The sequence below is a fragment of the Dermacentor variabilis genome, chromosome 2 (genome assembly GCF_050947875.1).
Source record: "Dermacentor variabilis isolate Ectoservices chromosome 2, ASM5094787v1, whole genome shotgun sequence".
NCBI classification, from domain to species: Eukaryota; Metazoa; Arthropoda; class Arachnida; order Ixodida; family Ixodidae; genus Dermacentor; species Dermacentor variabilis.
The window spans coordinates 219,899,198-220,043,376 of NC_134569.1; the positions used below are offsets into that span (position 1 = coordinate 219,899,198).

The window sequence follows — 144,179 nt, forward strand, 5'->3', positions numbered from 1 at the left end:
AGTCACCGTCAATAGTCACCTTTGCGCGGGCTTTACGTGGAGAATCTGCAATTCTCGTCTCTTCTCGGTACGCTTGGATGATTCGGATCAGTGTTGGAAGCGGCCAATTTTTCATTGCAGATATCTGGCTTTTAGTGTCGGCTCGTCGGCCGAGATCTACACTGTTCCTTCATTTTCTTCAGGAATGGGCGACATCGCTGCCTTACCGAACGTTTGCCAAAAAGTGGTTTAGCCCCGCTAGTTTGCAGCTGTATTATTTTTGCCAAGTGAGTGTAAGAAAGAACCCAGCAGATAAAGAAAACGCCTCCCGCAACGGAAATGCTCAGAGTGACGTTGTGTCAACTGATAGAAACTCATTGCATAAAGCAATGTCTGGTGGCGTCGGCCTTCACAAATAATCCGATAATTTTTCCTTGGACAGCCAGTACCATTAGCTTGGCAATAACTTGCAGCCCCGCATCAGTGTCGTCAGCCAATAAGAGAGTACAGTGGCCATGCTAAAATGAACCTAACCAATCTTGCGAAGCGAAAGCGAGGGAGGGTAAGAGGACAGGCTTTTTCAGGAGGGCCCAGCAGGAAATTAGACGATAGTGTGCAAGCTATAGCTCGTGACGTGAGCGTACAGAAGAATGGATTTAAAGCCGTCGTCTTCCGCCGTACGGTTTTAGAAGGTGAAGATGATAAACAAAGGTACGCTGTCACAGTCCTTGTGATTTGATTTCGCACTCACAGCACATTGAATATATTCATTTTTCTGTAGGTGGTGTTTGGCCAGGCAATGCGTATCGGGATGGTGAAGAGAAGAATGCAGAAGTTGAGGACGGGAAATCAGGAAGGGAGAAGCACTTCCACAATGGTATGGCATGGAACTGGTGGCCACAGTCAGGTGTCAGGTGCTCGGCATGGAATGTTTATTACGGAAAACCTGACTGCGCAGAATCGAATGCTCCTAAGAGCTACGAAAGAATGGGCGCGGGTAAATAATTTCCGCTTTGCATGGCACTGCGCTGGGAAAGTGTTTCTAAGAAAAAGTGAGGGCGACCGCGCGCACTAGATAAAGTCGCCTGCAGATCTGGATAAGATCGTTTTTTGAGCGTAGGAGCGAAAGTAAGTTGTAGTTAAAATGATGTTGGGAGACTCGAACAAAATGTGTTCGTCGGATCTTCACGATAATGCAAGCTCACAGAACGGTGGATTGATTAGATGCATACATATCAACTGTCAGTCAGTGAAAAATAAAAAGGATGAACTTGACACTTTTTTAAGCAGCCTAAACTTTCGTTTTCATTTCATAATGCTTTCTGAAACGTGGTACAGTGATTGTACGGTCCCTTGGTGTCCGCCAAAGTACGAGTGCTTTGCAAGATCAAGAATGAACTCGAGCGGTGGCGGGGTTAGCCTAATTGTGTGCGATTCATTTAATGCCAACTGTGTTCAAGAATTTTCTTGTGTTAACGATGATTACGAGGTATTGTGTGTGTTACATGCGCGCACTGTTTATTCTGTTGTCTACAGACCACCGCGAGGTAATCTCCAAGGCTTTTTTTCTATATTTTGAGAACTTATTAAAATATATTGTTGAATTACAGTATAAATTGATTTGTGGTGGCGATTTCAATATAAACATGCTGGTTGACTGTAACATCACACGTGATTTTGAATTGCTTTTAAAAACGTATGGGTGTTCCAATGTTATCAATACTCCTACCAGAATTACCTGCAATACGTCCACATGCCTTGTCTTGTTTATCACGAACTACGGATCAGACAGTGTTCAATGTGGCATTATTTCATACAGCTTGGGTGTTCACATGCCGGTATTCCTCACTGTCAAACGGAAAGATAAAAGATCACCAGAACGAGTTTGCTTCTCGCAAATTATAACTGAAGAACGGCTAGTGGTGTTTTCGCGATGACTTACGTCACGTAGCGTGGGACAGTGTGGTTGCTGCTACAAGTGCGGATCGCGCTTACGTTGCTTTTCTGGAAACGCTCATCTCTTATTATGTTGAACATTTTCCTTCAATTCTTAAAGTATCCGCTCCACCAAGGATACGTAAACCCTGGGTAGCTATTCAATTATTTGAAAAGTTAAAAAAAGGCTAGGTTATTCAATATGTTCATCACATCTCGGGATGCTGATGATTTAAGAGTGATTTCAAAGCATTTAAAAATGGCTTAACTAAGGAATTACATGCTGCGAAAACTACATTTTCTAAGCAATCCTTCGCACCTTGCAGCCATGATAGCAATACGATATGGCATTAGCTTAATTGTTTGCTGAACAGTGTGCCAAATTCAGCGGCAGGATTGCGTATCATTTCCGATGGAGCGGACATACCAGACGAGAAGTTGGCCGACTGCTTTAATAATTATTTCACTAATATGCCTAAACGCAATGTGAATGACAACGCCTGCCGTTTCATTACAACGAACTGTGTGCATTAAATTCTTTTGCGTCCCACAAACACTTCAGAAGTAATTTTACTGTTCTCCGCACTAAACAATAGCAATTCCTGCGATGCTGATAACATTAAAATCAAGCCTGTGAAATTTGCAACAGATATAATCGCTCTAGTACTCGCCCATATTTATAATATCTGCCTTTCTACCTGTGTGTTCTCGTATAAAATGCAGGTGGCAAAAGTAGTCACACTGTTCAAGAAAGGTGACAAAATTGCCTTACCTAATTATAGACCTGTATCTATTCTTCCTATATTTTCGAAGTGCTTGGAAAAAATATTTTTTTGCAGAATATCAGACTTTCTGGACGAGCACAACTTGATAAATAAGCATCAGTACGCTTTCCGGAAAAATATGTCAACACAGCTAGCTGATTTAGATTGAACTAATTCTAAAGAATTTTGAGGAACGTTTGCTAACTTTGGGAGTATTTGTCAATTTTTCAAAAGCCTTCGATTCCATAAATCATGATCTCTTGCTTAGTAAGTTAAACTACTACGGTATACGCGGTAATGCACTTGACTTGATTAGGTCGTATCTTGGTCATAGAAAGCAATTTGTAGAAGTAAATAACTTTAAATCTGAAGTTCGGTCGGTCAATGTAGGTGTACCCAGGGCACTATTTTAGGGCCCCTCTTCTTTAATATCTTTAATAACGACTTAGTACACATTGATGTTGATACACGTTATGTAATCTATGCTGACGACACTACGCTATTCTTTTCATCTAACCGCCCTGCCGGATTGATTATAAGAGCTAGTGCAGTTTTGAATAAACTATACACATGGTCATTTGACAAAGGTTTGACTATTAATTCGCAAAAAACTAAGGCGGTGTTATTTCGCGCTAAGAACACGCTAATTACTCTAGAGGAAGATTTGCTAATGAACAATTCTAAAATTGAGCTTGTACACTTGGTGAAATCGCTAGGTGTATTATTTTATCATACTATGACGTGGCAGAGCCATGTAGATTTTCTTGCTAGCAAGCGTTCACAAATCACTGGAATTTTTAATTCCTTGAACTATCTTCCTCGCTCTATTAAGTGCTTGTTATATAATTCACTTTTTCTCAGCCATTTAGTTTATTGTTGTTGCGTCTGGGCTACCACTTCTGACACAAATATCAACAGGCTGTACATACTGCAAAAGAAGGCTCTTCGCCATATTTTTAATAAACCATACGATTTCCCTTCAGCTTATTTATTTCATAAACTTAACCCACCGAAAGTACAGGTCCTTTTATAGTATCGTTTAGTGCTTGCGTATAAAAACGAACAGAAAAAGCACATAAACTGCATTACTTCTATGGCTAACTTAGAACTACACGAAACTTCATACAGCACAAGAAAGCCAGAGTACTGGTACGTACCAAAATCGCGCACAAACTATGGATCACAAATGTTGTGCTCCAGGCTAACTCGTTTATTAAACGATCTTATTGTTAATAAAATTGATATTGCAACTTGTTCTCCTCCTGATATTGATTTTTTCTCTCATACGTGAGTTGTACAATGCATATATGCCTTTGAAGTGCAGTGAGATTTTGTGTTTTTGCTTGCTTACTCACATCTTGCTTTTGTTTTATTTTCCTCATCGCCTGATTTGCGATGAGTATGCATGATATGTTGGAGTGCTTGAATGTGTAAGTACTTGGGAAAACTGCATTTCCACTCTGCTGCTCGCTTCTTTTCTTGTGTTAAGGATATTTGGGGCTGGTCAAGCTGCTACGAGCAGCTTCTTCCCCACTTTACCCCCGCAAAGCTGTATTTAGTTTTTGTGGAAGTAAAGCATACATACATACATACATACATACATACATACATACATACATACATACATACATACATACATACATACATACATACATACATACATACATACATACATACATACATACATACATACATACACACACACACACACACACACACACACACACACACACACATACATACATACATACATACATACATACTTACACTCTCATTACTCACGTAGGCCCATTGCAGGGAAGCAGGGGTGAGAACGGGGGAAAAGAAGGATACGTAGCAGATGCCAGCAAAGAGTAGGACCGCTGTCTCCCAATAATTAGCCAGGTAGGCAGCGCAAACAGGGTGTACGTATCATAATGTAGCAGGGAGTCGGACGATTGTGCTGGGCGCACGAGACCTGTTTGCTCGGCGACTGCTTGAGCAGTATAGACGATGTACAATATTCATATATGTGAAGGAAAACCAACAGACATCGAGACCAAGGTTACAGGATCCAAACCCAGCCGCTGCGGCCGAATTTCTCTGGAGGCTAAATGCAAGGACGCCCGTGTGCTGCATAATTTCAGTGCAAGGTAAAGAACCTCGGGTGGTCGAAAATATCCGTAGCCCTCCTCTACAGCGTCTCTCAAAGTAGAGTAGCTTTACGGCGTTGAACCCCAGAAAGGAAACCAAACCAGTCTTCAGAAGTTCGCAAGAATTCAGGCACTTAACTAGGATCGTGGCAGGGAAAAACTTGGACAGCGCAGTTTTCGTATGCGGAAACTACACGACACGCTGCCGTGAGTGAAGTGCGCTTTCCCGCAACGAAGTAGCTCAGGCGCTACAAGCCTGCAGAGAGTTAGATGTGCATCACAGCAAAGCGCGCTTTGGCAGACGACAAGCCCCGCCTCCGCGCCTCTGAGCGCCTGCGCCGCTTAGCTACGATACGAAGCCGCGCCGTGTGCGTTGCCGCTCTGTGGAGCCCGTCCAAGCTGCGCCGTGATTGTAATAAGTGTGCACGACATGTATCGTTCGCAGAAGGCTTGCTAGCATGACAGAACGCAATAACGTAAAATAATCCTTCTTGGAGCCATTCAACCTGAAAGCGATTTGTAAAACTGCAGTCGGCTTGCGCAGAAGACGCACCTTTGGAATAAATGATAAAGCGCGGGGTCTGTCCGCCACAGGGAAGACGTTGTGCACCGCGCAACGCAATCCAGTCACTGGATTGACGCGCAATCCAGTCACTGCCTAAGCAACCAATTACGAGAGCATTATTAGCAAAGGGCTGCTCGTACTGCAATGAACCACGTGTGCGTACGAACCGGCTTTTGACGGGACCACAGATCTATCAGACCGCAAAGATGAACTCGCAAGATTAGTAAAACAAGGAGCGCAAATTGTAAGTCTGGGCACTGCTTATATAAACACACCGGGCCGACGCCTCTCCCAGATGAAATCGTATCGGCATTTGTTGTGCTTTGTACACTCTGACACTGTGAATGCATTTTCTTAATGTATGCTTTCATGTACCAAAGAGAAAAAAAATCTTATTTCTCCGCATGTCGTTTCTTACGGGCTATGTGTGTCGCGAATGTATATGCAAGGTGTCCCAACTTTACAAACAAAAATACTACTGAAAGGACCTCTGTGCCGTAGACATGTGTGAAAAAGCCCGCATAAAGATAATAATTATAGATAGTAGCTTAAAAGATACTAATAAGATGCTACATGACTAGACAGCCATAAACAATTAATGACTGACTACAAGGAAAAATCACATGTTATGTGGCCTTCCACCGTGAAACTGTAAGCACAGCTTCCTAAAGCCCTTTGGTTTCTTTGTAAGGTGAAAAACTTGTGTCTTTATGTCACTTCTGAAAAATTGCGACAATTTATTCTGCAAACGGAGTACAGTTAGCACACTAACATTTGGTTGATGCGGAATTCTTGGTACGTTTGTATGTTTGAAAATGCCGTATATTTCCGTTTCCAATATGAATAGCAATATTTATTTTGTATAATTGAATTCGTATTCAAAACTATGAATGCTGGCCCACAGATATTGGCTTATATCTTTAAAGGACTCGATCGAAAACGAGGAAGCAGCTTACTCACCTACTGGAAGGCTTTTCTTTTGAAAAGGGGCGGGAGTCCAAGCTGTCAACTGTAGATTTAAGTGTCCTTCGTTCGGCCACATATTGAGGGCACACGCAAAGTACACGAGATAGTGTCTCGACAGTGTGACAGACGCTACATTCAGGGTCCCATGTTTGTCCAATCTTGTGAAGGTATCGTTTGGTGTATGCGACACCCAGCCGTAATCGATGAATGAGTGTTTCCTGGCTTCTCCGCAACCGAAGTGGAAGCCGGAATTGTAATCCAGCGTCAAGTCTATGGAGGCGCTCTTGTCGATGTTCGGGGTTGTCCCAATGTCGCGCCGTAGAAGTTTTAAGGGAGGTATGGAGCAAGGTGTTAATGTCATACCGGGAAAAATGAATTTTTATAATAGTTCCGTCAGTGTGCGCCTGTTTTGCTTCTATGTCAGCCTGTTCGTTTCCAGCTATTCCACAATGGCCAGGAATCCGCTGCAGCACGATGGTACGTCCGGAATGAGACGCCTCAGCAAGCAGAGACATGATGTCATAAACCAGAGGACTATACGCGGTTATATCACTCATATAATTGCTGATGAGTTGCAGTGCTGGTTTTGAGTCGCAGAACACTGTCCACTTCTCGAGACTGTTGCAGTATGCAGCGAACTGCTTCTCGAACTCCGGTCTACTCAGCTGCTGTAGACGACGTCCTATGTCCTATCTTGAACCGTTGTGCGATCCCCATTCCTGGCACCGTGTAGGCCGCCGCGGAAGAGGTCTGTGTCACAGAACCATCTGTAAAACATGTTCGTAATATCCATACATGTAAGCAATGTATGATAGCGCGAAATGCTTGAGGCCAGCAAGCGGCATCTTCGACTTCGTCGTTATTCCAGGGATTGAGAGCCTCACCGTTGGCTTTGCCATCGTCCAGAGTGGAACTTCGGGTATGTCATACGGTTCGAAGTCCTACGGCAATAAGTCTTGCTGCGACAACACGGCTTCGGAGTAGGCGGACACATGCAGTACGCTTGCAACGTTCGTGAGTGAATTATTCCTGTGTCTAGTCAGTAGCCTTAGATGCACTCGCAATCGCTCATGTTGCAGATAAACTCGGGCTGGGCACGCACGTGCCTCTGCAATAGTGCCCCAAGTAGACGCACATCGTAGTAGTCCTAGGCAAATTCTCAGTGCGCGAGCCTGAGCACTTTCAAGTGTGCATACAGCAGTTGTACTAACCCGAGAAAGTACAGGCGCATTGTAGCGGAAGTAGCCCACAAAAAGTGCCTGGTAGATCTGCAGAAGAGATGACTTGGATGGCCCCCATGTTTTTCCAGACATATGTCGAATGATCCGAGTAAAGCTGTCTAGCTTTTTTCTTAATCCAGAGAGGTGCTTCGACCAAGATAAGTCACGGTCGATGATGACTCCGAGAAACTTGTAGTGGGTTACTGAAGGTATAATCTTCCCATCAATCATAACGGGGTAGCAGGCCATTGACTTTCGTGTAAATGCCAGGGTTGCACTTTTTTCCGGTGAGAGCTGCAGTCCGCGACTGTTTAGGTATGTTGACGCTATTGACACCGCGCGCTGCAGCTTCTTTTGCACTTGTAAGCGCGTTAAGCTCGTGGTCCATAGACGGATCTCGTCTGCATACACAGAGACCGAGACTGCGCCTGCGTGTTCTTTGACCAGTCCGATGAGAACGATATTAAATAAGGTTGGGCTCAATACACCTCCTAGAGGCACTCCACGATAGACGCGGTGGTTCTTTGTTTCACCGTCTAGAGTTGTCATGAATATCGTTCTCTCTTGAAGATAGCTGGCTATCCACTGATGCATACGTCCCCCGACGCCACATTCTTCTAGGGCATTTAAAATTGCATCATGTAGAACGTTGTCAAAAGCACCCTTGATATCTAGAAAGACAGCAGCCGTTAATCGACGGCGACGTTTCTGATGTTCAACAGTTGTTACTAGGTCAATGAGGCTGTCGATTGACGACCTACCCTTTCGGAAACCTGTCATTGCGTCTGGATATATATTACGCTTCTCCAGAAACCACTCCAGGCGCGTCAAAACCATGCGTTCCATGGTATTGCCTATGGAACTGGCAAGCGCCACAGGTCTGTAGGAAAGCATAGCATGGGGTGTCTTGCCTGGTTTCAATAATGCCACAATTTTGCTTGTCTTCCAATGTGCAGGCACAGTTCCCGAGGACCAAGAGAGATTGTATAAAGCCAGGAGCTCTTCAGTCGCTCGAGGGCCTAGGTGGCGCAAGGTAGAATAGGTAATGCCATCAGGACCAGGCGCACTTGAGTGTCTTGAACAGGAAATCGCTGCACGTAGCTCTTGCAGCGTTAATGGGAGGTCGAGACGATCGTCCATTGTTGGAGGAGCACACCTGAGCACTGAAGCTATTGGTGTTGTAGATCCAGAGAGGTGTATGCAGAAATCTTCCGCGATTTCCTTCTCACTGTGCGTCTGGATGATAGCCAAAGCTCGGAAGGGACGTAGCTGTTGTGGAGGAGATGGTAATGCTCGTACAACATGCCACATTGTGAACAAGGAGTTGTCCACAAAAAAATAGTTTGATTATTCGATGAAAAAATGAAGGTCCAAGTATCAGTATCTCAATTTTGCGCCGAAACCCCAGCGCCAGTATGTCAGCGTGACGTCAGGGATTCCAAAGTATGTTTTCGCATGTGGGCCACGTTGGCTGAATAAAGGTTACCGAAACTTGCCATGTTTAATATTTGGTTCCTTTAGAAAGCTATGTAGTCAATCTGTACCGCTATATATAATTAGTAGGCCCTACAAGATGCCATCAAAATCCAAGACGGCACAGCCCACAGGTGCGGGAACTTAAGTAGGCGTCGCCACCCGTATTTCGTTCTTGCGCTTTTTGCGGCTTACGAAACGTGTTATCGTTGTAAGAGTGGTGTTTTTGGTGGCTGTAGAGCGGTAATATACTGATGCAGAAGAAATCATTTTTCACTTTAGTGTCCCTTTAAGTAGAACCCTTTTCGTCAACCTCCAGGTTTCTGCCCGTACATGAGTACTGGTAAGACACAGCTGTTATACACTTTTCTCTTTAGGGATAGTGCCAACCTGCTGTTCGTGATCTGAGAATGCCTGCCAAACGCACCCCAGCCCATTTTTTTGAATATTTCAGTCTCATGATCCGCATCCGCGGTCACTACCTGTTCTAAGTAGCTGTATTCCCTTACCACTTCCAGTGCCTCGCTACCTAACGTAAACTGCTGTCCTCATCCGAGAATGCTGAACATTACTTCAGTTTTCTGCAGATTATTTTTAGACACGCCCCTCTGCTTTGCCTCTCCAGGTCAGTGAGCATGCATTGCAATTGGTCCTCCTGAGTTACTAAGCAAGGCAATATCATCAGCAAATCGCAAGTTACCAAGGCATTCTCCATTAACTGTTATCCCCAATTCTTCCCAATCCAGGTTTCTGAATACCCCCTGTAAACATGCTGTGAATAGCATTGAATTGATCGTATCTCCCTGCCTGACGCTTTTCTTTATAGGGATTTTGTTGCTTTCTTTATGGGGGACTACGGTGGCTGTGGAGCCGCTATAGATATATTTCAGTATTTTTACATACGGCTCGTCTACACCCTTATTCCGTAAATCCTCCATAACTGCTGAGGTTTCGACTGAATCAAAGGCTTTCCAGTAAATAATGGAAGCTATATATAAGGGTTGTTTATATTCCGCATATTTCTCTATCACCTGAGCGATAGTGTGAATATGGTCTATTGTTAAGTAGCCTTTACGGAATCCTGACTGGTCCTTTGGTTGACAGAAGTGTAAAGTGTTCCTGATTCTATTTGCGATTACCTTAGTAAATACTTTGTAGGCAACGGATAGTAAGCTGATCGGTCTATAATTTTCAAGTCTTTGGCGTTCCCTTTCTTATGAATTAGGATTATGTTAGCGTTCTTCCAAGATTTCGGTACGCTTGAAGTCATGAGGCATTGCGTATACTGAGGGGCCAGTTTTTCTAAAACAATCTGCCCACCATCCTTCAACAAATCTGCTGTTACCTGATCCTGCCCAGCTGCCTTCCCCCTTTGCATGGCCCCAAAGGCTTTCACTTCTTCCGGCGTTACTTGTGGGATTTCAAATTCCTCTACATTAGTCTCGCTTGCATTATCGTCGTGGGTGCCACTGGTACTCTATAAATCTGTATAGAACTCCTCAGCCACTGGAACTATCTCATCCATATTAGTAATGATATTGCCAAACACTCGTCCCAAACAACTCTACCTAAACAATGTTATAAAATCTGAAGAAAACATCCGATTTTCACGCATCCTCCCCTGCCCAGGCATTATTTTCTGCACTTTAAGAGCACAAATACGCGGGTGACTGCGCGTTTCCAAAAAAGCACACAATCCCGGGCGCGGCTAGCATGCCTCAAAAGTATCGCCAAAAGGTTACGAAACGAATTACAGTAATTTTTGGGGTCAGAGGATGTGCCCCGAACTTCTCCCAGTAAGATTTAGTAGACGCAAAATTAACTGCGGCACACAGCCGGGCTGCTCTTCGCTGACTGCGCCACTACGCCGAGTGCGGCCACTGTGCTTGAAAAATACCCCGCAAAAGTAACGAAACTAGTTACAATAATGTTTAGGTCAGAGAAAGAGGCAAAACTTGTCCTGGTAAGATTCAGTAGACGCGAAACTGCGTTACACGGCCGAGGTGGTTTTCGTCACAAAACCAGGTGTGGCGAGCGTGCCCAAAACCTACCGAAAAAAATTATAGTAATGCTTTGGCTCAAAGAAATCGTGGCAAAGATCTCCTAGTACGAGCAATTACCTCAAACCAACTAGGCCTGGACGGTGGAGCTGTTTTTCGATAACTGCGTCACTATAGACCAGAACACCATAACCTCGCACCCAGGCTAACCGAACGCATACTCTCGCACCCGGGTTGCCCGGTCGACCGGCGCCATTTTGTACTGGGCTGCCAAAGTGTGTTCGCCGGCGACCGGCACACATGGCAAGCGTCAGCTCTAGGACTCCAAAGTGCGGAAATGTGCCCGTTCACGCGGATCCAAAGTACAAGAAGTCATCTGGGCATCATTGCGTCGTGTTTGGATGCCAACTCAACCAGCGCAAAAGGAGCAGGTTGCTTAGCGCTGTTTGCGAAGAGCACAACACACGCAGGGAATCGTTCCGGTGCGGTGTTTTCAGCCTGCACCGATTTCCATCCGCAACGAAGAATGCCAAGCTGCGCCACCGGTGGATAGCTGCAGTGAATAGGAAGAACTACCAAGCCAGTGAAAATGCACGAGTGAGTATTCGATCTCTGTATATTTTGGTGCCACGTTCAACTTTGTGCCCTACGAACGTAATATCCAAATAATATCCGAACGTAAAATCCGAATAAAGAAACGCGCCAATCAGGGAGACACGATATCTCCAATGCTATTCACAGCTTGTTTACAGGAGGTATTCAGAGACCTGGATAGGGAAGAATTGGGGATAAGAGTTAATGAACAACATCTTAGTAACTTGCGATTCCCTGATGATATTGCCTTGCTTAGTTACTCAGGGGACAAATTGCAATGCATGCTCACTGACGTGAAGAGGGAAAGCAGAAGGGTGGGCCTAAAAATTATACTGTAGAAAACAAAAGTAATGTTTAACTGTCTCTGAAGACAACAGCAGTTTACGATAGGTAGCAAGGCACTGGAAGTGGTAAGGGAATACATCTACTTAGGACAGATAGTGACCGCGGATCCGGATCATGACACTGAAATAATCAGAAGAATAAAATAGGGTGGGGTGCGTATGGCAGGCATTCTCAGATCATGAACCGCTGCTTGCCATTATTCCTCGAGAGAAAAGTCTATAACCCGCTTTGTCTTACCAGTACTCACGTACGGGGCAGAAACCAGGAGGCTTACGAAAAAGGTTCTACTTAAATTGAGGACGACGCAACGAGTTACGGAAAGAAGAATGATGGGTGTAATGTGAAGCGATAAGGAAAGATCAGATGGGGGAGGGAGCAAACGCGAGTTAATGACATCTTCGTTGAAATCAAGAAATAGAGAGGGGCATGTGCAGGACGTGTATTGAGGAGGGAAGAGAACCGGTGGTCATTAAGGGTTACGGACTAGATTCCAAGGAAAGGGAAGCGTATTAGGGGGCGGCAGAAAGTTAGGTGGGCGGATGAGATTAAGAAGCTTGCAGGGACAATATGGCCACAATTAGTACATGACCGGGATAGTTGGAGAAGTATGGGAGAGGCCTTTGCCCGGCAGTGGGCGTAACCAGGCTGATGATGATGGTGATGGTGATGGTGATGAAGGTAACTTGGTGCTACCATGGCACACGTTGCCACCATACCATGGTTGCACCAAAAGACGTCGTGCGTTGCAGTGCTCTATTTAAGTCTGCTTTAATAGAAATATAGTTAATTAAGACACGTATGCACGGCCTTTCGTGGCAGTCGAACCAACGGACTTTGGTGTTCCCTAAGGGAAACTTCATTCAGGCACCGTTACTGAATATAGAGTAAATGAAGGCACTCGAGCCCACAACCTTAGGTGAGAGTCGAACCTATGAACTTTGCGTTAAATAGGGCTAAGTTAATAATAACAAAAGTGATTAAGGTAGATAAGCAGATAGCAATTGTAAGTAACACAATCGAATGAGAATGTCAAGCAATTTAATTAATGTCTCGTTAGCAAGCAGGCTTTCTTCTTTATCCTCTTTCGCGCATGCTAAAATGACTGTCAACATATTTGTCACTCACGGCAACAATGGCATAACTTGCATCTTATTCTGTTCGAGTAAGATATGTCATGTCACTTCATTGTTGTCCCGGGTAATGTATGTATACCTTCTTAGAAAGTGCAACCGACATGAACGACATTTAGGAAATGTGATGGATGACATATCCTGTATGTCAAGATATTAATCTCATAAATGAGATGACTATGGTGCATTGAATGAACGAACTGACATACTTTTCCATAACTAAATATGTTCGGCATTTGCATGTCTTGACATGCAAATGGCATGTGTTACAGCAATGACACGACATGTTATGCATATAATAAACATTTGCACGATCGAATGCTATGGTGGGTATTTCAAGCCATGACATCATTTTCATGAATATCATGCATGACCAGAATGACGTATTCATGACATACATGCGTGCACGGCATGACATTACCATCACAATTACTTATGCCGGCCACTGGACCAAGTTGTCTACTAACTTGGGGCGATGACATTAAGGGTATGCTCGTGTATGCTCGTGTTCGTAAGGCCATGGTGGTCGTTCTACCTTCGTAGTCCGACTCTTGTCTCGGATTCTCGCGCGTCATCTTGTCACCCTCAGAGGCGGCACGTGTAAGAAAATCCTGGCATCTTGGCAGCTGAAAGCCAGGTGTTGGTTGCAATTGTTCAAACAGCGACCGAAAAGAAACTTCATCACGCGCGTTGATTTGCGAGCGCCCGAATAGCAAACCATTGCCTCCTATTCGCTGCAAGATCTCGTACCGGACTTTCATGGCCTCATCACCGTTACCAGGATGCTCAAGAAAACATCGAGGCATGCTCTGCGCTGGTATACATGTTGTCCGAGTACTACGACGCTGCATCTAATTCCACTATTGAGGCGTCATGACGGCTCGGCCAAGGCGAACAGCTACATCGCGCCATTCGTCCGAATAACTATAAGCGATCGCGGGCCCCACGTTGTTCAACAGAATCGCGCTCAAATCACCTGCTTGTGTCCTACAAGTGATGCGACGCATTTTCGTCCGAGATAATTTACTTTCTGCCTTGCTTGCCCATCTCGAATCTCCTGGTCGTTGGTCAACATCAATCTGATCGCTCGTACGAATCATGCAGTCGTTATTGCCTTCGTAGTTGCCTTTCTGTTACCTTCACGAGCAAGCAATCGGCGTTAAGTACTTGCATCACACACACACACACACACGCACACAAATGTTGGATTTGCTCAAACACATTGGCCAACCTGGTGTTTACGGAACACAGAACCATGCTGGACATCCAGTCGTTTGCAAAATGCTTTGCAACACGTCAATTCTCCCAGGGCGTGGAAAGGGCACAATTTTTTTTCCGTCAGCGGAATTTAATTCTCTTCAATTTCTTTCATATCAGCCTAGTAGTTACTGCAAGAAAGCTAGCATTGTTGCTTTTACATGTATCTGCATAAAGAAATTGCTATTCGCTTCGAGCTCAAGCTTATTAACGCGGGAATGGTTTACAAGAGCGCGAGTACACAGTGGGAATGGCCCCGACGGAGGAAGTGACAGGGTGGGTGAGTGGAGAGAAAAATGAGCAAGATTGTTGCTGCGTTCGATTTTTCTGTCCCGAGCTTTCTCTGCCTATGGTGGGAAGCCTTGGACCTTGTAAACTAATAGAAATATTTTCTCACGGCGTGCACCAGCGTTTACACTGCATCATGAAACTCCAATTTAAACAATAATTCGACAAGTTCTCTGTCCATGGAATTGTCGCAGAGTTGGTCAGCGTGCGAAAGCATTAGAAATTGTCCGGATTCAGCCTGAATCAATGAAGGGCATTCGCCCTCGCTACAGCAAAATGCGAGACATTCTGTGAAGTTATTACATAAGAAATCAAATATAGCATGAAGATGCTAGAAGAAAGAGCAACAGACCCTGGTATGACATTATTGAAGCAAGCCAAAAGATCATTGCTCTAATGTCTCGACCGTTTTCAAGCATCGCGCCCTTTGGAAGGTCATGAAGAATGTAAGGCCAGGTTCCTGCGTCACTGAGCTTGTTTCTTTATTGTTTGAGAGCAAGGAAACGCTTTGCGCATTGAGGAAAGCTTTGGTAACATTTAGCAAACGTTCTCTGGCCATGAAATTGTAGCAGAGATAGTTCAAGTGCGAAAGCGTCAGAAATTGTTCGGATGCTATCTGCAACAGCCAAGACTTTGACTGCGCAGCACTTTGTAGTATTCACTATAAATTGTACTTCTGTCAAACCATAAAAGCCCTCACTATTTTACTCCCTTTCTTTCTACTTGTTTCTGTATCGGTTGCGCAATGCGCAATATACAAGCAAAAGAGCATGAAAACGTTTTTGGGCTGCACAGTGAGAGATGCTAGAGTCTCAGACTTGTTTATACTTCTGGTGATTCACCTCGCCTGCCGATTATTAAGGAAGAGAAGAAGACGACGAGGTTAGCCTGAAGCATGTACCAATAAATGCGTTCTACCTACAGTACCCTAGTGAAACCTTTACATAGGCGCAGTTGAAAACAGCAGCCTTTGGAGAAGAAGGTGAAGGTCGCGTTCAACGAGGGATAAACCACCATCGTGGGCTGCAAAGCAAGGGGCGAACAACATGCCGGGCCATTGGAGAATGTCAGCACGCCTGACGTTCCGTGGAGTGTTCGAATTACATCGAGGTTTATGGCTGACGACCCCATTACTAAAGGTACCAGTCTTGCCTCCAATAAACAAAACTTTGAAACTTGTTTAAGAGGACGCATCTTAACTAGTGAAATTCAGCCAGCTATAACGCTGCCAGACAGTGATATAACTTATCAACGCGCTGCTTGAGCTACAGACATGACCTTCGATCGAGGCATCATCTAAGTTAGTGATTTTTTTGTATTCGCGTCCGCACCTGGAGCCGAGGAGGTGCGGAGTCTTCGAAGTGCGGTTCGCACTTCTTACCCTTAGATCTCCTAGACCAGCTTGCCGTTCGGAGTTCCCGAGTAGCTCGGCGGTGAGACTTCGTTTGATGTGTCTGGGTATCTCTATCTGAGTTCCTCGACTAGCTTTTTTCTATATGTGAGCGCTTGGTTATGCGCTAGTCTATTGATGTTTTCAATGTGAGCTATTTTGCAGTTCTCCGGATCCAGCCGCTGTCCGGGGAGGTGCCAAGTAGCCTTGAGTTCAAATGTGCCACTCATTTGTTTGCAGACTTAGCTGAATTTTTGCCTGGCAAGCTGTTGTGCCTAATCGTCTATCTCTTTGAATAGGTTTGCAATTTTAATGCGCAATGACTGATTAAATTTCTGCGTTTGCCACCTCCTCGGCGGACTGCCGTATGCTTACCACATAAGTACCAGCCGACTGTCCGCAGATTCTGCTGTCTCTGAGGATGGGATTGCTTTTGTTATTTGCTTTAACATCATTGATGAGATGCTAGCCCATTTCTCTAAGTTGCTCATCTGATTCGCTGCATTTTAATTTCTGAGTTGTTTCAGTATGTCTGTCCGTAATATGGACCAGTTTCCTGCCTCTCGCTCTGAGGTTTGTGGCAGAGGTTTCTGCCTCTCAGTAGTTATCACGATGTAGCGGTCACTACCTAGGTTAGTCATGGTCTTCTGCCATGTGACTTGCCCTATATACTTTGTGCGCGTCAGGTTTGGAGATGTGTTAACCTGTGTGCTCCTGCCAATTCTGGTAGGCCTGACTGGTTCTGTGTGTATCGTAAGGCGCATATCCTAGATGTAATGCCAGAGGTACGTGCCGTTCTCGTTGTTAGCCCTGTATCCCCAAGCCATATTTAGTTCATTAAGAACCCCCACTATGACTAGTGGATTACGTTTGGAAATTCTGAGTATCCCACTTATTGGTTCGATAATGGTAGGGTGTCGTCCCTTTAAGTTGATGTATACATTAAGTATGAATGTTGTGGGTATGCCCACCCTTTTTCGAATTCTAGTCCTAGTCAGACATCTCGAAGTCATGTTCTATTGCAGTGAGATTCATCTGGACTAAGAAGGCAATTTGGTATTTCACTGAAATTTTGTTTACGTAGGTTTACTCCTTCCGCAGTTTAACATTGCCAAGTGTTTCCTGCAAGGCAAGAATCTCGGGGGCTGCAGATTACTGCGTTTTTTTTGCAAAGCTTATGCAGTTCCACTGCGAGATTGTCATGTCATTATGCAGTCCCACCATATTGAAGTATATGGCGAGTTTCTGAACGCTGCCTGGTACCTGAAGTAGTTGCACTCTGCTAAAAGGTGGACGTTACGCTTAGGAGGTCAACAAACAACAAACAATGACAACAAGTACAGCATAGGTGAAATTGTCTGCACTTCTTATTTGAATAACTGAAATCATCAATAAATGGAAATGAAAGTGGATGAGAAAAGCAAGTGGCCCTAGGCGGGATACGAGCTCAAGTCTTCGTATTGGGCGTGCGATGCTCTTACCAACTCAGCTACCAGAACACCCCTTTCCACTCCACTTCCTGGGGTATGTATATTTATGTACAGAGAACTAGCCCTAAGTGTGTTAGCCAGCGCCACCACTCAGGGCCACAGCGGCAGATGTGGAGCTTCCTTTCTGCCGCAGGCGTCACGTAGTACGCAAAGTTTATCGGTTAAGGCGACTGTTCAATAAACCCGCACGTGTTACTTGAAGGCATCGAAGCTACCGAAATCGAGACCCTCGCTATGTAATTAATGCGAAGAAATGAAACCGAGGGGCCCGATTCTTAGTAGTCATGTCATAGGAAACCAACAATGACACCAAGAACAGCATAGGAAAAATTATCTACAATCATTAATTCATAAATTTTGCATTTTTTTATTAAATTATTCAAAAATTATTATAATATAAATTGGGCCCGTCGGTTTCCTTTCGCCTATTTTATTACATAGGGAAGGTCTCGATTCAGGTAGTTTTGATGGTTTCACTTAGCATGTGCGGCTTTATTGACCAGCTACGTTCAGCCAAAAACCTGAAGTACTACCTGACACCTGCAGTAGAAAGAATGTACCATATCAAAGTCAATACAACAAAACACAGAAAAAATTGCTGCACAACTCATCTCCCAATGACTGTCGACGGTAATGCGAATATCATTCGAGCGATGTAGCGACAGATCATATTCCGGAAGCCTCGTTTAGTGGCCGCTCGTAGTGGTAATTCTAAGACGTTGTTGCTTCGGCTATATTACACATGCTGCGATATCGTCCCAGTTTGCTTTGGCACTCACTTGATAAGACGCCCATGAGAACGGCGGCGTGACGACGACTGCATGACCCCATCATGGAATGGCGAAGGAAAGATATTGATGGAACAATAAAAGCGGTATAACAGTGAAAGTAGTGGCAATTAGATGTGGATTCCTAAATATGCGATGATGTAATCACAACCATGTGACGACGGCGACACGAGGACTATGAGACGACGCCTGCACGACGAGGATGGCGTGATCACGACGATAGGACAACAAGCGGATTGAGTAACTGCAATGAGTACGATGGCATTACCATGGCGGACTGATGATGACAGTGTGACAACGAACGCATGATACCGTCTGTCTGACGATGATACAATGCGGACGATGGCATGAAAACGACGGCATAATCACGATTTAAAGACGACAGTAAAATTAGGATAGAAGGTCGAACAAGGTATGACGTCGATGGATCCACGAATGTAGTATGACGACAAGTGGATGGCGATAATGAGATCACGTTAGTGAAGTGATTGAAGTGATTGCGATGGTGAAATGGAACCATGATGACGGTGGCAGAATGACAACAGTTTAACGAAGACTTTCGACGAATGACGGCGATCGCTCACGATGACCGCATGACGAGCATCGGATGTCGAAGTTACAATAAGGACGATGTAACGACCGCGGCATCAGGACGACGGTATCAGCAAATGCATCACGGTAACTGTTTCACGACGGCGGCGAGACAATAGTACGGGGAAAACGGAAAGAGGGCGAGTGTATGTTGACATTGGAGTAACGATGACCCTATCATGAAACCTGTGTGACGATGATGACATGACAAGGACATAGCGAGAGTCGGATGACGAAACTCGTGTGACGAGGATGGCACAACTACGGCATGACGACGGCCCTCTGAGAAAGGATGCATGATAGCGAGGCTCTCATGATGACGGCATGGCACAGGTGGCATAATCGCCACTGAATGAGGATGATGTGATTGCACTAGAACGGCGAAGAAAGATTGAAGTCGATGCAACGACGAAGGATGTATGAACGACACAGCATGACGACAGTTTGTGTGACGAGGATGATGAGATTGCCAAGGTATGACGAGTCGGACGGCCAAGCTGCAATTACGACGATGCAGCGACCAGGACGGCATCACTACCACACACACATAGCTAGTAGCCATGTTAGTGATCCATTTGGCGCACTACAGGCCGCAGTTGAAGGCGTGGCGAGCGCAGTATGACAATAGTCAGATCGTGAAGGTGAAATGGCGACGATGGTGCGACTGCGACAGCAGCATGATGGCGGCCGGACAAGTAATGCATGATGAATGTTTGATGTTGATGCAATAACGACGGAATGACGTCATTCGTATGACGATGTTGCAATTACGATCATGCAACTACCGTGATGGCATCACGATAATGAGCCCTTAACGAGTGGTCCAAGCAAGAACGACAGAATGCTGAGCTAGTTGGTAAGGATTCATAATAAAATAAGGGGTAAGGCCTACAGACACAGACACAAGACAAGTGGAGAACACGAACGCCGACTATCAACTGAAGGAAGCACAGAGGCAAAAAAAGAAAGAAGATGCAAAAGTCATCTGTGCAAGCTCAGGAATGGTAGCACTACGGGTCGGTCCGGTACACATGCCGGTATACGTTAGACATAAGTGTTAAGATAGTTGATCTGTTCCTTATTTAAGGTAGCCGAAGGCTGACTTACGCACGGACTTCCGCCATTATTGATATGCCACGTCTCCACCATAAGGCGCCTATCTTCGTTCTTATGCCTGTACACTATCGCGCAATCATCTAACAGAGGCGTGCAGTTACAATCTTGGTAATGTAAGGAAAGATGAGAAGGTGATCTACCGGTTCACGACCTTTTATGTTTCATTAGCTTCTCATTGATACACCGCCCCATTTTGCCTACGTAGAAGAGGCCGCAGCTAAAGGGGACCTTATGTACGACACCCATACGACAGTCAGTAAGATTGTTGTTCTTGATGTCCTTCACTGGACAAATATATGTTCTTTTTTGCCTTTCACCTGCTCCTTTTTTCTCTACATGGCAGCGCATATCTTACCTTGCTCATTGGGAGCAGTCAAAACTGTATTAACACCATATCTACTTCCAATTTTTAAGCCTGTGTAATATTAAGTGAATGTATCGAATAGTCACTACTGTTTTCTTATTATTACTGCTTTCTGCAATCACGTCCGTCCCCCTCAAAATTGACTTCTTTCGGCGTTCAGGCGTTCACAGTGGCCACTGCTACGCTTGCATAACCAGCTAGTTGGGTGAAGAGATGGCGTGTTTCTGCACAAATCAGGAACTTGTATTGGTTCAAAAGTTCCCCTCTTCTTAGCGACATATACTGCAGCAAGATTGAGAGCTGCTTAGAGAAGGCTTTAGGTCATTGTGTTATTATAGGATTTCGTTACGCTGTTGATTACCCGATTTTCTGCAATAGGGACGAATTTGATTCCGCTGTTACCTGAGTAAGTGAACAATTTAAGCTTCTTGGAGGAGGATTAAAGTTGACCAAGGAATTTCCTCAGATGTGCGTACTACAGGTTCTAGATATTTCCTAGGTCTTCGAACAAAGTCACGTGTGTTGGCAGCACTCCCCTAGATCTTCGAAGCCATTGCTAAACTTTCAATCCAAGCATTCGAAAGTAGCAAAAATGGATTTTCATATCGTACCTTAAGTCTTCTCTCACCAGATCGCGCATGCACAAAATGAGCGCAGGTTATAATGCGCAGGTCCGGCGCCAAAAAGGAGCAGGTTATCCTAACGTAGTAGTGGCCACTGTGGCAGAACGCCTAACGAAGTCGACTTTGAGGGGGACGGACGTGATTACAGATAGCAGTAATAGCAAGAACAAAGTAGCGAATATTCCGTACATTCATTCATTACCACACAGGCTTAAAATGTCGCAAGTAGATATGATGTTAATGTGGTTTTTACTGCTCCCAATTAGTTGGGTAAGATATGCGTGGTCGTGCAGAGAAAGAAGGGAGCAGGTGAAATGCAAGTAAAGAAGAGATATTTGTCCAATGGAGCACATCAAGAACAACAATTTTACTGACTGTCATAGGGGTGTCGTACATAAAGTTCCCTTTAGCTGCGGCCTTTTCTACGTAGGGCAAACGGCGCGGTGTATCAGTCAGAGGCTAATGGAACTTAAAAGGTCGTTAACCAGTGGATCGCCTTCTAATCTTTCCTTACATTGCCAAAATTGTAACTGCACGCCTCAGTTAGATGAGTGCACGATATTGTACAGGCATAACAATGACGATACGCGTCTTTTGGTCGAGGCATGGCATATCAATAATTGTGGAAGTGCGTGCGTAAGTCGCCACCCTTCGATTAGCGTACATAGGGTAACGATCAATTGCCTTAACAGTTATCTCTTATGTAAACCGGAACGTGTACCCGATTGCCACATGGTGCTACCATTCCAGAGCTTGTACAGATTAGTATTATGTCTTCTTTCGTTTTTCGCCTCAGTGCTTCCCTCAGTCGGTAGTCGGCGTTCGTGTTGTCCATTTTCTTGTGTCCGTGCCTGCACGCCTTACCACTTTTCTCATTATGGCCCAAGCAGGTAGACAACTTCAGCCACTGATTCAGCGCAATAAGGTCGATAGATAGATAGATAGATAGATAGATAGATAGATAGATAGATAGATAGATAGATAGATAGATAGATAGATAGATAGATAGATAGATAGATAGATAGATAGATAGATAGATAGATAGATAGATAGATAGATAGATAGATAGATAGATAGATAGATGGATGGATGGATAGATAGATAGATAGATAGATTCCACACGGCTGAGTGCGCAAACAATGTTATTCGCACTAAAGAAACAGCAGAAACTATTCCCAGCGATGGTTTATGTCGGTGAGAAACAGTTCTCCCCTGCACGAGGTGCAAAGCCCGAACAAACTCTCGTCATTCTCAAGAAATGCCGCATAGAATTAGTTATCAAATAGTTGCTTTTAAAGTACGCGTCTGTGTCCCGCACGTGCGGCTCATACAGTCGGTATCGCTTTATCTCGACGGCCTGTTCAGCGGCGGTTTGCTCGGCGTGTCACTGTCCTACGACACGTCGCTTCTCTTGCTAGCGTCACACGCCCGCGCGCATCCTACCGGTCCCCCCCTTCGCCTCCTGCCTGTCCAATCTGGTACGCACCGCACAAATCTGCTGTTCCTGCAGACCATTGTACTCGCTGCTTCATGCTTTTGCAGGTAAAATTTTGTATCACAAAATAGCGGCATACGCGCCACATATCGCGAGCTTGTGCAACCGAGAAACGTCTATTGGAGGCACGCAACCCTTTCCGACGAGTATTGCAATGTGAGAAAGCGCCAAGCGAGTAGCGGTGTGCGAGTGGGGCGTGAGAGAGGGCACGCATGCACGCGGAGAATGAAGGGGCCGAGCCAAAAGCCGCCAGCGAGCGGGCGCATTGAGGTGTGCGTGCGTCAGCGGTAAACTATGTGATCTTGGACAGCCTCGCATTTGACCTTAGCTCTGAGTAGGCAAATAAATGCTTCACGTTTAAAAACTGCCGCAAATGTTTTTTATCGGCTGGAGATTTATAGGAAACTTTGGACGCCGCGTGCCATTCAACTAGCAAAGCGAATCTCGAGCCCAACTTAGGACTTGACGTTGCTTTTAAGCAACAATTGTTGCATGAAATTCAGCGCAGGAACTCACAAGTCAGTGAAATGTTCAGAATGCCTGAGACAGTTTAGCATAGTATTGTTGCTTGCCTTCCTTATAACTCTGAACGGCAAACGCTAACCTTTCAGCTAGTGCTATTTAATAGCATGTCGTTGAGGGCAAAGCAGATGAGCACACGGCAGGAAATAATATCAAGACGAGCCAAGAAGTGTTTTAAACATCACCAAGCCTTCCCCTACCGGCGACTGGTGGTAAGCGAACGTTGTCCTACGTTCACCTGACCTTCGTCAAGGTTATGTAACCCACAGGTAGCGGAGCCGGGGTGCTTTCGGCTGCCGCTCCTTTTGCTTGGGATTTTCTCGTTGGTGTCGGATTGCCTGGGCTTGGGCTACTCTAACGGCTGGATCGGCGGGCCGAAGGCTATCATTTCGCGGGCGAGTTCTCGCCACTGCTAGTCGAACGCTGCCCATTCCTCGGGAGAACGCCAACGCGTGGCCGTCCCATTCGTTTTCCGAGACCGAATTGAACGGAAACGAAGCTAGCGCAACGCGCGCGACACCCTATCCTGTCTTTTCCCTCCCCGGCTGAAGCAAAATGGCTCTGATTCGTTGCGTGCGTGGCGTGAGCGCGCGCCTATGCAGCTGGAATCTTTGCTAAAGACTCACGCTCCGGTGCCGCTGCGACTGCAAATTCACCAAACTGCCCTTTCCCGCAGCTGCTTTGCTCTTGCAGCTACTGGCTTTTTCCGTGACCATGACAACGACACTTGTGAGCCAATACAAGCTTCGCTTGTAAAAGTTACCGCCCAGGCACTCCGTAGAGATGGTTAATCAGCGAAGCTGTAACGTGTGGCCTCGGTGTTTATCACTGGGTCACTCCCGACGGTTCATTAAACGACGGCTTGGCAGGCATCCTGATGCTCCGTATACAGTTGCTCCTTGCGCTCAGCTGCACGAGCCTGTTCGTGTGCTCGGGCTGCATCATCGGCATGTTGTAGAGGAGCTGGTTCCCGGTTCTGCTCGCGGTGTTGCTGATCGAAAGCTGCCTGTTCCTTAGGAGTACGCGCTGCGCTTGGCCTACCCATTTCGGAGGCGGAGAGAAACTGCTGCTCGCGCGCTCGGCTGTGACGGACAACGACGACGTCACGTTTGGTGCAGCAAATCGTGTGCCTCTTTCTTTTCTTTTTTCACTCATGTGGATGGGGTTGCGCCGTCGGTGTTTTCGGGTTACAGGAGACAGACGCATGGACGAATCGGCTAGTCGTATACAATTTGGCTCTAAAACTGTTCGGTAACACATGCCTGTGTATATGCTTGTCACAAGTCCTTCAGACACGGGTGTGTATATGATCAAATCCTACAGCCTACCATCATCACCATTAACTAAGATTGCATGATACATTTGCTTTGTTTTCACTCTTCTGTCTGTTGGTAAACTTTCTTGGAGGAGGCTGGAGGTATAGTGAGTGAGTGCAGAAACGTTATATAACCGCGAAGTACAAACATTCTCGGGTTGAAAAGTTCGAAGTTCTGGCGCTTGAGGTATTTTAGGTATATCAATAATCTTACCCACTGCTAGTACGTGCGCCATACAAAACTTGATTTCTATAGCGATATAAATTATATGAACATTCCAGGCGAACATTTGTCATCGTGGACACCATGGCGTTTCGTATAATGTCCAAGTGCGGTAACATTGCGGTCGCAAGTGAAAGCTTGAGAGGGTGAGCCGAGATAGATAATGGCTTGATGCGGCGGTGTCTTCCCGCGCTCGCAATTGCGGGAGGCGAATAGGGGGCGCGCTGTCTTCTCACGGCCACGAGGCGGGGAGTGGGGAGATGTGAACGCGATCATATGACGGGAGGAGGTCAAGTTAGTGCACGCCTGTTCTACGGCACCTGTAGCAGCTGAGCACGGCTACGAGCGTCCCCTCTTGAGGGCAATGTGCACTGGGTCCGAAGACTAGCCGAGCGGCTAGTTCAATCCGAGCGCCTAGTTCGCTTTGAAGCGAGAGGCAGCGCGAAGGTATTCACTCGCCGCTGCTGCGCTCTACAAGCCAGCGTTCTGATAGCGCCGCGGTCATCGAGTGAGATGTGTTCGTGCTTGTCTCTGCGCACGTGGCAACTAATAATAATAATAGTACTTTATTGATGACTTGAGAATCATACAGTGGAATTAACTTGCCTGTTAATCTAGTTAGCAAGCGAATGTATACAAAAGTTTATGCAGCTGATAAAATGACTAACCTTACTTCGTATTATCTTTCTAATGATTCGCTATTGCAATCAATGCTTCGCCTGCCGGGTGAAACTGTGACTTCTTTTACTTCACAAACTTTTCTTCTTTTTCAAACTTTACTCAAATTACGTCACCGCACACGAATTATCTGTCCAGGAGGGCATCATTTGCAAGTAAACGCACTGCAATATATTCAATAATAAAGGTAATCGCAACAATTCTTACTTACAGACCTACACGGCACATGTTGGTATTGAAAAGTCGAAAACAGTCGTCATAATAGCCTACCTCTGTGTTTACTCATTTAAAGATGTCCATGTAGATCAAAATGACTAAAGTAAAGTCATCCGTTCATTATTACCTAAAACACATCAGGTATCGCTAAGCATGGTTCTGCGTCCAAGCCACCTGTAACTTAAAGCTTGTGGAATCGTAGAAGGTGCCGTCACACTTCCCTATTCCCCGGTGCTTTTTCTGAAATGCGCTATACACAACTCTCGATTATAGGCGCATAGCCGGGGCGAGGCAGACCGCTTCTTGACACGGTGTGCCGAGGCCCTAATTTACGCCGCCATACATCGTCGCAAGGAGGTTTCAGCAAAGGCTGCACTTCCCGGTGGAGCTGCGTATTCCAGAAAATCAAACCAATAATTCCACGCCAGTTATCTCGGTCTCGGCCATCTTGAAATATAGAAAAACGCAACTAAACTGCTATGATATTCACTTGAGAGAGAGAGAGAGAGAATGAAGAGGAAAGGCAGGGAGGTTAACCAGATATGAGTCTCCGGTTTGCTACCCTACACTGGGGATGGGGGAGAGGGGTTAGAAAGATGACAGAGAGGAAAACGCAAAAAAAAAAGACGCACGCGCACACATGGAGACACACGCACAAAAGGCGTTCCAGTTAAAGTCGTTCACACAGGCCGGTAGATCGCAAGAAGCGCAAAAGCGCTTGCACCGTCTTCTTCTGTGACGGTAGGTCCTTTCGATGTTGCAGAATTCTTTTTTCGGATAGCGGTTGGTCGTCCAGTCGGTCAAGTTCGTGGCTAAGGCATGCCCTCTGTGGACTGTACTGCGGGCAGGCGCACAAAATATGGCCGATTGATTCTTCATGGCCGCAGTGGTCACAGGTTGGGGTGTCGGTCATCCCTATGCGGAAGGCATAGGCTTTAGTAAAGGCAACGCCCAACCAAAGTCGATATAAAAGTGTGGCGTCTCTACGGCGAAGCTGTGATGGCGCTCGAAGACTTAATGTTGGATCAAGTGAGTACAGTCGCGGATTTCTTAAATGTGGCTCATTCCATTGCGACGCGGTACACTGCCGAGCAAGTAGGTGGAGCTTCCGTGCCGCGTCAGTTCTACAAAGAGGAATTGGGACGCGGTGCTCCTCAGTATGGGCTGAGCGGGCAGCGTGATCCGCCCGTTCATTGCCGATAATGCCGCAGTGACTTGGAAGCCACTGAAAGGTTATTTCGTGGCCTGCATCACTTATATGGTGTAATGTCTCTGTAATATGGAATATTAGTTGTTCGTGCGGTCCGCGTCGTAAAGGTGACAGTAGAGACTGCAGTGCCGCCTTCGAATCGCAGAATATTGTCCATTTGTGTGGCGGTTCATCACCAATGTGATGAAGAGCAGTAAAGAGCGCTGCGAGCTCTGCTGCCGTCGATGTTGTCGCGTGGGTCGTCTTAAACTTGATTGTTGTAGCTTTCGCTGGTATGACGATTGCCGCCGCGGAGCTGCTTGGAAGGACAGATCCATCAGTGTAAATATGCGTAGAGTCACGGTAGTTCTCGTACAAATATAGTAGCGTGAGCTGTCTAAGGGCTGGTGATGACAGATCAGCTTTTTTCGAGATGCCAGGTATTGCGAGGTTGATTTTTGGCTGAGCGAGGCACCATGGAGGGATCGAAGGTCTCGCAGCCGGAGTGAAACAAGCTGGCAATGATTCATCATATGCAGTTATCGTTTGGCTGAAAGATGTGTGTGGCCTGTCCGCTGGTAGAGTGGCTAAATGGTGACGAGGAGTCCTGGCTAGAAGCCTTATATGGGTCCTGAGTACTTCAATTTCAATGTGGGTCTTGACAAGGTGGTCTCTAGCGATTGCTATCGTAGCCACTGTTGAAGCACTCTGAGGCAGGCCTAGACAGATCCGGAGCACTTGACCCTGAAGACTTTGTATTGTGCGTAGATTCGTTTTGCCTGTGTTGTTTATTGCTGGCAAGCTGTATCGCAGAAATCCCAGAAAAAGCACCCTGTACAGTTGTAACATGGCACTAGGCGACATTCCCCAGGTCTTGCCAGCGAAAAACTTGAACAGGTGGCAGATGCCTGTCAACCGTTTTTTCACGTAAGATACGTGTGGGCTCCATGACAAGTGCCTGTCGATTACGACACCTAGAAACTTGTACGATCGGACCCGTCGTATTATTTGGCCATTTATCGTTACACTGTAGTTTGCCATGGGTTTGCGCGTAAATGGCACTAGTGCGCATTTCTCGAAGGAAATTTCCAGGCCTCGATTACGGAGGTAGATAGCAGTTTGTGTCGCGGCTTTCTGAATTCTCGCTCGCAGCTGTAGGCGTGTTACTGCAGATGTCCATATGCAGATGTCATCTGCGTACGTTGATAGCCTGACTGTGGTTGGCACGTGCTCAAGTAGAGCAATTAGTGTTAGATTAAATAACACGGGGCTAAGAACACCACCCTGGGGGACGCCGCGGTAGCTATAATGTAGGGAAGTATGGCCTTCCTCGGTGCTTACAAAGAAGGATCGCATGGATAGATAGCTCCGTATCCATTGAAACATCCGACCACCCACTCCTACCTCTGCGAGAGCAGAGAGGATGGCTTCATGCGTAACGTTGTCATACGCCCCTTTAACGTCGAGGAATAAGGATGCGCAGAGACGCTTACGGTGTTTCTCATGTTGAATGTAGGTCACCAGGTCGACGACGTTATCGATCGATGATCGACCGCGTCGGAAGCCCGCCATGGCATCTGGGTAGGTGTTGTGGTACTCCAAGTACCACTCCAGGCGTCCTAAGACCATCCTCTCCATTACTCTGCCCACACAGCTCGCCAAAGCGATCGGGCGATATGATGAGAGCTCCAACGGCGACTTGCCAGGCTTCAGCAGTGGAACAAGGCGACTTGTCTTCCAGGTTGTTGGTAGCGTGCCATTTCTCCAAGATTCATTGTACGCCTCAAGAAGAACCCCTCTCGCTCGCTCCCCCAGGTGACATAGAGCTCGGTAGGAAATTCCGTCAGGTCCTGGCGCTGATGTGCGGCTACACAAAGCTAATGCTGCCTTAAGTTCGTGGATCGAGAATGGTAGATCCAACCGATGATCACGTGGTGGCGGACAGCTGCTCGAAGGCGATGGAATGTTGGTAGCTGTGAGTTGGCCGGATAATCTGGCGCAGAAATCCTCTGCCACGTCAAGCTCCGATCTCTTTTGATAGAGGGCAAGTGCCTTGAATGGGAATCGCTGTACGGGAAGTGTCCGCAGTCCGCGCACCGTTCTCCATAGTTGCGATAAAGGCTTGCGTGGATCTAGCGACTCACAGGAGGCAGCCCAACGTTGCGATTCGAGCTTGTCTAACCGGCGCTGTATCTTCTTTTGCGTGCGCCTGGCGGTCCGTAGATCGTCCATTGTTTTCGTACGTCGGTATCTTCGTTCAGCACGTCGTCGGATTGCTCGAAGTCGTTCTAGTTCCACATCAAAATCATTAAGTTTCGAGGAGCATGTTAGAGTACGCATAGTGTCTTGCACCACGCTCTTGATTGCCTCTTCCAAGTCGAAAGATGGAGTGGCGTCGCAGTGTTCTTCCATAATAGACTGAAATTTAGGCCAGTCCACTCTTTGGATCGTATCCCGTATTTTGGAAGCGGTCAATCCTCTGATCTTGATGTACGTGGGGATATGGTCGCTTCCGTGCGTCTCTATGTCCGCAAACCACCCTGCACGTCTGACTAGGCTTCGTGAGACGAAAGCCAAGTCAAGGCAGCTGCTGTACGTGGAGCCACGTAAGAACGTAGGACTTCCATCATTCAGCAGCCAAAGTTCATTACTGGAGGCGAAAGATACCAGAGCTCTGCCTCTTGCGTTGATGATCGGACTTCCCCAAAGTGTATGATGGGCGTTGAAATCTCCAGTGATGACCCAGGGATCGGAAGTTGAGGAAAGAATGTCTCGTAGTCTTTTGCAATCAAATCGACTTGACGGAGATAGGTAGGCGCCTACAAAAGTGAAGGCCAGATTCTTTTTCCTTACGTTTAGGCATATATATTGATTACTGTCATTAGGTGGTACAGGCTGATGAGTGTAGGTGAGGTCACGGCGAATAAACACCAAAACCTTACTGTTTTCATAAACAGCTGACGACATAAATGATTCATATCCAGAAAGCCTGATTTTGTTCGATAAGTTCGGCTCGCAAATGACGATAATGGGAAACATGTTGGCGAACACGAAGCGACGGAAATCCGAAAGGCGCGCTCTGAGTCCGCGGGCATTCCACTGAAAAATAGCTGCTTGTCGGACCTCTTCCCTAAAAGGCCGTGGCTGTGGGGCCATGATCTACTCAAGGGTGGCAAGCATCGGACTCAGAGCGTCCAGTACTTGAAGCGCACTTCTGGCAGACGGTGTGTGCATGTTGCTTAGCAGCACGCGAATGGCATTCATTAAAGGCCTAATAAGTGCTATCACTTGCTCATCTGTTTTCCGCGACTCCTCGGATACAGCACCTTGCTGTACTGGGGGCGGCTTCTTCTGCGGCTCTTCTGGCGGTCGTGTACGCGGAAGTGGCGGCCATTCCTTTGTGGAGAGAGATCTGGCAGTTTGCTCCCTTCCAACATTGGTGTTCGGAGTGCTGGAAACGTCCGCTGATGATGATGCTTGACGAGGGGACTTTTCCTGAAAGCTTGACGTTTTCCGCCGTGAAGACCGTCGTCGGTGACGTCGTCTTCGCCGTAATTTCACAGCGGCCTCTTTGTGGGTAGAGTTGTCTCTCACCATTTGTTTAAGAATGGTGATCTCTTTCTTGATCTGGGGACACTCTTTGGAAGAGGCGCAGTGATCACCTTGACAGTTAGGACACTTGAAAGTGGTTGCGCTGCAGTTGTCTTCTGAGTGAGGTTCGGCACATCGAGGGCACACGGCCGAATTTCTGCAAACACCCTTCACATGTCCAATCTTCTGACAATTGAAGCATTGCAATGGTCTTGGAATAAATGGTCGAACCTGGTGGCGAAAGTGGCCGACCTTCACGTAGGGTGGAAGGCAGTCGCCTTTGAAGGTTATCCTCACACAACGTGTGTTGCCGAGGCGACCAACATGCACAATCACGTTGTGTTCGCTTGCTGGTTTTATGAGAATTGGGAGGTCTGCATTGGATATTTCATTGTCAATGTCATAGACGACTCCTGTTATTGTGGCACCATTCGTTGGCACGATGGATCGGACCTTGATGTTTCCCAGCTGCGTTACATGTTGTAGTATGGTCAGTGCACTCGGGTTCATCACATCGATTGCCAGGATGTTTCGCCGAGTATTTATCCTAACATCCTTGATCTCATTTGGCACGGTGTTTTCTAGATACACGGAGAGTGCTTGCCTGTTGAGGACGCGCAGGTTGTCGGTAGCGTTCGGTGGCACAAACAGGATGGAGTGAGGCCATCGCTGAGGAGCTGTTTTCACAGTGTTCGAGCTGGACGCCGAAGATGAGTTGATAATTCTTCGTTTGGCCTTGCGGTACTGGACAAGTCGAAAGCTGTCTTCCGAGGACTCGTCACCTGATGCGCAGTACAGCTCTGTGTCCTCGCTACCACTCGACGTATTTCCTCGCTTCCTCGAACCGATGTCCGCGGGTGAACGGGAACCGGGAGGATCCTCGGGGTGTTGTACGTCCATAACCGCGATGGAGGGGGCGGTAGACCCCACAGGTGCAGTAAGAAGTCCAGAAAAACACAGAGACGGGCGAGATGTGTTCCGCAAGAGAAGCACTTCGTCTTCTTCCAATATTCACTTGAAATTTCCACAAAAATATGGGCCGTAAAATTCTTAACGAACAAGTTGATTAACGAAGCTAGTATATATTAGTCAAGAGTTTACTCTGATTTTAATGCTAAATGATTACAGCTTGTACAGATATTTCCTTGGTATTGATGTGACTCAAGCAAATTTTGTAAGGTGTCTTTTAAAAAAAAGTTGGGTTCGAAATAAAAGAAGACACCGTATGCAAGAGCAAGTAAATTTTCTACTAAGCGCAAAGATCACTTATGACTGTTGCCATACAATAGTGAGGCATTGGCAACCTTTTAACAAGGAGTGTTTTTCATCACTGAAAACAATATGGCCTTCGGATAAGGTCAGATATTTCTTTCTCTTCTATGTGTTCTGTTGGAAGGAAGTTGGAATCTTTCTTTTTTTCAATGTGTTCGTGTTTTCCTCTTTTTTGGTTGGCAGAATAAAAGTGCACGGAGTCATACGAGAGCTCCATATTTTTCGTCGCGGCGCTGACACAAGGTAATAAAACAATAACATGCCAAATTTTGACCTAGCTTATCATAGGCTTGTGTATGTGGGATGCAATCCAATAGGGGATATTCGTAGAAGAGAACTAATGTTGTCACGCATGCAAAATTGCGGCAGAAACTTGTATTAGCATGCCCGCAGTGTATTGGCACACCGCATTTCTGACGTCATGTTGATTTAAAACTATTAGTAGTCGTTCTGAAATTTCTGTTGCTTCGGCTATATGCGACATACTTTGTCTCCATTGTCAGCCTATTTTAATATGGCACTCACTTGCCATGGTCGCCCATGAGAATGATGTCATGAAGACGGCTGTATGACGATGACACAGTGACAATCATGGAATGAGCAAGAAGGAATGAAGTCAATGGCACGACAAAGGCGATATGACGATGATGGCAAGACAAACGTCTGATGGCAATTCAGAAATCGTATAAGTACGACAGCGTGATGACTACGGCATGGGGACAATGAGATGAACACGAGCGTATGACGACAAAGGGGTGACGACAACGGCATCACGCAAACTGGATGACGGAGCTGAAGTGCTGACAATGGTGTGAACACGACTGCAGGATGACGACGGTCTGACAATGGCTTCAAGAAAACGACTGCAGGACGACGATGACTACAGTATGAGGAAAGTGCGACAACGATGGGTGTATGACGAGGAAGGTATCACAATGGATACACGATGGTGTCTGCACGATGGCGATGCAATTACGGCACCAACATGACAATGGTATGAGGACAATGGCTTGACGACGAATGTATGACGGCGATGGCATGTCTATGACTTTATTATGAACAGTGCCTGATAACGACGGCCTGGCGAGTTGGATGACGAAGGTGGAGTGATGACCAAATGGAATAACTGCGGCGGCATTCGACGGTGGTATGAAAATCAATGCATCACGACTGTATGGTGACGATGGTATAACTACGATGCCGTGACGAGCTTTGGATGACAAAGTTAGAATGTCGACGATGCACCGAACACGATGACATCACCCCACCCCCAAGCTAGCTGTCCAACCTATTAGACAATTGGAGCCATTAGGCCGGTGTAGAAAGCATGAAGACGAAGGCACAGTGATAGTAAGATAATGAAGCTCGAATGACGACGATGGAACGTGCACGACAGCGTCAGGACCTCCAATGCGTACATAGCATCCCAAGCTCGTAGGTAACTAGGTACTGCTTAAGCGCAGAATTTACAACCACAAAGGACACCAACGGGACAGGCACTAACTTCCAACCTACGTTTAATGGAAGATGTCGTAAATATTTACAGAAAAGCAGACAAGAAGGAGCTGTAAAGACAAGAATGAACATGCCTAATCATTTGATCGCATCGTCTAGCATGCGTACGTAAATAACAGTTGTCACCAACTGCCCTCAGGAAAATATATTTCTTTGGCAGATAACGAAAGAGGCGTTGAGCTGACGCACTCATAATAATCGCTACTCATATTGTTGACTGATTGTTGTCTCTAAACAATACTGCAGTGTTCTCAAGATATGGCTTGCACTTACCGTCTGGGCAACATAATGCCAGGTGTTCCTGTCCTCCCTTTTTTCACCTTTCTGTCGAGCTCTCTTAACCACTCGTTTGTCATTGTTCCATCTGCCCTACGTTTGTTTTCCACACGATAGACGACACCTTCGGCATATGTGACAAGTTCTTCCTTGTGCTTTATTTTGCACCCCTTCTCTTGGCTTTTCACCGATGATGTAATACTGCCTAATTACTTAATTTGTCCGGGCTTATATGATCACTTTAGCGCCTGCATTTCACACCTGCGGATGTCGGTATTTATTCGCACCAAAGGGAATCGCACTACATTATGCCGGTAGCCTAGGGCACTGATTTTCGACAGGGCACGTTACGACAAGACAGTGTGTGCGTATATTAGGTAGAAGGCAGTGAAGGTCACCTAACGCTTGTTATTTAGTAACAGTGTGTTTAGATTGGTATCTATATAGGGCATTTAAGGCATGGTCCTGCAGCTCGTATTAGCAAATAAGAAACGCAGTGCCCTGCTCGGGCGCAAGATATTCATGGATGCAGTGCCGTATTGGCTTTCCTGCTCAAGCTTTTCCGAATGTACATAATTACTACAATCGTCAGATCCATGTGACAAATAAACAAAGAAACAATTAAAAAACACATAAAGAAAGATATGTGAGAAATAGTCACCCTACATTGTACAAAAAGGCACAACGTGTTATTTAAATGTTACCGCTTTGTCATTCGTCAAGAATCAGGGAAAAGTTCACTCTGGCATATGCATCTTTTTTTTTGCCATTTGGATACTGCGCAGGGAACTTGGGTCATGACATCTACAACGACTCTGTGACGAAGCACTTGTTTTGAGCAGATGCGTTCGCTAGAATGTAAGAGAGAGCACTGCTTATTACTTCCCTAAAAGGAAAGCGGCCTGTTAATAGATAAGACAGTTTGGACAATATTTAGCTTCGTTTAGATGGGCGTGCATTTCTCTTAAACCTCTGAGGAAAGTAACCGGCATCAATAGTAAGCAATGTGCGTTACGAGCATGTACAATGCAGGTGTATGTCGTTCAATAACAGTTCTAGTGCTCGCACTTGTCTGCATAAGAGTGAGTGCCAATACCAGTTACCGCGAAACAGATGCAAGAAAGGTATTTACGCTTTGCTTTCTTGGTACCTCAACCCACTTGAGTTGTCGAAATGTGCTCTTTGATAGAACCTAAGCCCGTGCTGGCGACATGTTAGCTAATTTTCGTTGCATCATTCTTTCATGTGCGAAAGCGGTTAAACCGAATCGCAGTGGAGTCAACATCCCATGAAACTGTTGCAGTTGGCTCACTCGCTGCGTTGGCTTAGTGACCAGGGCGTTCTGTTGCTGAGTATGAAGTCGCAAATTCTATTCGTGTGTGCGGCGACGGCGATTCAATACGGCCGTTATGCTGAAAAATTCGTGCGCGTAAATTTCGGTGCACGTTAAAGAACCACGTGCGGCCTAAACTAATCTGGAGCACATCACTATGGCGACTCTCATAGCCCACTGGGCAGTTTCAGGATCGTAAACCATACAATTTAAGCCTACTGTTTCTTCGAAAAAGGAACAAGTAGTTCATGCCCTGGCGATTCTCTCGAGTGTAAAGAGAAGTGCTCTAGATCTTTATATTCAGGAACGTTGCAGTAATTAGAGTAAGTTTGTACTTTACAAAACTCCTTAAGCATTTTCTGCCAATACTGATAGTAAGCTAATGTACAATTTTACGTATGCTTCCTCTATTTCTACTTGTGCAATAATTTATCGTGCTGAAGTACGACTAATTTGCTTTTTTTCATTAGTCAGTGGCAAACGCTACAAGCGACTATTAAAATATTCTGTGCGTCCCTTGTCAATTAGTATTAAGCTAGAAAAATAGTTCAATAAATTAAGATCTATTACATCGATGTAATAAATTTTTGTTGGCACTGCAGAAAGCGCTCTGTGCGGGTGTTGCGAAATGCGTTTTTTTTTTCAAACTTGTTTTTCACACTTTTCTCACTTTAATTCTTATTCTTTCAGTGCCTTTAAAAATAATACGAAATAGGAACCAATGTGATAAGAGTTTGTCAACAATGCGCACTGTAGGGTGGAGCATAAACGTTCGCGAAAGATAGTGGTCATCAATGTACTTTGTGAAAACAAATTATGCGACACCATTTCATTTTCTTTATTATATCCTGATAACCCCAAAGGTATCCGAGAAAGGAGTGGAGTAAAAAAAGTAAAAAGGTTACAAAACAATAAAGGACAGCAGGAAATCACGCAGTGATAGTGATGTGAAGTCCGAAGTGACGGTGTCGATCATGGCCGTGCGAAATGGTGCGTGGTCTCAATGGCAAACATCGCGCCGGGAATGTGCTTCCATTCTTGACAGGTCCTGGGACTCGTGAGAAACCCTAGTGCAACACTGCAAACCTCCAATTTTGTGATGATGATCAACGCGAGGAGATATATGGGTTGGGTATAAAATAAGATTTTCGGCCGCATATGAGTTCTAGAAATATATTTTACGAAACCGAGTTGCGGAAGCATTTACGACGATAAGAAAGCCGTGGAAGTTTCAGTATGTTTCTCACAGAAGTTACGCTTGCCGTACGGTTATAATTGCTTAAGATAAAGCGGGAGGCACTATTTTGAACACGTTCGAGTGACTGCGCTGGTGTTTCAGCATACGTGTCCCAAATTGATAAAGTGTCATTTTGCGTCTAATTAATGTCTTCTACAAAGTTAACTTTAATAATGAGGGAGGGGTAGAGAAGTTTCGACGGATGTAACCTAACATGCGATTACATTTATTGATAACGCTGTCGATGTGTAAAGACCAGGAAAGTGTAGACGTTAAATGAAAACCTTGGCATCTGTAATACGTAACAGCTTCCATGGTAGCACTAAACAACCTTCAAGTAGAAGCAAGCAATAATTATAACTCATTACGAACTACCTTTACTTCTTTAGAAAGGGCGCATGCAGTTCCTAAAAGAGCAGTCCCTTGCATTATTCGTATTAAACGACAATATAGTAAGAGATGCACTTTATTAACCACTTATAATGTTATATGGCGCTGATCTGAGTACTGGAAACTCATGAGCGGGAACGCTTCAGATTTTCAGCAGTGTCGCAAATACGGTCGTACCCATTTCGCTGAAACTCGTTCCGAAAAATGCACAGATGAAGATATATATACATATATATATAAATATATATATATATATATATATATATATATATATATATATATATATATATATATATATATATACATATATCTATCATTGCCATTCCACGGATAACTGCCCCAACCTTGGCGCTCGACCATCAGCGACTTCTTTGAAAAAAATTAGAGGGCTATTTATTTAAAGCAAGAAGACTTTCTGTAAAACTTTTCTGCGAAAAAAAATTTTTTCAGCACGGCTAAAAACATGTGCAGTTTTTTACAAAGTATGAGCCGTAAAACGCATTGTTAAGAAATGTTCACTCCTTAAATTAGGCGAGCACACGATTCTTCCTTGAGAATGAAGATAGGCTATTCACTCTAAAAAAGGTGTTATTGATCTTTACGTTTCCGTGAGTTCTTTATACGGCCACTAAATATGGAAAATATGGTGCATATTAGGATTTTTTTTTGTAGAAAGATAATTTTTACCGAAAGCTTATATTTCACGGTAACTAATTCCCAGCAAGTTGTATTGTAAGAGAAAAATAATTAGGGACGAATATAACGTGAAATGGCCTGTACAGCTGGCGACAAATTTACAAAAAAGTTAGTTTTAGCATACGTTTAGTCGTAAATTTAGCATGGAGGTGTTCGGGGTAAAAATACGCTAAATAGCGTATTCGATAGAAACATGCCCTGCCTACAAACTGAGAACCACTTATTAAATTATTTTACGTGGTAAGCAAGAAAAAAAAATGAATTTGTGTTACACCGGTTTCTGTGCTTGCGCGTGTTTTCCCTTCGTAGGAAAGCGTTCTAGCGGTAAGCAGAACTTGCGCGGACACTAAATTTCCTGATTCGATGGAGGAACATCTAGACAAGACAATCGGCTCCTAAAGTTTTTATTTGAGTGGTTCTATTAGAAATTATTAGCCTAGCCAATGAAAAACGCGAGGCCCATTAGAGCGAACTTAACCGGATCTCGCCGTACACCGACGACCTGCATAGCATCGCCACGCGGCATCGGAAAGTTACGCCGGCGAGTACAGAGTGCACACTAAGATTTAGAAATGGGCGAAAACTTTTAAAATAAGAAAACAATGTGTTGCTTTATCACGGCAAATATGTAGCAAATATCAGCCAACACAATCGTGTTTTAGCGACCATGTGGGCAATGATGTGAGAGGAGTGATGTCGACTAGTCATTAAATGTTTTGGCATGCTTAACTTCAAACTACTGCATTTAAGAAGATTATGGAAAGAAATAAATACGTTTAGTTGTTCGCCCTCTCTGTCTTTCTTGTAGTTAGATGGTAAATTCAGACCGAATGAGGCAGTCCGCTGACCTTTGTGCAGCGCAAGATTTAACATCCAGTCTTCGATAACTGAAGAAAGAAATGGGAAGGCTCGTTCGAGCTATCGAATGTAAATATGTTGCGCATCGAATTAGCGGATCTGCAGCACGCCGGAGCAGTTGGGCGCGAAGTTTGAGCTTGCATTCTTGCGAAGCGCTGGAAGTGTGTGGTGCCGATGCGCGTCAAAACAAAGACTACTAAACTTTTGTAGCAGTTTTAGTGAAGCAAACGCGCTCCTGTTTTTTTTTCCGTGGCACGTTGAAGAAGACGACGAAGAGCGACGCCATGCTTGGTTGATTGTATATGTTGCTGGCTGAGAGAGAGAGAGAGAGAAAATCAACTTTTACTGAGCCCTTAATCAACGTTGGTGCACGCTGGCGCCAGATGGGGTGAAACCTTCTTCTCAGGTCCCATATGCGTCCAGCAGTTCCTGGCCTCTACCCGCCAGCGCGAGCTGGGTCGATAGGTCTGGGCTGGACAACAAGGCCTTCCATCACTCGGGGAGTGGGGCTGGGGAGGGTGGGGGGTAGGGATAGTGGAGGATTCTTGAGCTTAGTGCACTTTGCAAGAATGTGTGCTAGAGTACCTTCCGATTGTCTGCAAAATGGGCATGAAATGTCATGCTCTGCTGGGAACATCTTGTGCAAGAGCATGGGATGCGCTAGCGAGCCCGCTTGCGCGCGTCGCGCGATCGTTTGCTGCCTTCGGTTGAGTTGCGGATGCGGACGGGGAAGCCTACATCTGCCGCCTCTGCACATTTGGGTGATGTCTTTGTAATTTGTCACGGGGTGCGGTAGCTCTGGCTCGTCCTCGGCCCGGATTGATAGTTCTCGGGCATAGTGGTCGGCGAGTGCGTTGCCTTCCACTTGCGAGTGAGCCGGGACCCACACGAGCTCAATGGCCCGTCCCGGTGATATGCGTGTTCTGAGGATCGCTAGTACCATGGGAGAGATGTTACCCTTGCGATAGCTTGCGTAGGCGGTCTTCTTATAGCAATGTTCAGAATAAGTTAAGAATGATGTCTCTTATGCATTAACAGGCCACAATAGCTGCTTTAAATAAAAGGAGGGAAATTTCAACTACAAATATTTCCGGTACTTACAGCGACAATGTATTTCTGTAGTGAGGCTAGCAAAACATGAGAAATTTGACGGTGGCTGACACTCACCCTCAAAGACCCAACAGAACTTTCAAGCTTACACACCACACTTCAAATTCAGCATTTTTCGCGAACAAGATGTGCTGCGAAAAAGACATCGGCGGAAAAATCTTCTCAGTTTTCAGAGACCGAGAGTTGCAGCGGAAGCTTCGTGAGCGTGGTTGCTATGGCAATGTTGACATTTGGGGTACCCGTCCCAGCACTGCTTTGCGAAAAACAGCACGTGACTTCCACCATACTCTCCCCAATACGTTCGTGTTGGTCGGGCCCTGTCCTGGGTTTCCTTCCTCCATGTCGGATGCAATAAACGTGTGCGAAATCAATAGCATGCGTTCTATATTCCTGCGATCCGACATATGAAATAATGAGTGCGACCACTCTAAACACGCATTTACAAAAATACTATTAAGCACAACCGCGAAGAAAAGTATTTGATGCCTTTCTTCTATAACTCAAAAGTGGAACAGTCAAAACTGTAATCCTCTAAACGGATCTGCATGAGAATTTCCACGCTTCAGCATATATAGTCTGACTTCTCTGTCAGATACCACCAGTAACAGTTCGGATGTTTTGCTAGACTCAGTACAGAAATACATTGTAGTGTTAAGTACCGGAAATATTTGCACTTGAAATCTCCCTCCTTTTATTTAAAGCAGTTATTGTGGCCTGGTAATACGTAGGAGACGTCATTCTTAACTTATTCTCAACATTGCTGCAAGAAGACCACAAGGGGAAGTGCAAGCACTGAAATATACTAGGTTTTGTGTGAAAAAATATAATGCATATCAAGAGCATAGCAGCGCGTTTCAGGATTATAGCCACAAAATTTTTACAGTCGATAACTCGAACGAGCCTTCCCATTTCTTTTTTCAGTTATCGAAGTGGAGATGTTAAATCCTGCGCTTCACAAACATCAGCGAACTGCCGCATTCGGCCTGAATTTAACATTTACCTACAAGAAATACAGAGAGGCCGAGCGACTAAACATATTTATTTCTTTCCATCATCTTTTTAAATGCAGTAGTTAGAAGTTAAGCATGCTAAAACATTTAATGACAAGTCGACATCACTCCTCTAACATCATTGTGAACATGGTCGCTAAAACACGATTGTTTTGGCTGATATTTGCTACATATTTGCTGTAATAAAGCAACAGATTATTTTCTTATTCACAATGTTTTCGCCCATTTCTAAATCTTAGTATGCACTCTGTACTCACCGGAGTGACTTTCCGATGCCGCCTGACGACGCTATGCAGGTCGTCGGTGTATGGCGAGATCCGGTTATGTTCGCTCTATTGGGTCTAGCGTTTTTTATTGGCTAGGCTAATATTTTCTAACAAATCACTCAAGTAATAACTTGAGGAGCCGATTGTCTTGTCTAGATGTTCCTCCATCGAATCAAGAAATTTAGCGTCCGCGCAAGTTCTACTTACCGCTAGGACGCTTTCCTACGAAGAAAAAACAAGTGCAAGCACAGAGACCGGTATAACACAAATTCAAAAATATTTTTCTTCCTTAAAATAAAAAGTAATTTGATAAAAGTCTCTTAGTTTGTAGACAAGGGATGTTTCTAATCAGTACACTGTTTAACGTATTTTTACCCCGACCACCTGAATGCTAAATTTGCGACTAAACTTAGGCTAAAACTAACTTTTTTGCAACTTTGTCGCCAGCTGTACAGGCCATTTCACGTTATAATCGTCCCAAATTATTTTTAGCTTACAGTACAACTTGCTGGGAAGTAGTTACGATGAAATACAGCCTTTCTGTAAAAGTTATCTTTCTGCAAAAGAATTCCCAATATGCACCAAATTTTGCATATTTAGTGCAGTATAAAAAACTCACGGAAACGCCAAGATCAATAACACCTTTTTAAAGTGAAAAGCATATCTTCATTCCCAAGGGAAAATGGTGTGCTCACCTAATTTAAGAAGCGAAAATTTTTTCACAAGACCTTCTACGACTCATACATTCGAGCTTTCTAAAAAGCTTCATATGTTCCTAGATGTGCTGAATTTTTTTTTCGGAAAAAAAATGTTTTACAGGAAGACTTCTTGCTTTAAATAGAAGTGCTCAATTTTTTTTAAAGAACGCGCTGATGATCGAGCGCCAAAGTTGCGACAGTTGGCGTGGAATGACCCGTATAAACACACACACACACACACACACACACACACACACACACACACACACACACACACACACACACACACACACACACACACACACACACACACACACACACACACACACACACACACACACACACATATATATATATATATATATATATTCGAGGGAAAAAGGAAACCATGGGGTGAGATTTGTTTAGTAATGACAAAATAAAGCCAACATAGAATGAGGCCAACGAAAGCACCGGTGAAGTTACCTGTGACTGAAATTTCAATGTAGAAAATAATAAAGGAAAGGGAAACCAAAGCACTCAACAAGATAACTCCGCGCTGGTTGAAGCCGAAACCACCATTTACGCATTACGCTTGGCGTCATTGGGTAGCATACGCGGGTTTATTAGTCGCGTGCCTGCTGCCCTAAGATCAGGTGTCACTTGATCTTAAACATGAATTGTTTCGTAATCTGTGGTTTACGTGATTCAACGTCACTGGAGGTGATTGAGCTCAAGAGCGGGGAACTTTGAGGAAAGTGGTGCGATATGTTTAAAGAGGGAAAGGACCGCGACTTCAGACTGGACGTGATGAAGGGGTGGACAGTACGAGCGGTTAGTTACCGCTCGTCCAGTCTACTCCTTCGTCACAACCCCTCTGAAGTCGCGGTTCTTTTCCTCTTTGAGATGAGTGAGCTATCGTCTCTCTGAAAGAGAATAGAAGCGGCAGAAAATTCTGCTCGTGGAAAAAGATACTGAAATATAATAAAGAGATAAATAGAAGAAAAAAAGAAAGCGATGGAAGAAAAGAAAAAAAAACAAAGCACTAACTAGGTTATGTTACCTATAGCATGGAGCTGGGCAGGGCGAATAGATGGTAAAGCTCCCTCTGAAACCTTCATGCCTATTGGTAGCAATGTCTTGAACTTATGGGTCAGGTATAAGTCTGTATTTTCTATCTCGCCTAGAACCAAAATTTCACTGTAGAGCATAAGTTCATCAAGGTTATGGCCTAGTTGGCTGAAATGCTCGACAATGGCTCCATAAAGATTTGCGCATGTGCATGGCTTCCCAGTATTGTAATGACACAAAAATATTGTAATCAAACCAGCGGACAAAGGCTGCAGTATCGTAATCTGTCCTGCTGAAAAATACAAAAGTCAGGCCACCAAGCAACTGAGCACCCACACCCATTACAGAAAACCCGAATCTAAGCAACTTCAGAGAACAGCAATCTTGGTCAAAGCATAATAGGGCAGTCCCTGTTCTGCAAACAAATCACGCAAACTGAATATGGCGTCATGATGCCCAAAAGCAAAGCAGCAGACCGCTTATATCTTCTTCAAATGGGTAAGGTTCCCGTAGAATAAATAGTTACAGCCAAAATCCCAGGTCGGCTATAATGTCTAATAACAACTACCGACTCACTACCTAGATTAATAGATCGCCAGCTGAGAAACATCTTCACCACCTTGCCATCTTTTTTCAAGACATGGCCCACAAGTTTCCTATATCTACGAGATCATCGCCAAACAAATCCTTTCCGACCACGCTATTTTAGCCAGTTTAGGTCTTTCTATCCTTTCCAATAACATACCCGTGATTGAAGGAAGTGATGCCGTATCGAAATCCCTCTCAGTCAATCCCCGAGCCCACGCTGATTCACTTTACCTGTCACTTCTTAGGTTTGTTCTCACGCTCAACTATTTCGAATTCGATTGTATGCACTTCGTGGAAATTTTCGGCACTAGCATGCGAACACCATTTACTCTTACGTATGCCAACATTTTGATAGGACAGATTGAAGGATACCTAATAAAATCATGTCCTTTATAACCCCAGAGCTGTGTGCGTTACATTGACGACATACATATACATATATATATATATATATATATATATATATATATATATATATATATATATATATATATATATATATATATATATATATATATATATATATATATATATATATATATTGTAAGCACTATTAACGTACTTCGTCGTTTTCATTTGTACATAGCCATCATCATCTTCTTAGTTCTTCGACTTCTTCGCGCGTGAGCTGGGGGCGTTGCCTTTTGTGGAATAAACAGCGCTGGACAACTCGATCGGTCTCGGTATTATAAAGTGGTGGAGGTACGTCACGATCCCGACGTCCTCTCGCGTTCCCGTCCTCCCTGGAGCTCCGTTCCGGTCGCCGCCTGCACCCAGCTACCCCTACAACCATGGACACTTCCAACCCCGGCCCTTCCGGCGCCTCAAACCCTACCACACAGACGACCCCACCTGCGGCGCCCTCTTGGACTGTGACGAGCCCTCAGCGCGATCCCCCTGTCTTTGCGGGACTCCGCGGTGATGACGTAGACGATTGGATCGACCACTACGACCGCGTGAGTTCTTGCAACAAGTGGAACGACACCCAGAAATTGAGGCACGTCGCCTTCTACTTGACCGGTGTTGCAAAGACGTGGTATTTCAACCACGAATCCGACATCGCGGATTGGTCCACGTTTACCTCGAAGCTGCGGCAAATCTTCGCTTCCTCGTCTGGCCGTGCAGAAGTCGCCAAACAGAAGCTGGGAACGCGCCGCCAACTTCCCGAAGAGTCTTACACCTCATACATAGAGGATGTCTTGGCTCTGTGCCGCCGTGCGAATCCTAGCATGACGGAAGCCGAACGCGTTCGCCACATCTTAAAAGGCATTGGGCCTGTCGCGTTCAACGCCTTAATCGTTCCAAATCCGGCTTCTGTCCAAGACATCACTTCAACGTGTCAACGCCTCGACGAGCTGCAGTCTATTCGTCTTCCACATGAGAGCAGCGATCCTCAGGTTCCTCATTCTCCAGATTTACGTGCTCTTATCCGCACCATCATCCGCGAGGAGCTTCAACTACAAGACCTACAGCGTCCCCCTGCTGCCTGCGCAACAACCCCCACCTTCGCCTTGCGCGAGGTCGTACAGCAGGAGTTGACAGCGATGACTACACCCACGACGCATCTTGCTCCGGTAGCGCGCTCCACACCTACCTACGCGGATGTTGTTTTGATACCCACCCCTACCGTGACTTCCGTGCCTACTGGCGTTTCCTATGACCATTTAGCTTCGATGGGAACCAGAGCACTTGCTGCGCCATCGTACCCTCAGTGGCGTCCACCTCGTCCGGTTTGTTTTTACTGTGGCATACGCGGCCATATATCTCGCTTCTGCCGCCGGCGCCAGCAGGATGAAAGGCGAGGCTATGCTGAGCACGAAAGAGACCGCAGTCGCCGATCAGACGACTACTATCCCGGACCGCACTCGTTCCCTCAACAGCGTTCTCCGTCTCTACCAGCTGCTCCCAATCTGCCTCATAGTTCCCGTTCGGCCAGACGTCGTTCTCCATCCCCTTACCGGCGCTCTACATCACCGCTTCGTCCCACTTCCCATTTTGTCGACCAGCACTCGGAAAACTAACTGTTGCAGTTTTTGGAGGGGAAACTGCTTCTTATCGGTCTTCAAAAATTCCTCCTGTTCGCCCGGCCAACATGCTTTCTGTGACTGTCGAAGGTGTTCCCGCGTCAGCTCTCATCGATACCGGTGCCGCCGTTTCTGTTCTTCGGAGTGATCTGTGTTCCCGGCTCCGTAAAGTAAAAACGCCTTATCTTGGACCTATTTTGCGTGGTGCTAATAATGCATTCATTCACCCTGACGGACAGTGTACTGCTCGTGTTCTCACCGACGGCATACGCCACCACATCGAGTTTATCATCCTTCCAACGTGCATCCATGAACTTATACTTGGTTGGGACTTCCTACATTCTGCTTCAGCCGTCATTTCATGTAGAGAGGAAGTTGTCCACATCACGGATACAGAGCTTGCTCCTGTTGCGGACTCTTCACTTTCATGCGCGAACTTGGCCATCGCTGCAGACTACGTCCTGCGTCCTGCTCACGAAGACGTTGTAGCCGTGACATCCAGTCAGATCGCCGATGGAGACGCCCTAGTCGCCCCTTCTTCCCGCTGTACTTCTCGCGGAATTCTCATTGCCACCTGTCTCGTCCGGTTTTCACGCGGCCGCGCCCTTCTGTCTGCTTGCAACACGACCCCAGATCCTGTGATGCTGCCCAAACGGATGACTGTGGCAACCCTCGCCGACACTCAACCTATCTCTCTAGTCACGCTTTGCCCTTCTTCATCGCCAGCACCAACCTCAGGTTTGGATGATTCTTTCCCTCCTCCAGCCATTCTTGGTTCTGACCTAACAGCCGCGCAATCCGAAGCCTTAATGGTGGTCTTGGCTAAACACAAAGCCTGTTTCGATAGCTGTTCCCCTGTGTTGAGCCAAACTCCTGCGGCTACGCACCGCATCGAAACCGATGGTTCCGCTATAATACGACGACGCCCCTATCGTGTATCGCCGTCCGAACGAAAGGTCATTGAACAACAGGTCGCTGACATGCTTGCGCGGAAGATAATACGACCTTCATCTAGCCCATGGGCGTCTCCCGTGGTCCTGGTAAAGAAAAAAGATGGCTCAGTTCGCTTTTGCGTGGATTATCGAGCGCTCAATAAGATCACACGCAAGGACGTATATCCAATACCTCGAATTGACGACGCTTTGGACACGCTACAAGGGGCGGAGTATTTCTCCAGCCTTGATCTTCGATCAGGGTACTGGCAAATTCCGATGAACGGGACTGACAAAGAAAAGACCGCATTCGCTACACCGGATGGCCTTTATGAATTTAACGTGATGCCTTTTCGCCTTTTTAATGCTCCTGCCACATTTGAGCGCATGATAGACAACGTACTTCGTGGTCTAAAATGGAAGACATGCTTCTGTTATCTGGACGATATTGTCATCTTTTCGTCTGACTTCAGCCAACATCTTCATCGATTAGACGAAGTTCTCAAGTGCCTTGCGAATGCTGGTCTCCAGATCAATACAAAAAAATGTAAATTTGCAAGCAAAACAATAAAAGTATTGGGTCACGTCGTCTCAAAAGATGGCATCCAGCCTGAGCCCGAAAAGATTAGTGCCCTTCTTCAGTTTCCTCGCCCCCAGCAACAGAAAGATCTACGTAGTTTCCTCGGCTTGGCGTCATATTTCCGTAGGTTTATACGCAACTTCGCAGCAATAGCAGCACCTCTACACAAGCTACTGGTTACCGGTGCCTCTTTCACGTGGACTAGCGACTGCGAGTCGGCTTTTCAAGCTCTTAAGCGGCATCTTACTTCCGGACCAGTGCTTCGCCACTTTGATAATCGTGCCCCCACCATACTCCATACTGACGCAAGCGCACAAGGTATTGGCGCAGTACTTCTGCAGCGTAATACAGCATCTAAAGAGCAAGTCATAGCATATGCCAGCCGAACACTTTCTCCAGCTGAGCGGAACTACACCATAACAGAGCAAGAGTGCCTGGCTATCGTTTGGTCGATTCAGAAATTTCGCCCATACCTTTACGGCCGCCACTTCACCATCGTCACCGACCATCATGCTCTGTGTTGGCTGTCATCAATGAAGAACATGTCAGGACGCTTAGGACGCTGGATACTCCGCTTGCAGGAATATGACTTCACTATAACATACAAGTCTGGAAAACACCATCATGATGCAGACGCATTGTCTCGCTGCCCACTCTCACTCTCTCCAGGTAACGCGCAGTCGCCTACCCAACCACGTCGTTCCGATGCTACGCCTGCCTCTCACCAACTCTCGATAACGCCCCTGGACCAAGTAACGCTTTCATCACGCTCTGATTTCGTCTCGCTTCAGCGGGCCGACTCCTACTGTCGAGCTCTCATGGATCGCCTTAGTGGGTTCGCCGAACCACCCAACAGCCGCTTGCGACGCCAACTTCGGCAATTCCGCCTTCAAGGTGGCGTGCTACACCGCTACGTTTACCACCCAACAGGTCACCGGTGGGTCCCAGTTCTACCTCGCTGCCTTCGTTTGCGGGTATTAGAGGCACTTCACGACGATGTATCGGCTGGCCACTTAGGCTTCCACAAGACTTACGACCGCATAAAGACCCGCTGCTTCTGGCCTGGCCTATCCTCAACGGTGGCCAAATACATTGCCTCTTGTGCGTCATGTCAGCACCGCAAACGCTCGACATCCCCTCCTGCCGGTTTACTACAACCTCTCCCTTGCCCGGAGGCACCTTTTGAATTTGTTGGCATTGATTTATATGGTCCCTTGCCGTTGACACCCTCCGGTCACCGTTGGATTGTCACTTCGGTCGACCATTTAACAAGATATGCCGAGACTGCCCCTCTGCGATCCGGCACCGCTTCTGAGGTCGCCGACTTTTTCTTGCGCGCCATCGTCTTGCGCCATGGGGCTCCTCGCGTTCTTCTCAGTGACCGTGGCAAGGCGTTCATTTCACAAGTTCTCGAGGAAGTTCTTCGAGCCATTAATACCGTCCACAAATCTACTTCTACTTATCATCCGCAAACCAATGGCCTTACTGAGCGCTTCCACCGTACGCTGTCTGACATGATTTCCATGTACATCCGTCCTGACCACACTGACTGGGATAAAATTCTTCCTTTTGTGACATTCGCATATAATACTGCTATTCAACGGACTACCGGCTACAGCCCTTTCTTCCTTGTGTATGGACGATCTCCTTCCACCATATTCGACAGAGAACTATTTTTCGCACCTTCTTCGCCCAACGCGTCGCTTCCAGAAGATTTTGCTGCCCGAGTTGCACATTGCCGTCAAATCGCCCGGCAAAGCACAGAAGCTATCCAAGCTGAGCGCAAGCGTTACTGCGACAACAAACGCCGTGACCTACGTTTTCACCCTGGAGACCAAGTCCTGCTTTGGACTCCAGTCCGCACCCCAGGCCTCTGTGAGAAGTTCCTTCCACGCTACATTGGCCCATACACCGTTGTGCAGCAAACATCTGCAGTGAACTATCTCGTCCGCCCAGTACACTCCGTCACTGACCGGCGCCGCCGGAATGCCGAAATTGTTCACGTCTCGCGGATGAAGCCCTTCACTCCCCGTTTAGATAATGTCTAATCTGCGGCCAGGCTGGCCGCTTCCATGACGGGGGGAAGTTAGTGTAAGCACTATTAACGTACTTCGTCGTTTTCATTTGTACATAGCCATCATCATCTTCTTAGTTCTTCGACTTCTTCGCGCGTGAGCTGGGGGCGTTGCCTTTTGTGGAATAAACAGCGCTGGACAACTCGATCGGTCTCGGTATTATAATATATATATATATATATATATATATATATATATATATATATATATATATATATATATATAATTAGAGAACACAGCACAATCGCGTTCCCCGACCTAATTAGCTTTTTCAACCACTTTCACCCGAATACATATTTACTACTCACCACTCTCCTTGTGAAATCAACTTCCTCCACACGACGGTCTACTTTGAAAATAGAAAAACTCAGTACTACACCTTACCGGAAGCTTACGGATAGCCAGCAATATTTAGACTACTCCAATCGTCACCCGCAACACTGCAAGGAATGAATTTTTCTTAGACAACAAGTGAAACAAGAAAAATCTGCAGCGTAGCCAACGATTGTTTCCGCGACTTCATGACCTTAAAGCAACGCTAGCAGAAAGAAACTATCCACTAGTTCTTTTTGACAGAGCTTATTTGATCGCTTCTAGATTGGAGAGGCAGTCAGAATTAGCTAACAGCCTACACCAGAATCTGAGACACTGCCAGCCTTTATAGGAAAATATTATAATGCCCTCCCGAACATAAACAACATCCTACGAAAATGCCACACAATATTACCAACCAGCGTCTCCAAAAGCCTTCACGGCTGTACTAAGCGTTAGCTCTCGCCGCAAGATAAACTTTAAGGATATGTTAGTGCGCGCAAAAGTCAGCCAAGATCATTTTCCTCTAATAAAAGCACGTTGTCCCCGCAGGTGCAAACCTGTAGGTGCCTTCAAAGTGACATTAAAGTTAAAATCACCGCAAATAGTTTATACACACGGAGTGAGAAGTGGCTTTACTTGCAGTATGTAAGATCTGATTTGTATACTTGGACTTTTCTTCCGTAACAAACAATCTATCGGTGAAACGGGGAAAGCAACGAACGTATGTTTGAACGCACATCGCGCGCGCAGAACTCAAAAGCTACCCAAAGCCTTCGCTCATTATTTCAACCAACCAGGTCATAAGTTAAACTCTACATCCTACAGCCAAATTCCCGCTATGCGCGCAAGAGAAAATGCAGAGAATCGTAGGTTATCCGTAAATTCAAGACCTTCCTATAATTAGGCATAAGCGTCTCAAAGGCAGCTATATAATCTATTGGCTATGCTAAGTGTCGAGCTCTAGCAAACACCGCTGCGTTATTTTCCGCTAGTTACTTAGTGTTTTGTTTTTCTTTTCTTTCCTAACTTTCTTGCCTATTTATATATTCATCAGTAATTTCTTTCCCCATCAGCACCTTTTCCGGCCGCTTCTTTCATGCTCTCTTTCATAGAGGTGATTCTCACTGATCTCCAGCGGAGAAGATAATCCGCCCCCCCCCCCCCGTCGTTCAGACCCCTTTGACAAATAACACGCGCCTGGCTCACAAACGGTGCTACCTCACATTCCTCCTCCCACGGTGAATAGCACACCTTTCTTTTTATTTTTACATCCTCGCCGATTACTCACACTCTGTCGTTGCCTCGCCCACCCGCGTTACCTCCTCACCCCTGTAGAAGAAACCTACATATACAGGGTGTCCTACATAACTTGATGCAAGAATTTAAAAATCAAAGGCGCGTCGGAAGCGAATTGAACCGAACGCATACTATTCGCAATAGCCTATAGTAACTCAGGCATTTTTCCCTATAACTGGTTAATTAATTGTTGAATTACCCAACTAATTATTATTGGCTGAGGACTCCAAGGATACGCAGCTTTATAGAGCACCTTCAGAAAACACCAATTGAGTTGTTTTGTTGACGATGCATCTCACGTAGTCCTTTCTTCCGAGTTGCAAAGAAATCGAGCGAAATTTGAAAAAAAAAAAGCCACGTCACGGAGCGCTTGCGCGGTGGAATTGTGCTGCTCTAAGCGTGTGTTCGGGGAACAGGATCGGTGCATCGTGATGGCGACGAGAAGCGGCAGGGCGTTCTCTATCTCATCGGCAGCGCTCGGCCAGCAGCATGGATTTTCGCCGTCATCCGACGGGGGCCTACATTGTTCACCCAACGCACGCTTGAGAGCAGCATGATTCGCCTGCGCAAGCGCTCCGTCACGTGACGTGTTTTTTTTTCATTCTTTTGAGTTTCTGGTATTATCTAACATTTGGCGAGGACATCGCCAATATTCTATGCGTGAAGCGGCTATACCCGCCCATTATCCTTTACAGGTGCTACATCCTCCACATGAGTACTGGCTTTTGAGGCGAAGCCCTGAGGCGAACACTACCTTTACGACATCGAAGGCCTGCGTTCAGTTAGAATACATCGAGATCAATGACACATCTGACTTAGCTACGCTGGATGCTCGCAAGAGCAGTAAAGAAGAATGGTGTCTGAATTATTGTGTCCCTTTTTAACAAATTTTTCCATCACCTTCAAAAGAGGAATAATATATGTTTACATAGACACATGAAAATAGGACAACTAACAAAGTACCATTACAACTACCGAATTGCTGAGACCAGTACTGGAACTTAATTACAAAGCCTTACACAGAAGTCCTCAGCGAACTTATTTTTCCTAAATGACAGAAGCCACAGTAAAAAAAGGGATATAGTGCCCTAAATATCTATTGCGTAGCTTAGGTCCTGTAAAATAAAATACTATTTCAAAGTTTAGCTGTACCGTACCGAAGTTTAGCAATATTAAAGCAATTTTACTTACAGCACATGTTCCCTTAACACTGTCGATCGTTCATGATGCTATTGGGAGCCATGAACTGAGTAAGGGCATATAGTAACAAGAGTGCTTAGCACTTACATGGATAGGAAATCTGGTCAGCTTAACATGCATATTTTCATCCACCTCCACAATAATGCTCCGAGAAGAACGCAGTTCTACAACGGGTATGAATGTACAACCGCATCAGGTTTAATAATTCAATAGACAACCTAGCAAGTGGCAACTATTTCATTGTCGTCTGGCGCTACTGTTATTTTTGTGCACTTCATTCTAACAATATTCAATGCTGTGAAGAAAACCGTACCACGCAATCTTAAATAGCTACTTATCGACATTGCAATATTTTAGAAGTTTAAAGAGGAAATAAGCAGCAGACCGGATGCCTCGCTTCGGCGACACTGTAGTACAGTTTATATATTTTATGCCTAGTAGTAAATGCAGATGAAGATAGAAATGTGTTCTAATAAATGACCATTAGCACAGAGAAGGATCACTCAGTATTGTCTCAACGGAACCAATAATATCGAATTTTTGAAGGCCCGTTATGATAAGATGTCTCGTAATCTAAAACAGAACATTGAAAGACTTTCCATATAAGTTCCCCAGAAATGACATTTTTCTGTTTTCTTTAGAATGACATTATATAAAATTAACACTTCGGTAATTCTGAGGCTCATTAGGCCAACACGTGCTCAAGAAATCAAGAGGTACATTGCATCAATGTCATAGTTCTCAGCTATGAAGTGCTTTCAAACGACCGAAAGAGCTTTGAATTATTACAAATTCCAGAACTCGAGGCCATAGCTCAGTCGAAGCATTGAACTTTTCAAGAACACCTACGAAGGGCCTACGCATGTTGCACAGTTATCATATATGTTCAGAAGAAAATCATATGTCGTGGTTACAAGTGTTTTCAATCGATAGTATATGTCTGTGTTAGGGCTGGTTATTGTTATGTGGCTCTGTAGAACAATGTAGATAGGGAACTATTGTGCGTAGAAATAACGGGAGGTATCTCAGTAAGCGAGAAGTGAAAAATGAGCTTATTCTATTCAGCAGGGCAGGCGCTGACACTTAGCAGCGCTTAAGAATTCATCCATCCAAATTTAAAGGTGAAAACCAAACTTAAACGCACGACGCACCATGTTCCTCAGCATGAAAAATGAATTACTTGTCCTGCATCTCGGTACACCTCTAAAATACTTTAATGCTTATATCAAAGCCGAGAAGAGACAATGGTAGCGAGAACTGTTCGAGGCCTAACCTGTTCATGAACTGTGAGGGCAACAAGAGACAAAAACGAATAAGAGAGAATCATAAGCGATGTCTATGAAGTGAAGCTCTATTTAAAACGCGTGGCCAATATACACAAAGCGTATTTCACCTAAGCTGAAGAAAAAAACCAGTACACATTGTACAACAGCAGCATCAAGACCATGAGTGATTAAAACCGATTGAGCGTAAGTCAGCCATCCATCACTTGAGCACAGGATGAACTTAACCTTTAAAATAAATTGATGTGGACGCGCGATGTGCGTGGTTTTTGGTGTACAAGGTGTTGATTTTTTTATTGGTTTTACTACTTTGGTGGCCTCAGTGGCTATGGTGTTCGGCTGCTGAGCACAAGGTTGTGGGAACAAATCGCGGCCACGGCGACCGCATTTCGATGGGGGTGAAATGCAAAAATACCTGTGTACTTAGATTTAGGTGCACGTTAAAGAAACCCAGGTGGTCGAAATTTCCGGAGTTCCACTACGGCGTGCCTCATAATCGGAAAGTGGTTTTGGCACGTTAAACCCCATAATTTTAACTACTTTTTGACAACCACGTTGCATATATTGCCCGCGTGTTTGCATTCAACGTTGAGTTCACTGACATTGCTTGTGATCGTCTCTTCTGTTCCCTGTTTGTCGCTGTACTCACACATCATGAAGAGGCAAGATAGTTACACATGTGCCGTTTTATAGGGTGATCGCGTTGCATCGCCTAACATGTTAACACTCAGCGCAGGACGCGCCTGCATGTATTGTAATTTTCTGGAATGTTATCGATAGTTCTGTCCACTGTCTATTGTCACCGAAGCTTCTGTATTCCTATTGCCAGTATGCGCGACGCGAATGGTCTAAACCTTTCCGGAAGACACGTAGGCACCAGCGATTACTCTGGCACCTTTGATGACTCATGTATAAAAGACGACGCTCTTGATCCGCTGATCAGAATTTCAATGGTCGCCGACCGTGGTCTCCGCTATTGTTGTATTTTAAAGGTAACTCGATTTTGTGGGCTCAAGTTCGCCCAATAAAAAGCTATATTCGTCATCCACAATATTACCGATGTATTATTCACCATCACTACTACGTGACAATAGCGTGATCCTGGGAAGAAATCTTGAAGCAAGTGAAAATTGTAGTGACGCATACGTCACACAGACTCATATTAAAATCAACCTTTAGCAAATTTCGTCGAAAGTACAAAGTAAATAAACAACGTTTCCGGCAGCATAGACATAAAATGTTGTCAACCGCTGGAATGTGCAGGCAATTATGCGATTTTACGTGCCTAACCAGGAACTGATTATGAGACGCGCCGGGGTGGGGGACTCCGGAATATTTTTGACCATCTGAAATTCTTGGACTTACGCCTAAATATAAGTACACGGGAGTTTCTGCATATCGCCCCCATCGAAATTCGTCCGCCGCGACCAGGATTCGATCCCGCGGCCTCGTGCTTAGCAGCCCTGTTGCGTAATGAAGACCCCAGCCCTAGCCCACGCACTCCATCTTTTTATTCTATCGGTCGGGCGCTTTTTCTTCTTCCTTCCCTTCTCCTCCACGTCGCTATCTGTCGGCAATGATGTTCAAAATATTCCCTAGTGGCCAAAGTGATCACTCGGCAGCTGGTTCTTGGTTGCTTGCTTCGAGAGCGTACAACTTCTGAACGGGCCCTTTGATCGCCTATCCAAAAGCTACTAGAAATGCACAAACGCGCGCAATGTGGCCTTTTCCTGGGTACACTGACAGAACTGTGCACAGTTATTATGGCAGCGGACGTGCGCCGTCATCACGCAGAAGCACGACGTCACCTTAGTGTACCCGAGGTAATTCACGAAGGGGACTGTTGTGCGCAGCAAAGCAAGAGCAGGGCTGGTACTTTTTAGCGATGCCTTTTCCGAGTCTATGCTTTTTCATGCTTTTCGCGCTTGGCCAGTGGTCAGGGCGACGGTCTGCCCGCATTATCAACGGGATCGGACGGCCGTGCGTGGTGGATCATAATAACATAGAACAAGGCATAAAGCATCGCTACAAAACAGCGGCCCAGGTACGGCCGCTTCCATCCTATATATTGCTCCGCTGTGAGACGATCAGGATAGCGCATTCGGCGGAGCAGGTCTCAGCTTGTCGATGACGTCCAATCAGAACTGCCGGCTTCTTGTGGAACGCTTACGAGCAAGAACGTTTACGAACGTCTTTCGAGCAAGAAGTGCAACGGAGTAAGTAGTTGCAGTTCATCCGGTTTGCTGTTGAGATAACTGAGAGGTGTGCTGTTTATAACCGCGTCAACCTCGCAGAGAACTGCAGAGAAGGCCTTGGCGTTGGCACTGTCATTTCAAATATCAAGCACCCCATTTTTTAAACTATCGCTCGTGCCCTGTTTCTACTTCCTTCTCCTCTCCGTCGCCACCCGTCGGCAATGATCTTCAACAAGCCCAACACCACAGCCCCTAAGCAACCACGGCGGGTCGCAAGAATCTGGTTTATTACATAAGGAGATACTAAAGGCAAATAATAAGTCGACGTGGACGGTTTAAATATAATTCCAAAACCTCGCAACGCTTCCTTTGTGCCAAGAAAGGACATAGTTTACGAGAATGTAGCATCTGAAGAGTCCGAGACCCTTTTTCAAATTTCAGATCTCCCGCCACACAACTGCGGGAGGGTTGACGTTGCATACGCCATCACCACCCTTTGCTGCCTTCGGTGAGAAAAACGGCGCCCGACACACGGTGTCACCGAGCCAAGACATAGCGGTGCATGCGGCGCTGCAGCTGCTTTTTCGTCGAGTGTAGTCGACCGTTCTGGAAACCGGCGACATCACGTGGAAGTTCAATTCTCTGCTACTTGCAGTTTGTACAAGCTTGTGAAACGCGAAAGCGTGGGCGGCGCAGAGTCGAGCGAAAACGAAACTTTTCGACCGCCCACGTCATTGTCAAGGTTAATTCCACTCAGTTCTTTTTATAAAAATGAAATAGAACCGAAAAGGTAGCATTTTATTTCGTCTTATTACAGAATACAATATAGTTTCTTTTTTCGTAACGAGTGGTTGTGTACCAGAGGCAGAATTTAACTGAGGAGTGCTTTCTTCATCGGACAAGTGCTCGAATGTGCTCGGGGAGTCTCTAATCATGTCCTGCATTTACCTCAGGTTCTAGATTATTAAGGCACTGTTCGCGTTAATATTCACGCCTAAGAGATTCTCCAGCATTAGCCTGTCACTTTAGCTTGACTTAATATTTGCCTTTAATGTCCGTTTAAGGGAAGTGATACTTGGCAATTAATGGAATGCGCTGAGAGAAAAACCGGTGGTCGTAGAAATTATAGCTTGGATGTCAGGGCAAAGAACGCGTGCCAGCAGTCGAGACTAGATAAAATAAAATATAACGAGTTTAAAACTTGCAAGTCTAAAATATATTCCGCTGACGCAGGCTAAATGGAATAAGAAATTGTTTTAGGCGCTCATTATGCTGATACAAGCATAATCAGGCTGATCTTGTTGATAACACAGCAGTTGCACTCTTGAATTCGTATAAGTCGCAGCAGTACACAATCCTCCGTCAAAACCCAGGCATAGTTCTACCAACTGATAATTACTGATGCGGTCCTAATTACCCTCAATAATATCCCTTTGACTTTGTAGTCGCTGCCACCTGGGCGGACATGCCGTGCGACGCATGGGCTAGCTATGTGAAAGCTGTTGGGCATGGTTGACCGTTTGTGACCGATTTTGTTGAATGGCGTGATTCGGCCTACCTAACTTGTTCTATTAGATATGAAATATTCTAGCACACTGTAGTCTGTCTGACTTTTATCTCTCAAGCCGTGTAATTAGGCAGAACACCGGCGGTCTACTCGTGAAAAGGTAATACGCCTTTGTCGTAAACTTGATTGCGATAACCCGCCGTGGTTGCTCAGTGGCTATGGTGTTGGGCTGCTGAGCACGAGGTCGCGGGATCGAATCCCGGCCACGGCGGCCGCATTTCGATGGGGACGAAATGCGAAAACACCCGTGTGCTTAGATTTAGGTGCACAGTTAAAAAACCCCAGGTGGTCAAAATTTCCGGAGTCCTCCACTACGGCGTGCCTCATAATCAGAAAGTGGTTTTGGTACGTAAAACCCCAAATATTGTTATTATTGATTGCGATAAGTACTAACTCTAATGAGTCATTAGTGCATTTGTGTATGTTTACTTTTAACGTTGTCATTGGCTGCTTTCTAAGTTTATTACACACAAAGGCAGCGTGAGCCTCAACTTGTGAAAACTAAGCATTCTTTGCCTATGCTTGCTGCAAAAATTATTGTAATGGATGGATGGATGGGTGGAAAAGCTTTATTATGGTCTATTAGGTCGCGCTAATTTCCGAGCCCAAAGTGGGCCGTTTCCAGGTTGTGACCTGGAAACGGTCGCGGGCGCGTTAACATGCCCATAGCTGTTCTTTGAACGTGACACTGTGTACAACTGCGTCTCACCCCTCTTCAGTATTGTCCTCGCTGCGTAACGTGGAGCAACGACAGAGAATATGACTAAGATCTATGGTGTCTTTACAATTGTCCCATGTTGTAGGTGTAGAGAGCTCCGGATAGATCTTGATTAGAAGCGGGTTCGGATAGGTTCTTCTTTGCAAGAGCCTTAATGCCATGGGCTGAACTCTGTTTAGTTTAGTTTCCGCAGAACTACTACGCCTGTTTAGTTTACTGTGCGCAGTGGGGAAGACCCTGCGGTCTAGGTAGAAGTGCTTGGTTAGCTCTTTGTACTTGAGGAGGTGGTTCCCGCAATCTGGAACCTCAGCATCTTCTTGCCTTGTGGCTGCACGGTTGGCAAGTCCTCGTGAAGCATTGTGGGCAGATTCGTTGAGGTTCGCCGGAGTACCGGTGATTCTCCCATATAAGCTGGAAACCCGATGATGTTGCGGGGTTTGCCACCTTCTCGTCGAGAATTGCCAGGGCTTGTCAAGAGATGTCACCTTTGTCAATGATCGGACGGCTGCCCTAGAATTGCTGTGGACGCTGGATGTCTTTCGCTCTAAAGGTGCCATTGCAATGGCTACCGGTTCTGCAATTTCTGGTTGTGTGGTGTACGTGCAAGCTGCGTTGATGAGTTCACCTTTGCAGTTCAGAAGAACCACTGTGAAGGCTCGTCTATTTTACATGAAAGCCGCGTCGACGAACGATCTTTCTTGAGCTTGAGTTTTACCCTGCTCTAGTAGGGCTTCGCCTCTGGCTTCCCTTCTCCCCAGATTATGAACGGGGCGAACATTCCTTGGAACATGCATGACTGGGATATTCTTCCGCAGATCTTGGGGAATTGCTCCACCGTTATTATGTAGTGCTGTGATTGGTATACCGATCCGTTTGAGGATGTGTCTTCCTGATGGCGTGATGGGGAGTTTAATGAGCTGGGCTCTTCCATGTGCTTCAGCTATTTCCTCCAGTGTATTCTGCAGCCCTAGTTGCATGAAGCTTAAGGTAGTCAAGGTAATCAAGGTAACCTAAGAGCTACCTTGATTACCTGCCTTAAAATGCATTGAGTTTTCTCTTTCGGAACCCTGTCACTCGTTCATGGCTGCTACGTAGGGGAAGTGACATAGAACAAAGGCGTGAACTAGTCGGGCAACGTTGTCTTCTCCAAGCCCATGTGGGCGGTTAGTTACTCTTTTGATGAGCCTGATTGCGTTGCCTGCTTTCTGAGCGATACGTAGAATCAATTGATCATTGGACCCGTTGGCTTCTATCAGCATGCCCAGGACCAGGATGGAGTCCACCCTTGGGATGACGCTTCCGCTCCTGGTGTAGAGTGTTATGTCGTTCTCCCCACGAGGATGTCATCCCCTGGGTGGGCGGCCTTGTCTCTTAGGTCGGCATAGTAGGAACTCAGATTTCTTGGTTGAGCATCGGAGTCCCATTGGGATGAAGTACTCTTCATCGAAGTTTACGGCATCCTGTCATATTTGTTTTATCTCGCCGTCGCTGCCTCCAGTACACCATATCACGACGTCATCCGCGTAAATGGTGTATTCTATGCCTTCGATGTCTTCGAGTTTTCGGGAGAGACCTATCGTGGGAGATATTGAAATGAGTGGGCCAGATGACCGCTCCTTGGGGTGTGCATCCCAGCCTTGAGCGTGGCCATCCTTCCACAGAGAAAGGCTTCGAGATATTGATTAAAGTGACTACCCAGACCAATCTTCGAAATTTTGAGTGTAAATGTATGGAGGATATATCGAAGGCTTCCGCCATGTCTAATCCCAGTATTGTTCTCGTGTCGCTGGTCTTGTGGCTGATTATTTCATTCTTCAGTGGAAGCATGGCGTTTTGCGTAGATAAACCAGGTCTGAAGCCAATCATCGTGTGAGGGTAAACCTCGTACTCTTCCAGTGACTGAGATAATCGATTTAGTATTGCATGTTCAGCAAATTTTCCTACGCACATTGTGAATGACATCGGTCGTAGATTCTCGGAGGCCGGGGGCTTGCTAGATTTTGGGATTGAAGTCGTGTGCACCGTCTTCCATTCGCCAGGAGCCTTACAGCTCTTCCACATTTGGTGAATTAATTGTGTCAAGTACTCTATGTAGCAGTCATCCGAATTGCGAAGCATCTTGTTTGGTCCATTGTTGGGACCGGGGGCAGATTTTCCGTTGAGGTCGTGTAAAGCCGTCCTGACCTCTCCTACTATGAACTCAGCGTCCAAAGTTGGGTTCTTTGTTCCCGTATATTCCAATCGGGAAGGGGGTGGCGGCTGCGTGTCCTGGACAGATAGGTACCTCGATAGATAGGTACGGATTGGCCCACAAGATGACAAGAATTAAACCTGAGGTAACGACCTGTGTGCGTAGGCTTCTTGCATACTGAGAAGGCGAGAGCGCCCTCATCCCGACAAACCAGTACATCCAAGAAAGGCAACAAGTGGTCTCTCTCGTGTTCAATTGTGAATTGTATGTGTGCATTTTGGGTAATCAGGCAGTCCAGGAAGCGTTGGATGCCTTGCTTCTTCAAAATACAAAAGCAGTCATCCACGTAGCTATAAAAAACTTTAGGTGCCGGGTTACATCCACGTAGCGATACCCAGACAAAATGACGGGGGTGAGCGTTTATTGGAGTAGGGTAACGTGGTTTCTCAGGTAGCCATCAAATAAATTCCTGCAGGGGTGCCTTTTTATGTTGGTAGCCCTTGCAGTTCCACTGCCACATTTTGAATTGACTAGTTTGCGCAGCCATCTTGATTTGGCTGGGGTGCATTTTTTAGTGTAGTGAGACTGTTAGACTTCGTGCGTTGTACTAGAGGTTCAGAGACCTTAAAGTCTAGAGCTGTGACCACCATATTGTTAAGATACGCTTCCATCTTCAGGAATCTGTGCTTAGTGCACACTTCAATGGCTGCAATACCTGACTTGAATTGCACCAGCCTTTCGTGTATCTGCTTCACACTATCGCTGAGCGTTGTGAACATTTATCTCCCTTCAGATTTCGCCGTTGTAGACGCTTGTTCACATGTTGTTATGGCCCGGTCCTCGGGCGCGTGTCTCTCCTTGTTACCCTCCTCATTAGTAACGTCCATGGGTGTCTCCTTGTCACCCTCCTCAATAGTAACGTTCCACTGCTAGTAGAGGGCGTCTGATATCTAGCGGCTGAGAGCTTCCTCTAATTCCTGCCATCTCCGTAATGACCTTGTCTATCATAGTTCTTAACCTATCATTGTATCTATCTGGTTGCCCTATCCTATCATTTTCTACTCTGCTATGTTCTTGCTGTGGCGTTCACTCGTGCGTTACCTGTGTTCCGTAACCTCTTCCTCGGACTCGATCGGCCCAGGTGACTGCCGTTGATGATTTTCTTCCCTGGCGTATGGAGGTCCTCCAGGCCAGTTGAAGCACACCTGTGCCCTGTTGGAGGAGGAGCGTCCACCAGCTTTGGATCGGCTCCTGGATCTCGAGCGGCTCCTGGTTCTGGAATGATTCTTCGAGCGACCTTTACATTAAGGGCGCATTTCCGCAGGAGTTTCCCGGTTGGTGGGCGCGCTGCCAATTTGTTGTAGTTTTGCTTCCTCGTAGGCTCGTTCCATTTTTTTCTCTTTTGACCATCTATGGTATCTGGAAACGTTCCTTGCAGGCTTTATCGACAGTAAGGTGTGGTCCTCCGCATAGGCCACATTTCCTTAAGCATTGGCAGGACTCCTGTGGGTTGGGTCTACCACATCCTCTGCACATTGCTTCTTCTGGGGTCGGACACACATCCTCTCGATGGCTAAGCTTGCCACATGCGTAGCAAACGTCCAGTTGCTTGCGGTAGAGAAAACATATCACCAGGGTCGGGACGTACCTTACGAAGTTTGGTACGTTAAGGCCGTCGAGAGCGATGATCACTGTACCTGTGTGCTTAATTCTCTTCGCTGCTAGGGCTAGCGGATTTCTGTCGTTGACAATGTTTCTCTCCAAGACCGCAGGACCATTGTTGACGTAAATCTTCCATATCACGCGCTTGCACGTGGTGTGCGGAGCCGTTTCGTAGGCGCTGATTTCGAAGTACTTGGCTCCAATTTGGATCAGCCTTGTTCTTGAGTACTTGTCTGCATTGTGCCTTTCAGGAGTGCTAGCAATCACGATATTGTGCTGATAGTTGGGAGAGATTACGGCCTCGCTGGCCTGCGACAGGTTAAACCCGCCACTTCGACGATGTCCCTCCCTATGACGGTGGGCCCAGTATTGGTTATGTTAGGCCCTCTCCTTGGTCGGAGCCCGATTTTGATGTGTTCCTTCGGCATCGGTGGGTTGCAGGATGCTCTTACTATCCGGTTCTTAAATTCATCGCTTGTCTTCATCCTGGGCGACCCGCTGACGCAATGCCCAGCCTGGCTCGAAGCGCCTACGCCGCGGTCGACTCGGCCAGCTATGGGGCTGGATCACTTCGAAGATGCTGTTTTCCAGCCATATTCCTCAGTAAGCTCTTCGGTGGGTACATCCTCCCCTTCCACAATAATCTCCACGATCTGCAGCCCTTCCTTCGACAGCGCTGTTTGGAGCATAGTCGACGCTAAGCCTAGCAGAGCGGCGGCGTGGTCCGATCACAAGAAGTCTAAGAAAATGAGGAATTGTCCACCCACCGTGAAAAAATCTTGGTATCGGAGTAATCCACAGCGCTTTACCCCTCGATTGGGGTGCATTAGATTAGGTTAGATAGGGAGGAGGATCTTTAGGAGGATTAGTAGTGATTCGGCGGCTGTAAACATTTAGGAAGTGGTAGTCCATGTTTCCACAGCACTTTTCATACGTATAGAAATTGCGGGGTCCTTTCATAGAAGGCCGGCGGTAAACGCTTGGTGCAACATATTTCCGTAGTCACATGCTGGAGCGCTGACCTATAGGGTACAGGGAGGTAGCTCCATTGTGCGCCAAGTTAACACACGCTCGTTAAGGAAGAGCTCAACCACAATACATAAGTCGGCTCTCCATAGGTATCGAAAACGAACGTTTGATAAAGTGTGTGACGACGGCGCCATGACGACGACGCAATGACGATGTTAGCATGACAACAGCGACATGATCCGGATTGAATGACGACATAATGATTAGGATGGAAAGACGCAAAGGAATGATAATTCTGATGCGACGACGGTGTGACAACGGTGACAGGAACATACTATGATGAACACGGCGTTACGACGACAGTGGCGTGACGGTAGCTGTATGGTCGAAAAGTTCTTTCCATTGGCAAAAATTTATTCTAATATTTCGCAGTGTGGTTTTTTCCGTTGCAAGGTTCAGAAGACCCACATATTGCGCAGAAATGGGATCAGATACCTTTTCACGAATTGGCAAATCGTTGTGTAGAAGACTATAGGGACATTTTTACATGTTCCTGACGCGAATAGGGTTAGTCATAAAGAGCGCTGGCCGAGTCCGAAGGCACCATGTTTAAAAGAACTCCCTTCTGAAAAATCCGGACAACAACGGCCCGCGGCGTCGAGGCAAGACGTGAAAGTGTTGAATCTGGGCTTCCAGCTCCCGTATCCATCTGCAACATCTTAATTTCATGGTACTTATCATTATGACGATGCTTGACTGCCCGTTAATAGTATTTGCCATGTCTTCATACCATTTCCGCTGCCGTGGAATATCGCGGCGGCAAAGTGGCGCCGCGCTAATCTTAGCGTGGGCTGGCCCCAGCCGTCTCCGGTTGCATGCGTGCTGAAAACCGTTCGGGCTCACTAAACTTACCCTATGCACTCGGGCTGAGTTAGCCCGACTGCACGCGCATTCCGCTCATCCGCCCATCATATACATAAATTGTACTGGCCGAAACGGGCCCGACAAACCGACTCGACTCACCTCTATCGGGTTCATGTTAATGCCGTGAATGCTTTTGCGGGTTCTTCTTTTACTTATATTGAGGGCATCCATTTAGTAAACAGTGTGGTACAGTAAACATGCCCTAATCAACTTTTGGCGACCAGGAAGTTTCGCCGCAAGGGCATTGCTAGCGGTAATATTTTTCATCATCATCATCAGCCTGGTTACGCCCACTCCAGGGCAAAGGCCTCTCCCATACTTCTGCAACTACCCCGGTCATGTACTAATTGTGGCCATGTTGTCCCTGCAAACTTCTTAACGTCATTCTCCCACGTAACTTCCTGCCGCCCCCTGCTACGCTTCCCTTCCCTTGGAATCCAGGACGTAACACTTAATGACCATCCGTTAGCTTCCCTCCTCATTACATGCCCTGCCCATGCCCCCCCCCCCCCCCCCCATTTTTTTTCTTGATTTCAACTAAGATGTCATTAACCCGCGTTTCTCTCCTTACCTAATCTGCTCTTTTCTTACACCTTAACGTTACACCCATCATTCTTCTTTCCATAGCTCGTTGCATCGTCCACAATTTAAGCAGAACCCTTTCCGTAAGCCTCCAGGTTTATGCCCCATACCTGAGTACTGATAAGACACAGCTGTTATACACTTTTCTCTTGAGGTATAGTGGCAACCTGCTGTTCATGATTTGAGAATGCCTGCCAAACGCACCCCAGCCCATTCTTATTCTTCTGGTCATTTCAGTCTCATGATCCGGATCCCTGATCACAACCTGCCCTAAGTAGATGTATTCCCTTACCATTTGCAGTGCCTCTCTACCTATTGTAAACTGCTGTTCTCTTCCGAGACTGTTAAACATTACTTTAGTTTTCTGCAGATTAATTTTCAAACCCGCCGTTCTGCTTTGCCTCTCCAAGTCAGTGAGCATGCATTGAAATTGGTCTCCTGAATTACTAAGCAAGGCAATATCATCAGCGAATCGGAGGTGCTAAGGTATTCTCCATTAACTTTTATCCCCAATTCTTCCCACACCAGGTCTCTGAATGCCTCCTGTACAAACTATGTGAATAGCATTGGAGAGATCGTATCTTCCTCCCTGACGCCTTCTTTATTGCGATTTTGTTGCTTTCTTTATGGAGGACTGCGGTGGCTGTGGAGCCGCTATAGATACCTTTCAGTATTTTTACATATGGCTCATCTACACCGTGATTACGTAGTGCCTCCATGACTGCTGAGGTTTGGATTGAATCAAGTGCTTTTTCGTAATCAATGAAAACTATATATAAGGGTTGGTTATATTCCGCACATTTCTCTATCGGCTGATTGACAGTTTGAACATGGTCTATTGTTGAGTAGCCTTTACGGAATCCTGCCTGGTCCTTTGGTTGACAGAAGTGTAAGGTATTCCTGATTCTATTTGCGATTACCTTAGTAAATTCTTTGTAGGCAACGGATAGTAAGCTGATCTGTCTATAATTTTTCAAGTCTTTGGCGTCCCCTTTCTTATGGATTAGGATTATGTTAGCGTTCTTCCAAGATTGCGGTACGCTCGAGGCCATGAGGCATAGTGTATCAGTTTTTCCATGAGGCATGAGGCATAGTGTATCATAGTGGCCAGTTTTTCTAGAACAATATTCCCGCCATCCTTCAACAAATCTGCTATTACCTGATCTTCCCCAGCTGCCTTCCCCCTTTGCATAACTCCCAAGGCGTTCTTTACTTCTTCCGGTGTTACTTGTGGGATTTCAAATTCCTCTAGACTATTCTCTCTCGCATAATCGTCGTGAGTGCTACAGGTACTGTATAAATCTCTATAGAACTCCTCAGCCACTTGAAGTAACGATATTGCCCGCATTATCTCTTAAGGCATACATCTGATTCTTGCCTATTCCTACTTTCTTCTTGACTGCTTTTAGGCTTCCTCCGTTCCTGAGGGCATGTTCAATTCTATCCATATTATAGTTCCTTATGTTAGCTCTCTTACGCCTGTTCATTAACTTAGAAAGTTCTGCCAGTTTTATTCTAGCTGTAGGGTTAGAGAATTTCATGCATTGGCGTTTCTTGATCAGATCTTTTGTCTCCTGCGATAGCTTACTGGTATCCTTTCTAACGGAGTTACCACCGACTTCTATCGCACACTCCTTAATGATGCCCATAAGATTGTCGTTCATTGCTTCAACACTAAAGTCCTCTTCCTGAGTTAAAGCTGAATACCTGTTCTTTAGCTTGATCCGAAATTTCTCTAGTTTTCCTCTTACCGCTAACTCATTGATTAGCTTCTTATGTGCCAGTTTCTTCCGTTCCCTCCTCATGTCTAGGCTAATTCGAGTTCTTACCATCCTATGGTCACTGCAGCGCACCTTGCCGAGCACGTCCACATCTTGTATAATGCCAGTGTTAGCGCAGAGTATGAAGTCTATTTCATTTATAATCTCGCCATTTGGGCTCCTCCACGTCCACTTTCTCCTAACCCGCTTGCAGAAGAAGGTATTCATTATCCGCATAATATTCTGTTCTGCAAATTCTACTAATAACTCTCCCCTGCTATTTCTAGAGCCTATGCCATATTCCCCCACTGACTTGTCTCGAGCCTGCTTCTTGCCTACCTTGGCATTGAAGTCGCCCATTAGTATAGTTTATTTTGTTTTGACTTTACCCATCGCCGATACCACGTCTTCATAAAAGCTTTCGACTTCCTTGTCATCATGACTGGATGTAAGGGTGTAGGCCTGTACCACCTTCAATTTGTACCTCTTATTAAGTTTCACAACAAGACTTGCCACCCTCTCGTTAATGCTATAAAGTTCCTGTATGTCACCAGCTATATCGTTATTAATCAGGAATGCGACTACAGTTCTCGTCTCTCCGCTAAGCCCCGGTAGCTCTGTACGTGCCCGCTTTATAGCACTCTATATGCTTCTTTTGTCCTCCTAACTTCACTGAACCCTATTATATCCCATTTACTACCCTCTAATTCCTCCAATAACACTGCTAGGCTCGCCTCACTAGATATCGTTCTAACATTAAACGTTGCCAGGTTCAGGTTCCAATGGCTGCCTGTGCGGTGCCAGGGATTCTTAGCACCCTCTGCTGCTTCACAGATCTGACCGCCGCCGTAGTCAGTTGCTTCGCGGCTGCTCGGGACTGAGGGCCGTGGTTTATTGTTGTATTCATATTGGAGGTTGTGGCCAAGTACTGCACCGAGGTGGCCAATCCTCCTCTGGTGAGAGAGTGCGTTACCGGTTCTGTTCACTGGAATCAGGCCGCACTCCAGGCCTGTTTATGCAATTTTCTCAACACACAGTTGTTTTTCCGGTGGAAAATTGCGCGGCACCGGGATTCGAACCACGGTTCTCTTGTAAGCGAGGCGGCTACTCCACCGCCACCGCAGGAGTTATACGGCACATTTACCCTACAGTGGTGCCTTCTTTGATCAGTCAAGGTGGACCAATCTGAGCTTGCTTAAAACGCACAGATGGCACTCAACTGGACAAACCTGGTATTTACGAACTGCACATGTGTGGCCACACATAATAGAGGAGATTCTTTTTAAAGAGGGTCCCCGTACAGTGATAAACTAAAAGAAAAGAGGTATTAAAAAGGGGGGGGAGAAAAAAAGAAGGAAAACAAAAAAAGGAAGAGAACAGGGAATTTGAACTCGTGACACTTGGATGTTGCCCAGAGAGATAGCTCAGTCGGTTGGTCCGTCAGGCCCAAGGTTACATTGAAGCGCCATAACTCCTGTTCAGAGCCTCGTACTTACGTGGAAAGAGACTGATGTTGGTTGATGGAGTGGTTGGAAGGCATACTTTCGAGAGGATTGATCCTAAAATATGTATATTTCGGTATCTATGTTTTCTGTATGTTTCTTGCAGCATTCATTGCAGTATCTAGGTACGTTGGTAGATGAAGTAATTAATTTAGGGCAATGATGACTAACGCTGTTGCATTAAAGTTCGTATGCGCATAATATCGGTGTTAGCCTTGAAGTAAAGTCTCTTCTTCGCGTTTTCTTCTTCAAGAAAAAATGCCCCTTGTGTACCGCTATTTCCGTTTTCAGCAAATGTTTTATTCTCATTGACAAACGCTTAAACATATGGTAGACCAGCAACAATGCTACGTTTAGAGTGAACCAAACTACTACACCCCTCGTGTGAATTTTTTATCAATTTCCATTTCTACATTGAGTCGTGCTTACTACTTCAACGTTAGTATTATGAAAGCTGTGTTCAATTATTGGCACGAAAATATCTTTTTGCTTCTTATTCCAATAAATTCGAAATTATGACCGAGCTTATAACTGCTCCAAATATATTCTAAGGTTGAATTTACGAAACTTCTTTTAGGAACCCTGTCATGTATATCGCCTCCGCAATTGCTGGGAATGAAAACAAGTACGATATTCTGCAATTCAGTCTATTTGAAGACGACAGCAATGCAGGTACGTAAAATTTGTCTTCGTGAACATTGCCAGGCGTTCCTGGTAAGTGACCTTCATAGGATATATGCTCTAGTGTGTAGTTTGCAGCCCCATCGTTGCGTCTCAAAAGTCTACACCTCCCTATTATTGCTTTACTGCTGTTCAAGCACTGAGTGCGCATTCCAAGAAAGCTTGTACGCTACAACTGTTACAGAGGGAGGTTGTTAGATAATCCTCATGCTTGACCAATATTAGTGCAAGTCACTATTAATGCAGTCAGTGGCAAAAACACTCAATAACAAAATTATTTTTGAATTCGACCCCAGGTGCTTTGCGTAACGTAATCCTCCACTCCGTTACCTTGGCAGCGGAGCGAAGGTCTTCCGCTACCAAGGTGAGAGTTATATGCAGGCGCATTGCCGTCCCATTTGGAACGTGTGTGCAAATTCTTTAAAGGCACATTAGTATGAACGGTGCTGGCATTAAGCGTTCAGGTAAAACTTTCTAATGAAACCAAATATTTCATCGAGTTTACCAAGTGGGCCACTATCCCATTCCTGACATACGATTTTGCTTGCCGGCACTGGTCGCCGTATTTTTATTCAACCCACCATATCGGAGGCCCCACGTGCGCTCGATGCTTGTGCCTGAATCTAAGCCTGTGCTGATAGTCAGGCAGTGCGGGTAGCCAGAACGAGCAACTTCACTGAGTAAGACTCTTCATGGCGTAGCTCGTCACTGCTAGACATAATTTCTCCACAAGGAGGAGATTATCATTGCGCGACCGGCGAGAAAGGCGAATCATACTTTAGAGACCGGCTTGCATTGGTCCACCATATCGCATGGCATAGTTCTTTTGTTTTGCACGATGGTACTGCTGCATTAAATAAATTGTCAACTCATCACTATCAATTGAAGTTACGTTGAAGTGCATTAAGGATATTTCTTCAGTAAATTAGATAACAATAGTCTTCTATTTTAATGTTATTTTTATTATTATACTCAATATAATTGTGGCTATCTTTGCCATTGTCATTAGTATCTTATTCCTGTTATTAAAACCCTAATTTCTCCGTGCTCTTGTTCCAAGTAACTTTTGGAACCCAGCGCTCACACGCAACACTTTTGTCAGTTCTTAACGAAAATTTCAAGCCTTGCGTGCCCTATCGCAAACTTAGATTTGCCAGAGCCAGCAAGCACTTATGACCTACGCCTACTTAACAAACTATTCCCACAACTTTGTTGCTGCAACCGCGAACCGTTGTACCCGTTGCACTTGCATCTGTAACATGCATTTTCGTATTGCTGTTGCTCTCCTATATTGTGTCCGTTATAATGGGCCGGGCTTCGCAGTGTTACTTTTGTTAATCCTTTTGATCACTATTATTCTCGCAGTCATTTGATAGCCACGTAGAGGAACAAGATAAAAGTACTGGGACAACACTTTACTGAAAGATACGCAAGGCACACACCAGAGCGCTCACTTTCAACCTAGTCGCGAGGCATCTAGTTGCACCCTCGCAGACTTTGATGGTGGCTCAAACTGCTGCTTGTTTTCTTGCCGAATAGCTCACACATACGGCAGCACTGGTGAATAAACTGGCTTACATAGAGCCCAATCTGCAGTGTCCCTACCAGTGGCCGGCTATGTTCGCTACCAAGTTATGCATCGAAACCAACAACGGGACATAAATATTCACAGGACAAGAGACATAGCTTTTCAAGTGCATACTTACTTTAATAAAGCGGAGCCTTCAGTGCCTACTTTCCTATACGTTGACGCATGGGCTAGGTTCGGCTTCTTGACGTATAAGTTGGGTTGGACCTATAGGCAGCGAAATAGTAAACTTAACTGAGCTTGGAAATAAAGCGATCAAAAGGGGTCGTTGCCGCTGACAGTTTAATCCACGGTCGAGTGGATCGTGTGGATGCTACGGTGAGGTATCCTGCGTCTTGCTGATAGGCCGAGTAGGCACATAATCTGTGTTCAAGCACACAAAGTGGGAGAATAACAGTTCATTGCATTTGCCGAAACGCGTCATGACAGCTGTTGCTTCACTATAAACATCGCGCAATGACCTTTATATGTGCAGATTTATTTTAAGTTCCTCCTTGGTTAAAGAATTGTCCCTATGAGGACGCCAAAGGGGCTTAACACCTTCGTTACACATTACATATATGTGAATGTGCCCAATTGGCTTAAACGCCAGGCATAAATTAGCACGTGTAACGAAGAAGAAGCGCCGGTTAGCCCGGCGTACCTCCAGCGTAAGAAATGTAACGAAGAAGTGCCGGTCAGTCATGCGCATAACCAGCGCTTTACGCACGGGGCGTGTTCTGAGTGCTCGTAGGGTTTTGACTACCGCACCGAGTTTGACCTCTCACTCCTCGCGTGCCCTGTCAATGAACACCTTGACATTTGGTGGAGGTGCTGGGTCCGACTCTATCAACGCTGGAACTTCGAAGCCGAACCCTTCAACTATATCGGCCCATGCCGGACGATCCTGCCCTGCCTTCTCAAACCATGCCTGACAGTCCAGCTCAACAACTGCTGTCACGGCCCCAACCGTCATCTGCCCTGGCGTGCAGCGTCAACAGGATCCTACTATTTTTGCGTGTACAGGTGATCAGGACGTCGAGAACTGGCTCGCCTCGTACGACAGAGTCAGCGCGCACAACCACTCGGACAATACGGCAAAGCTCAACAACGTAGTTTTATACTTGAGCAACGTTACAAATTTGTGGTATCGTAACCAGGAATCCGTCATCCCGACATGATCGGCAATCAAGACCAACTTCACGGAAGTCTTTGGTCTTCCTGCTGTCCCCAAACTCCGAGCTGAATAACGCCTGCGCGGGCGCGCCCAGTAATCAGGTGAGAATTCCATCAGCTACATCGAAGACGTCGTTAATCTCTGCAACAGATTCGACGCAACGATGCCAGAAGCCGACAAGAACAGGCATATCCTCAAGGGAATTGAGGACGACGCCTTTCAAATGTTGGTCGCCCGAAACCCGACCTGAGTGTGTGTCGTCCTTGCGCTGTGTCCGAATTACGATGAACTTCGAAGGCAGCGAGCAGTAATACGACATCCGTCCTCAGAATTCGTCGCTGTCTCAGGTCTGACGCTAGATGTTGACGAGTCGCCTCTAATGCACCAGATAAAGGAATTCGTACGAAAAGTTGCTAGGCAGCTTTCCCAGGTGCCCTTAACGAACTCGCAATCATATAACCGGGATTACAAAGCATCATCAAGGAGCAAGCCCCCACGTGCCTGCCAGCTGTTATTCAACCGCCTACCGTCACGGCCCCCGTGACGCACGCTGACGTCGCTGCAAGGCCACCCTTCGCTACACGTCCACCTCTCAAAGCTCTTGCGCGAGCGCCCCCGATTCCCTTCTCATCGCCTGCACCACAGCTACCACGTCAGCCAAATCCTTGGCGCACCGCGGACAACCTCCCAAGTTGTTACCATTGTGGTATTCCGGGACACGTTGGCCGCTTTTGTCAACGCCATGTTGTGAATATTTATGATAACCACCGACACATGAGCACTTATGCCCCGCGACAGCTACAACCTCCTCTGCCGCCCGATGAAACCCCTGTTTTCAACCATGCTCGTTGTTCTCCATCCCCACGCCACCGCTGCATTTCACCGATGAGACGCCGGCCAAGCCCTGTACCTCAGGGAAACTAAGTGTCACAGTTCCCGAGGTGAGAACTGCCTCCCCTTCGATTTGCCAAAGGCCACGAAATAACGCTGCAACGTCATTGAGGTATACGCCGAAGGGATTCGAACATTCGCACTGGTCGATACGGGCGTAGCAACTCCGGTGTTACGCGCAGGACTGTGCCGACGAATAGGAAAAGTAACGACATCACTCTCCAGAGTGTATTTGAGTACTGCGAGCGTACAACCTGCCGAACCATTGGAAGCCTGCACTGCACGTGTTGTCATCGAGGAGTCGCTTCATGTCATTGAGTTCGTTGTGCTGCCATCCTGCTCCCACGATGTTATCCTAGGCTGGGATTTCGTTTCATCCAACAATGCTACCATTCACTGTGCCCGCGCTGAGGTGTAGTCTTTTCCTGCCGATGCAGCACGGCATCGGCACGGCATCGGCATCGCCATCGGCATCCTGTGACGGCTGCAAAAATGCTTGTGGCCGAAGTTACTGATATCCCTCCTCAGTCAGCCGCCGTCGTCTCCGTATCTTGCGCATGAGCACGTGACGCAACCGTGCTATTCACGCTATGTGACCTCTTCCGTCACCGTTCCCTTCCGTTGCCCTTTGCCGTCATCGCGCTTAGTTCTGGCCGTGGTGTCATGTGTGTGTGCGATGCGTCTTTTCTGCCGATTACTTAGCTTCGCGGAGAGTGCCTTGGTTACGTGCAAACTGTGGATTTTTAAATGCCCTTCGATGCTCCCGACGACGCACATTCAACGTCTCTCGACGCCCTCGACAGTGCCAATCGCCCGCCGTTGGAGTGCTTCCATCTGTCAAACTTCGGTTATCTGACAAGCACACAATGCGCGCAACTTATCAGCTTGCTACGTGAATTTACCGCCTCTTTCGACTGCCATCAGCATTATCTCGGCGCACCACCACAGTGTCGCACAGCATCGACACCGGTTCGCACGCCCCACTCCGGCAGTGTGCTTACCGTGTCTCAGCTTCTGAACGCAGTGTCATCGACGAACAAGTGCGCGATATCCTTCTGCGTGGCGGATTCAGCTGTTCCATAGCCCGTGGGCGTCGCCAATTGTCCTCGTAAAAAAGAAAGATGGGGCCCTATAACGCAAACTATTCCATTATGTTTTTATTACAATCTCCTGACGTCAAATTTGCGTAGCCGCCGACGCAAGCACCAGGCGGTCACCCGCAAGGTTGTCTCAACAGACCAATCAAACGCTCTCCCCGTTTATAGGAGGTCACTTATGCTTGCTTGAAAAACGAATAATCGAAACGAAAGGAACAACCTTGGCACACTATATATGTATATAAAAGGCACCACCAGAGCAATAAACGAGAAGAAAGGGTGTTAACCGAAGAGACCGATTTTAAGCCGATGCATAAGGACAAGAGAAACTCACGGATGCCAACTTTTCTATGGTGGGTGGCCTTTTCGTCGGTTTTTCGAGATGCCTCTCTTCCGTGACGCCGCGCGCCCCTCACTGTGACGGCAAGGCCTAACCAGCGTCCGCCGGGCAGGATTAGTCCCGCCTCGTCATAACAGAGGGAATGGTTGTTGTAATGGAAGGAGACGAGCTTCCTCTGGAAGAATTTGGTGCGGAGCACTGCTGGCGCTCCGCCGCTGTCAAGAAAAACGCCCTCTGCGTCTCTCGTCGTGACTGCAGCCGCAATGCGGCAAGCAGCAAGCGGCACCGCGAGCGTCTCAATAGTAACAGGAAGCCCATTAGCCTAAAGAACAAGATCATCAAGTCATCGCGAATTCCTCAGCTCCCGAAGGAACACTGGAAGACTATCGCCCAGCCCAGGGGGGCGTGGGGTCTCGTTGTTCAGAAGAAGGGCTCTGCACGGCTTGGTCGGGCCGTCGCCGCCATGGCAGGACTCACGCCCGAGCAACCAAGCCACGACATCGTCTGCCTCAACGCAACACAAAATATTAGCGTCCTCAGCACCGCGTCTCACGTTAACGCAGATACTTATCTAAATATAAATTGCATCACCTTGGGAATCAAACAGTACGAACTCAGCACTTACAAAGCAGCGCCGCACGCCACGTCAAGAGTGTAATACTTCAAATGAATGTATCGGAGTGCCAGGCCGGCCTGGAGAGAAGCATTCTCAATGAGGGAAATCCCGTAGCCCTGGGAGCAAAGCGCATCAAGAATAGCGAAACGGCAGTCATCATTTTCGACGGCTGCGAGGTGCCAAACTACGTTTTCTACAGCTCGGCGCTTGTCAAGTGCTCCTTGTTCCTCAGGCAGCACGACTGCTGCTATGTCTGCGGTAGACTAGGCCACAGAGCCGGCGTCTGCCCAACACCGGAAGACAAACTATGAAGGAAATGTGGGGCCAACAACCCTGAGGAAAACCACACCTGCTCGCCTACTTGTGGCTTCTGTGAGGGCCCCCATGCCATAGCAGACAAGATTTGCAAGGAATGATTCCAACTCCCATACATTGTTCGACGGAGAAGAAGGGAAAGAAATGAGGAATCGTGGAATAGAGACCCGTCACCAGCACAGACAAGCGCCGGCAGCGAACCGGCTAGACCTTCGAGCAGGCGCTCCCGCCCGAGAAGCCGCTCGAGGTCCAGGAGCCGTTCCAGGTACCGTGGTCACTCCGAGAGGTCCTGGGAAACAAAGCGTCACCTGGGCAAAGAGGGTGCGGACCGCAGGGAGACCTGCCGAAAAGGTAAGGGGGGGCGCGGCGCCAGAGCATGGTTCGTCTTACATAGCTCAGCTTAGGAAAGAAAATGCCGAGATTCGCAGCATAACTGAGTGAATGCGAGCCGAAATAGAGAGCTCAGAAAGGCTAATAAACCTCACCCTGTTCCAGTCCCTAGTTCAACACCCTCAGGGATTCCCTCTCCCCAACCCCCTCGGGGGGGATCTGACCCCGTTCCAGTCCCTCGTTCAAAACCCCCCGGGAACCCCCTCGGGGCCTCCTCTCCACAAAGCGCAGACGTTCCCATGGTCGTGGAGGCGAGCCACTCGGGCAACCCAGCCAAAAGAAAGGCGGTTCCCAGCATGTCCGAAGATATACAGGCTAAAGCTAGGTTAGAAGTCAGAGAAATCTTGAATTCCATCTGCTTCCAGATCAAGAAGATTAATGAACGACTCTCTGTAGTGCATCAGCAACTAGTGGTCGTGTATCAGATGTTAGACGCGCAAAATGTCAAAATTCAATGCTTATAGAAAACAGAATGCCAGAAATAGGGTCCAAGGTGCAGGAAATGGATATCAGAACATCGACCCACCTACGTCCCGTTTACTTCACAGATGCCGCGTCGGTACCTACACCGTCACCACTGCACATCCCCGGACCAATCAGTAAAACCATGTCCCTTGAGACCCTAGTAGCAACGCCTGAAGGCGCTCTATACAGCAAAGATTGGGCCACAAACCCAATTTAGGATTTGGCAGTGGAACTAACTACAGGGGACTTCACCGTAAAGAATCCACCCTGCAGCAGTTTGTTCGCACTCACAAAGAAAAAGCCACTTGATATATTATTGCAAGAAATGATGACTGATCAAGTTTCACTCCAGGGATACAAAGCTCTTGCTCTCCGTTGAGACGGCAGAGGAATCTGCACATTAGTCAGCAGCAAGTTCGCTTTCGTCACACATGATCTAGGAGTCCGGCCTAGCAAGACGCTGACCTCCCTAGAAGAACTCATCCCAAGTCAATCCAACATCTCCAGCATTTTTATACATAACATATACAGCAGCCCAAGCGATCACAGGCAACGTTTTAGAACCGTCATTACTAGGGCAACGAACCTCGCCGGAAATTCTCCACTGGTTGTGGCCGGCAATTTCAGCGCCCCCTTTCACGCGTGGAACTACACGCACGACACGGTCAATAGCAGAAGACTGTGGCAGGAGGCGGGAGATGCGGGACTCTCTCTATTGACGGACCCAGCCTTTCCCACATGACGTGGCACCTCCTCGACCAGCGACTCTGTTCCTGATCTCGCCTTTGCTAGAAACGCTGGCTCAGACGTGTAGTGGAATCTGCTCATAGACTTCAGTAGCAATCATTACATCACGGCCACCAGCTTATAAGTGGAGCAGAAAAGAAACAAGGCCTTCTCGGTCCTTGACTTGGACAAATTCCCTAAGGCTCGAAAGGCCCACGCCGCCTGTGGAAAAAAGCCCGAGAGTCTTGTCCTGTGGTCCGAACTAATTCTGCGAGATATCTGCTCCACCACCAAAGCCATACAGACGGATCTACAGACAGACAAAACAGATAGCAGTCTAGCACACCTTCTCTAGGTCAAGCAGTCACTTCTCGAGAGGTGGAAAAGCCAACGCTTCAATCGCAAGCTCAGGAAAAAGATAGCCGAGATCAACAAGCAGATCGGCGAGCACTGCCAAGCCCTGTCTAGGCAGCAATGGGACGAAATTTGCAATTCAGTCCGCGGGCAGTTGCCCACAGGAGGCAAGTGGAATCTTATGAAACACTTACTGGACGGCACCGGCACCAAGTCACATCACAGAAGCATTTTTGATGCAACCACTCCCCTCTTTAATGCCTCTGGCCCTGAGGGTACACGAAATAAATAAATAAATAAATAAATAAATAAATAAATAAATAAATAAATAAATAAAAGTGTCCTCGCTTACGGGCTCCATGAAGCGAAGAAGTCGTTTTCGGAAGAGGAAGTGCTGGAAATGCTAGCTAAGAAATGCCTCCCACTCGAAAGTGTGGCTGATGAAACGGCACACCCAGCGTACAAACGGAAGCGGAACTCCGCGCTGGACGAGCCTTTCAAAGTCAGTGAATTCTGTCGTGCCCTACACGACCTCAATGGTAGGTCGGCACCCGGCCCGGATCACATTAACAACAAGGCTCTCAGAAAACTAGAAGATGCATCGATCGAGTTTCTCACAGATGAGATGAATCGCATTTGGGAGGAGGGAATTGTACCGGAACAATGGAAGTCGGCGAAGGTCATACTCTTTCCAAAGCCCGGTGAACCGCCGAGCTTGGACAACCTCCCACCAATGTCACCTACGTCATGTGTAGGGAAGGTGGCCGAGCACACCATCCATAGCAGAATTGCCGAGTAAATCATGACCACCGACCTTTTCCCTCACAACATGATAGGTTTAAGGCCAGGCCTCTCCACCCTGGATGCCATGAAAGTTATCAAGATCCAAATCCTAGAATTCTGCACTCAGGACACGAAAGCCATCCTTGGATTGGACATGGAGAAGGCCTTCTATAACATCCGTCACGAGTTCGTTCTCGACGCCGTCTCCAAACTCGATCAAGGCTCGTCCTTCCATGCCTTCGTCAGGTCTTTCTTGAGCAAATGATGCGCTGTCCTCAAGGCTGGAGATTCGGAATCAGAGAAAATGGAGCTGAGCTCAAGAAACAACCTCCAGGGGTCAGTCATCTCACCGCTCCTCTTCAATACCCCAATGGTGGACCTCTCGAGATATCTAGGCAAGATCGAGGGCATCTTTCACACGATCTACGCGGACATCACTGTCTTGTGCGCGGGAGGCAGTGACGGACAAGTCGAAGCCGCTCTCCAGGAAGCTGTCGACACTACAGAGTGCTTTCTAACAGACACGGGACTCTGGTGCTCCCGAAAGATATGGGAGCTCCTTCTCTACAGCCCAACTAGAAAGGGCCGCAAGTCACAGAACTGGAAACCCCCACTAATGTTGGCATTAATCTCCACGCCAAATGCGAAGATCCGGTTCCCAAAGTCGCCTCCATTCGAATCTTGGGCATTACACTCATAGCAGGCCACAAATAGCATCACCTTTCACAAACAAGCAAAAAAGACGGATAGCGTCATCAGTCTAATCAAGCGGGTAGCTAACAGAAGAAGAGGCCTAACAGAAGAAGATAATTTGATAAGGCTAGTCAACGCTTTCTTGTTATGCCACTTCACGTACGTAGCGACCGTGCACGTCTGGAAGAGGCCCGAGTGAGACAAGCTAAATGCCATGATAAGGAGGGGGACTAAGAGCGCGCTCGGACGAGCAAACTACACACTCACCGACCTACTCCTGCAGTTGGGTATTCATAATACCCTGGAAGAAATTGCAGAAGCACAAGGAAGGGCACATATTCTCAGACTCTCTGACACCAGGGCGCGCAGAAGACTCCTAACAGAGATGGGCGTTCCCCCGCCCACAGTCGAAGATGCCTACCAGGGCCTTCCGTAAGAGCATAAAGACATCATCATACGCCCCACCCTGTGCATTATGCATCCCCAGCCGAACACAGAAAGAAGGAAGGCACTCCTGCGCCGCGCGACAGAACTCCCTGGCAGCAGCTGTTTCGTTGACGCGGCCCAGTATGGAAACTGGAACAATTTTGCAGTAGTGTCGATCAAGTACTTGGGTTCTACCGTTAACGCCGCTTCGGTACGAAGCACGTCGTAGCGTGCGGCCGAACAAGTAGCCGTTTCCTTGGGCCTCCTAGACTAGAAACATGCAAATATCTTCAGCGACTCCAGGGCAGCCATCCGCGCCTTCAGCGTTGGCGCCGTGTGTAAGGAAGCCTGTCGCATACTCGACGGCGAAAGCATTGCCACCCACACTCTCACGCGTTCCCCGCTCACGTGGGATGCATCATGGGAGGCACCACAAACCTCAACGAGCTGGCCCACTCCAAGGCGTGAGGTCTCGCTATGAGACCATGGAGAACTCCCCCGCTGGCTCCGTGTGGTGAGGAACAGAGATCAACCGACCACATACAATGAAATTACGCAGCACATCTATATCGGCAGGAGAGACTTTCCCCTTCCTCACAAGAAATTGAATAGAGCGCAGACTTTGACCCTCATATTAGTGCAAACAGGCTCGTATCCCAGCGCGGCTTTATTCCACAAGCTTTATCCCTACACTTATGCCAGTAGTTCTAGCAGGCACTGCAACGACTTCGCTAGCCTACGCTATATGCTCTAGCGTTGCCCCTCGTTGCGAGGCACGGAACAAATGAATCAGGACAAGTGACTCTCCGCTATCAAGAGCCCCGATGCCGAGGCGCAACTGCGAGCTGTCCAGAGAGCCTACGATGCAGCGTTCGGGCATGACCTGACTGTCCCAACGTAGCACCCGCCCGCAGCGCGCTGAATCGCGTACCTCAGGACTTCCGTTAAAGTTTTGCGTCTATCCATTCTCTTATCTATTAAGAAAAACTTTAGCTGCAAACGTGGTACTCTAGTGTAGCTGGTGAGGCATAGTTAGTTCCTTTAGTTAACATCAAGATATAAGAAATAGAAAAAGAAGAATGTTTTCTTCAGCTGAAAGATAAATACAGTGGACTTGAACATGTCAACTGCCCTTAGCAACACTGCTAGTCATAGCACCATGCACAAGTTATGGAAGTGTAAAATAACTCAAGCACATTTTGTAAAAAAATGTAGGCTTGATTAAAAATAAAGAGACAGAAGGAGAAAGCAATGAAAAAATGAACAATATTTTGGAATAGACGTGCATGCATTCTAGAATTCAATAGTTAAAGGTAGGCACAACGCATAAAGCAGTGCAATTTTAGTTCAGCCTTAGTGCAAAAGAAATAATTACCTAGCAATTGCTTTATTTACGCTTATCCGTCATTTGAGTGCCGAAAAGTTCGATACTTTACCATATTTCTTTACTAAAGAAAAGTTCGATACTTTCCTTTATCGCAAATGGTATACTATTTCATATATTATTTCCTTCTTACTCTAATCTGTATTTCTCGTAAAGAATATGTACTGGTGGAACGTTGAAAGTATGTTGAAACTCGCTTCGATTGTTTCTGTCTGGCGTTATGAAGATGCTGGAATGGTACAGAGCATTTTTATTTAGGCCATTGTGCCTTAGCCAAGCAGTTTTATAAGCTCGTGCACTCAGAAATGGCATTATCTCAAGTGATCATAACAATAGTTAGGTATGTGCTGCATAACTTGAAGATTTCATGATGCAAAGGGCTCTTTTTTGTATATAATCTGTAGCTGCGAATATGTCCCTTATGAGTAGAAGCAAGAGAGTTGGCGATTGTCTAAGCCAGAAAATGGTGCACTGGTACGGCTTCGGACTAACGACTAAACATGCACTTCACTCAGTATTTACACAGAAGTAATTACGCTGCAATGTACAGGGGAAAAAAGTGTAGCCATGTTGAAATGCGGAGGCTGCTTTGCGCAATGAGAACAGGCGAAGAACGCTTGCGTACAACGCCCAATAATACGCAATGCAGTGAACCACAGACAGGTGTGCTAGTCAAACGTGCAAATACCACTATAGCCAAGAAGCGTCAACGCCTACCTTATGAGACGTGTACACGGCATACTGTGTCGAGGCATGCGCACAGCGGCTGCGGACACGTAGAGGTGTCCTTACGGCATTGGAGAAGACGACAACGGCGCGAGCGGTCGCATGTTGCCTCGGCTCCTCCATTTTTTTCTTTTTGTGCCTACCCGATCCCTTAAAGAGCCTGATTTCCTGCCTGGACCTATGTGAGTGTTATCGGCACTTCTTGGCAGCTCTTTTAGCAACTCCGACGTCCCTTACGCGAGACGCAGCCCTTTTTAGGGCTGTCGGCTGATCGTCTCGCTGCTGGGCCTAGCTCTGCCTAGCATGGGCGCAGGAACGGAGCGCGATGGCGCGCGCACCTGGCGCGAGATCCGCGATAACCTCTCAAGACAGCGTCAGCATCCTTCACCACCAGCATACCCTACAGTGGCTCATAGGACTCAATCAAGAGCAGAACCGAAGCCCCCGCCGCTGCCGCGCAGTGATTATAAAATCATTCTAAGAGTTCGTGGGGGCCTCAGCTACGCTGGAATCCATGCATGCATCCTCAGACAAGTCATCATCAAGGCTGCGGGGCTCATCATCACCGAGCGCACCAGTTCTGACCACATTCGTGTGAACACCATCAACAATACCGTTCTAATCAGCACACCAGACATGGGACGTCCAGATCTCTACCACAACTTCCAGAATCTGCAATCCAATGGTAACACTTACGAAGTCGCCACCCATGTGGCCGATCCCATCGATACCTACAGAGGATGCATTCACTTACTACCAGATTACTCAGAAGATGACATCGCCTCAACCCTCCGCAGACGCAACCCAACATTGATTATTGGGGGTGCACGACGCCTGGGCAATACTGAAACCATCATGGTCATATTCCAAGGCAAAATCACTCCTTTCTACGTCAACTACGACTGCTGTTCACTTCGATGCCGCCCCTTCAGGCAGAGAGTAGAAGCCTGCACCCGATGCCGCGGGATTAGTCATCGCCAGGACGTCTGCACGAATGCCACCGACACACTCTGCCCCAAGTGTGGAAATAAAGACGCACCCATGGACCACGAATGTGACCCGGTACGTGTTGTGTGCAAGGAAAACCATCAAACCGGCTCCTCACTGTGCAAACAAAGGTTCAAACAGCGCCCTACACGTCCCAGGCATAAACAAGACACTTCACCCACCAACCGAACTCCCAGTCTCGACCGCACTCGCGACTCAAGCCGGCGAAGAAGTCGCAGCAAAAGCAAGGACCGCGGGCCTGGCTATGCAACCCAAGACGTCGCCTGGCCAGCTCTATCATCAAGCCATACTCTCGCCAACTCCTTGCGCAACGCACCCCAGGTAAGCTGGGCTAGGGTAGCCTCTTCCAGCTGCTCCTCAAACCAGACTGCTAATAAGGAATCCCTCCTTAAACGAAATACAATTCTAAAATCCGAAATTCAAAGACTTAAACTAGAAATACAATCTCGTGGCCCCTCTACTTCAACCTCTGAAGCCCCTCTCTCTAACACGACCCTTTCGACTCATCATCCATCAGCCCCCTACCTGAAACCTCTTCACACCGCCCCATGGACACTAGACCCTCCACTGAACGGGAACCAGTTCACCCTCCCCCAACAAACGTAAAACTCCGAGCACTCCGCGATCACAGGACACCCTGGACGAGACAATCTTAAATTATAACGACAGGCGAACCTCATTGGAGACTAAATTCCATATTATACTCACTGCAATTGAAAAAAATCAATATAGATTACACAGCCAGGAATGAAAAGCTCGACAAATTTATTGAATTCGTCCAAGCACACATCCAACAATCTACAAGTTGGATAGCAGGAGTCACCGCGAATCATCCTAACATAGTTGCACCTGCTCGATCCGCCTCCCCACCAGCTCCGCCTAACAATGGCCAATAACCCGACGCGCTCCGAGTTCGAAGTGTGGCAGTGGAACTGTAGGGGGTTTCGAAAAAAGAAAGCACACCTCCAGCAGTTTCTAGCCTCCTCTTCTAATCTCCCAGCTGTCATTGCGCTTCAGGAAACTCACGGACTAATCAGCTTCCCAGGTTATAATGTCTATCAGAACAATAAGCTATCCCGGCCCGATACGGCAATTCTTATGCAAAAGCACCTCACTGCCAATCACTCCCAATTCGACAGCGTCGATATAGAGCACGATTTTCTAGAAATTATTCCTCGCAAAAATAATGCATCTGGCCTTTACATTCTCAATATCTATTGTCGTACACAAGACAGACATCACCGCTTTGACTCCCTTTTCGCTCAAGCTATTGCCGCTGCCACCCACGACCCCCTCCTAATTCTTGGAGATTTGAACGCACCCAACCATTTGTGGGGTCACTCCGTTTCTTCTCCTAAGGGTAGAGCCCTATGGATCCACATACAAGACCACAGACTCACATTACATAATCACATCGATGCACCAACCAGGCTAGGCAATAGCGTAGCTAAGGACACCTCCCCCGATCTTACGCTTAAACACAGAATCCAACACGTCACATGGCACAACTCACAAGTTAACCTCGGTAGCGACCATTACATCATTACCATCACACTACAATTCAAACACAAACCCTTTGAACCCAGACGCCTCAGCCTTACCAATTGGGACAATTTTCGAGAGGCCCGCCAGATATCAGCTCCCACAAACATTCAAGACATTTCAGAATGGGTTCAGCAACTACACTCAGACGCCCAGACGCACACTACCACTCTTCCCCCCGCAACCGCTCTCACTCAGGTTGATCCCAAGCTTCTACACATGTGGGAAATCAAACAGTCTCTTCTCAAACGATGGAAGAGGCAACGGTTCAACCGAAAACTAAGACTCAGAATTGCCAAATTAGACCTCTAGATCCAGGAGTACGCCACACAACTGGCCTGCCAGCAGTGGGGCCAGGTATGTGAAAGCATGCATGGCAACCTCGATTACAAGCACACATGGCAACTCTTGCGACACTTATTAGACCCTACCACATCGCGCGCACACCACAGCCATAGCATAAACAAACTGCTACGTACACACAAAAACAATCTCAACGGATTCTTTGACGACCTCCGCCATAAACATCTGCCTCCCGCTCAGAAGTTTGACATGCCAAAATATACTGGTGAACCGAACGAGCTACTGGCGCCGCAATCACGGAAGCAGAGGTTCGCCATGCCCTCGCCACCCTGCGCACAATGACAGCACCAGGCCCCGACCTTATTAACAATAAAATACTCCGCAATCTAGACGACAACTCTCTCACAGCCCTCACGGCGTACTTCAATCACTGCTTTGATCCTGGCACCCTCCCTAAATCGTGGAAAGATGCCAGGGTAATTTTTATCCCAAAGCCAAACAAACCACTCAACACTTCTAATCTCAGGCCTATATCGCTAACCTCTTGTCTAGGTAAAACACTCGAACACGTCATCCTCAACCGACTCAGTAAATACATGGAGGACAACAATCTCTATCCATCAGAAATGGTAGGCTTTCGAAAATCTCTCTCATGCTAAGATATCATGTTTCGAAAGAAGCATGAAATCATTACACCCAATAGCAGTCTAGATACGCAAGCGATTCTCAGTGTGGACCTCCACGGAGCCTTCAATAACGTTTCACAATCCGCCATCCTCCGAGAGCTTAATCTCATTGGGGTTGGCGGAAAGACATAAGACTACATATGTACCTTCTTATCCAACCGTACCGCAACGATACACATAGGCACACAGCAATCCCTTTCATACGCTTTAGGTAGCTACGGCACGCGCCAAGGCTCAGTGCTGTCCCCATTTCTTTTTAATCTTTTATGATGCCGATGGCGCAAGCACTGCGGTCTATTCCCGATCTCAAGTTTTCACTCTACGCCGATGACATCACTCATTGGACGACTGGCGGCTTCGATGGAGAGATTCAAGACACTCTACAGGCCGCAGCAGACGCCGTCGTGGCTCATGCCGGGGATATGAATCTCACATGCTCCCCTCAAAAATCCGAGTTACTTCTTCTGCCATACCACCGGGGGGCTGGAAAACCCATCTCTAGCATACAGGTCATCCTAAATCACATCCCCGTTACTAGAGTGGACAGGCTCCGGGTGCTCGGTTTACACATTCAAAGCAACCGGCTCAACACATATACCCTACATACACTCCACACCACAGTCGATCACACCCTGCGCCTTCTAGGGCGAGTCTCCAATAAACCTGGCGGACTAAAGGAAGCGGAACTTCTCCGCTTGATTCAGGCCTCCGTTATCTGTAAGATCACATTCGCAACACCATATCTACATTTCCTTAAATCAGAATCTGATAAGATCGACACTCTTTTACGGAAAATATATAAATTCGCTCGGGGGGGTCGCCATACGTACCTCCACTGAAAGGCTAATGCTTACTGGAACTTTCAACACACTTACTGAACTCACAGAAGCCCACCTCGCATCCCAATATAGCAGACTTTCTAACACCGCATCAGGTCGACACATTCTACAAACTCTTTCTATCAATCCGGCACCCATCATCAAGGCTAAATACACCGTTCCACATCACATACACGAGAACCTCTGCATCCCCCACTTCCTAAAAAACATGCACCCTGTGCATCACAAACAGCGCAGGAGGCAGCGAGCAAAGGCTCTCCAAAAACAATTCTCCACCTCTAAAGACGTGCTCTATGTTGATTCCGCCGAATATGGTAACAGAAATCATTACGCAATATCAGTAATTAACTCTCACGGCCAGGTCGCTGCGGCCGCCTCCATTCCTGGCTCTTCCTCGGAGGAGGCGGAGGAAGCGGCCATAGCCCTGGCCCTCAGAATCCCAAATTCATCAGTTATCGTTAGTGACTCCAAAGCAGCCATACATAACTTCGGAGCGGGTAGGGTCTATAAGCCAGCCCTTTCTCTCATCTTGGCCTATCCTTTCCGTCAAACTGTGGCATTAATCTGGACTCCGGCGCATGCGACCCTTGCCGGAAACGAGGCGGCTCATGCCAGTGCCCGAGGATTTACAGTCCGGGCTCAGGCATCAGATGTGTCAGACCTCGCCACGGAGGAGGCGCCGTTTACAGCGCGGGATCGGCTTATTACTTACCACGACATCTGCACACACTACCGATTAGACCGCTTAACTTTTCCGTCGCTCATGGGCAATTCCCCGCATAGGTGTGAAGTTCTGTGGCGACAGGTGCAGACTCGCACCTTTCCGTCCCCTTACCTCCTACACCGCATTCATCCCGCCATTTACCTTTCTCCCTCTTGTAATTCTGTGCCTCTGCCAAAGCAGACTTAAACCACATCATGTGGCGGTGCACTAAGCACCCCCTTCCCCCTTTCCTCAAGCAATTAATATCTAGTGAGGAGCAGTGGGAGGCTGCCTTGCGCAGCTCCAGGCCCGATCTTCAGGAGGCCATCCTGGAGTGGGCTGAGAGGATAAAGGAGGCCTACTTCAAGTAGTTCCTCCCCCCAACCTTTGTTCCCATTGCCCCCCTTCCCTTTAAAGAGGGATAAATAAAGTTTTTCATCATCATCATCTTACGGCATTCTAAAGCTGCGTTCACATAGAAAAAAAGGAAGGCAGCGCTCATTTGGCCTTCTGCGAAATTCGTGTGCGCAAAAGCAAATTCTGAATATGGCTTGCTCTTTCACAAGTCATGAGAACACCCTAAAAACTGTTTTTACTGTTCCTTCTGTATTACTATTAATTTCTTCAATAGACGCCCACATCTGTAGCTCCAAACAGTTCGTCATAGCGGCTCTTAAGCAAAACGGTAGCATCCGATTTACTGATCAAAGAACTACATGGTTTATACAAAGAAAATATCAGAGATTGTGATTACCGTGCTTGATTGCTTGTCTTCGTCACTCGTTCGAGAAAGTATGTCGCTTTCACTTTCTTCCAGAAATTGTCACCTTTAATTACCAAGTCCTACATGTGGCGCAGAACAGCTGCTACATAGTGGCGAGGCTCGAGGGAAGAAACGACACCCTTCCTCAAGATGATAAACAACGGGTGCAGCGTGAGTATGACTCTATTGCATACGTTGCTGCGCCAAAAGGAAAATAAATACTTAGGAGGGCAAGTAAGAAACAGTAGGTTGAGCGCTGAACTTTAACTGATTTTATTGTTACAGTGGAGCAAGGACAATCAATAAATGCGCATTGCGATGAGGTTTACTGTCGTTCACAACGGTGTGGAACGCTAGGTATCTCAAAGCACTGCAAGAGCTGTCCGTAGCACGGGGCTCGCTCGCGATCCCGGCACGGCCCTTCGTCTTCCTCTTCAGACGGCACATACGCAGGGGCGCGTCTGCTTCATTACAGTGCCCCGGGAGCGAAGCGTAGCCATACTGGCGACTCGGGGCGCGTAAAAGATGAGCGGGTCGTAAGACGTTTTCAGGCGGTTAACATGTACTATCTCGCGCCCACGACCACGCAGGTCTGGTGACACGGTGAGCGGCTCGACGATGTAGTTTACCGGTGAAGTGGCCTCGATGATACGGTACGGACCGTGATAACGGGCCAGGAGTTTGGAAGAAAGGCCAGGAATGTGGGCTGGTATCCAAAGCCACACAAGCGAACCAGGAGCAAAGTTGTGCGGTGATTGACGATCACGATCATGTCTTGTCTTTTGACGTTCTTGAGTTTCACTAGTCAGGGTACGTGCCAGCTGACGGGAATCTTCAGCATATTTGGCGACTTCGGAAAGCGGAGTATACTCTGTAGCGTCAGGTTGGTACGGCAGTATGGTGTCCAAAGGTCATGAAAGCTCACGGCCATACACAAGGAAAAAGGGGGAAAAGCAGGTGGTCGCCTGCGTCGCTGTGTTGTACGCGAACGTAGCAAAGGGAAGTACGGTGTCTCAGTTGGAGTGGTCGGATGAAATGTACATCCGCAACATGTCGCCAAGTGTGCGATTGAAGCGCTCGGTCAGACCGTTGTTCTGAGGATGGTACGCGGTCGATTTGCGATGAATTATCCTGCACTCAGCGAGAAGGGCTTGGATACTCTCCGACAGGAACACACGGCCCCTATCACTCAGTAATTCTCGGGGAGCACCGTGACGAAGAACAAACTTGCGAAGAATGAAAAAAACCAACGTCACGGGCGGTCGCTACTGGCAGAGCTGCAGTCTCAGCGTAGCGAGTAAGGTGATCTACACCGACAATAATCCACCGATTTCCACGCCCACTGCATAGAAACGGGCCGTAGAGGTCGATGCCGACGCGGTCGAACGGACGAGACGGGCATGGTAGCGGCTGCAATGGTACTGTGAAACGCTGGGTAGGTGTCTCGCCTTGTTGGCATGTAGTGCACGACTGAATGAACTTTTGCACAAAGTTGTACATGCCTCTCCAATAATAACGCTGACGCAACCTTGTGTATGTTTTGAGGGCGCCGGCATGGGCGCTTAGGGGATGAGAGTGAAAAACGTGCAGACGTCAGAGCGCATATGACGAGGTATAGCGAGGAGCCATTTGCGTCCGTCGAGCATGTAGTTGCGACGATATAGAATGTTGTCCCGCACGGAAAAGTGGACTCCTTGGCGACGCAGTGCTCGTGTCGAAGGGACATCAGACGGAGCGGCAAGGTAGTCAAGTAACATTGCAAGGGTTGGGTCCTTGCACTGCTCTGTGAGCATGTCAGTGATGGTGAACGGTGACAGGTTGGACGAGGAAGCTGACAAAGACGCCAAATCAGGCGTCAGTGGAGAGCGAGAGAGCGCATCAGCGTCGGGGTGCTTGCGACCGGAGCGGTACATGACGCGGATGTCGTACTCTTGCAAGCGAGGCGCCCAACGTCCCAAGCGTCCAGTCGGGTCTTTCAAGGAAGAAAGCCAACAAATGGCATGGTGGTCAGTAACAAAGGCGAAAGAACGGCCGTAAAGGTATGGGCGAAACTTGCTTAGTGCCCAGATGATCGCTAGGCACTCCTTTTCTGTGACGGAGTAATTTAATTCTGCTTTCTTTAGAGTACGGCTCGCATAAGCGACGACGTATTCATCATAGCCAGCTTTCCGTTGCGCTAAGACCGCGCCAAGGCCAACTCCGCTGGCGTCAGTATGGACTTCCGTGGGAGCATCAGGGTCGTAGTGGCGAAGAATCGGTGGTGAGGTCAACAAGTGGCGCAACTGCCGAAACGCTGCATCAGATTCAGGTGACCACGCTGCTATGCCGTTAGTGGCGGAAAGTAAACTTGTCAAAGGTGCCACGATTGATGCGAAATGGCGTACGAAGCGACGAAAATAGGAACATAATCCAATAAAACTTCTTAGGGTTTTGATAGATGTGGGCGTTGGAAAGTCGGCAACGGCGCGGAGCTTGTCTGGGTCCGGGAGGACGCCGTCTTTTGAGATAACGTGATCCAATATGGTTAGTTTTCTTGCAGCAAAATGGCACTTCTTGAGGTTAAGCTGTAGGCCGGCAGATGCGAGACAGGTCAGAATGTCATGCAGGCGAGCGAGGTGTGTCGGAAAATCGGTTGAGAAAACGACGATGTCGTCTAGGTAACATAAACAGGTCTTCCATTTGTGACCGCGAAGGATGGTGTCGATCATACGCTCAAAAGTAGCAGGCGCGTTGCACAACCCGAAGGGCATGACGTTAAACTCGTAGAGGCCATCGGGTGTAACAAATGCGGTTTTCGGACGGTCAGGCTCGGCCATTGAAACTTGCCAGTACCCGGAGCGCATATCCAAAGAACTGAAGTATTCTGCGCCTTGTAAACAATCGATAGCGTCATCGATTCGAGGCAGTGGATAAACGTCTTTTCTCGTTATCTTGTTTAGGCGTCTGTAGTCGACACAAAAGCGAATGGAGCCATCTTTTTTTCTCACCAATACGACAGGTGAAGACCAAAGACATTGAGAGGGACGGATGACTCTACGTTTGAGCATGTCGGCCACTTGCTCCGTGATGAGTCGGCGCTCTTCGGCGGAGACACGATGCGGGCGCTGTCGCAAGGGGGAGTGGGAACCGGTTTCGATGGTGTGAGAAACACCGGTGACACGGCCCAGTGACGTCTGACTACAGTCGAAGGAGTTGACAAACTGGGGAAGGAGAGCGAGAAGTTAGCGGCGATGAGGTGGCGAAAGAGCAGGGTCGATGGCGTTGTCAAAAACCACTGAAGGTGATGAGCCGGACACCGAAGCGATGGCGTCAACATGACGGAGGGAGTCGATAGGAACATCGAGGTCGTCGACGTAGTCGACCGCCTGGTAGTATCCTACGGTCTCTCCACGCAGTTGGCTGATCGGGTACTGGTAGCAGTTGGTGACCAGCATCACAGTTGACCCAGGTGTTACAGTAAGCACGGCAAACGGAAGAACAATACCCTTGCGTTGAGCAAACACATCGGACGGCGCGAACACCACAGTGGCGTCAGATGTGGCATCAGACGACAAGACAACAGCCATCGACGACTCAGGAGGTATGGTTGTGTCGGCATCAACAGTGAGTTTGTCGGCAAAGTGAGGAGAGCTGGTCGACAGTGATTCACATAATGGTAAAAGCGATACTCCTGCACGCGAACAGTCAATGACAGCATGATGACGTGACAGGAAATCCCAACCAAGCATGAGGTCGTGAGAGCAAGATGGTAGCACGAAACACTCGATAATGTACAGAACGTCGTTGATGACGACACGGGCCGTGCATACAGCTGAAGGGTGAATGCGCTGCGCGCTGGCAGTGGCGAGCACCAGGCCAGAACGAACTGTAGTCACTTTTCGTAGCTTGCGGCAAATGCTCTCGTGAATGGCGGAAACGGCTGCTCCGGTATCGACTAGTGCGACTGCGGGTACTCCCTCTACAAAAACGCCAATAAGATTTTGCAGCGAAGATTGAGGTCTTGAGAACGTCGATGTATTTGCAGTTCTTGCCTCAGGAACTGCAGCAGTCAGTTTCCCTCTTCAGTGGGGACTCTACGACGCAGGGGCGAAATCGAACGCCGACGAGGGGAAGGAGAGCGCCGAGTTTCCTACCGGCTATCAGTGGCGAGACGTCGCGGTGAAAATGGAGGTGGGGCGGCGTATTGTGGCGCGTAGCTGGGCGTGTCAAAGCTGGTACGCTCAGTTGGGGCGCGGCGGCGACAGAAGCGCGCTACATGACCAGCAATGCCGCAGGCGAAGCAGATAGGCCGGTTGTCTTGAGTGCGCCACTTCTCGGTGGGACGCAAAAACTGTGGTGACGGTTGGGCAACTGGAAATGAAGCTGGACGCATGGGCGATGAAAAGGAAGCTGTCTGTGCAGGTGGCCGCGCAACCACGGTTGCATAACTGAGTGGCAGCGACGTAGGGTGAGTGGCAATGGTGGTATGGGCCAGCGGCACACTCACAGGATTGGGTAGGGGTGTTGTAGGAGCTGCAGGAAGCGCTTCAGATATCTGAGTTCGGATGGCTTGCTGCAGCGTTGGAGGCAAAGCCGCCGTAGGTGCGTCGCTGTGAGGGAGCAGCGAGAGCAGCCTGGCCACCTCTTCACGAATAAAATCTTCAATAGGCTGCGAGAGGGTCGAGTTGGTTATTGCGGTAGAAACCGCGATGCTCGAGACGGAATCGGCGTGCTGTATGTTCTGGCGGGCGATTGAACGTTGGCGGCGCAGCTCGTCGAAGCTCTGGCAGAGGTTAATGAGGACCGATACGCTAGTTCGGCTTTTGGCCAGCAACATCTGGAATGCGCTGTCTTCGATGGCCCTGAGAATGTGTTTAATCTTGTCATCCTCTGACATGCTAGGATTTACCCGCTTGCACAAATCGAGAACATCCTCGATGTAGCTGGGGAATGTCTCTCCAGGCTGCTGTGCGCGCTGGCGTAGACGCTGTTCAGCGCGTAGCTTACGTACAGCTGGGCGATCGAAGACATCAGCAAACATAGTCTTAAACGCGGCCCAGCTCGCAAAGTCTGATTCATGGTTAAAAAACCAAAGTTTGGCTACGTCGGCTAGGTAGAAAGGCACGTGGGTCAGCTTAGACTGGTCATCCCATCTGTTATGGGCACTTACACGTTCGTACGATGACACCAGTCTACCACGTCGCGTTCGGCGGTCCCACTGAAAATAGGTGGGTCGCGTTGACGACGGACGCTGGCGCAGATGACAGTGGCAGCCGGGGGTGCAGGCAACAAGGTGGCGGGATCAGGCATTGTGCAGGGCGATCTTATTGGCAGGGTTCGAGTGCGGAGCTCCACGACGAGGCGAAGGATCTCAGCAACCTCCACCAAATGCGATGAGGTTTATTGTCGTTCACAACGGTGTGGAACGCTAGATAAATCAAAGCACTGCAAGGGCTGTCCGTAGCACGGGGCTCACTCGCGATCACGGCACGGCCTTTCGTCGTCCTCTTCAGACGGCACATACGCAGGGGCGCGTCTGCTTCTTTACAGCATGCGTACACCAGTGTTGTCTAGAGGTATTACAGTGACGTTTTTAACAGCTGCATATTTTTGTCAAACAGAAAAACAGACGTATCACTAATACAACTCGTGCTTCTATCTTTTATGTGATATGCCTCAGAAATCCCGCTTGCTAACCTATCACCACTCCTACTAAGTATCCGAATCTCTCGCAGTGGTGGCTGGCATCTTCTTGCTAAGCAAACCATATAATGCGCAAGTAAATGCACATTACCTTTGTTAATTATAGATAATTCATGCTCCCGGGCCCGGTTATTGATACATCTAACCGTTTGTCCCAAGTAGGACTTCCTGCGTTTTAGCGGTATCTCATATATAACGCCAGTCGCAAATTTGACGTACAGTTTAGTGTGGTTTTTCTGGCATGCGGATTTTTTGTCAACGCTGCTTAAGCGCTGACACAGTAAAGCCAACTTGTGTGGCACCGAGAAAACAACTGGCACCCAAACCTAGTAGCGACTTTCCTCAAGTTGTGGGAAAGCATGTGAACTTATAGTACCACTGCGAATGTGCATCCCCTTTGGGTAGGGCTACGCATATGCTTTTTTTCTCTTGACCTTCTGGGGCAATGTTTTTGACACCAGCCCTGCGACCAAGCTCGGATAGCCGGCTGTGTGTTGCCTTGCCAAATGCTTATCAAAACTAGCCTGCATCGCCTGAAGACACGATTTCATGAGAACAGATTCAATGCAAACAGTGGCTCTTGCTTTTTTAACTAACTTTGAGTGTGCTGAATCGTACCGAATGTACCGAATCGCATGCCAAGCACTGCCCTTTTAAGGATATCATCGAACCACTATGAAGCACATACTTGTCTACACGGATACACGTGTCGAAAGCACATCTTATATTGGATTTTTTTAGTGAGAGACCCACCAAAGCTGGATTGCAAAAAGACTGTGCAGATCCCACGCACTGCGCAAACAGATGTTAACCGAAGAATGTTGCAGTTACTTGGATATCAAGCATTGTTTGACGGTTCGAAAATCGTTACCAGCTGAACCAGCGTGTTTTTCAAATCGGGAGGATGTGTGACGCGAGCGTACGTTTGTGTGACGGGAGCAGGAAGGTGACTACGTTGACAGCGATCATGGCCGTAATGGCATGAGTTGTGGTGCCACCGTTCGACGTGTTTTTATACATGCGGATTATTGAATTCCGCATAAGCACGCAATGGTCCTTAAGGAGAGAAACCCAGAATGTAACGTGATTTGCGACTGAGTGTCATACAGTGTCAAGTATGTTTGTTTATTTCATGCGGTCTACGCTGAAATGACCATTGGAATATGTACTCCGAAAAAAAAAGAAAGGTAAAAATATCAATAACTAAGGTGAATATGTAGTTGGCACTGGTTCGTAGAGTTTCTACATAGCGTTAGCTGCTAGAATAAAGCACTAGTGAATGTGCGCCGATCTCATAGATTGCGCATTCTAACACAACGCCACGAAGCGCGAGGCGTCACGAGGAAATAAGACGACAAAATCTACGGGATGCACATGCCAAATGTTTCGAGCAGCTTGCTTACTTGGAAACGAGAGAAGCATGCATGTGCCACTGTACAAATGTGTTTAGATAGCCTGTGATATAACGTATCATTTCTAAAACGTTATCACGGCGTAATGGCTAGAGCACCAGTCTGGAGCGTTCGACGGCTTCGGGCAAGCAAACACCTTTTTTTAAACTTTGGTTTACGAAAGAGACTGCAATCGATCTATTGAAATACCGACCGTGAACCTACATGTACGTTTCCTCATCCAGCAATGGCTTTTGCTTGAGCCAAAATTCAATTTCGATACCGTATTGTACGAATCTGTCTTGTACAACTACTTTCTACACACCTTTTGGTTTCGGTGGAGTGGAGGCTACGAATAAATAATGAAGTATGTATAGTAGCTTCACTTATAATTCATTCATTATTGCTTTCTTATTACAGATTGTGAGCTATGGGTGAAAAAGGAGAAGTATACTCCAAGTGAAAGCAGCAGTATCAGTGCCGACAACAGAAAGAAATGCATTCGTCAATTTAGAGAGTTGTGTTCGGTTGGTAACAGAATATATTCTAAACGTGCTTGTGAAAACTAGCAAAATTTATAAAGGGACGCCGCGGTCTAGTCGATGATTTATTTTTGGCATGCCGAATAGAGCCTGGTTCTACTAATAAAAGGCAATTACTGATTTCGAGTGTATGCTTGTACTTATTGGTTCATAAAGTGAAGTGTCTTCGAAAGTAGAGAAGTTCTGAGATTCTAGAAGCTAGATAGGTGTCCAATGTATGTAGAATTTCATGAGAAAACGAATGTTCTGTTTGCGTGCACCAGTGCGCAATTTCCAGCATTCCTCGCTCCAGCACAACCTTCGTGTGGCTGAAGCGACCTCGGCAACCTCTCGTTAGGGGACTGAGAACTCCGAATCTAAAGTTTAAACAGTAGTGCAAGTTTCATAATGTCATTATGAACTGCATTAAAGCGAACCTTCTACTCACAAAAGTTGTTTTAAGAACCAAACAGCACCAATGGAGAGCGAGACCACAGTTCGGTTCCAACGTCTCAGCGGCAGCAATTTATTTCATCAAGGTAAGAAATGTCATTCGCAGTATAATTTATTAAGTTTCTCCTCCACAATACGTGGAACTCATAGAAAGTTATGCAAGGTGAACTTCTAACTAATGCATTGAAATGCTTTCGGAGAATTGGCCTCAAGCATTGCTTAGCTTTAGTACAGTGATTACGCACCGACGTGTACACCACCAATCTAGATCTCCGTAGCGAAACGCGTCTAGCTCCACTAAGGTACAAATCAGTTCGTTGGGAAAGTAATGTGCTTAATATAACTCGCATGAGAACCACACTTGCGAAAAAACAGTCTTATGTATGTGTCCTGTGCTTTCAGGTACCATAGATAGGGCGTAATACATTGTTAAAAAGGAAGCCGTTCACTGACCAAAGCTAAATACAAATAAAATGACGTATCGTGCTCCGCACGGATCCCTTGTTCATAGTGGAATGTCGGCTAAGTACAATGTTCTTCAAAAGCATTGAGCACATGACGCAAAGTTCAGGAGTACGCGTGGTTTAGAGCGTCAGGTGATCTATTTATTGCGTTATTTGTCGTTTGAGCTATTAGTGACTCGATATTGAGCCTCATTGTCAGGTTCTTTTCTGTGATCACGGTGCGCGCGTTGTCTCACTTTATCTCGTGATCCATCCTCTCGGCATGCTCAGAAAGGGCACTGGCCACAGCGTGATCTTTGGTGGCATTATTCTTGTACTCCCTGGGACGTCTGAGAAATTTCCTCCTTCTCCATTATACACCGATTCGAAATCGGCGCCTGGAATCGTGTATACCACGCCAGGAAAACGTGCCCGTGGTAATGAACCCTTGGAAACGTGAAACGATTTCAAAGCATGAAAAAGAAAAGTAGCCACTACGCCCGAGTTGCCCACATTGTAGTAGCTGACGTGTGATTCCGCAAAAAGACATGAATACAAATACACCAAGGTTATGCAGACACCACAGCAGCAAGTTCAGAACTAAAATTGATGCCGTCAGATGGCGCGCCACCTCTGCTGCCATGTTCGCAATAGGGGCTCAGAAAATTTGGTTGGTGGAGTTCATATTGGTTTTTTCTTTATTTCTTTTTTAGCCTAGGTAGGACATTAGGCGTATAATAGCAAGAGCTTGGTGTCGGAACCCACCGCACCGTTCCAAAGGGGACGCTCATAACATCCATCAATCCATCCATCTATGAACACCGCTGCTGCTTTGAGCTCGCGTCTGTTTTTGATTGGCTACTTTTTTAGCCTTTCAATAATAATTGAGCAGTTTTCTTTCCTTTTGTCGCTCTCTTTTCGTGTGCGCGGGTGTGTTTCATGTATATTTGGTTTTACAGGACATTCGGAGCGTCCTCTCGCGCGACGTGCTTCAACATGTGCAACGGGGTGGGACCTTAAGTCACTGTAGCCTTTAAATTTTAGCTTGGAAGTGGCAAGACTAATAGCTATTTGTGTTTTTACAGTGTCTGTTTTGGTAGGAAATTGAGACCACTGCCGCGTCGTTGAAAACGTGCGAAAACGTGTCATACTTTAAGTCTCTGCGGCATTGATTGCTTTTAAAGCAATGGTTAGAATTTGCGACATATTAAGGATTTACATGCTGTGCGTGTCGGTTTTTGCTTGAAGGCACGTGCTCTTCATTGTTATAGCATTGTAGAATAATAGCATTTGCATTAGTTAAAGGCGTGTAATACATAGCAAGAAAGCCAGGAATTAAGGCAGTGTGCGGGGGTCCCTCCAGACTGATGAGTGGACGAATGAGAATGGAGAGGGAGTCGAGTCAATCGGTAAACACTATGATGCCGATGCTAGGCTGAAGAAAATGGAGGCTTTCCAGGAAGAGCTTTTTAAGCAGGTTGAAGTGCTCAAAAATGAGCTAAATAGGGAGCGTGATACAAGCAATGTAGTGGAAGAAAGACTTGAAGCCACCGAGGAAAAGCTGAACCGGGCCGTCATTTCGAACGAGAATGGTCGGGACAATGAAACGCAGCCCACCAACGTGACGAGGGTGTGCCAACAAAGTACGTAGAATACGTGCAACGTGGCGAGGGGTTAGCTGGAAAGAGCGGCATCTAGCTTGAGGCCGCCACGCGAAAAAAAAGCAGAAGCGCAGGGGTCAATGCCCTTTGTCAAGTCCGAATCACGCGGAAAAGGACAAATGAAAGTAGGGAGAGGCAGTAGGGAGTAAAATGGTGATTGTCGCCCGCCACTCAAACCTTACTAGATGCTCGGATGCAATTGTGGAGAGAGTGAAAGGCGGTGAAAGAGTGGCGGTAGGGATGTTTCCAGGGCGGACACTGGGTTCTGTCATGGAGCGAGCAAAATAAAAGTTCGCGGAAAACGCTCACGTGCACAACCTTGTCATAGTAGCAGGTGGGCTAAATGACGTCCTAAACAGGAAAGGAAGTTCCAGCGCTTGGCGAAGGGGGTGCACGACTTCCGCGAGGTGCAGATCATGATGTGTAGGGTGCCGCAGGTGCCGGTACGCGACAGTCGCGAACAAAGAGCCGTAGTGGCTGCTAATGTAGCGATATGTAAAATGAGCCGAGAGAAAGGCTTCGAGGTTTTCGAAGTAAACAGGGAAGTGAGAAGCTGTGGTGGTTTTCGACGAGACGGGGACCCACTTCAATTACAGGCTTGTACGAGAAGTGGGCTGGCATCTTGCTGGTCGCGCTTTTGCTTTTTAGGAGGCCCACAGGCGCTCAGAAGGCCAGAGAAGGTAGTGCTGAAGATGGTCCCCTAAGGGAACCTCGGAATAGCATCGCACGAGCATAGTTCACGATTCAGATAATAGTTTGTCCAAATCTATTACAAAAAGATTTGGCATTCAGGGATTATGACAATACACAAACAGCTCTTACAAGCATGCTTCATGATACAGGAATGTCAAGCAGTAATCCGAAGCAAGAAACAACATCGCAAGATGAAAATGACATAAAAATAAATCACATATCACTGTCAAGTGACTTAAGAAATGACGGTTCTCGATAATTTAGTGATTCTTCGCTGTAGTTGGTTCGTGTTTTCGGACCGTACCATGTTGCATTATGACATTTACGGTAATCGTTAGTATTTCTTGTGAGGTTAGCTATTACCTGACTCAGCTTGTGGCCTTGTTGTCTGCTTCCCATTGTTACGGGAAGGAAGAAGCGTGCATCTATTTATAGATGGCTTTTAATGGCTGAGGAAACAAGCGTAGAACAGCGGTAATACTACATTCTTCTTCATCGTTTCCAAGGCCACCCTCATCGTCCTCTTCTTCCCAGATTACCGACTGTGACATCACCCCCATCGGAAAAAGCACCTTATTGGTGCGGCTCATCGGCTGAGAAGGGTAAGGTTTGAGACAGGTGACGTGGATGATGTCAGAGAGAGATGAAGGCACCGTGCCATTCAGCGGGGACACTTCATATGTAACAGGGGTCACCTGGCGAAGGACGGGGTAAGGGCCATAATATCGCGAGAGGAATTTCTCCGAAAGACCGACACGCCGAGTTGAATACCAAGTAGCACAAGAGCACCTGGTTCGTAATGCACGTGATGATGGCGCTGGTCGTAACGGCACTTCTGGCGTGTCTGTGAAGCAGAGAGACGAATGCAGGCAATCTGGCGTGTTTGGGTCGCTGTGGCTATAACATACCGAGTGTACTCGGTCGGCGAGTCGAGTGTGGTCGAAAGGAGAGTCTCGAAAGGTAGAGTCGGCTCACAGCCGAAGAGGAGATAGAAAGGTGAGTAGCCAGCTGTGTCGTGGCGCGAGGAATTGTAGACGAACGTGACAAATGGTAGAGCATTGTCCCAGTTGCGATGATCGGACGAAACATACATTGCTAGCATATCAGTTAATGTGCGGTTTAGGCGTTCGGTAAGACAGTTATTTTTAGGATGGTAAGCGGCAGTAAGTTTGTGTTTAGTAGCACATGATCGAAGTGTAGTGGTCTATGAGTTTGGAACGAAAGTATCTGCCGCGATCGGTGAGAAGTTGACGAGGTGCGCCGTGGTGCAAGATAACGTCGTGAAGCAAGGAATCAGCGACGTCTGTAGCGCAGCTTGTCGGTGGGCCTCTAGTAATGGCATAGCGAGTTGTATAGTCCGTAGCGACAGCAATCCACCTATTTCCGTCATTTGTAATAGGGAATGGTCCGAGAAGATCAACGCTAACGTGAAAAAAGCGTCCGCCGGTATTTCCAAAGCTGCAGCAGTCCGGCAGGAGGCACAGCTGGTCTTTTGCGACTGACACGCGGCAACAAAGCTTGACTCACACGACTCACACGCGGCAACATAGCGCGAATGGAGCGGTTGAGACGGGGCCAGAAAAACAGTTGCCGAATTTGGTCATAGGTTCGCTTGACGCCAAGGTGTCCAGCGGTGGGAACATCGTGAAGTTGCTGCAGTACAATCTGTCGCAGATGAGACGGAATGACGGTTAGGAGCTCGGGCCCGTCGGGGTTCATGTTGCGGCGATACAGGATGCCATTTTGCAGTTCGAACATGTGAAGGGATAGGTCAGACGGATCAGAAAGCAGGCGTTCGATAATGGGGCGTAACGACTCATTGCGCCGCTGTTCATCGCCAGTGCCTTGCAAGGCAGAGAGCGAGAGAATGCAGATCGGTGCGACATCCAGTAAACCGTCCTGTACATCGACGGGATGACGAGACCGGCAGTCGGCATCCTGATGTAGAAGACCCGATTTGCAGACCACATTGTATGTGTATTCCTGCAGCCATAGGGCCCAGCGACCAAGGCGTCCTGTGGGATCCTTGAGGGAGGAAAGCCAACAAAGGGCGTGGTGGTCGGTTGTAACTGTAAATGGTAGACCATATATGTAGGGTCCGAACTTGCCCACCTCCGAAATGAGGGCCAGACACTCGCGCTCAGTAATCGAGTAATTCCGCTCTGCGGGAGTGAGGAGGCGGCTGGCGTAGACGATGACGCGGTCGTGGCCACATTGGCGTTCAGCTAAAACTGAGCCAACACCGTAGCCACTGGCGCCAGTGCGCATTTCTGTCGGAGCGGAGGCGTCAAAATGGGCGAGAACAGGAGGTGTGGTGAGCAGCGTAATGGGCTGCGAGAAAGCAGACGCTTGTTCAGAGCCCCAACACAAAGGAACGTCTTTCTTGAGGTCCGTCAGGGGGCAAGCAACATGGGCGAAATTTTCCACAAACCTGCAGAAGTACGAGCAAAGGCCAATAAAGCTGCGAACATCTTAGGCACAAGTTCTGTACAGCATTAACTTTAGCGGGGTCGGGACGAATGCCTGACGAATCGACGAAGTGTCCGAACATGGTTATTTGGCGGTGACCGAAGTGGCACTCGAATGAGTTGAGCTGCAAGCCAGCGGTACGAAAAACAAAGAACAGAAGAAAGTCTTTCAAGATGAGTCGCAAAAGTTGACGAGAATACGACGACGTCATTCAAGTAGCACAAACAGATGGACCATTTCAAACCACGCAAGAGCATGTCCATCATCCGTTCAAAGGTCACCGGGGCATTGCACAAGAGAAAAGGCATTACCAGGAACTGATATAGGCCGTCTGGTGTGACGAATGCGGTCTATTCGCGCTCCATTTCATCCACAATTTGCCAATATCCAGAGCGAAGGTCTATAGATGAAAAATAAGTGGCACTGTGGAGACAATCCAGAGCATCGTCAATGCGGGGATGTGGATATACATCTTTCTTGGTGATCGTGTTTAGATGACGATAGTCAACGCAGAATCACCAGCTCCTACCCTTCTTTTTGACGAGAACAACAGGGGACGCCCAAGGACTGGAAGAGTGTTTAATAATCCTTTTGGCAAGCATCTTGTCAACCTTGCTCTGGATAACTTGTCGCTCAGAAGGCGACACCCGGTATGGGCGTCGGTGAACAGGTGCTGCATCGCCGGTATTTATACGATGCTTCACGACCTTAGTTTGACACAAAGGGCGATAGTTCAGGTCGAAAATTACGGAGTAGGACTCGAGGAGGCAACGGAGCTCTGCGGCTTGTTGGGTTGAGAGGTCCGGTGCAATCATCTTTGTAAAGTCGTCGGTCGGGGCTGATGCAGAAGGCGCAGAATGAGCATTGGTCGAAGACGGCGCAAAAGATAGAGCGAAAATGTGCACTCTTGCGTTGGTGACAATGTGGCAAGAGACGTGCCTCGAGGAAGTACTTGTGGGCACTATCCGAAATTTAGGATGGGAAGACATGTCTGATTGTCCGCAACAGAAAAGATGGCTTGCGGGAGGAGACATTGTGAGAAAGCAGGACCTGTCGCGGGAGTAAGGACAGGCTAAGACAGAGATGCAGGTTGCTGCAAAAGATGGCAGGTGCATAAAATCCGCAGAACAAAGCTGAGTTGGAGCTTGACCAGGAAGGTCAACGGGAACAGGTAGAGGTAGTTCAAGTTGTACAACAGCTGTGGAACAGTCAATCACAGCAGAATGGGCGGTCAAAAAGTCCAGTCCGAGGATCACATTGTGAGGGCAACGTTCGAGCACACTAGACAAAACGGACGTGTGGCGACCGGCGACACTGACACGAGCAGTACACATTCCAAGCACAGCCGGAGTTCCACCGTCGGCGACCTGGAGAAGTTGAGTCGGAGCAGGAGTCAGTATTTCTTCAAGTGCGTTCGAAGCTCGGCACTCATGATGGGAATTTGGGCTCTAGTGTCGATGGGTGCTGTAACGGGCAAACCATCCACGTCCACGTCCAGTGGGCAAGGTCAGCAGAGGAATTTCAGGCCGGGGTTCTAGAGCAGCGTAAACCTCCAGGAGCTTCCCCAGTTAGTTTGCCGTCGGAGAGCGGCGACGGTAAGCTGGGGATGGAGAGCGACGCAGCTGGGGCGAATGGGAGCGGCTACTATGTGGTGATGGCGAGCGGCTGGTCGCGGTGGCTCGAGCGTTGTCAGGAGCGTCTTCAACCTGGGTGGAGCGTGATGGCGGGCCAGGATTCAGTGGGGAGCGGCGGTAGGCGGGAAAGCTTGGTCGAGAGTGGGCTGGCCAGGAACTTCGACAGTGGCGAGAGATGTGGCCCACACGTGCGCAGTAAAAGCAGATGGGTCTATCGTCATGTGTGCGCAATTCGGCCCGGTTGCGATAGCTTGGCTATGGACCGTGTTGGCTCCGGTGAACAGGGGCATAGGCAGCAGACTAAGGAAAGTCAGGACGGCTGGCGGAGCAGATAGACGGAAGAGCTACATTGGCAAGTTCTTGGTGAATTACCGACTGAATGAGAGGCACAAGCGGCCGGGAATCGTCAAAGCACTGCGTCACTGCCGTGGGAGGATACGCTGCTTCGCTTTCTCGCCGAACGATACGCACGACGTTGTCGCAGGAGGTGGGCTCACGTGGTGCACAAATGTCGTCGCACGTCGATGAAGCTGCGTTATTAGGTGGACGCGTAAACTGTTGAACTATGCGGCGACTCTTCGTATTTTCAAAGCGGCGACATTCGTGAATGGTCTCATTGACCGTTGTTATGTTCTTGTATACAAGCAGGTTGAACGCGTCGTCCGCGACGCCTTAAACGTGCCTGACCTTGTCTGCCTCTGCCATATTGTTATGCACTTTGCGGCAAAGGACAAAAACGTCCTGGATATGCACAACGTAAGGTTCAGTGTACGTCTGTACACGGGTCCCAAGGTCCTTCTTCGCACCACGTTGGCGGCCGACGGGCTTGCCGAAAAATCTGTAAGCTTCTGTTTGCACTGGTCCCAACTCGTGATCACTTCTTCGTGTGTTTCGAACCAGACCCGTGCTGTTTTCTTGTGGTAGAGCATTATATTGGCCAGCATAAGCGTGGTATTCCACCTGTTCTGTGCGCTGACCCGTTCGTAATTCTGCAACAAGTCATCGACGTCAGCGTTGTCGATCCCGGAAAACTTGCCAGGGTCGCGAGGCTCGGCCAGGATGACCGTCCGTGGCAATGACGGGGCCGTGGTTGAACTCTCTCCTTCGGATGACATGGCGGCCAGGTTAAGTCCGCTGCGGAGCTCCGTCTTGCGCAAGTGATCACCCCGAACGCCCACCAATGATGTTACGGGAAGGAAGAAGCCTGCGTCTATTTACAGATGGCTTGTAATGGCTGAGCAACAAGCGTAGGGCTCCGATAATACTACACTCTTCTTCGTCGTCTCCAAGGCCACCATCATCGTCCTCTTCTTCCCACATTACCGACTGTGACACTATGTATCGCTTAAATAATAAATCGTTGTAGATGAAATTTATCGTGGTTATTCGAAGGCTGCTAAGAAGAGGTTATGTGTGAGCGAGGCGCAGTGCGTTAGCAATTGCACAAACAGCTTTTCTTGCAATATGAACAGCTTGGTCACGTTATTTGTGGTGCTGCTATCTCAGACCTTGTCAGGTGGCAATATTTAATGTGTGATAAATATAGCGAATTTTATATTGGCACTTTGAATATTCGTGGTAAAGGGAAACGTGACCTTGTTAGTATGCCAACACCTCTGGAAACCTTTTTTGAAAGTGAAATCGAAGTGATGATTCCACGTTAGTGGTGTATCAAATATAACTTCAAGACTTTCGGCGCAGGGAGCAAGTTTAATTATGGAAGTACCTATTATGAGGTAACCGTTAATTATTGCGTTTATACTTTGTGCTTGGAATAACACGCCGTTAGTTTTAGTGCCCTTAATGGTTAGCGCACTGAATGATCTCCATTTATGTAGTTTGATAACGACGTGATTGCAGCGTGTTACTAGATTATTAGTATTCGAATACGTAAAAAACAAGCTCTTATCGCCACTATCAATGAACTTAGCGCTTTCATCAATGCTTGGGGTGCCATTAACGTAAAAGTTAAACAATGAGGCATCCTAGAATTTACTTCCATGGCGTCAGAGGTATGAGTGTCGATGATGACCCTCTGGTGGCGATATTGTAGGTACTGGTTTCGTAAATCTCGAAATACTCCCTTAAAGCCATAGAGTTCAAGTTTCTTTATTAATGTCTCGTGATTATGCTATTGAACGCTTTAGAAAAGTCAACGAAAGCCCCTAGGGCTAAAAGCTTGTTTTCTATAGCATTCACTATTAGTTCTTTTTGGGTTAATAGTACCAACTCTGCCGAACGATCCTTGTGAAATCCAAATTTGGAATTTGTGAGTATGTTATTCTTGTCAGAAAACGTTGTCTGTCTATCAGTAATTAACTTTTCTATGGCCTTTGAAAACATGGGAAGTGTACATATCGGTATGTAGTTCGACCTTTCCTTTTTTAAAGATGACATTCACTATTGCCAACTGCATTGCATTAGGAAATTCGGGTTTTGCAAAGCAGATATTATAGATGCGCTCAAGGATAGGCACTATAGTATGTATAACATACTTGAATGATCCAATTTGTGTATCATCGCAATCTCAGGATCTGCTGTTACGGAGCATTAGAACCGCGTTTAGAATTTCATCTGCACTGGTTGGTTTCAGGAATGCGCTATCACAATTAGTATCTGTGAAATAATCGAAGCTACGTTAACATTGAGGTTTACCAGAAACATTTGTGAAAAATCAATTAATATAGTTAGCTGGAGATGTTCCCGATCTTGATACACTAGTTATGTCTGAAACACGGTGGTAGTTTATGCTTGTCCTTCTGAGTACCATGTTAAGCCTCTTCCAGAGAATGTCGCTACGTTTTACCACTTCGGTGTTGAAAAGATTGTGAAGGTAATGCTTTTTGGCTTTTCTCAAAGCTGTGGTCACTTTGTCATAGTTTTATTACACGTATTCTACGTCTTTTAGGCCCCTTTACTGCCCTGTCCCATCCTTGTTCGTAATTTATAGCTTCACATTCACCTTGGCTTGGCGCTCTTTGGTCATACTTGGCCATAGCGCCGCAAGACACTATATTCATCATCATACTCGTAAGTTCTCGTGCACCGCGAGAGTCACCTGGGTAACGTGACCGCTTAGGGGCAGCGATGTTTTCGGCCGCCCCAAGCACGCAAGTAGACGTAGCGGTCTGCGCATGCGCAGTACCGTCGCCCCTAGTTCTTGTGTACGCGAGCTGCTTGCGTCCCCTAAACTAAAACTCTACTAGTTTGACAGCGCGAAACCCATAAACCGATACCATCCTCAGAATTTGTTCCGAAGTCGATGTGCCTTGCATACTGGCTAGCTGCAATTCGTAAATTACAATATGTGCTGTAAATAATTAGTATAGAACTAATTAGCAAAATTTGATAGCAGATTTCACATTTGCTTTTTGGGGGGATTATTCTCTGCCTCATCAAGTACCTTAGTTCAAGTGTTAAATTGTGCCACAGACAATTTTAAACAACTTTCTGCAGCAAAAGAACAAAACTGACATCTTAGCTGTCGCCAGTTTCAGTGGCTCTTATATGCCAGCACATTCGCTTGAACTGAGTCGCGTAATTTGTGCCCGCGTTTTGATTTCCTTGCATTACCAGCTTGGGCTGGTGGACCAGAAGGAATTCGGCGGGACTTTCTGTTGACTCCGCTTCGGCGCCTTGCCGAAGCTGTTGGTTGTACCCGGATTTTTTTCCCGTGGTGTCTATGCGCTGGAGCAGCAGCATTTAGCCTCAGGAGCATGCTGTATGCTGCACTGCTGCTGGAAACTTTTCCTATTCCAGCACTAAAGCTCCTCAACAAAACTCCGTAGGCGGGTTTACCTTCTGTATGCTTGTGCATTCTCCTGAGTGCCCTTTCCAATGCAGACTAGGTTTCTTGAGTGTCCTGGCAAAAAAATTTTAAAAGCGTTTGTTTAGCATCTATGCATTGCAATATTATGGTACATCATAGTGCACCACTCTGTTCACACAGGCAAACAGCACAAGATATCAAACATCAAGCAGCCAGAGTCAGACATGCAGCTACACATATGTTAACTATTGTAAGCAGTACCATCTGTGAAGTCAGTATTCTTCAGTTACACCACATGCCTATAGCCTATTTGCATGATGGGCAAACCTTGTTCTGTCTTTGCGCAGACGAACCCCTATTCTTATTGATTTGGCGTTTTCACATTATGCAATATTCCTGCACATGCTTTGGCTGCCTGTTTGCGTTGTGTGCTTTTAGTACTGAACATTACTGCCAACCATATGCTGTCTGTATCAGTAGCAAAGATTGCGAGAAATAGTGACCCTCAAATAAGCCTTGATGACATACTGCAGATGTGGCTTTGACCCATGCGGTTTCAAATATGTGTGGAGCAATATGTAAAAAAAGTCTTTTGTGTTCGCAGCTGCCATTGTACACAATCAACCACAATTATGTCAGCTGCAGTTATATATTTTCGATTACTATTATTACTTTCCGAAGCATGGGGCACAACTCAATCTTGGATATAAAGCACTGCACGCTGTCATTCAGACCTCGAAATGACTTGATATGGAATGAGTCAGAATACCTCTGGTTGTGCACTGAAGTCGGGAGCAGTGCTTGGCTCTGGCTGTGGACACAAGTCGGGAGCAGTTCTTGGCCCTGGCTGTTGTTGCGATGGCGCGCCTGAAGCCCTTTCTGCCATGTTGAGCGCTTCATTTTATGTTTGCTCACTGGGGGCATCGCCTTGCTGTGCTGGCCTCATCGGTAAATCGAACTCCAGCGAGGGGCATCGGTCACCTAATGCAAGCTGGCCAAGCTGCTTGCAGTCTGCTGGTGTTAGCTTAGGGCTTAAGGGCTTAGGGCTTAAGCACCCTCCGAAGACCCTCTGCACTGCAGCCTGGTGCTTACAGAAGGCACCTTGGCTGCCTACCCAACAGTTGCAAACGCCCACGTCAGCTTGTACTTCATATGTTGCGTTGCTAGAGGAACTTGGCACATACTAAGTTTTGCCAGATTTGGTCACACTCTGCTGACAACCCTGGAAGGTTTTGCAGCAGGTGTTCAAACGTGAGGATGTGATGCCTCTCGGTGGTGCGCAAGCCGCAGAAGCCTGGTATCGAAATACTTCTCCCAAGTCGAGACTATTACCTCGACCAAGGTTACTGCATTGTATGCCTTTTTATGGCAAAGGACATCTTTCAGAATTCTTATTGACGCTTCCGAATAGTTATTTGTGTCGTGGCCCCTTGTCTCAAGTTTTCTTCGGTACAAAAATGCAGTCAACCTCTTACAGTAACACATGTCCTTATAATATGTCCACAGTTTGAAACACAGCGACGGAAGCTTTTACACAACCTATATAACTTACATATACCATTACACCCTGCCCTATTACTGGGAGATGACCTGCTAGTGCCATTTACTAACCTGTTCCACTTTTTAGAGACAACTGGTTATTTACACGAACTATGATGCAATGCAGGTTTGCCTGCTCTAACCTTGCGTTTCCTTTTGTCTTGTGACTAGCGCAGCATGGCCTTAGTTGCCTTTGTTCCATTAAACCCCAACTAACCAACCAACCAACTGTCATGGATACTATTATGGTAGAGACTATAAGTATGCATACCAGTCGCTGCTCTATAAAAATGCTCTACATAGCTCTGCCAAAGTTCTAGGTGCACTTAATCTGCACATGTAGAGTAATTGAGAGTTTAGCTTTTCTGAATGTCAGTGTTACATATTTGATTGTGCAAAAATGATCAATATTCCCAGAATTTTACTGCCCACTCATCGGTTCCATGTTGTGACAGCAGCAGTGTAGCACTAGCGTTGAAATCCTTAACTGCTTTCTCTAAACAAAAGGGAGCACTCTACTACCACAAGTGACTGTGTTCAACTTGCCATTCAGCTGGTATTAATTTTTTGGCAGAGTATAAGTTTTAACATATTTTGCTTATTTTATTACTGCCGTAAAGAATCGTACCACATTCAGTTGAGGATCATGATGGAGAATAATCGTCATGCCATCATCACTAGTACAGCTATACTGGTGCATGCCCGTGCATACGACTCTACTGATGTAATTGGAAGAGCTGTGTGAGCTTCCAGGTGTGATCTGTTTCACTGTAGCATTTCCTCAGAAAAATTATGCATTTTATTGAAACTAAACTGGTTTGCATGTGACAGGATGTGCAGATATATAGAAAGGAAATACTTCATTTATATTTGAAAGGAATGTCAGTATTACTCTTTGCAGTTCTTCCATTTGATGGAATAGAGGCAGAAAGCAAGTTCATACCTAGCACGAACCATGATGCATCACATTCTGAAAATTTAGAGAATTAATGTGGCACCGCCACTGGTTTTCAAAGCAATCTACACATAATAAAATAATCAAAACACGCACAAGCAGAAAATCGCAGTGCCACGTACCAGGCAATGCATTTCTCTGTACATCAAAACAAGACAAGGTTGAGTGTTGCAGAATGCTGGTTTTAGCTAGCCTACGAATGTATTAAAAATTTATGGTACAAACGAAATGTGGACATGGAATCCATATTATAGGACAGCTCCAACTTAAATTTTCTGGAGGAATTGCTTTTGCTTTTATTGCCTGACTGAAGAATATGAAAAGGTTCTTATTTCATATTGAGCAAACATACGTAAGAAAGTAAAAACAACACAAGCACACACTGTCAGGTGTGAAGCATGTGAGTGTCACTCTAAAAGAAAAAAAAAAGCATTCTTTGGTTATGGTTCACATAGCAAAAATCATAATGTGCATAAAGATCGGACGACTCAGTTGTCATCCTGTTTATTGCATGGCGAGGGTCTCTACTCCAGTGGTTTGTTGATACCAGATTCAGCTGGCATACAAAGGTTTATTGGTGATCTGGCTGCTCTATAGGTTCACATACTACGTGTCGCCAGTGGTCAAAAGGGTATGCTACGTTTACTGTCAAGGCCTTGAGTGGCATTGAATACCACTCCCAATTTCGACCTTATACACATAACTGCCGAAGAATGTAGATTTAGGAACAGCCATCACCATAGCTCAGTTGGTAGAACGATGAGGGTTCGGCTCCCACCAGCGTCAATTTATTTTGAAAAATTTCCCTGAGCCTTATACTGGGTGTCCCATGGAACATGCACCGGACGTTAAAAATATGCAAATGCTGTGTAGTGTTTGGATCGCACCGCTTGTACGATCTGTTGGGAACTCGGCGCTGACGCCCGTGGCTGTACCTGGGTCGCAAGCCCCAAGGGTAGCGTTGGCCTGGCGGCCTGGGGTACAACTGGAAGCATCCGAAGGTCCCGGCAAAGCATGAGTCGACTGGTAACAACAAAACAACTCGTTTATTTTAACATCGCAAAGAGTTGGCGGTCAGGTTGACCGAAGTAGAGAGACGGGAGAGCACTTTACTCAACAGAAGAAATCGGAGCCCTCCTTTTGGCGTCCGGGGCAGCTGTTTTTATACTCTCGCAGTTGAGGGCAAGAAGGAACCCCTCAAAAGACGAGCACGTGAATGTACAATGGGCTAATGGTGACGCACACTGTCGTAGCGCTGCCGTAGCACCATGTCGAGCACGATCTCGTAGCACCCTGTTGTAGCGATGCCGTAGCACCATGTCGAGCACGATCTCGTAGCACCCTGTTGTAGCGATGCCGTAGCACCATGTCGAGCACGATCTCGTAGCACCCTGTTGTAGCGCTGCCGGTCGGGCACAATGACTGTAATGAGAGGATGATCCCTGCTTTCGCAGCGCCTGGTTCTGGCACAATGACTGGAATGCGAGGGTGATCCTTTGCGGTCGCATCGCCGCAGTCGCGCCTGGAAACACCTGCCGATGAGCGTTGCGGCGACGACGATCGGGCCAAAATGTCTGCCGCCCCGCCGCAGTCGCGCCGGCAAAACCACGTGTCGCAGGCGAAACGCAACAGACCGCCCCGCCGGGGGAAGGAGATCCCGATGGACAGGGGACTGCATCCGCTGTCCGGAGGGATGTCGCTCGATGATGCTCATAACCGAAGTCGGGCGTCCCTCGACGTTTCTTGAGCGCAGCGCACAGAGAAGGCCTCGTTCTCTAGTTCAGGTTCACACGGGACACTGCAAAGTGACTTCGGGAGAGTTCACATTTTTGTTCTCGTTCCCGGCAAGCGTTAGAACTACGCTGAAACTCAACCGCTCAGTCAGCAAGCACGGCACAACCCTCACTAAGCCCTGCCAGGCTCTTTCCCCTTTTTATACCACTGCCTAGTTCCTTACAGTAGTCTAGCATCACTCAGAACGCGTCCACAAATTGAAAAATTGCACTAGAAAGCATATCATCACTTTGAAACACTAAACAAAAGCAATATGTTAAAAAAAAATCCTGCCTCAGGAAGAAAAACATCAGTAACAAACAATTTTGAGGCTGATTCCTACGTTAGGGGCTTCGACTTAAGCCATCGGCGTTACCGTTGAGACTCCCCTTTTTGTAACGCACCTCAAAGGAATATTGTTGTAAAGCGAGGCTCCAGCGCAGGAGGCGGCCATTTTTGGGAGAGATGGTCTGCAGCCATTGGAGAGGGCAGTGATCCGTCTCAATGATAAACCTCGAGCCGGCAAGATAGCATGACAATTTCTGAACGGCCCACACGAGACACGCACACTCTTTCTCGGTGGCGCTATACGCCTGCTCACGACTGGTCAGCTTACGACTAGCATACAGGACGGGGTGTTCTACTTCTCCATTTTCCCGTTGGCACAGTACAACGCCCATGCCTCGCTCACTAGCATCGCACTGAACAATGAACCCTTTTGAATAGTCTGGCGATCGTAGCACAGGCTGGCTTGTTAGGGCACTCTTTAGGGCGCTAAAAGCTCTTTCCTTGGTCTCGTCCCAGACGACTGTTTGAGGCTCTGTTTTTCTTAGAGCATCCGTCAGGGGAGCCGCGATATCAGAGTACCTGGGGATGTACCTCTGATAGTAGCCGGCGACACCCAAGAACGACCGAATATCGGTCTTGGTGCGCGGTTGCGGAAAGTCTCGCACAGCGGCCACTTTTATTTCAGAGGGGCGGCGACGACCCTGACCAATCACGTGACCGAGGTAGACAACCTCGGCCTGTGCTAACTGGCACTTAGGAGCCTTGACTGTCAAGCCCGCTTCGCGCAGGCGGGTTAGCACTGCCCGCAAGTGTGTCATATGCTCAGACCAGGATGCGGAGAATATCGCTACGTCGTCTAGATACGGTAAAGCGAATTCTTGCTGTCCCCGCAACACTTTATCCATGAGGCTTGAAAAACAGTATGGCGCGTTCTTCAAACCAAAACTCAACACTTTAGGACGGAATGTTCCCATTGGTGAAATGAACGCCGCATACCTACTAGCCTCTTCTGTAAGTGGAACCTGCCAATAACCCCTGACAAGATCTAGGGTGGAAATAAACTGAGCGCTACTAACTTTCTCAAGGCGCTCCTCGATGTTAGGGATCGGATAAATTTGATCCTTAGTGATGGAATTAAGCCTGCGGTAGTCGACGCAAGGACGAGGTTCCTTGCCCGGTACCTCAACTAAAATCAAAGGGGAGGTATAATCACTCTCGCCTGCCTCAATAACACCGAGCTGTAGCATTTTCTTTACCTCAGCCTCCATAATATCGCTCTGGCGGGGTGACACCCGATACGCCTTGGATCGTACTGGCTCTGGGGAGGTAAGTTCTATATCATGAGTAAGTACCGAAGTCCTACCAGGCCTCTCAGAGAACAGACCTTGAAACTCTTGTAATAGCTGGTGTAGTTCGGTTTTCTGCTCAGGCGACAGCGGTGCTTTACTGATAAGGTCACTAATGACTTGACCGGTGTCTTCCCTGTTCGTCACTGAGCCTAGTCCCGGAAGCTCGACCGGAAGCTCTTCAGGAACGTTTACCATCATGCACACCACTGCTTCCCTTTGTCTATAAGGTTTGAGCAGATTACAGTGGTAAACTTGCTGTGCTTTCCGCTTTCCTGGCAGACTTACCACGTAGTTAACGTCCGACAGTTTCTGAACAATTCGTGCTGGGCCCTCCCACTGCACGTCTAGTTCGTTGTTTAGCGATGTGCGCAATATCATGACCTCATCGCCAACCTCAAAACGACGGGCCCTGGCTGTCCGATCATAATAAACCTTGGCCCTCTGCTGGGCCTTTGTCATTGCTTCACCTGACAACTCCTGTGCCCTTCTTAAGCGTTCGAGGAGCTTAAGCACGTACTCCACCACGACTGGGTCGTCGCCCCTACCTTCCCACGATTCTCGAAGCATGCGAAGCGGAGATCGAAGCGAGCGACCGTACACCAGTTCAGCTGGCGAAAACCCCGTAGCCGCATGCGGCGCGGTCCTTAAAGCAAACATCACCCCAGGCAGACACAGCTCCCAGTCAGTTCGATGTTCAAAACACAACGCTCTCAACACGCGCTTCATGACGGAGTGGAGCTTCTCAACGGAATTCGACTGTGGGTGGTACACTGAGCTGTGTAACAGCTTTACCCCACACCTTTCGAGAAAAGTTGTCGTCAAAGCGCTAGTAAACACTGTGCCCTGATCTGATTGGATTTCTGCAGGAAAACCAACTCGCGCAAATATGGACAGTAGTGCATTGACTATCTCAACTGAGCTGAGTTCTTTAAGCGGCACTGCTTCAGGGAACTTTGTCGCTGGGCAGATCACAGTCAAAATGTGTCTGTACCCCGTGGCTGTTACCGGCAGAGGTCCCACTGTATCAATAACGAGCCGTCTAAAAGGCTCCGTAATGATAGGTACCAATTTCAACGGCGCCCTCGATTTGTCCCCTGGTTTGCCCACCCGCTGACAAGTGTCACATGTCCTCACGAAATGGTCTGCGTCCCGAAAACACCCTGGCCAATAGTACTCTTGCAAGAGACGGTCCTTAGTTTTCTTAACTCCTAGGTGTCCAGACCACGAACCCCCGTGTGACAAGCGCAACAGATCCTGACGATAGCATTGAGGCACGACCAGCTGATCGAACTCCACTCCTCTGCGGTCTAGATACTTCCGGTACAGGACTCCACCTCTTTCCACAAAACGCGCAGTTTTCCTGGCGATACCTTCTTTGACATTGCAGCGCACGTTTTCCAGGCTGCCATCCTTTTTTTGCTCGGCTATCAAAGCCGACCGGCTGACTTTTAGCAACCTATCAAGTCCGTCTGACGTAGGCGCGATGAGCAAATCAGTAGATAGCTCTTCTAACTTTCCCGTGTCGGGCGTTTCCTCTCCAGTATCTGGCGCCTTTAACGTTACAGACTCAAGTTTATTCAGTTCGGGCGTGCTCTGAATATCAGCTTGCTGCGCCTCTGACCCTTTTTCGTTGTTTGATAACGTCGGCCCCGCAACTACCGCCTTTGCAGCGAGCTCCCGAACCTTCGATCTGGTTAAGGCCAGAACACTAGCTTCACCAAACAAAAGCCCCTTCTCGCGCAGGAGGTGATCGGACCTGTTTGAAAATAGGTACGGGTACTGGGGTGGCAGCATAGATGACACTGCCGCCTCCGTCTCAAGCGCTCCGAAAGGTCCTTCAATAAGCACCTTTGCTACTGGCAGACACACGCTATGAGCTTCCACGGCTTGCTTGATCCACGCGCACTCGCCCGTGAACATATGGGGTTCTACGTAAGACGGGTGAACTACATCCATCGTAGCTGCGGAATCGCGAAGCACTCGGCACTCTTTCCCGTTCACGAGGAGGTCTCGCATGTAAGGCTCGAGAAGCTTCATGTTCTCGTCAGTGCTGCCTATTGAAAAAAACACAACTTTTGGTGTTGTTTCCGGACACTGCGCCGAAAAGTGACCCGGCTTCTGGCACGTATAACAAACGCGCGCTCGCCTCATCTCGAACCGCTTTCTGCGTTTGGCTGCCGCCGTCTCTTTACGTTTGGTCGGACTGCTTTCACTCGCATCCGCACTACGCGTGTCCCCCTTTAATCTCATGGGTGTGAACTTCGGCCTCTCGAACTTCGAGCCAAATTCACCCTTTTGACCGTCCTTAGCTCCGCGAGCCCGACGCGTCACAAACTCCTCGGCTAGCTCAGCGGCTTTAGCCACCGTACAAACGTCTGGCCTATCCAAGACCCAGTATCGCACGTTCTCCGGTAACCGACTATAAAACTGTTCTAGCCCGAAGCACTGCAGAACTTTATCGTGGTCACCAAACGCTTTCTCTTCTTTGAGCCACTCCTGCATGTTCGACATAAGCCTATACGCAAACTCTGTATATGACTCACTTCTGCCTTTCTCATTTTCCCGAAACTTCCGACGGAACGCCTCCGCAGACAGCCGGTACTTTTTTAGCAGACTCGATTTTACTTTGTCGAAATCCTCTGCCTCCTCTCTATCCAAGCGAGCGACTACGTCGGCCGCCTCGCCGGGTAACAAAGTGAGCAAGCGCTGTGGCCACGTTTCCCGAGAAAACCCCTGCTTCTCGCACGTTCGCTCAAAGTTAACCAGGAACAAACCAATGTCCTCTCCAAGCTTAAACGGCCGCATCAGGTCAGTCATATTGAACAATACTCGTTCTCCTGCACCGTGTGCCTGACTTCCATTACGAGCGCGTTCCATCTCTACCTCAAGACGCTTCATTTCCAAAGCGTGTTGACGGTCACGCTCTTGTTTTTCTTTCTGTTCTTTAAGTTCGCGCTCTTCTTTTTCTTTTTGCTCTTTAAGTTCGCGCTCCTGTCTTTTTGCAGTCTCCCTCTCTTCAATGGTCTCAAGGCATTCCGACAGCTCGTCGTCCTCAGCCTCTAACTCAAGAATAGCCTTTAGCAGTTCAGGTTTTCTTAGTTTGTCTGAGACATCCAGACCCAACTCTCTTGCAAGCTCCAACAATTTCGGTTTGCGCAACGACTTCAAATCCATGGCTGCTCTGAATGCTGCTTTCTCTACTGCTTACTATTGTCTTGCCGCAAACTAACCCGGCAGCAACGACAACCACAATTACCAGCTCTGTTTCTGACACTAACAAAAGCCTGGCAAAGCTCAGAAGAAGAAAGTCCCGCACTCACCAAACCTCGCAGGCAGGAATTCCGCGCAGTCGTTCCGCTGCAGGCAACCAGTCGTCACACAGGGCTCGTTGCACTGCTCCCGGATCGTCGTTGAGCTGCTCAGCATACAGTCAACTGCATCTCTTCGCTGCTGGCCTCCGTTGTCGCGATCTCACCGCTGGCAGACAGTTGTTTGAAGTCGGAGGCGATCTCACCGCTGCCAACCAGATGTTTGGATCGCACCGCTTGTACGATCTGTTGGGAACTCGGCGCTGACGCCCGTGGCTGTACCTGGGTCGCAAGCCCCAAGGGTAGCGTTGGCCTGGCGGCCTGGGGTACAACTGGAAGCATCCGAAGGTCCCGGCAAAGCATGAGTCGACTGGTAACAACAAAACAACTCGTTTATTTTAACATCGCAAAGAGTTGGCGGTCAGGTTGACCGAAGTAGAGAGACGGGAGAGCACTTTACTCAACAGAAGAAATCGGAGCCCTCCTTTTGGCGTCCGGGGCAGCTGTTTTTATACTCTCGCAGTTGAGGGCAAGAAGGAACCCCTCAAAAGACGAGCACGTGAATGTACAATGGGCTAATGGTGACGCACACTGTCGTAGCGCTGCCGTAGCACCATGTCGAGCACGATCTCGTAGCACCCTGTTGTAGCGATGCCGTAGCACCATGTCGAGCACGATCTCGTAGCACCCTGTTGTAGCGATGCCGTAGCACCATGTCGAGCACGATCTCGTAGCACCCTGTTGTAGCGCTGCCGGTCGCGCACAATGACTGTAATGAGAGGATGATCCCTGCTTTCGCAGCGCCTGGTTCTGGCACAATGACTGGAATGCGAGGGTGATCCTTTGCGGTCGCATCGCCGCAGTCGCGCCTGGAAACACCTGCCGATGAGCGTTGCGGCGACGACGATCGGGCCAAAATGTCTGCCGCCCCGCCGCAGTCGCGCCGGCAAAACCACGTGTCGCAGGCGAAACGCAACAGTAGCTGGACAGAACGAAGGTAATCTTGTTTGCCGTCGCTTGAAGCAAGTCAAACTATTTTGTGGGTTTTACCTAATTACACAATTAGTAATTATTTAGTTTACTTCTAACATATTCTCAAACAATGTTTTTCCAAGCCTCAAAGGAGCCAAATGGGGTTCAGGTGCGCGAGTGGCTAGTTGCGCTGTACTTGCGTGTTCTCATGGGCTCCTTTCAGGCTTGTAAAAGAACTTTATATAGTACGTATTGAGCAATAGAAAGAAGTACTCGGAATTTTTCATGATGATCTACGATTTTCTCATTCACACTTTTGCTCTGAATATAATATTTGAGCAGTTTAATTATAGTTAATAACTAAATATTCAATTGGGCAAAATGGAAAAAAATTGCTTTGACTAGCTTCAACCGACAGCAAGCACCATTACCTTGGTTCTCTCGAGCTATGTCGCACTTGTATATTTTTGAACATTGGGACAAGTAACATGGGACGACTGGTACATATAAGACATATATGGAAGTGGTCAAGATGTGTCAGCCAGCCTTGTGTAGCGACGTATGAGAAAGAGCCATGCTTCCTTGATTTTGGAGCACAATGACATTTATATTCTCACACATCTTGCATCAATGTGTGCTAGCCCTATTGATCGATTAGCTGTTACATAAACAATTTTTCTGCGCATGTAAGCGTATGCGCAACTTTCAAGTATATTGCCTCGTGTTTCCAAAATAAACCATCTTCGCAGTTTCTTTGCTATTTGTTCATCTGTTCCTGTGTAAAGTTTTCTACATGGAACCTTGCAATTTTTTTTAGTTTCCATATTTCCTGGTTGTTTGATGGCTGTCTTCCTTAACAAGTTGTTTTCTTTAAACTCTGTTACACCTAACAGTGCTGTCTAAAGTAAGAAGTGTGTTTTATTTCTTGGTTTTCCTTTTTCTTTTCAGATTGACATTAACACACTTTGTCTAGGCAATGCAAAGCTTTCTTTGTGACACGGCCTTGCAGTAATCTTATATCTTACATTCCAGTATCAGGTAAACACTATTTACATACCAGATGATAAAATGCCTATGTCTGTTTGAAATAACAGAACTGGAAGAAGCCAGCATATAATAAAACTAAGTTGTTTTCTTTAAACTCTGTTACACCCAACAGTGATGTCTAAAGTAATAAGTGTGTTTTATTTTTTGGTTTCCCTTTTTCTTTTCAGATTGACGTTAACCCACTTTGTCAAGGCAATGCAAATCTTTCTTCGTGACACGGCCTTGCAGTAATCTCATATCTTACATTCCAGTATCAGGTAAACACTATTTACTTACCAGATGATAAAATGCCTATATCTGTTTGAAATAACAGAACTGGAAGAAGCCAGCATATAATAAAGCTAAGGAAAGCATAGACGCACTTATTTGTATTTTTTTTACGCAATCCGCTAAGGCCCCGTGTCGCAGAAAATCCGGCGTTGGCGGCATTGTCTGCTAGAGAAAATCACCCCATCTATATTTAGGTATATGCATAAGCCACGCCTTGCTATATGACATGCAGTACATTCTAGCGTTGCCACACCATTCTGTCACGAAAGCATCTGATACATTGTCTTACATTCTTGACAATGTTCTTCCATGGAATTTTGAGAATGACAACCCACTAACAAATGACATGGAACAAAACACTGACAGCGGATACCTTCTAGGTGAATCTTCTCGGACTGAAATAATAAAAAATGCGAAACAACGGCAGAAACCTGAAAATGATGTCAGACGGCTTACAACTGCTTGAAAACCGCAAAAGCTTCCGCGTTGCACCATGCCATACGACGATGAAGCACGCAGAACTTTAGAGCACCGCAGTGTTACTCAGTTATTTTCAGTTAGGACCGCGTCCGAGCGGATCAAATTTCTCAATTTCGATCAAGCATGGTCACTGCTACACGATCCAAAAATTGGAATTCAATTATTTTAGCTTACTTGACATGACTGCGGTGACGAAAGCCTACGATCGCGATGGTGAACCTCGAACTCAATGCGCGGATCGTGATTGACTGAGCGCACATCGAGGAAAATCGCGATCCAAAATGACAATGAAACAGTACCCGGTCCATATCGAGCTGTATGGCGATCTAAAGTGACCAAGTAACAATGGGGTGGGGGGGCATCAAAGGATAGGCCGCGGCGTAAAGCGCGCCGGACCGAAATGAGGCAGGCATCGCCATCATTGGGGCGGCCATTAAAAATCGATCAACCAATCAGAAGCGCAAAGTTTTCAGGGTGCCGGTTTAGTGACTGCAATGTTAGTGTCACAGCAGGCTTTACGCACGTGCAGTATGGCTTCGTGCACTTGCTTTCCCTGCTGCGAACGGCACTTGGCGTGAACGTCCAGGCCGTCCACTTCGTACACGAAGAGAATTGGATATTTTCCCTTCGCGGCACCGCGGAGCAGCTGTGCAGCACCGCTGCTGCTCAGTGGCGCTGCTTGTTCACAGGATGGAGCCTATTGTATTATCTTGTAGCCGACGCCCGAGAGATAGTGTTAGAGAAAGCGTAGTGACCTATCCAAGCTAGCGAAGGCAACCTTCCAGAAGTTGTTTCCTGTGCACGTCGAACCTACTACTTTCTGTAATGAAGTAGGCGGCCCTATAATGCAAAACTATTGCAATATGCTTTAATTCCAAGCTCGTGACGTCAAATTTACGCAGCCGCCGACGCGGGTATCGGGCGGTGACCCGCAGCTTTGCCTAACAGTCCAATAATAATAATATTTGGGGTTTTACGTGCCAAAACCACTTTCTGATTATGAGGCACGCCGTAGTGGAGGACTCCGGAAATTTTGACCACCTGGGGTTCTTTAACGTGTACCTAAATCTAAGTACACGGGTGTTTTCGCATTTCGCCCCCATCGAAACGCGGCCGCCGTGGCCGGGATTCGATCCCGCGACCTCGTGCTCAGCAGCCCAACACCATAGCCACGGAGCAACCACGGCGGGTTAACAGTCCAATCAGACGCACTTCTCGTTTAGAGGAAGCCACTTTTATTTGCTTTCAAAACGAATACGATTGCCTTAATTGAGCGGCTTTTCTAATCTACTTGGCTCACAAGAGGCGAGGAGCACGATCAAGTGTAGAGTGTTTCGACGGGGCCGAGCCGGCACACTGAAAATAGATAACCGGATGAACAGGGAGGTTCTGGCGTCTTCGATTGCTCCGCTTAGGTTCCGGTGGCGTGTCTAAAATCGTGGCGGCGTGAAACGGACAGGTAAAAATGCCGCCAAGAAAGATTCTTAGCAAAGCAAATTTGGTAGAGCGACGTCGTATACGTGCCGAAAGGGCTCGATAACGTTACACTTTAGGCAAAACGTTTTGTTATACGCACTTTGGCAGTACTTTGACAGTACTGCACTTTGGCGGTAGCGGCAGCATCTGACGCATGTCCACTGAAACACGTTTTTGAAATATTACAGCCTCATTGCCGATACTGCGAGCCCATACCGCCACGCGGATTTCCCTGCCATAGATCTGCTATCAACGCACTTTTCGGAGCGCCCCTGGACCAGCGGCTATATTAAGTCCTGACAACCGTTTTCCTGCGCACTTTGGCAGTAGCGGCAGCATCTGACGCATGTCCACTGAAACACGTTTTTGAAATATTACAGGTACGGTGGCCTCTGCCTCGTCTACAAACTTTACCCGTGGAATCGTCGGGCGCTCGTCGGAAGACTGTGGTGCCCGTACCCAATCTTTGGCCTACCCCGGTTTCAAGCATTCAACTTTACTCCCGGTTTCTTCTGCCACTTGCAGCCTCATTGCCGATACTGCGAGCCCATACCGCCACGCGGATTTCCCTGCCATAGATCTGCTATCAACGCACTTTTCGGAGCGCCCCCTGGACCAGCGGCTATATCAAGTCCTGACAACCGTTTTCCTGCGCACTTTGGCAGTAGCGGCAGCATCTGACGCATGTCCACTGAAACACGTTTTTGAAATATTACAGGTTGGTGGTTTCTATCAGTTACCTTTTGTATGTGCCAGCCGCTGCCGCCAACGCTGCTTGAGATTTACGAGTGCTACTAGTACCTGTTGAAATGTCGCGTTGTTGTGTGTGCGGCTCCGCGGTGCCTGACAATGGCTTGTACATGACTTGCTGTGAGTGCAAATTCAAATTTCATTTTGGTTCGTGCTCCGGTATAACGGAAGAAGCTTTTACTGGAAAGCGCGACATGTCTAAGAAGGCATGGAAATGTGAGATATGTCGGGGGGTGGGACAAGGGGCGGATGCTGAAATTGAGAGGCAAACGCCGCAGAAAGACATAGCAGTTCGACTTCTAGCAATCGAAACCAAGCTAGATACCCTTTTGGTTCTGCCAATCAAACTGGTGGAACTGGAATCATCTGTGCAACATATTTCTGATAAATTCGATGAATTTCAGACGAGGCTGCAGGCTCAGGAAAAAGTTACCACGCAACTATCAAACAGAGTTGAACAACTTGAACATGCGAATTCGAGCAGTGAATTGTCCCAAATTAAACGGGATCTGGATAATCTTGAATGCCGTAGCCGCAGGTTAAATATTGAAATACACGGTATTACTGAAAGCGAGAACGAAGACCTAATGATGAAGGTAAACGAAGTAGCGACGCAAATTAAGCTTCCACTATTGAACAAGAGTGATGTTATGGCTATACACAGACTTCCCGCTAAACCAGGCAAAACACGGGCGATCATTATTCGTTTTGTCCACCAGGAACTTCGCGATTCCTGGCTTGCTAACAAGAAGCAACTAAAGGACCATGGGCACGTGTTTTTCTGTGAAAATATGACACGGCTATCACGTGCTATTTTATCAAAGACGAAGGAATGGGCCCAGACCTCAGGATACGCATACGTCTGGCACTCAAACGGTAAAGTTTTGGTGCGAAAAAGGAGCGGTGACCGAGCTGTTGTCATACGCGGCGAGGAGGATCTGGCGAGTCTTACAGCCTCGAAGTGAGGGCGGCACACGTGATAGCAAAAAATGCGTTATGTTTACTAAACCACAATGGCGACCCTGGAATTTCAATTTACTGGGGATGTGGCATCGTTAAAGAACCAATGTCCGCTTTCAATATTTCATTTTAATGTGCGAAGTTTGAGAAATAAGTTTGATGAAGTCAGTTTGTATCTGTCTGAGCTGCAACACTGCTTCGACTTGCTTTGCTTTAGTGAAACGTGGTTTACATCAGAGGATGAATGCGCTTCTATTTCTGGATATGACTGTACCTCTGTTTATCGAACGAAAAAACGAGGAGGAGGAATTGCTATTTATGTCCGTTCTGATTTATCGTACAGTATAATCCCCGAGCTCAAGATTGTTAACGAATGCTATGAATGTATTGGTCTTCAGTGCATGAACACTTTGATTTCGCTAGTGTACCGCCCGCCATCTGGATCCATGTGTAAGTTTTTAGAATTTACTGAAAAATTATTAGAACTCAGCATCGAACTTAAACTCGAAACAATAGTAATGGGCGATTTTAATATAGATGCTTGCCAAGACAACCTAGACTATACGCGTTTTCAGGAAACTTTTGAATTATACGGGTGTTCAAATGTCATCAACGTGCCTACTCGCATCACACCTACAAGCCAGACAACACTTGACCTCTGTGTGACGAGTTTTTCTCCTGAATATGTAAGAGCAGGAGTCCTGATGTGCGATCTTAGTGATCACTTGCCTATATACTGTCTGCTACCCCATAGACAGCCATCCAATATATGCCCTGAAAGCTGGAAAAGAATTTATTCAGAACAAAGTGTTCAGAAATTTGTTGAACTAGTCTCTGGTTATCGGTGGGACGAAGTGACCGCGGAAACTGATGTAAACAAGGCTTACGATGTTTTTATATCTACCTTCGCGTTCTTATACAACAGATGTTTTCCACTTAAGAAGTTTAAAAAACACAACAAAGCTAGAAAGCCTTGGATAACTCGTGACCTCTATAACAGGATAAAATGCCGTAACAAGCTCTTCCAAATTTTTTTGAGTAGCAGAAGTGAAGATGACTTTCGGTCTTTCAAGTCTGAGCGTAACAAATTAAATTCTGATATTAAACGCTCTAAAGAAGAATATTACGCAAACAAGTTTTTTGCTATCATGGGAAATTCAAATCTCATGTGGAAAGCGATCAATGAAGTAATTAACAAAGGCGCTATCGCAAGAAAAGTTGCATTTCAGCATAGTGAATTGTCAGATATTGAGGTTGCAAATACTTTTAATTCTCATTTTATTGATGCTGGTGCGCTCTCACAAAATGATACACCGGTCTCTTGCACGGAATATATATTAAATCGATGTTCTTCTACGATGTTCTTGGCGCCTACTGAGCAGCACGAGATACAGACCATAATCTTATCGTTGAAAGACAGTTGTGCTTCAGGTGAAGATGATATAAAAGTGAAGCCGTTGAAAGCCGTCAGTGAAATTGTAAGCACGCCTCTTGCACATATCTGTAACTTAATTCTTTCTAACGGTGTGTTTCCAGATAAGATGAAGCTAGCCAGAGTGACTGTCATTCATAAAAGTGGCCCAGTTAACGACATGAATAACTACAGGTCAATATCCGTTCTTTCTGTCTTCGCGAAAATTGCTGAACATGTAATTAATAGAAGACTTTGTGAGTTTCTAAACACGTATAAAATAATATCTCAGGAGCAATATGGTTTCTGTAAGGCTAAATCTTCAGAAACCGCTTTACTTGTAATAAAGGAACAAATCCTTGACAACATAGAAAACCGAATGTTAACTCTAGGTATCTTTCTAGATTTTAGGAAGGCCTTCGATTGCGTGCAACATGATGTCCTTTTGAAAAAGCTACCTCTTTATGGAATTCGTGGTGTCGCATTATCCTTAATAAAAAGCTATCTCACCTCTAGAACACAGTACACAACAATAAATGGAGTTAGTTCCGAAATTCAGTACATTAAGTACGGCGTGCCGCAAGGATCTGTCTTGGGGCCTGTATTATTTTTACTCTATATTAATGATATTGTCAATATTCAAGGCTGTTTCAATATTATATTATACGCGGATGATACTAACGTGTTTTTCTCAGGAAGGGAAATAGGAAATCTTTTTGAGCAAGCTAACATCTGGTTACAGCAACTAAGCTTGTGGCTAAATGCGAATAAACTCCAATTAAGCATAACTAAAACTAAGTATCTAGTGTTTAAATCAAAAGGAACAATAATCCACCCTCACCTAACACTTCAATTTCAGAAGGTCAACCTCGAACAGGCACCAACAGCCAGATTTTTAGGAATTACATTCCATGAAAATATGTCCTGGTCACCGCACGTAGATGTTCTTAGAAAAGATATTGCTCGTGCTGTCGGTGTGCTAAATAGGTTGCGATATTTGCTACCGATAAATGTGAAGCGTAATGTTTACAACGCGCTTATACATTCTCGATTAACTTATTGTTTTCTAGTTTGGTCAACCACTACACAAACTAACCTAAAATCAATTCAAACACTCCAAAACCGCGCACTGCGCGCGATAGGTAACTTAGAACGTACTGATACCACTAAACCATACTATAACAAATATAAAATATTAACAGTATCAAAACTTCACACTTACAAATTATTCCTCGAAATCTCGCGGCAATTCTGGGAAGACAAATGTTCCTTCCAAAGTAAATACTGTGGCAAAACCACAAGCTATAACCTCAGAAAAACTCTGATAGGAAAACCACGTTGCAGAACACAATACGGAGAACAAAAACTAGCAGTTCAACTTCCTAACCTTCTAAACGACTACCCCTTGGTATTGGACCTGCTAAATTCTGGAATTTCAAAGCAAAACTTTAAGAAAACGGTAAAAGAATTGTTACTATCCGAAGACTAATACAAATGTTCAACCTCAGGTATAGAAAATTTTGTACATGTTTCTTGTTGTTGTTTTTAGAAAACTGTGTAAACTTTAACCTTCCAGCTACAGGTATGAAAAATTTCGTACATGCTTCTTTTCTTTCCTGTTGTTGTTGTGCTTCAATTTTTTAGAAAACTGTATAAACTTTCACATTTTTTCTTTCTTCTTACGCGAATTGTGTACTCAAGTGTTGAAAATGTGTACTATAATTTCATCTGTGACCTCCTGAAAGCCTGCCACTGCCATGTTGCTGCCAATGTACGGGTGGCACGGCCTAGTCAGGCAAATGTTTGCCTTTAGCCGTGTCCCCTAAGACAATCTGTTCATTGTCTTAAATAAATCAATAAAAAAAGAAAGAAAGAAAATAAACCGATGCTCTGCGGCAGGTGTGAGCAGCAAGTGTCTGAGCGATCGGTGGCAGCCATCTTCCGTTCTTTGTGAACGGGGCAGCCTCCGGCTATTCAGAAAAAAGTACAGTTTTGTTCGGCACTTTCACGAATCTTTTGCGCGTGCACGCCACTCTGCCGCAACGAGTTTCTCCGGTTTTGTGACGTCGAGTGACAGCGAGGTGGAGTGGGTGCAGTCTGAAACGTTTTGACCAATAGCCGAGGGTTAAGCGTGAAAAGGCTTCCAATGAGAAATTGTTCTTTTTCGCTTTTTTCCATCGAATCGTGCAGAATAAGTGTGTAAAAGTTATGTCAGAATGAGAGCTATTGCGGTTTTCGTGACGTCGTATGAGGAACCAGCGAAGTGAAGGTACTGCAGAAAAGTTTTTCACCATTTGCGGAGGGCTGATTACAGAATTGGAATAGAGAAGTTTAGAATAGCTTTACGTTATAGCGCCCATCCTCTAGTTCCTTGTTTTCTTGTTGAATTTTGTTGTTGAACGCCAGCTGGTGTGCCAAGGAAATATAAAATGTTGAAAAGCGGTGTTATTCAATACACATGGTTTGGCATATTCCCCCTTGACAGACATTTTTTAATCTTGCAGCAGTGATGCACGCTGAAGGTCATAGGATCCTGAGTACCGGACCTTTAAGAGATGCCTTCGCTAGTTGTCTGTACCAGGGGTGGGGACACTCCTCGGTTTCGGTGGCACTAAAGTCCCTTGATAATTTGAAAGTAGCGACACTCTTTGAACTCTGCCGCCGCCGCGCGACCTCCTCGCCTCCTCCTCGCCCCTTGCGCGTTCCCCCGCGGCAACCAGTTTTGCCCCCGTTTTTCTGCACGACGATTGGTCTCCCTGCCGTTGCCCTTGGAAACGCGCGGATCTTGAGTTTTGCTTGTGTTTTTCTTTTTCGTTCGCGCCATTTTCCTCCTGCGCACGGCTGGCTCGATGCTTTAGCTCGGCGTAGCGAACGTTGCACGCTGTGTTTCTGGTCTATGTGCTAGCGCTATGCCGGGCTGTTGCGCATATAACTGCAGCAAGAAGCCTGAAGATGGTGACGCCGTTTTTATGATACCACAACAAAGCATGACGGCTTGCGTAGGAAGCAGTGGCTGCATGACATTGGCCGAAAGAACTTTGTTCCGACAAAGAACAGCGTTGTTTGTGAGCTGAGGAGTCTTTCGTGTAGCTCGTAGCAAAGCATCCCGTTTTGCTGCATTTTTTTTTCATTCTTCCGGCCTGCTCACCAGCGTTTTTGTTGCGGTTGTCCTCAGTATGCTTAATATTCTGGGGCGGCTCCATCACTTCGCACGTCGCTAACTGTTCTTATTCAGTCGGAAGTGCAGTATTATTGATTCTGCTTTGCGCCCTGAAAAGAATTAGTGGTAAGTATACCCGTAATATTGCAGGTGATGAGCGTTAAGTAGTCAAAATTGAGCTTATTTTTAAGTTTTAAAGCGAAAGGCTTTAGATCTTTATGTTTTAAGGTCGCGTTGTAAACTGGAAGTATCACGTGACCCAAGGAAGGCCAGAGGGGACCCACTAATGAATCATTAGTGGTTGACATAAGGTTGGATTAGGGAGGATTAAGGTTCATTAGAGTGCATTAAAGAAGGTTAAGGTGGATTAGAGTGCATTACGAAGGATTAAGATGCATGAATAAAGATTAAAGTGCGTGGAGGAGGATTATGGTGGATTAAGGTGAAGTGTTGTGAAAGGGTATTAAGACCGATTGGGGTGGATTAGGGCGCATGAACAAGAATTAGGGAGGATTAGGGTGGATAAAGGAAGATTAGGATCTATTAATGTGGATTAGGGTTGATAAGGAGGATTAAGACCGATTAGGATGGACTAGAGTAGATTAAGGTGGATTAGGGACCTTGGAGCTGGATTAAGTTTGATAGAGGTGGATTAGGGTGTATTAAGGTGGAATGGGACTATTAAGCAGGATTAAATTGGATTAAGGTGGATGAAGGAGGATAAAGGCGGATTATGATGGATTAGGGTTGATAAAGGAGGATTAAGACCGCATAGCGTAGGCTAAGTTGCATTAGGGGCGAAGTAGGTATATTAAGGTGGATTGGGAGTATTAAAGTGGATGAAGGAGCATTAAGGTGGATTAGGGTGGACTAAAGTGAATTGGGGTTCATTGAGTATTAAGACCGATAAGTCTACCATTATCCTCCTAATTCACATTTATCGACCTCAATCCTCCTTCATTCACTTTAATCCTTCATAATCCACGAAAGTCCTCCTTAATGCACCCTAATCCACCTTCATCGACCTTAATCTACTCTAACCCTCCTTAATGCACTTTAATCCTCCTTAATCGACCGTAACGCTTCCTCATTAACTTTAATCCACCCTAGCCCACCATAATCCTCTTTAGTGCACCTTAATCCCTCTTAATCCACCTTTATCCTTCTTCATGCACTTTAATCCACCATAATCCACTATAATCGTCCTCAACGCACCTTCATCCAACCTAATTAACCTCATCGACCTTAATCGAACCTAGTCCTCCTTTATGCACCTTAATCCATCTTCATTCACCCTAATGCACCTTCATTGAATTTAATCCACCTTAATCGTCCTTAATACACGCGAATTCATCTTAATCCAATCACTAATCAATCATTACTTTGCTAATCATTAATGATCTCTTAAACGTGGCTGCACATGCTTTGGTTCGCTTCCCGCCTTCCTTCGGTCACGTGATATTTTCTCTAGCTCACAACGGGACCTTGAAACAGAGGTCTAAGGCTTTCGCTTAATAAGCCACACACAAAGGGATGTGTCACAAGTAATCTAGATCAGACGCACGAAGTAAAGCATCTGATCATATGGCAGAAAAATTGTCTGGAGTATAGAACTCGCCTCAAAGCTCCCTTTAAATCAGTATAACCTCTTGGCTTTAAGAAAAAAAAACCAACCTCCTCATAAACGTTGCCTCCAGCATTATCGATGCGGTTATTAGCATTTCTCAAAATTTTTAACCCCACTGGGACGCGCGCAACTGGCCCAAATTAACACACCTCCATAGAATCCTGCGGCCCGTCCGCGGGAGCCCAGGAGGAATAGCGTGCCGTGCGCAGCCGGCGGGCGAGGAGAATCGAGGAGGAAAGCGCCGTGAGGAGGAGAGTGTCGCTACTTTCAAATTATCAAGGGGCTTTAGGTGGCACAGGAAATTGGCGCTATCTCTGTAATGGGCGAACGCAAAAATCCGTTTCCCTTGCATGGCCTCGTAGATCGTCGCGCGTACGCGCGCCGATCCAGGTGGCCAAGCCCTTCCCCCGCTCAACTCCTCTCCCCACGCCCTCTCTCGTAACGCCCTCGCAACTCCCTCAGCTTCGACTGTCTATGCGCCCGCGCCGCCGTGCCGTCCCCGCCGGCCCGGCGGCTGCTTAGTCCGCTACGTAACGCTTTATTTTTGTTATCTACTGTCATCGAGATGCGTGCGCGGCGCCGGCGGCACCGCGCCAATTTAGAGCTCTACATGATGTTGTATATTTCGCTTTCTGGTATTATCGGGAACCATGCGTTGCGTGCAAGGTCGATCCAAATAGGTCGAGAAGCGTTGGGCGAAAAGCGGTTCAGTACAGGTTGCCACCGACATCAGCAAGGGGGGTTATGGGAGCAGCAATTGAAGCACTAGTATGGGCGCTATTCTGGACATCCCGCCATTTTCTTCGATGCATGACGTAGGCGCGACGCAAACAAAGTGGCGCTGGTGGCCCCGTTTTGCTTACGTAACGTGACGCCAACTTGACGTTTCGCCTAAGAAACTGAAATGAAGGCACTGAATGTGGCATTATCAGTAAAGCAAAACAGTTTTCCTCCGCAGTAAAACTAAAGCAGCTATCTCAAAGCGTATGATTTTCCCGTCGAAAACGCTTCTCGCTTCCGTCGTCTGCTGCGTACAAGCCGTCGTCTGCTTCAATAGCTAGGATGCGTGTCCCCGGAAAATGGAATGAGTCATCCCATGTTGGCGCCAACGCGCTTGTTTTCTTGCTTGAGACAACATACGCGACCTACCAGTGGTGATGCGCGCACGTTCTAGGCAACGTTATCGCTATCTCGTGAAACGCAAGTGACTCAGCCCGACTCGGCTGACTGAAGGCTGTTTCACATGCTGCGACTGCAACGACGAAAATCGGTGCTGTCGCACGCGTCGCTATGCGATTTTTAGAGGGCTCATTTCACGTGATTGCGATTTCAACAATGAGACTGGTGCGACGTCCAGGGTTGCTTATTGCCAGGTTTCGTGGCACACGCTGCATAATTCTTTTATTGTAGTGAATAAAATGTTTACACTATAATATTATTGACTTCTCTTGATTAGAAGCAAATAATATGTACGTTTACTAATTTAAAAACGTTACTTAAGATTTGTCTTGGGGTGCGCGACGGCGGTTTCTGTAGTTCAGTGCGACATCGCGCACGTAAACAGCTGTTCGCAGGTGGTTCGGCGATTCTTTATTCTATGGTTCAGCGCTGTGTGTTGTCTTATCTAACTTCTATGACCGTTTCGTTCTGCCTGCGCTACAACAATCTACAAGATGGCCTATCGACAAGTTCATATAGCTACCCTCACCGTATATGCAATATTCGGAATTCGACTGCCACGAAGTTGTGTCAGCCCAACAAGATCCTGGCGCTACCCGTGCTCGGCGTCAGCTTCTGGAGGAATGATGCGTGTATATTGCCCGTGATTGCGCATATGCGGTGCCTGCTCCTAGCCATATTCTTACACCAAACGCAACAAGAAGCACCAACCCGAACGCCCGCGTGTGCCCCTGAACGAACCCTCAAACGATCTGTGTGATTACGACGTGGAATGAAAATTGTGTTGTGAAACGCAACCTTAGCGCTAGCCTGGTTCGTCCGTCGCCGTGCTTGCGCTGCGAATATATATATGGGAGCCCTCTCTAAATATTTCTAAAGGCGCAAAAGCCGACGCATCAAATGTTTCGAGCAGTTACCGTCGCTTTTGTAGAAACCTGTACGTTCTAACATAGCATTCTAAAAGACACGCTTCTTGTCCACTTTGTTGTCCCGTGTCTCGCGCTGGTAGTATACTCGGAACTTCTAACAAGAAGACCCTATCAATACGCGCTATTCATAATGTAGGATCGTAGGCCCACGGCAGGCGCACTTGCCGTAGCATTTTTCAGCTTTCTGCTCAGCCTCGCACGCCTCTCACGGTTAGCCTGTTTTGTGGAAATAAATGTCATTAATATATTAATAATGTTATTAGGCATTATAGTTTTTTCACTGTAATTTATAGCAATCATCCAGATTTCTTAAGCTAGTCATGCATTTAACCTGTATTAGATCAACATTGTTACGACATGCTTATGGGAGTCATTTCAAACTAGATTGCTCAGCCAGAGAAAGTACAAATGCAAGCTTCAATGTTTATTCCAATTTGGTGTTCCTAAACAGATCATATTGGCAGAATTTTATGCCTGCGTGCATTTCCTGCAATTCGATGTTCAGAGCTGAAAAAACTGATTCCTTTTCTTGCTGTCGAAAGGCTGCTTCAATGTCGATAGCAAGCTATAATTATTCATTTCGAAAGTGTTAAGCAATGACTATATGTCTAAGCTTATGAATGCGTTTTTGTTCCACGAACACAATTAAGTTTTCTCTCTCCCTCTCATTAACAGCCATGGAATGAAACCGTTCACTTTCATAAGTATCAGGATGCAAACATTCTGGAGTTTGTCCTGAGCATTTGTCTGCATTCTATAGTGCGCATGTTTGTATCAAGTTCTCGTGTTACAATTGCAATGATCTTCACATATTGTTATATTGCAACAAACAAATTTATTTCACTTTGTTTTCAAATCTACAATGTGGCCATGCAGTAACGACTGCATTAATCAGCAAAAAAGAAAACTGCAGTCAGTGTATGTGTTGGAATCTATGCGAAGTGAAGTTTTTGTCAAGTGTTCAATTAAATGCTGTTAAAGTAACTGCGATATATACAATTTGTCTTATTTTCAACAATCCAACATGCCGTCTTTTGCAAGGTTTGCATATGCACCGCATAGGTCACAACGTTAATGTCATGTAATCTTTATGCATTACACTGTTCACAAACCATACCGAAACGCAAACGTTAGTTAATTTAGATGTACGCTGCGAGACATCAACGTAGTGACGTTTTTTGAGCAAGGAATGGTGCGAGGTGCATGCAGATGAATGAATGACGTGCTTGTGTACTTATTTATTTATATACCTCGCAGGCTGCAAGGTTAGAGTATTATGCAAGGGGGAATAAAAAAGTTGTTACAAAACGAAGAAGGGCACAACATTAAGAAAAAAACCAGCAAAAAAAGAAGTGCCAATACACTGCACCAACTAGCCCAACTTGTTTTACTGGCACAACATTATACAATACTTAACAAACAATAACAGAAAAAGTTACTGCCCATGCACCCTGTACAGATGCTAAACCAGCGAAGCCGAAATGTGCAGCCCCGGTGTTTATCACTGGGTTAATTCCAATGGTTTATTCAAGTCTCTCTATATTATTGGTTATATCTGTGTTTCTTAATGAGGTTATGCCCATCTGGCTTGGGTTTATCACATTGTTTATTTGGAATGCCACACATTGCACTTTGCAAGATCACCATCATAGAAAGTGCAATGAATGGTTCATTGTGTTAATCCAGTGGGTCCATCAAAGTTTTCTGAATTATGTTATGCACTTGTGTTTTGTAATGCGTTAATCATAATGTTTGCGACTCAGTTATGCACTGTAGTTACAAAGTGACACACCGGGGCTGCACATTTCATTTGATTAAATACAGGGACACATTTTCGAACCTATTGGAAAGTCGGAGCGAAACTGCTGCACGCGCGCTCTGCTGCTAGAGAGAAACGACGTCACTATCGGTCTAGCTAATGGCCCACCACACCTTTGCTGTGAGATAGCAATGACATCATGAACTTGTCTTAACCCCATCCCCCTCTGTGTCCATACCCTGCAATAATACGCAGATAAATGTATGTTTGAAATGCATAAGCATTTCTATGTCTACCCAACAAGAAATGTCTCCGTCCATCATGCAAGACGAATGCAATGGCTCACACCCCCTTAAACAATGGCTCATACCCCTACACTAGGGTTTTTGGGATCGGAGCATTAGTGTTTCGCCTAGGCCATATACAGCTTCACTATAAAAAGAATGAACACCTTTCTGCTAGAGACCAAGACAATCATGAGGTGTATTAACAAATGAAAGTTTATTGAACATGCTGAGTAAATGCTGTTCGACAAGCAATAACTCGAATTTACACAAAAAGCAGAAGTAAGATCTGATGTGTGTCCATACAGATCCTAACAGGAAACGAATCCATCTCTGAAAGTATAACAGCGGCCATGCTGACACAAGATTCTCCCAGTATATTTGCATCTACAGCATCCATAATTTCTCTAGGCAGCCGATCTCCACAGAATGCACGGCCTCCGTTCGAAATGAATGCATTTCCTGTCAGGAAACACACATGAATTTTTGCTTCTCCTTTTTGTGTATGTTCAGTCTATTGCTTGTCAGCGAGCATTTACTCGGTGTGTAGAATAAACTTTTGGTTGTTAGATCATCTCGGTTTTCTTGTTTGTCCTATGTGCTCTCTGGTGCCATTTGCAGCCAGGCTATTCGATTTTTCTTTTTTTTTAGACTGCAAGAAGTCACTTTAATGGCCCTCATGATACCTTCTAAAATCTTTTATTTGGCCAATGTAGCAAGAATGTACTGTGTGAAGCAGTAAGAACAGGGTATGCTAACTTCTAATTGAAAGGTTTATTGTAAAAATGCAGTGACCTATACTGGGTTACCACAAAGTAGTACAGCAATAAAACCTGATAAAGACTAGTGCTTGATGAAACCAAACATAAAAGCAGGAAAGGGAGAAAATACATATAGATATACAAGTCCAGGGGAAAAAAGACATTGTGATCACCAAGTGTGCATGTGACTACCTTCCAGGAAACTCATTTTTTTCCCAATGGCATGGGACTGGAAGAATGTGCTTGCGTAAGCAAGCTGTCAGTCTGTCTATTGAAATAACAACAGTGTTTCTTGAAAGGTGCTGGCATGCAGGATTGGCAATTGTAATGATTTTTTCCTGCACTTGGAATTTTTCTCTATTTTCATTCTGTAGCATTTTTATTTGTTTGCCTGCATCAAGCACCAATTTTTATCTATCCTTCAAAGATGTCTTTTTTTTCTGGAGTAAACTTGGGGAAGGCAGGAGATGGAAATTCAAGACGATGAGCAACATGAGAACAAGGTGAAAGTAGGAGCCAACGTTTCCACACCTGGACCTTGAAGAAGACAAGTCCACTTGTCGAAACGTTGGCTCCTGCTTTCACCTTGTTCTCGTTTCGCTCATTGTCCTTTTTTTCTGGTAATTTATATAACTTGACACATTTTTACAAATGAACCTCAGTTGAAAGTTAGTCCTCATCCATATCTAGTGTCAGCCTGTTGATACTGCTTCATGCTATGCACTCTTGCAACATTGTGTGTGTGTGTGTGCACACGCGTGGATTTGGATGTGAGAGCAGGCCCTTGGGCAGAGGTATCATTCTTCTCCTGTGCAGCCTTATGAATTCATTAACTATAGTGCAACAGAAATGCGATGGACAGGAACGAAGTGAACACACAGAGCGCTTCGTTCTTGTCTGTTGTCTATCTGTTGCACTTTAGTTAATAATGAATACACACAAATTCATCTAGTTTTCAGTTATTATGTCCGGCTTATAAGCCCGCTTGTGTACTGGAATATCTGCATGGCTATGTATCCTGTAATTTAATTTCTGGCCATGTGCTTGCAAGTCGCGTGTCAATCTCCTGATTTTCCTGACAATCTTGTGTGATGTGCAGGCCCAGACAGTTTCTGGTGAATCCATGCAGGGTGTTGTGCAGTGTGTAATCTGCACTACAAGTGCTGCCTTGATTGCTTTCAGTTCAGCTTTTCTAGGTGTAGGATGACCTGGAATGGTACTCACTTATATGGGGTTTAGTTTTATGTAGTGTCATACTACTGTTACACTGCTATTGCCAGATCAGTGTACTATATGTACCTTATGTTTGCTTGCATCTTCATGATTAGCAACCTCCTCTGTCTGTTTGGCAGTTGCATATAGTCTCCTGGCCTAAATGTTTGCACCCATATTCCACGGTATGGGCCTGTTGTGTTTCAAGTTCAGGTACTCCCGAGGTTGTGTTTCTGAAGGGAGGGGTAGTCGTCTTTGCATCTCATATGCTAGCTGGCATAGTATCTTGGGACGAGGTTCTGAGCTCTTGAGACAAAGAAGTTGTGCTGCAGGCTGCAACTCTACTCTGTCTAGGTGCTTGTTCGTTAGCTCTTTCTCATAGAGGTCTTCAAGCATGGTACAGTTGGAAAGACCTGTTATTACTACCCGATGCCTGTATTCAATGAGTTGTCTTTTTTGCGTGCTGCTGGTAATTCATGCCGTACCATACCTTGGACACAAGCACAGCATCTGCGATTTTCTATAGTATCCACTCGTCCACCCCCATTATTACGAGATTATTCTTTTCACCAGGTGTGGAAGTTGCGTCCAGGCATTGCATAATTGTTTCACCCATGTGCTGGCTCTGCTGTCATGGGCTTACACTAGCTAAGGATTTGTGGATGTTGACTTGCGGGCATATTTGTCCAGCTATGTGGATCACAATGTGCAATCTGGGGTAGTTCTTGATTCTAGTCTTTCTTTTTTTTTCCGACGTCGATATAAGCTGACTTATCAGAAAGCGAGAGGCCAGACTGGCCAAGAAAGTCTGCAGTGTTGTCGAGGGCTTGTTGCATCATTCTTGATTTCTGTATAACATAGCTTTCCCATAGACTGTAATACGCCATAGGCTGTAGTGTTTCTTGTTGTATGCCCATGTTGTTGGTGTGTGGGGGCCAAATGTACCTCCAACTCTCACCTGGAATTTTCTGCCTTTCAGAAAGTTACTGTTTAAGTGCTCTACCAGAAATGTTTTTGCTCATCGTTTGTCTTATTAGAGCAGCATGAGGTACTGCTGTTAAAAGCCTATTCACTCTCTTCATTGTTTCATAAGCGGTATTACACAATGTCCTGCAATAAAGTTTCTGCTGCTTATGGCCCACTGATATCTGCCAGAAGGGACAACTCTTGAAAAAGGTTTTCTTTGTGCTATGTGTGCGACGTAGTATGAGCATTCATGCCTTGACATTTATAAATCTGTACAACCAGCTTCCTGACAGAGTACTTGCTATAACTAATCATGCTTATTTGTGCAGTGCTGTTGAACAATACATATTGATGCAATGAATATTTACACACTCGAATTATCACGAAAGATGGTTGTTTTACAATTCTGCCTTTTGCTTTCTATTGGTGTTAGATTTTCCGTAAGCATGCCCCCCTATGCAATAGTATTTTGAAGTGTAAGGGTTCAATAAAAGGCAATGAACTAAATCTAAGTGCACGAGCTTTTTTTCTCACCAATGCCTCCCATCGAAATGCAACTTCCTTGGCTGGCAAATCAACCCCTCGCGTTGTGTTAGCAGCAGAATGCTATAGCCACAGTGGCAGGTGAACAAATTGAAGGACAATATTTCTGTCTATAATTTTTTTCTTGCCTGTATGTAAGTAAAGTTTGGAATAAGTTTGTCATTGCAAAAAAGCCCAGTTTGTGGTCTTTTATTGAATAAACCACATATTGTGTATAGTTGAAATGCAGAAATTTATTCTAAAATCCTCGGGTGATATATGTTCTTGCAAGTAGCATGGTATTTCATTACTTATACAGATAGTAATCGCAGCGGATATCGTTATATGGGTTTACACACTAATATATGTGATCACAAACATATTAGAAACTTACTAGAAACATGTAAGGCAGGAATGTTTCTGCACACTTGATCAGCTGTGAACGTGCAAGAACTGCTTGTACTGGCTGACTTCACTGCACAGTTTTGATTTACTTTTCTTCAGCATGTCGTTTTATACTGTTTTATCCCCACAATAACAGGCCGTTTGCCTGATTTTCGCATTGTTGCACGAGTTCTACATAATTGTGCAGGAGGGTACGTTCTCACTGTGCCACTATAGCAAGCAATTTACTTAATCTACTAGCTGTACAGTTAATTACCTTGTTGAGCAAGTGTTCATCCAGATGCAGTAAGAATACAAAGTCCGCAACATAGTCAATGTTTATTGGTTTGCGTGCAAGAAAAAAAAATTCTCCAGAGAAGAGGTGCAACTTAACGTGCATGTAATATTTTATTCAAGCCACGGACTTAATGCTATCGTAGCAAATTCATTACGATAGCCTACACTTTTGCTCTGTCAAATTTAATAAGAGGCAAGATAAGCTTTCAAGATGCATCGGGAAATTCATGCTTGAAAACCGACAAGAAAATGCAACTGAACGGTACCGCGTTCAGCGCAACGTTGACACTTCGGGTACTTTGCTGTCTTGTCATTCGCCCTTGCCGAGGTTGAAATAATTCAAGCTGCTCCGTAAGTGCGATTTTTGCATGCTACTCAACAAAAGAAAATTGTGACGATCTCGTCGTCTGCTGGGGATCGAACACCTCCTAGCACTGACAACTCGCAAAAGCGTACGAAGCAAACATGAAAATGCACTTCATTTGCTGTGTAGCGTGTCAACAAACGCACAGCAATCGGATAATGCAATCTGCGGTACAAGTTTTTTATTCTCCCTTCGCGTACGTACCGAATTCGACGATCCACGTCTCCGCGCATTGCACTTGTCGTGCGAGACGCCATTTTCCAAAACAAACCGGCGAAATAGCTCCGTTGACAGCTCTCCGCGCAATTTCGACGGAAAATCGCAGCGATCGGTGCGACGGCGCAACCAACCAGTTGGTCGCAGCCGAAAATCGGGGGGTCGGCACTGCGACTGAGATTTTCATCGCAAACGACGGAAATCGCACTTCCGTTGCGACGAAAATCGCATCATGTGAAACAGGCTTGAGAAACGGCCGAATATCACCGATAGCGTTGCGCGCGCCAGATATATCCACTAGCGCGACGCAAGCGCCGGCGCTGCCATCTCTTGTTCGTTTCGCTGGTTACTCGCACCGCGGGAGGAAACTTCAAGGCGCCGCCTTGCGTACATTTCTTTCTATAAATTAGAAAGAGGCCGTTGTCATAACTTCTGATTGTGCGAAAAGGCATTAATCTTGATTACAAGAAAAATGCAGCAGTGAAAAGTGGACAGCATTGCCGAAAGTTTGCTATGTTCAACCAATATTATTTCGTATAAACGCGTTCTCTTAAAAAACGATGGCCTCAAACACAAATGCCAACACCACCCGAGAGCGATGCAAATACTATGAGCACGCGTTATGAACAAAAGATTTTCGTGGCGCCAAACGACGGGGAGAATGTGGCGATACGCATTCCTCTCGGCTGCCATTGCATATGGCTGCTCATTAGCATAATTCGCGCGGCTCGTTGCAGCACAAAAATATGGCGGAAAATCTCAGCAATGGCGGCATAGCGCAACGTCACGCATCGTCAAAATGACGTTTAAGAAACAGCCCTTCCTGTGACGCTCCTCACCAGCCAATGAGCGAACTGGAATGCCGCATATCTTGGATCGCCACCACATATTCGCGCAATTGCAGATGCATTGCACTGGCTTGTGCACGCTACCGCTCACATTCATTTTGAAGCGCTAACATCACAATATATCTGCCAAGGACCAAAAAATGTATTAGTCCATAAAATTTACATCTCCACGTCACGTTTCGTCATCTTGATGAAAACGCAAAATGACATTTCGCAAAACTTCCGTTTCCCGGCACAAATATCAAGGCACGTGAGCTCTCCACAGCCACTCAGAGTGTAAACATGGCGGATAATGGCGGCCATGCAGCCGCCATGCGTGTCGAGAATATCACCCTATGTTTGGAGGGAACAAACATTGGGAAAGAAAAAAGCGTGTAATTCAAGCGAGACACAGTTAGATTCATTCAACGAAAATGAAATTCCTGGTGAATATTATATATTCGTGACGAGTTAATAAAATACGAGTTTATTCAATTTTATTATTATTAATAAATGCATTTTCTTGCGGCGCCCATCGTTACAGGGGGCGTTGACGCCACTATCACTCGAAATGCAATGCACGTCTTGAAATGGGCAGAAAGGTGCACTCGTAAAGTTCGCCTGACGAAATACGCCCCCCTCACAGGTTCTGCTTTCTTGCTTGTCGAAGTTTGTCTGAATTTGGTGACGCGGGTAGCTTCCTCGCTTCTTAATTTGTTCAAAGCTAGTGAGTTACGACCGCCAGATAATTTTGTAGTTTTCGTGCGACTGCGCCAGCCGACGAGCTTGGCATCCGACAATAGGATGAGCACTCTACACCTAAAGCTTTCGTCGGCCTCCAAAGAAAGTATGTTCTGTGCAGGGGTGCGATTTCGACAACCGTACGGCTGGCTTTTCCTGCATCGCTTTCCGCGCTGAAAGCTCAAAACGCCCATCAAGCCGAATGGCGGGGCACTTGAATATATAGCTCCAAAAGCAGGCCAAAAAAAAAGAAACAAATTTCGCGCCTTCGAAAGCAAAATGACGTCACTTCTGCTTTTAACGGACATGGCGTCACATTATTTTTCTTCCGCCGGAAGTGTTCCCACCACATACAGATGGCGCTAAGCCCCATGAACCGCCGATGGACCGCCATTTTTTGAACGTATGGGCTCCTATGCAAGCTTCGCTACCAGGTATATTTACCGTGTTGCGTGTGTTTGCCGGCATGGTCAGTTTCGTCAGTTTCGTGGCCCTCAGTAACTGTGTTAGCGCTCCGCGATGTTTCGCCCGTTTCAGGACTGCGCGCACCGCACATGAATTGTGCAATGGTGCAAGAATACCTCGAGAACGAGCCATGCAAGTTTCTTCCAGGTGCCTAAAGACAGCAGCTGAGCGGACAACTGGCTTTCCGGCTTTCATTTGTGCTAATTAGTGTGCGCAGTCATACATAGCCGTTCTGGAGTGAGGCAACAGTTAATTGCAAATATGGCTGATTTGAGAAGAACAAATATGTTGCAGTAACACCGTCGGACCAACAAGCAGCGAACACAAACCACTTGAGACATTCTGTATAGTTTCACCTTTGCGTCTGTCATATAACCACGTGCCTTGGTGTGCGCTTTGTATTTGTCTCCTGCTGAAAACTAGCAATCGTTTAAAAACGCGTTTCTGAGCCTCAAGGTAGATGTATCACAACTTTTGCTGTGCCGAGATGACGAAACGAGTTTTTATGCGTGATCCGACTGCGCACTTTATCACGTTGGAATTTATGCTTTTCACTTACGTTTATTCAGGATGGAAGCATTTCTCAAGTACTCTGGGAGGCAGGACCTGATGGGTTTGCCCAGGAAGAAGGTCAGCAACTACAGAATCTGTTCGGCGCACTTCACGGATGGAGACTTTCTCGACCCGGCGGGACGCAGGCTGGTGGCCGTGCCATCCGTGAAAGCACCATTTGAGCTGTTCGAGTCAAAAGGTAGGTCCAGTTTTAAACTTTTTTAGCTAGACTAAGTGGGCCTTATCTTACACTCCACATTAATATCACAGCTTTCTCGCACCATTGTCTTTTCATCAACTGGAAAAAAGTTGCGGCCTGCTTTGAAAGTGCACTTCTTTTTTTGAAATTTACTATGTGGTGAATATGTACTCTTCACTTTGGAAACTGCATAGAATGAATAACTCTATTGTCAACTTTGCTGGCATACATTTAGTTTCCTTAATATCACTTCAATTCGATTTTAGGCTGCGGAGTTAGCCCAGGGCAAATCGATCTATCTCTGCCAGGCGTGCCTGTGGATCATCAAGGTAGGCTGCATTTAACTTGATTGTTTAACAGTTGTAAAAATGCATGACGTATTCTAGCTTAACTATTACAAAAGGAACAATTTATTTCGAGCATTAGATATAGAGATTAAGAAAGAAACTCAACATGCGCCTTAAATTCAGAGCCCTTCATTGTATATTCATTGTAAACACAAACGAATCTGGTGACATGTCCTATTATTCTGGCAAGCAGCACATTTTGCACTTGCCACTGCTAATCGCCCGTGTTTGCTGTTTCTTATGCAATAACTGCTGTGTCTAAATGTGGCTCGACAGCTGAGCTTCTATATAACTTCACCCAGATGACGCTGCCAGCCCTGCGCCCCTGCGGGAGTGGACACCTGAGTCAGGACCGTCTGGACTATGCAGAGGTGGGCACATTGTTGCAGCACATTACATAGCACAAAGATTTGTTAAATACTTTAACAAACAGGTGTAATCCACGAAACAACCCAGTGTGGGTCCTAAATTCAGAGCTCGTCTAACATGCAAACATTGTGACGCATGACATAGTAAAATAAAATGTATAAAGCATTTGAAAAGACGTAAACAAAAATGGCGATCCCAGCACGAGCACTAGCCCTCGCATTGCACCATTCCTTTTCGTTTCTGTCTTTTCGAACACTTTTTACCTGTTGCCAGACCTCAGCAAATCTGAATGTCAGCACAGTGCAGACGCATCTAATGCAGTCAATCTGTGCTCCTATTGTGGCAATTTTATAAACGCATAGCGTAAGCTTAGGCTTAAGACCTGTTTTGGGGAAGCCTTTTCATCATGTGTCCTAATTGCTTTTTACAGCTACGCCAGCTACTGGTACTCCAACAGGACGTCGCCTAGGCACTGAACGTAAGTTTACTCCATAAAGCAGTGCACATGTATGTGGTAGAGTCTCTCAGACGAACATCACCAGTAATATAATACGAGCTCCCCGTTATTGTAGTCAACGCAGTGAAGTGATGTTTACATTGATATTGCACTTGTAAGATACCCCTAGACTCCCAAATCGTCAATTATGAATGCTTTTCTCTAAACGTTTTCCATATTGTCTATTACTAATTGCTGTCTTATGACATAAGTTGAGCGATACCCACAGAATAAGAGCTATTTCATACAAATAAAGTGTGTTTTGACTTCTATGAAACTGCGCATTATAACAACGACGCACTATTCTTGTAGGTACACATTCATTGCGTGGGCGGAAGGAAAGCTGTTCAGCCCTGGCACGGGGAGAATTCCGAAGAGGTGCAAAGCAGATGCTCGCAGGTACCGGAGAGCCGTGTCACGGTTGCAAAAGCGTAAGAGTCCTCGTAGGGTTACTAAGAGGAATGCCAAGGAAACCCTAAGGTCGTGCCTGACCCCAGAGTTTTACAAGCTCGTGAGCAGTCAGGTCGTGCTCCATGGTCGCAAAATGAAGGGAAGGAGGTGGCCACAGGCAACGAGGGTTTGCCCTGAGCACATACTTTCATAGCCCGGTGGCATACAGGCACCTTTCCAATGTGCTTGCTTTGCCAACCTCGAGGTCTCTTCGGAGGTGGCTGACAGAAGTGCCAATGACCACCGGAATTATTCCTAGTTATTGATGTACTTAAAGAAGCAACCACTGATTGGCATTTACTGGATCGGGCCTGTGTCATCATATTTGATCAAATGTCTCTGCGACACAACTTGCAGTATGCCATCAAAAACGATATTGTCATTGGCTTTTTAGACAATGGCTCTGAAAGGATACCGAGTGTGGCAAACGAAACCTTTGTAGTCCTCCTTTCTGGAATTTCTAAACCATGGGTGCAGCCTTTGGCGTTTGCAGTGGCACGAACCAAACTGTATGCTCCTTACATCACGAGGCTGCTATTTGCCTTAATTGAACAGCTAAGCTCAATTCAGCTGCTTGTTAAGGCAGTGGTGTGCGATCAGTGGACAAGTAATGTTACACTTTCATAGCAGTTAAACTTAACTACAGATGAACCATTCTTCGAAGAGGGTGGTCACTAAGTTTATTTTCTGTTTGACACTCTACACCTTTTGAAGTGCACCAGAAATAACCTGAGTGCCCCTCACAAACTTGTCATTGGCACAGACACTATTGAATGGAAGCACATTGTGGAGTTATATAAGAGCTCTGATCCAATTGGAATGAAATTGGCAAGGAAACTGACAGATGATAATATATACAAGAGGCACTTCAACAGTATAAAGGTAAAGTTTGCCACCGAGGCACTGAGCGAGCCAGTGTAGGTGGCATTGACTGTCATGATTGCTCTGGGGAAAATGGATGGGACTGCCAAGTTTACAGCAGACTTTATAGAATTGACAAGCTATTTAACTGTCTCAACAGCAAAAGCATCACTACCAGGCCTGGCAAGATGGACTATGCCATGAGTGCTGACTCTGGTCAAGTGGAGTTTTTGCAGGAGGCATTCAAATGGATGAAATGCTGGAGATTTGACAGCCCCAGACAGCCCCATGCAATTCGTGGCTGGCTTGTCACCATCCAGGCTGTCCTCTTGCTGTGCAAAGACCTCTGCCAAAATTTCGACTGAACTTTTCTCCTGACACGCCATTTGCAGCAGGATCATCTTGAGAATCTTTTTGGCACTGTGAGAATGAATCTTGGCTGTAATGAACATCCTAATGTGTTTCAGTTCATTGCTGCTCTGAAACACATTTCTTTTGGGAAACTAAGGAATCTGTTGCCTCGTGGGAACTGTGAAATCGGAGATACCTATTTATTGGCCAAAGTAATGGATGGCGGTGCTACTGCACCGCCACTCAGAGGTGTCAAGTTCCTGCGACACATCAGGTGGTGACCTTCTAGATGCCGAAGTGCAGAATGCACTTTACTGCTTTACGGCTCACCTCATGCAGCAATTTCTTTAAGAACGTCCTGCGGAGTGTGTTTGCAGCCGTTTTTTAAGACATGAGGAGGAGGCGCTAGTAGGTCCCCATCAGTTTATGGCCATGCTTCACGCTCATGGTAAGCCAGGGGGACTCTTTGCTGACCTGACACAGCCTTCCGAACGCCTCTTTGGGGCGGTTAAGAACATAGAAAAAGATTTTCTAGAAAACATTGGTGTTGTAGCTCATCTACCACGTGTTGTACATGTGTTAGAGGAAAAAGTGTGCGTCAGCCTTTCCCAGGCACTGTTTTGCTCCACAAGCTGTCGTACTGACTTCGTCCAACAGTTTTGTCGGGCGAGGCTGCTGCTTCATACAAGGCAAGTAAATTGAGTTCTGCGTAAACAGCGGGAAAAAAGATAGTTATCAAAAAGGACATGAGAAAACTGCAAAATAATAGTTAATAATATACATGTTCTGAAACATTTTCTGTGCCTACAGGATAAAGGGAACAATTTGTCATTATTATGTCATTGATGTCCTCATTTTACGTCCCTTATTTGGTCAGCAGCCTCAATCATAATGCACTGTCATGGGCTTTGGCTGAAATTGCAGCTGATTCTTTCATATTTTTGATCCGTGGTCCATTCACCATTTTCACAAGTTCCTCAATTCGAAGTTGTACTAATTCAGTTGTTATCGCAACATGTCTTACCTGTAGTAGACTATAAAATATGCAGAACATAAAATAAGATTTTCTTCCTTCTCTTTGCCATCAGCTGTGGTAATTATTGCAGTAGAAGACGCGCCAGTGAAGGCCATTTAAATGCAGAAAAAAAGTTCTCATGCCATGTTGTACTATGACATTTCCATGGCACTTTCAGGGTCCTCAAATGAACTGTATGTGGCAATTGCACTTGTTTGCCAAGCCCATGACATTGCTCTACAACACCATAGATATTCAATACTGCAGTGGCTAACGTGAGCACTTGTTCTGCGTCTGATATGTTACCCTTCAAGTGAAATCATGTAGCTCGTAATTGTGCACTGATGTTGTTGCCCTGAGTTCTTTAACATGCATCTGTATTCACAGAGAAGTAAATAAATGATTAAATGCTAGGGTTTTATGTACCAAAGCCGTGATGTGATTATGAAGATACCGTAATGGTGGACTCCTTAATAATTCTGACTGTCTGGGGCTCTTTAGTGTGCTCCTAAACCTAAGTACAGAAGCTATATTGCATGACGTGCCCAGTGAAACGCGGCCGCTGAGGCTGGGATTTAACTAGCAACCGTGCGCTCTGCACCACAACGCCAGAGCCACTCGGCTACCGTGACGAGTTGATGTAGAAGCATCTCATTTTACATTCGGCTTACATTGCATTGTGCCAGGAGCAGCTGAACACCTTCACTTTTGAGCCACTGCAGTTGGTTCCTTCTAGAAAATCTTTTTCTATGTTGGGAGTGTTCTGCGCACTCCGCGATTTGGTCTGCGGGGATGTGGCTTGGCACAGAAAAACAAAGGCCAGTAGACCAAGAATGCCGATAAAGGCTTATTGGTAATTCATCTTGGGAAGCGTTAAATGGAGTGAAAGACCCTAGCACGTAAGACGGTGCATGTGCACGAGCACGGCTTTATGCATGTGTATGTTCCATGTCGTTGTGCCTTGACTGTGCTGCACTTTGCTCTTACCAGTAGACAAAGCTCACAAATAGATGTTCCTCCTCATAAAAAGTTAAATAATGGGGTGTTACATCCCAAAAGCACCACCTGATTTTGAGGCATGCCGTAGTTGGGGACTCCGGATTAATTTTGACCACCAGGGAATGTTTAACATGCTCCCGATGCATTGGACATGGGTGCTTTCGCATTTCACCCCCAACGAAATGTGTCCGCCATGGCCGGAATTCGATCCCGCGACCTAGTGCTTTGCAGCCTAACAACATAGCCACTAAGTAACCACGACAGGTTATTCCTCCTCATTGTGATCTGCTATTCGGCTACTGTTTTTCTGTGCCGAGTCTCATTCTGCAACTTCAGAATCTCGCCCAGCTTACCATCCCGTTGCTAGTCATTTTTCTCAGTGATTATTCTATAAGCATACTAAGAGCTGAAAAATTACTGTTCACGTTTATGTATTATCTAAGTATTTGCTGATGGCAAAAACCGCGTGAACCTTCATGTGTAGGCATGATACGGTTTTCTTGTTGAAAGCATGAGCATTGCAAGTGTCCGGTATGAAGATTTTTGCAGTTTGTGTTTATTACACAAAGGAGTGCCCAGTTACAAGGTATGACTTAGTGCCGTCGGTGACCTAATTTTTCTGCTAAACATTGCATTCTTGGTGAAAGTTGTGTCGGCTTATTTCGCCGGGCCTCTGATGAATCAATAGGCTTTTCTGCCAAGGTGCTCTATGCGCTCCTACAAAAGGTGACTACCTTCTGCTACTCGTTGCCATAGTTACTGAAGTAGTGGCCAAGTGCAAAATAATGTGTATTTACGTTTTCGTACAATGTTATTTTTGTTCTGCCATGTCTGCTTTTTAATTTTCTTCTGTAGTAATGAACATGTCGCGCATTTCATATACTTTTGTGCAGGTATGTAATTAATTTACAGCTTCTTTTGTATGACTGTCAATAAAAAAAATCTTTGTTTTCGGTTGTATATATTTAGGTATCTTGCATGCGATTGTATTTGCCATTGCCAGTGAATTTTCACTTCCTTTAGTTGTCATGACTATGTCATACACGTCTTCCAGATTTGTGCAATATCTTAGAGCATATACCAGAAGCTCGTCTACATTTCGGTCTTGAGGCCGTTATATAAAGGTCTTGTTTTGTTTATATGTGTGTGTACACCCGTGAGCAAAAGTATACGGACCATGGGAGCACGTGCCAAACTGCATCGACGCGCAGTCTACCGACGCGGCGCCTGCTGTCGAGAGGGCCGCTAGAGCAGCGGTGCGCATGCGCGTCCCATCATATCTGCTGGCCTGACATGTAGCTTTGCCTGACGTCGCTGTGGTGCTCGTAGACTAAACGTCCACTGGGCGTCTTTTTGGCTGCTCCGTCGCATCTGGGCCATTCTATTACGCAGCGGCTGCGGCTGAGCTGGCACGCGCGTCCGCCGCGCTTCGCTTTCATTCTTTCTTTGGGGTAATTATCGCACGCCGTACTGCCTTCTCAGACGCCTTTAGATGACTCGCACAAGGTGGCCTTCTGCGGCGTTGTGTTATCTCGAACTGTTCCAATGCTTGCTGCCGCAGGTAGAAGCAAGGCTTTGCAGTCGGTGTCCGCGGTCGCGTTGAGAAGTAAAACTGAGCTGCACGGGCTACTATGCTACGGAAGCAGCAGGATGCTAAAAAGAGAAATTAGCGGCATCGTACTGCCTTTATTTCTTCAAACCCTTCAACAAGGCTTGAACAAGAAATGCACACGAGGGTGCCACTACAGACAGCAGCGGCAACGCTGACACATGCGCGAGAATATAAAATCAGGTGCAGCTGTGCGGTGCACGCTGCCGTGAAGTTCCAATTACGGTTGCCTCCTTGCGAATCGGCTCGAGGTTACAGACCTGAATCACTGGTCGGGGTGACCATCGACAGACTGCGGTCTTGAGGGCACTTAGAACGAGCCAACGTGTTGCTGTTATTTTCGTAGATTAAAATTTTCACAACTGTATGCATGATTTCACTACGCTGTCAATTTTCCATAGGAGGCGATGACGCCTCGAAGGTACCGTGGTATCTGCTCGTAACGCGATGCCATGAGGAGATCCCGACCAGTGATTCAGGTCCGTAACCTCCAGTGCCAAAATTATCTTTGTCGTTGTGGATGGTGGGCATGTTTTTTGTGGAAACCTACGTTCAGTCGCGCTTGACAGCATCAAAGAGTGCACCAGCTCATGTAGCCGCCATTAAGACACGGGAAGAGTTCGCGATGCGCCTGAACGATGGAGCGGTAGATCCGTGCACATCAGCAGCACAAGAAGCTGTTGTAGGCGACAGTAGAAACGAACCACTCTTCGAACCGCTTAAATATGCTTTTGGTAAATGTAAGGCTGGCTGTGTAGACCGGAATTACGGTTTCAATTGCATGAAGAAAGTTCGCGAGGGAACCCATGTTTTCGTGGACAACTGTGACGTATCCGGCCTCCATTTCACAAAACACTATGGACTCGTACCCGGAGAAGACAAATTGGAAGACAAATTGGGACAAATTGGATTTTGCTGTGCATAGTCGTGCTCCATTCAGGTAAGAGAACGTGCAGTATGCATGTTGTGATCAGGACATGAAACATGCACTTATTCAAGCATGCTTATTCATAAGCATGGTGCCACCTCCTTGTGAAATAATGAAAACGATCTTCATGTGTTCCTCTGTGTTCGTCCATGCTTCACCTGTGTTGCGTTGCAGACTTCCTGAATAGTTCCCGTTGGTTTCCTTAGCTGAGAATAACAATATAAAGCC

General features: G+C 46.6%; 1 long non-coding RNA gene across 1 annotated transcript; it reads left to right on the forward strand.

Moving 5' to 3' along the window:
* The first annotated feature begins 34,147 nt into the window (after positions 1-34,147).
* Positions 34,148-92,524, forward strand: LOC142571186 (uncharacterized). Its single transcript, XR_012825790.1, has 5 exons — positions 34,148-34,426; positions 50,456-50,616; positions 66,891-66,985; positions 84,843-84,959; positions 92,282-92,524. It is a non-coding gene; the product is annotated as an uncharacterized LOC142571186 (long non-coding RNA).
* The last annotated feature ends 51,655 nt before the right edge of the window (positions 92,525-144,179 follow it).